Below are 117,169 nucleotides of genomic sequence, written 5' to 3' on the forward strand. Positions count from 1 at the left end.
AAAAGGCACAACCATCACAAGGGACTGGAAAGAAAAGCAGGCAGAGGTGGGGAATGTGATTTACACCATCAGATCCTGTCTCTTTAAAAGCCTTCCACAGGTTGCAGTCAAGCTACGAGGACAGGCTGAGAGAGTTTGGGCTGTGCAGCCTGGAGAAGGCTTGGAGGAGACCTTGGAGTGGCCTTCCAGGATGAGAAGGGGGCTCCAGGAGGGCTGGGGAGGGACTATTGACAGGGTCTGGGAATGTCAGGAGGAGGAGGAATGGGTTCGAAATGGCAAAGTGGAGATTGGATGTTAGGAAAGAGTTCTTTGCAGTGAGGGTGGTGAGAGACTGGCACAGGTTAAGGGTGGTGAGACACTGGCACAGGTTAAGGGTGGTGAGACACTGGCACAGGTTAAGGGTGGTGAGAGACTGGCACAGGTTTCCCAGGGAGGTTGTGGAGCACAGAAGCACCCAATGTGATCTTTGATCACATTCTGTGCTTCTGTGCTCCACAACCTCCCTGGAGGTGTTCATGACCAGGCTGGATGAGACCTTGAGTGACCTGTTCCAGTGGGAGGTGTCCCTGCCTATGGCATGGGGGGTTGGGACTGGCTGAGCTTTGAGCTCCCTTCCAACATAAACCATTCTGTGATTCTAAGCTCTGCTGAACATCCACTCACTGCAGAGGCACTGCCTAATGAGCAGCACTTAATGGGGCCCTGCAATGAGCTGCAGCAGCTTAAACCTCACAATACACGTTTGGACAGGACCTGCCAAAAGCATCTCAGCTTTCCCAGCCCTGTTTGCCCTTCACTTTTCCTTCAGCAAGAGCAAAATAAAAGGTAAAAGAAATAAAAACCAATCTTCAGATGAGTGGCTTTTAAAGAAACAATCCTCACCCACACAGAGAGGAGTGAGTTTGGGTTGGGGAATGGAGATAACAGAATGCAAAGGCTGGTTGGTGTCTTTAGGACTCATCTGCCTGTTGCACCAGGCAATAAATCTCTCCTTTCACACCACAGCACTGCTGCTGCTGCACAACACCACCACCAGAGTTAGCATTTTCACACCCTGTGCCTCTCTAACAGAATCACACAATGGTTAAGACTAAGAGACCTCAAGACATCACCTAATCTACTCCTCGGGCTCTCTTGGTCATCTTTGCCGCCAGGGCACACTGCTGTCTCACTTTCAACCTGCCAAGCAGGGCTCCTTCGTCCTTCTCTGCAATGCTGACTTCCAGCTAGCCAGTCCTCAGCACAAGGTTATTCCCTGCCAGGTGCAGGACTCTGTCTTTCCCTTTGCTGAGCTTCACAAGAGTCTCTCCAGCAATTTGGGCTCCTCTTTCCCCACCTCTCCAGCCCCTTGGGCTCCTCTTTCCCCACCTCTCCAGCCCCTTGGGCTCCTCTTTCCCCACCTCTCCAGCCCCTTGGGCTCCTCTTTCCCCACCTCTCCAGCCCCTTGGGCTCCTCTTTCCCCACCTCTCCAGCCCCTTGGGCTCCTCTTTCCCCACCTCTCCAGCCCCTTGGGCTCCTCTTTCCCCAGCCCCCTGAGCTCCTGTCTCCCCACCTCTCCAGCCCCCTCAGCTCCTGTTTTCCCACCATTCCATCCCCCTCAGCTCCTGCCTCCCCACCTCTCCAGCCTCCTGGAGTGTCTTTCAATGTCAGGACAAACATGAGGTGAGTCAACCACTCCTCTTTGTTTTTACATCATCTGCAAACCCACTGAGGATTCCCTGCCTGACCCCCCAAGTCATCAGTGCCAAAGAATATTGACCCCCACACTGCCACAGGCAAAGTGAAGGCTTTAGACTCGAGTTGTCTTTATAGAGACCTGTCAGAGGACAGAAAGCAAACCTCAACTAAAAATCCTTCCTCCACCTCCCACTGGTGGGGCTGACTTTATTGTACTGTGCCCTGCCCACATCACTTTTGCTGCCACAGGAGTTTGCAAGAGGAATGATGACACCTTCACAAAAGAGGCACAGAGATGTGGCTAAACAAATTCCTGACGTTAGAGCACCCAGACAAAAGGCACTGAACCATGAAAGGTGCAAAGCTGTTTACCACTCAGCAACGAAAAAAAGAGAGTTAAGCTAATTCAGGATAGAAAGAGGAGCATCAGGGAGGCTACAGAGATGAAAAGCAGGTTGGAAACTATGTGGGCTTTGTTTTGATGGAAACTTTGTGGCCTGCTCTGGTGTAGAAGCAGGTGTGGAAATTACTTCACTGCAATTATACAGTAATAATTAATTCATAAAGAGAAGGCTAAATGACAATCAGCAAAGAATCTGCATTCCTTGTTTGATGAGATGCCAGGAGCAAGCTGGGTATAGTCATTTAGCAGATTGGATGCAGTTTGCATTCACTGGCCAGAGTGATAAGATCAGACTGCAAATAAATAAGAGAGTGGTGAATGGAAAGAACAGGAATCACAGTTCCACCACTCAGGGGATTTCCTGTACACTCCAGTGCATGCTACAGATAGGAATTCAGAGCAAGAGGACCACCCCATTCCAGCTCTGAAAGAGAGAGACATCTCTGTAACACTGCTGCAGGAGATTGAGGCTGGAGATCAGGAAGAAATCCTTGGCAGTGAGGGTGGGGAGAGATTGGCAGAGGTTGTCCAGGGAGGTGTTCAAGGCCAGGTTGGATGAATCTTAGAATCATAGAATCAAGGAGGTTGGAAGAGAGCTCCAAGCTCATCCAGCCCAACCTAGCACTCAGCTCTGGCCAGTCATAGAATCAAGCAGGTTGGAAGAGAGCTCCAAGCTCAGCCAGCCCAACCTAGCACCCAGCCCTGCCCAACCAACCAGACCATGGCACTAAGTGCCCCAGCCAGGCTTGGCTTCAACACCTCCAGGGATGGCAACTCCACCACCTCCCTGGGCAGCCCAGAGAAACATAGACCACAGAAACTGAGTGAAAAGAGAGACAACACTGATTAAGTTTCTTGTATCAAGCTGCAATGCCTTGTTCTGCCACCCAGCTGAGCCATGCTAAAGAGGGAGGGGGACAAAGAATCACTGAAAAGACAGGAAAGGAAAGTGTGCAGCACCTCTGAGACAAGGGCAACATCAGTTAAAGCAGCACAGCTACAACTTTTGGAGCTCAGCACCTCAGAAATAGAGTCAGAAATCAGTGCATGCATGGGAGGGCCTAGTGGAAGTTAACTGATAATGGTTGAGGGCCTGGGGAAGAGGCTGGTACCAAGCAGCAGTGGAACAAACTCTTAGTGCTGATCTAGAGCCACCTGAGAGCCTCAGCACATCACAAAGCCTTCAGGAGAGCTCCTGACAGACACAGTTGGTGAGGGATCAATGAGCTGTCTGAAAGGAGCACACAGAAGGATTCCTCTCCTTCACTGCCAGGTGAGCAAGGGCTGATTACAGCTTAGATTTTCAAGGCTGCCAGTTGCAGAGCTTGATAGAAAGGGCTGCAAATCATTAATATCAGATTAATGGTTGCAGTTCAGACCAGGGAGGAACAACAGTCAGAGTGATTTGTTGTGTTTGGTTCAGGATCTCATTCACATTATTGATCTAAAGCAGCAACCAGGAGTTTTTTTTCCATCTGCATGGAAACCACAACACTCAGAACCCATATTCCAGACTTCTTTTATGGCCCAGAACCTCTGGCACCCACCCTGAGTCCACCTCAGCACCTGCTCCCCCACTCAGGTGTGTTTCTCACAGCTCATGGGATTTGGCATGAGGCTCTGGAAGCTCAGCAGTGTCACAGTTCTTAATCAGCTGGAAGAGGAACTCAACCTGCTTCTCAAAATTCTCCACTGAGATTCTCTCATTCAACCCATGGATCCTGCAAGAGAAAGAGGAAGGGTTTAGATTCCTGTTGTGTGCCTGGGACCCCTGTACTCAACACTGCTCAGGCCACACCTTGAGAACTGTGTCCAGTTCTGGGCCCCTCAACTCAAGACAGATGTTGAGGTGCTGGAAGGTGTCCAGAGAAGGGCAGCAAGGCTGGGGAGGGGCCTGGAACACAAACCCTATGTGGAGAGGCTGAGGGAGCTGGGGGGGTGCAGCCTGCAGCAGAGGAGGCTCAGGGCAGAGCTGATTGCTGCCTGCAGCTGCCTGCAGGGAGGCTGTAGCCAGGTGGGGTTGGGCTCTGCTGCCAGGCACCCAGCAACAGAACAAGGGGACACAGCCTGAAGCTGTGCCAGGGGAGGTCTAGGCTGGATGTGAGGAGGAAGTTGTTGGCAGAGAGAGTGATTGGCATTGGAATGGGCTGCCCAGGGAGGTGGTGGAGTGGCTGTGGCTGGAGGCGTTGAAGCCAAGCCTGGCTGGGGCACTTAGTGCCATGGTCTGGTTGGGTGGGCTGGGTGCTAGGTTGGGCTGGAGGAGCTTGGAGCTCTCTTCCAACCTGATTGATTGTATGACCTCACCTGCAGCTAGCCAGGAGCCTCTTTGCCTGACACCTCATAAAGCAATGCACAACATAAAAACGCCAGAATGATAGAACTGCTTTGGTTCAAGATCATGGAGCCCAACCAGCAACCCAACACCTCCATGCCCACTAAACCATGTCCCCAAGTGCCACAGCCACAGGATTCTTATGGAATCATAAAATTGTTTAGGTTGGAAAGGACCTCAGTGCTCAGCCAGTTCCAACCCCTGCCATAGGCAGGGACACCTCTCACCAGAACAGGTTGCTCAAGGCCTCATCCAGCCTGATCCTGAACACCTCCAGGGAGGTTGTGGAGCACAGAATGTGATCACTGGGATAGATCTGCTGAGAAAGGTCAAGACCCAGGCCCAGAGTGCCACCTTTGCCACTGCAGCACTGCACAAAGGATCCAGTCAGCTCAACAGCACTGCTGTGCTGTCAAACAGGGCACTGACACGAGGTGACTGGAGGAGAGAGGAGCAAGAGCCAACATTCTGCTGCTGTAATCCCCATCCCTTCTTTGTACAGCACCAAAGCTGCAGGAAATGGGTGGTCTAACAGCACCTGAGGCACCACCACCACGCCAAGGTACACAAGGTTGGGTTTCCTCCTTCTGCCTAACCAGTTTTTTTTCCCTCTCTCTCTCTCTCCAGTCCCCATCCCAAGCAGCTGCCCACAGGCAGGCAGAAGACAGTACCTGGGGAGATCATCTGGTTTCAGGAGGATGGGGTTAAAGCGGTAAATGGCAGCTGTGAGGTTGGTGAAGTGTCTGCTGTCTGTGTTTCCAATGCATGTGCCTGGAGCAAAAAACAAACCAACAACAAAACCAAACTCACATTTCTTCCAGGAGAAAGGAAAGGAATCTGACAGCAGCTCTAACCAACTCCTGGACTCCAGCAGCAGCAGCAAAATCACTGCAAAGAGTTTATTGGCTTGTGCTGGATGAACATTTTCTCCTTCCTGAGCAGGAGCACTTCATGGATTCACAGAATGGGTTGGAAGGGACCTTAAAGATCATGGGATGTGGAGATGCTGGAGAGTGTCCAGAGCAGGGCCAGGAGGATGCTCAGAGGGCTGCAGCAGCTCTGCTGTGAGCACAGCCTGAAAGAGTTGGGGCTGTGCAGGCTGGAGCAGAGGAGGCTCCCAGGGGACCTTCTTGTGGCCTCCCAGGATCTGAAGGGGGCTCCAAAAAAGCTGGGGAGGGACTTTTGAGGCTGTGAGGGAGTGGCAGGAGTGGGGGGAATGGAGCAAAGGTGGAGGTGGGGAGAGTGAGGCTGGAGGTGAGGAGGAAGTTGTTGAGCAGGAGAGTGGTGAGAGGCTGGAATGGGTTGCCCAGGGAGGGGGTTGAGGCCCCATGGCTGGAGGTGTTTGAGGCCAGGCTGGCTGAGGCTGTGTGCAGCCTGCTCTAGGGTAGGGTGTCCCTGGGCATGGCAGGGGGGTTGGGACTGGCTGCTCCTTGTGCTCCCTTCCAACCCTGACTGCTTCTATGATTCTATGATCGTCCAGTTCCAAGCCCCCTGCCATGGGCAGGGACACCTCCCAACAAGCCCAGGTTGCTCAAGGCCTCATCCAACCTTGCCCTGAACACCTCCAGGGAGGGGGCAGCCACAGCCTCCCTAATCAACCTGTGCCAGTATCTCCCCACCCTCACTGTCAAGAATTTCTTCCACACCTCCAGTCTTAATCTCCCCTTCTCAAGCTTCAATCCATTCCCCCTTGTCCTATCCCTACAAGCCCTTGTAAAAGGTCCCTCCCCAGCCTTCTTGCAGGCCTCCTTTCACTCCAAGAGCCACAAAATGCTCAACCTCCATAAAAGCTTAAACTTCAAACTGCAGTCCAACAAAGAGCACAGCACTAAGAGGAAGCTGAGAGAAAGGGAAGGGGCTGGAATCACAAGGAACAATACAGAAAAGCAGGAATGGCTCTGCCAGCTAAGGAAACAATAAAAGAAGAGCTATAAGCAAGAAGACCTCCTACTCTCCCTCAGAATTCCTTTCTTCCCTGAAGAGATCTCTTTGTATGTGCAGAGAGTCAAATTCAAGGTTCATTGTTTCTATCAGTTTCCTGTTTGCTTTTTTTTTTTCACTTCCACTGCTTTAAAACAACAAAAAAAAAAGAGCACCACAAAAACTTTTTTAACCATAAAGAGAGGATGGAATAAAAAGAGGAAAAGCCAGCTGTTTCCAGCAGTTAACAGCTGGGGTGGAGAAGCAGATAGAACATGGAAACAAATCAGTACTGGGGGATGGGGATAGGGAGAGGGAAGAGAATAAACAGGGGGGAAGCTGGAGAGGAACCACCAACCACCATATGCTTGCTGTTACCTGGGACCACACTGTCAACCTCAGGGAAAGTATCCAGAATGGTTCTCTGAATGATATGGACTGCAAAAGTCTGCTCATCCCATGGACTGATGGGGAGTGGGTCAAAAGCATCTACCACATCAATCTTCACTCTGTCATCAGCAAGAGTGTTTTTAACTACCTCTAGCACCTATGGGCAAAACAGAGAGGTTAGATCAGCAAACACAGCACTGCAGGTTGGGTTTGGTTGGAAGAGACCTTTAAGATCATCAAGTTCAACCACTAGCCCAGCACTGCCAGGACACCACCAAACCACATCTCTCAGCACCACATCTCTGAGGTCTAGGTTGATGAAAAGCTCGACAGGAGCCTGCAGTGGGAGTGCAGCCCAGAAAGCAGCCTTGTGCTGGGCTGCAGCAAGAGCAGTGTGGGCAGCAGGGCAAGGGAGGGGATTCTGCCCCTTGGCTCTGCTCTCCTCAGGCCCCATCTGCAGTCCTGGGTGCAGTTCTGGAGTCCCCAGCACAAGCAGGACATGGAAGTGTTGGAGAGAGTCTAGAGGAGGCCACCAAGATGCTGAGAGGGCTGCAGCAGCTCTGCTCTGAGGACAGGCTGAGAGAGTTGGGGCTGTGCAGCCTGGAGAAGAGAAGGCTTCCAGGAGACCTTATAGTGGCTTTCAGGACCTGAAGGGGGCTACAGGAGGGCTAGGGAGGGACTATTGACAATGTCTTGTCATGACAGGATGAGGAAAAATGTTTTAAGTGGCAGAGAGGAGACTGAAACAGGATGTTGGGAAAGGGTTCTTTGCAGTGAGGGTGGTGAGAGACTGGCACAGGTTGAGAGTGGGGAGACACTGGCACAGGTTTCCCAGGGAGGTTGTGGAGCACAGAAGCACCCAATGTGATCAAAGATCACATTGGGTGCTTCTGTGCTCCACAACCTCCCTGGAGGTGCTCAGGACCAGGTTGGATGAAGCCTTGAGCAGCCTGTTCTAGTGGGAGGTGTCCCTGCCTATGGCAGGGGGTTGAAACTGGCTGAGCTTTGAGGTGAATGCTGTAGAGTAGGGCTCTAGGTTGGACTTGGTGCTCCTGAGGGGCTTTGCCAGCCTGCTTGTGGCTGTGGTTCTGTGAAATGGCCAAGGGCCAAGCTGCTGGGAAAGGCCTGCAGGCCAGCCCCATGCCTGGGGGCCAGGACACACCTCGGCAGCTGTCTCTGCAGAGTGGATCCGGAAGTTGGCAGTGGCTTTTGCAGAAGATGGGATGACATTTACCTGGGGGAAAAAAAAAAAGGAACAGACTTAAAAAGGCAGTAAAAAAGCAAATTAAAATCCCAACTGCACACTCAGGAACTGCTCAAAGACAGAGGAGAGACTGAGGGAGTTGAGGCTGTTCAGTTTGGAGAGGAGAAGGCTCCGAGGTGACCTTCTTGTGGCCTTTCAGTATCTGAAGGGGGCTACAAAAAAAGCTGGGGAGGGACTTTTTATGATATCAGATAGGGATAGGACTGGGGGGATTGGAACAAAGCTGGAATTGGGTAGATTCAGACTGCATGTGAGGAGGAAGTTGTTCAGCGTGAGGGTGGTGAGAGGCTGGAATGGGTTGCCCAGGGAGGTGGTTGAGGCCCCATGGCTGGAGGTGTTTGAGGCCAGGCTGGCTGAGGCTGTGTGCAGCCTGCTCTAGGGTAGGGTGTCCCTGGGCATGGCAGGAGGGTTGGAACTGGCTGCTCCTTGTGGTCCCTTCCAACTCTGACTGATTCTAAGACTAACACTGCAGACTTTCCACTAGAGGAGAAATTTCTCTCTGTGCTGGGCTAAAATGTTGCAAAAGCTGATCTGTAGCTGAGGAAACTACACAAAGTCCAACAGCTCAGCACAACCAAAGTGAGATTTTGGATAATTTTCCTCTTGAGATGAGCCTTTTCCCTTCAGAAACCTGATATTGAGACTGTACTGTGTATAGGTCTGGAGCCTCCAACACAAGCAGGACAGGGAACTGTTGAAGCCAGTCCAGAAGAGGCCACCAAGATGCTCAAAGAGCTGCAGCAGCTCTGCTCTGAGGATAGGCTGAGAGAGTTGGAGCTCTACAGCCTGGAGAGGAGAAGGCTTGGAGGAGACCTTGGAGTGGCCTTCCAGGATCTGAGGGGATACAGGAGGGCTGGGGAGGGACTATTGACAAGGGCTTGTAATGATAGGAGGAGGAGGAATGGGTTTAGAGTGGCAGAGGGGAGCCTGAAAGTGGATGTTAGGAAGAAGTTCTTTTCAGTGAGGGTGGTGAGAGACTGGCACAGGTTGAGGGTGGTGAGACACTGGCACAGGTTGCCCAGGGAGGTTGTGGAGCACATTGGGTGCTTCTGTGCTCCACAACCTCCCTGGAGGTGTTCAGGACCAGGTTGGATGAGGCCTTGAGCAACCTGTTCTACTGGGAGGTGTCCCTGCCTATGGCAGGGGGTTGGAACTGGCTGGGCTTTGAGCTCCCTTCCAACCTAACCCATTCTATGATTTATGTTGGTTTTGACAAGTTCATTGAGGGGGTTTTAAGTTTCTATTTTTGAACTTGGGTTGTTTTTTTCAAGCAGCACTTTGGCCTCACTGTCACCTTGCTTTGCCCCAGGTCTGAGTCACTGAAGTCACTTAAACGAGACAAATCCCTTCTCTTTTCTCTAAAATAGGTATTTATCACTTTGTTAAGACAAAAACAAAAGGCACAACCAGAACAGAACAACTCAAGAAGCCAGGCTGTCACTTCTCTGCTGGCCACTCAGTGTCACTGTTCAGCCACTGCAGCTTCTCTGCTTTCCTACTGATGTCTTTCAGTAGCAGATTCCTTCAGGGACACACCAAGCAGGCTCTTTGTTTTCCAGGACTTGAATAGTTCTGGACAGCTACACCTCCTTATCGGGACAAGATCCAGCCAGAACTTGTTATCTCTCAGTCCAAGGTGCAGTCTAACCCTGCCTGAACGAAGATGAACCCCAGAATTGTGTTTTCACAAACACATGGCCCCCACTAAATCCTGTCAGTGATACTTTGGATGGTTGCACAGCAAGGCTCTTGTCCACCCTAAACCAGAAACCATCTGGAGTGGTTTACAGAGAGGCTGTTGTGACACAGGTGCCCTCTGCTCTGCCCTTGTGAGCCCACACCTGGAGCACTGTGTTCTGTTCTGGTGCCCCCAGCATAAGACGGACATGGAACTGCTAGAGCAGGTCCAGAGGAAGCCATGGAGATGATCAGAGGGCTGGAGAACCTTCCTTATAGGGATAGGTGAAGAGAGCTGGGGCTGTTTAGCCTGGAGAAGAGAAGGCTCCAGGGAGACCTTAAAGCAGCCTTCCAGCACCTGAAAGGCAGCCTACAATAAAGGCAGAAGGGGACTTTACAAGGGTTTGTAGTGACAGGACCAGGGACAATGCACTGAAGCTTAAGAAGGGGAGATTGAGACCAGTGATTAGGAAGAAATTCTTTGGAGTAAGGAAGGGCAAACACTGGCACAGGCTGCCCAGGGAGGCTGTGGGTGTCCCCTCCCTGGAGGTGTTCAAGGCCAGGCTGGATGATGCCTTGAGTTACCTGGGCTGGTGGGAGGTGTTCCTGCCCACGGCAGAGGGTTGGAACTGGATGAGCTTTAAGGTCCCTTCCAACACAAACCATTCTATGAATCTACAAACTTCCAACTGCAGCTAAATGCAAACCACACCTGAAGGTGACAGCACTTCACACCTGGTCTGGCCTTCCTAACTGGATGTCAGTAAGTGTGACCTCCGTGTCCTCATCTTACTGCATGGGAGAAAAAAGCCAAAATCCAAGTGAAAATACCTTGATTCCAGCATTGAACATGGTGACTGCTGTAGTGGTTCGGATCAGGGCATTGGTGGAAGGTTTCCAGGCAAGAATCCTTAGGAAAAAGGGAAAAACAAACACATTTTGCAATTGAGAGGTGATTCTGCCTTTGCTCTGCTCTGGTGAGGCCTCACCTGGGAGCTCTACATCGAGCTCTGGAGACCTGAACACAGGAAGGACATGGACCTGATGGAACAGATCCAGAAGAGGGCCATGGAAATGATCAGAGGCTGGAACAGTTCTGCTGCAAAGACAGACTGAGGGAGCTGGGGGTGTTCAGCCTGGAGAAGAGAAGACTCCAGGGAGACCTTTGAGCTGCCTTCCAGTACCTGAAGGGGGCTACCAGTAGGCTGCAGAGGGACTGTTTGGAAAGGCCTGCAGGGACAGGACCACTGCAACGGTTTGAAATGACAGCAGAGCAGATTGAGATTGGATATAACAAATTCTGTACCATGAAGGTGCTGGAACACTGCAACAGGTTGCCCAGGGAGGTGGCTGAGGCTTCATCCCTGGGGATACTCACGGTGAGGCCGGACAAGGCTGTGAGCAACCTGCTCTAGAGGAGGATGTCCCTGCTGAGTGCAGGGGGTTGGACTGGCTGAGCTTAGGAGATCCCTTCCAACCCATTCTATGACTCCATGAATCTTTGGAGGGTGAGAGGCTGGAAAAGGCCTTCAAGGAGATATTTTCTTACCTGCTGACAATAGGTGAAAAGAGCCAGAGGTTGCTCATGATGAGATTGAGAGGAAACCTGAACTGAGTGGAAGAAACAAAATCACAAATCAGAAAGCTCTCAGTTTTCAGGAGGGCAGTACAGAGACTTGGCTGTGATGAACTCATTTCAGCAGAAACAATTAGCTGGGAGAAAGGCCAGCTTAAGTCTCTCCTCCTTTCTAGGAACTATGTCACTGTGCTCTCAATTCATTTGCTGGGTTACTCTTCACTTACTAATATGAAAATCTGAGCATGAAGTCACAGCTCTTTCCTCACCTCTGATGCAAGGTGCTCCATAGTCAGGAGTTCTGGCCCTTGGCCAAAGAGATTGCGCAAGGGATTCTGCTCCAGCCTGCAGCAAAGCAAAAAGCCAACACTTGAAATCTAATAAACCAAAGAATCTCTCACTATTGGTGCTCCAGAAAGCTGGAAGGAGTTGGGTTCTGAGATGCACATCACATTTTCCTCTCCTGAGCAGCACCACAGCACATTTCTCAGCACCATGACACATTTCTAAGCATTTCAGCCACAGACTTTCTTTCTAGAACAGCTCAGAGTGGACTCCATAATCATGGAATGGTTTGGCTTGGAAAGGAGATTAAAGATCACCTAGCTCCAACCCCCTGTCATGGGCAGGGACACCTCCCACTAGATCAGTAGGAAATTTTTCTTCATATCCAACCTAAACTTCCTCTTGTGCAACTGGAGGTCATTTCCTCTCATCCTATCACCTGATACTAGGGAGAGGAGACCAACTCTCACCTCACTCCAACCTCCTTTCAGACAGCTGTAGAGAGCCAGAGGGTCTCCCCTCAGCCTCCTCTTTTCCAGGCTGAACAAGCCCAGTTCCCTCAGCTGCTCCTCACCAGCCCTGTTCTTCAGACCCATCATCAGCTTTGCTGCCCTTCTCTTGGCACGTCTGAGCACCTCAATGCCCTTCTTGGTGTGAGACTCCCAAATCTGAACCCAGATTCCAGCACAGACAACAACTTCAACCAATCCCATCCCTCATGAGCTGTGTTGGTGAGCTCTAACACTGAAGAAATGCAGAAGCCTGCCTCTTACCAACACATGGAAATGAAGAAAACCACCCCAAAGTCCATCAGATCTGTCCATGTTCAGTTTTTCTAGCATACATATTTACTTCTCAGTTTGATACCCAGACAGGCATGTTTGTGGGTGCTCCCTCCCTGGCAGTGTTCAAGGCCAGGCTGGAAGAGGCCTTGAGCAACTTGGGCTAGTGGGAGGTTGGAACTGGATGATCCTGAAGGTCCCTTCCAACCCAAACCAGTTCATGGATCTATGTAATATGATTTAGGCAGTCACATTCTGACTTGGCAGCATGTTTTTTGGCTTGGATAATTCCCAGCTGGAGGTAGCAGGGATGTGCAAAAGAATAAATCCCAGAGCAGTTCTGCAAGCCAAGCAATCAAAGCAATCTCTGTCACTTTAGAGCAAATGCTGCTAAGAAGTGTGGCCAGCAGGTTGAGAGAGGTGATGCTCCCCCTCTGCTCCACTCAGATGAGACTCCACCTGGAGTACTGCATCCAGTTCTGGAGCCTCTATTACAAGAAAATGATGGACATGATGGGAGGTGTCCAGAGAAGGGCCACGAGGATGAGCAGAGGGCTGGAGCTGCTCTGCTATGAGAAGAGACTGAGGGAGTTGGGGCTGTGCAGTCTGGAGAGGAGAAGGCTCTGAGGAGACCTTATTGTGGCCTTTCAGTATCTGAAGGGGGCTACAAGAAAGCTGGGGAGGGACTTTTTATGATGTCAGGTAGTGAAAGGACCTGGGAGAATGGAACAAAGCTGCAAATGGGCAGATTCAGATTGGATGTTAGGAAGAAATTCTTCACCATTAGAGTGCTGAGAGACTGGCACAAGCTGCCCAGGGAGGTGGTGGAAGCCTCATGCCTGGAGGTGTTTAAGGCCAGGCTGGATGGGGCTCTGCTAGTGTGAGGTGTCCCTGACCATGGCAAGGGGAATGGAGCTGGATGATCCTTGAGGTCCCTTCCAGCCATGACAATTCTGTGATTCTAAGACATCAAAGCTACAGCAATTGCTGTGGGATTAAAGAATCAAGTGACACCAGGAACAGCTGAAAAGACACTTTAGGCACTTCTGCTCCCTATGCTGGGGTTTGCATTTCTGCCCTTCAAAGTGAGATACAAATTCCCTCTGTGAATACATGAAGGGGATTTGCAAGACTGTAAATACAAATATCAAAGAAGAAAGTCACCTATCAGTGATTTAGGAGTCTGCTTGGCTGGCTTTGATGTTAGATGATGGAGAAGCTCTCACCTGGACATGGCTGCTGCAAGAATGCCAATACTTGTCTCCTTAGGAGGGACAGATGAATGTCCTGGCTCTTTGTCCACAGTGAAGTTCAGTGTTATTGAACCCTTTTCTGTGATGGCAATTCTGGGCAGTGATAAATAAAGAACTGATTAATGCAACTCCAAACACAAAGGCACAGAGTAAAAGAAATCCTCTGCCTGTTTTCAGTGTTATAAAAACCAAACAAAGCAGCAGCAACACCAACAAATTCTACACACAGCCCTTAGGTGTCTGGAGGGCTGCTGCTCCAGTGAGCAGGCTCTAAGGCAGACAATTAACACACCTCACTGGCTAAGAGGAGCATTCTGCTGTGCTCAGCAGGCTGTGCTGGACAGCAAGCAAAACCTCAAGTCCCTTTGCACCAGCAGCACTGCCACATGACTTGAAAACATCTGATTGACATTACCAAGGTCTGCTCTCCCACATTAATGAGAGAAAATGCAGAGGCAGTTGTGTTCTCTTACAGAGCTACTGGCTTCTGCACTCCTGCAACGATGCCATCCAGTACTGCACTTCCCTCATCTAGGACGAAGGAGAGTTTCACTCCTCTGGCTTCCAGCAGACTTGCAATCTTCACGGCTCCCTTCCAACCAGACACCTGTGAGAAGGTGGAGAGAGGTTCCTGCAGTCAGAGGAGCTAAGCAAAAGAAAGCACAGCAGCAGGACAGATCTTGCTGGTGACAGAGACCAGTGCTACACGAGATAAGCGCAGCTGGGGAGGAGTAATAAACCACCAGTACAGGCTGGGAGGTGATCTGCTGGAGAGCAAACCTGTGGAGAGGGACCTGGGAGTGCTGGTGGGCAACATCCATAGCACAGCAATGTGGCCTTGTGGCCAAGAGAGACAATGGGATCCTGGGGGGCATTCAGAAGAGTGTGTCCAGCAGATCCAGGGAGGTTCTCCTTCCTCTCTACTCTGCTCTAGTGAGACCTCATCTTGAGCACTGCCTTCAGGTTTGGGCTCCCCAGTTGAAGAGGGACAGGGATCTGCTGGAGAGGGTCCAGTGGAGGGCTATGAGGATGATGAAGGGACTGGAGCACTGCCTGGTGAGGAGAGGCTGAGGGCCCTGGGGCTGCTTAGTCTAGAGAAGAGAAGACTGAGAGGGGATTGAATCAATGTCTATAACTCTCTGAGGGCTGGGGGTCAGGAGTGGGGGACAGGCTCTGCTCACTGCTCCCTGGGATAGGACAAGCAGCAAGGGATGGAAGCTGCAGCACAGGAGGTTCCAGCTCAACACAAGGGGGAACTTCTTGCCTGGAAGGGTCCCAGAGCCCTGGCACAGGCTGCCCAGAGAGGTTGTGGAGTCTCCTTCTGTGGAGCCTTCCAAGGCCTGTCTGGATGTGCTCCTGTGTGCCCTGAGCTGGATTGTGTGGTCCTGCTGTGACAGGGGGCTTGGACTGGAGGATCTCTTCAGGTTCCTTCCAACCCCTGACATCCTGTGAGCCTGTGTTGCCCTGAACAGCTCTGGAGCAACCTGCCAACAGAAGATTCCTCCTGATAAAATTCATTTGAGCTCATGAAGCAGCAGAGTTTGTCTCCATGCAGAGGAATAGCTCTTGTTCACCAGTCCCTGCATGTGCCTTTGAATCCTTCTAGTTCTCAGACACAGTGACACCTCAGAGCTAGAAACCACACACACGAGTCACAATCCTTCATCTCTGCACTCTGGAACTCAATAACCAAAACTCTCTCATCTGTCTTTTTATCATTTAGTGGGCACAAGAGTGGAATATTTTTAGTAGCTCCTCCTGACCGTTTGGAACAGCCATGTAAAATCTGAATTTTTAATTACCCATGGCCATTAGGCATGTGCTGTACATCCTGCAAAATGGGCCTCCTGCTGCCCCTTTCACACAGAGAAGAACATGAACTAACACTCTGCTGTGCTTTTTGCTCTTTGCTCATCACACCAAATCCTTTGTGTCCCTTCAAGCCAAACAATCAATGTGTAACTACGACCATGTGCCTGACACAGCATCTGCCCACAGACCTAAGTGAACAGGACAGACCTCCCAGTTAAACAGTGTTAAAAATTAAGCCTTCTGGCATACATGAAGAACACAAACAACAATGGCTCAGCTTGGAAGGAACTTCTGAGATCATAGAATGAAGCAGGTTGGAAGAGAGCTCCAAGCTCAGCCAGCCCAACCTAGCACCCAGCCCTGGCCAAGCAACCAGACCATGGCACTAAGTGCCCCAGCCAGCCTTGGCTTCAGCACCTCCAGCCACAGCCACTCCACCACCTCCCTGGGCAGCCCATTCCAATGCCAATCACTCTCTCTGCCAACAACTTTCTCCTAACATCCAGCCTGAACCTCCCCCAGCACCCCCACCATGGGCAGGGACACCTCTCAATTAGACCCAGCTGCTCAAGGCTTCATCCAACCTGGCCTTGAACACCTCCAGGGAGGAGGCAGCCACAACCTCCCTGGGAAACCTGTTCTGCAGTCTCACCACCCACACACTGAAGAACTTCTTCCCAGGATCCAGCCTAACCCTGCCCTGCCTCAGATTCAAACCTTTCCCCCTTGCTTTGTCTTTAGACACCCTCAGGAAAAGTCTCTCTGAAGCCTTCCTGCAGGATGCCTTCAGGTACTGCCAGGCAGCTGCAAGGTCTCCCTGGAGCCTTCTCTTCTCCAGGCTGAACACCTCCAGCTCCCTCAGCCTGTCCTCATAGCAGAGCTTCTCCAGCCCTTGGATCATCTTTGTAGCCCCCTCTGGACTCAATCCCAGCAGCTCTGTGTCCTCCTTATGCTGGGGACACCAGAACTGGATGCAGCCTTTGAGGTGGAGTCCGAGCAGAATCCTCTCTCTTACCCTGCTGGCCACATTCCTCTGGATGCAGCCCAGCACACAGCTGGCTTCTGGGAAGCTTCCTATCAATCAAACACCCCCAAGTCTCTTTCTTCAGGGCTTCTCTCAACCCACTCTGCAGCCAGCCTGGATTTGTGCCATTTGGATGAAAGCAAATACCTCTTCATCGTGTCCAATGCCAACATAGAAAGATCTGTGGGGTCTGTAATTTCTTCTCAGCAAGAATTCTACAGCTTGCAGAATACCCTGCAGGAAAAAAAACCAAAATCACTAAGCAGCAGAAAGTATTGCACTTGGTGTCAGGAAGGAGAGAGGAAAGGATGCAATGTAAGGTAGAAGACATCTGATGCACTCACAGCCTTTAAGGGGCCTTTGTCCTGGTCACAGTGGAGCTTTTATTTCTACAGCTCCTCCTGATGACATTTCTCCTATCCCCTGCAATGTTTTGGATCAATAATGCTGTAGATTGTGTACAGACACCAAACACAGTGGAGGTTTGTTCCTGGTGCTGCTGGAGTTGGAGATAAACTGCACAGGAAGCATGAGAGAGTTCTAATTTTCCATGGAATTCCCTGTTCCATGCACACCTCAGCTCTGCCCTGAGCCACCAAGCAGTGTGTGTTACACCAAATGAGTTCAGAGGACTGAAACAGAGCAAGACAATCTGAGATCTACCACTTACTGCTATCACTTCACCTCACCTCTTGGGTTTTCTTCAATTTAAGCTTGCTCATTCTTTACAGGAGAAGAAATTCTCTCCCCTCTATCTTCTCAGCACTTGCTTTTTGCACTGTTCATTCAAACTGATGATTTTTAGTGTCCATTTGAGGAATTATTTGTGCAGTTCATAGAATCATGGAATCATCACAGATTTGTTTAGATTGGAAGAGACTTCTGAGATCATTTACTCCAAACTCTGCCATAGGCAGGGACAGCTCTCAACTAGACTCAGCTGCTCAAGGCTTCATCCACAGGCTCTGCTCAGAGACAGGACAAGGGGCAATGAGTGCAGAGGAGTCTGAGGGCTGCCCTCATTCATGCTGATAAAGATGTGCAGGGCAGGCTCTGCTCAAGGATGTCCAATGATAGGACAAGAGGCAATGGGTGCCAGCTGGAGCAGAGGGGGTGCCACAGGAACAAGTCAGTGACCCTAGGTGTGTTTAAGGGTGGTTTGGATGTGGTGCTTAGGCAGATGGTTTAAGATGAATGTTGCAGAGTAGGGTTCTAGGTTGCACTTGGTGATCCTGAGTAGCTTTCCCAACATGAAGGTTTCTGTGACAAGGAAAAACTTTCTCACTGTGAGGGTGCTGGAATCCTGCAGCAGGCTGCCCAGAGAGGCTGTGGAACCTCTTTCACTAGAGACATTCAAAATCCACCTGGATGTGTTCCTGTGTGACCTGCCTTGGGTGATCCTGCTCTGGCAAGGGGCTGGACTGGATGATCTTGTGTCACCCAGGGACAGAACAAGAGGACACAGCCTCTAACTGCTCCAGGGCAGGTTTAGGTTGGACATTAGGAAGAAATTCTTCACAGCAAGAGTGCTTGCCTTTTGGAATGAGCTGCCCTGGGAGGTGATGGAATCACCATCCCTGGAGGTGTTTAAAATGAGGCTGGGTGAGGCACTTAGTGCCAGGGTTTAATTAATTAGAAGGGTTAGGTGATAGGTTGGACTCGATGATCCTGGAGGTCTCTTCCAACCTGGTTAATTCTGTGATCTTTTGAGGTTCCTTCCAACCCCTAATACTCTGTGAAACACAACAAGAGAGACAATCTATCAAATGCCAAGAGAACAGATTCCTCCCATCTGCCTTTTCCAGGCCCTGCACCTCTCAGAAAGGACATTACCCAGTGGACGTACTATGGCAGAGTTTTTGTTATCCAGAGTTCCTCGTCCATAGATGAAACCTTCATGCTCTGCAGCTGAGAAAGGAGGGAAATCCCAGCCCTCTGGGGGAGCAGGCACAACATCCATGTGTGCAAGCAGCATATAGGGCATCAACTCAGGGTTGGAACCCTGAACAGTAAAGAGGTGGCTGTATTGGCCAACAATTTCATGCTGAATGAACTTGGAAGAGAATACAGCTGGGAAGACTGTTAAGGAAAGAATTAAAAACATGTGAAAAATCAACAGTCATGTCCAATGTCAAACAGTCCACAGAGCAGTCATCTACTCAGCCTCAAAGGGAGCACCAGAAGCTAAGAGCAAGCACAACAAATTTGCTTCAGGAAGCAGATGGGCAGCTTTGTTCTCATAACTCTACCAATCCACCTCCTTTTGTATTTCAGACTGTCCTCAGCCAGACCAGGAACTGTTGTTCAGTGCTGCAGGTAGCAGGGATGGGACTGACATAAAACAAAACTGAGTGTTCTGGCTCTTTTTCTCCCTAGTAGCAGTCATTTAACCATCTCAAAGACCAATAGCCAACACTTCAACCTCATCTGCTCTGGTTTTGGCCATTGCTACACCAAAGCATGCTGCTGCAGAGGTGATTTAGGTCAGTCCAGGCCTTGGGATAAACCAAAATGAAAGTCTGTTCTAAACCAGAAGGAGAATCTGTTCCATTCTATTCCAGAACCATAAATTGGATAAAACAAAAGGCAAATCTGTTCCATTCTATTCCAGAACCACAAATTGAGGCAAACCAAAAGGAAAATCTGTTCTGTTCCACTCCAGAACCATAAATTGGGGTAAAACAAAAGGCAATTCTGTTCCATTCTATTCCAGAACCACAAATGGAGGCAAACCAATAGGCAATTCTGTTCCATTCTATTCCAGAACCACAAATTGAGGCAAACCAAAAGGCAATTCTGTTCCATTCTACTCCAGAACCACAAATTGAGGCAAACCAAAAGACAATTCTGTTCCATTCTATTCCAGAACCACAAATAGAGGTAAATCAAAAGGAAAATCTGCTCTGTTCCACTCCAGAACCATAAATTGGGGTAAAACAAAAGGCAAATCTGTTCCATTCTATTCCAGAACCATAAATTGTGATAAATCTAAAGGAAAATAAATCCTATTCCACTCTAGAACCAAAAACTGAAGTAAAGCAAAAGGAAGATCTGTTCCATTCTATTCCAGAACCACAAATTGAGGTAAAACAAAAGGAAAACCTCTTCTATTCTATTCCAGAACCGTAAATTAAGGCAAACCAAAAGTGAAATCTCTTCTGTTCCACTCCAGAACCAGAAACTGAGGTAAAACAAAAGGCAAATCTGTTCCATTCTATTCCAGAGCCATAAATTGTGGTAAATCTAAAGGAAAATAAATTCTATTCCACTCCAGAACCACAAATTGAGGTAAAACAAAAGGAAAACCTCTTCTATTCTATTCCAGAACCAGAAATTAAGGCAAACCAAAAGGGAAATCTGTTCTGTTCCACTCCAGAACCAGAAACCGAGGTAAAACAAAAGGCAAATCTGTTCATTCTGTTCCAGAGCCATAAAGACTCTCTTTGATTGTTTGCAGAAAACCAAATGGAGCAGCAGAGATGGCAAAGAGGGAAAGTTTAGTACCTTTCTGAATGTAATTCCCAAATTCTGCCATGGCAGTTGTGTTCAAGTCCTCTGGAGATACAGACACAGTCGGGATCTTAATAGCACCTTCAATGAAATAGGAAAGAGGCACCAATTAACACTGAAATCAATCAAGCAGTGAATTGCCTCTCACCAGGAAAAGCAGGTTTTCTTGCATCCCCTGAGTGTTTCCCAGGCTTTAAAGATCAGTTCACAGCACAGGAAGAGCTACCACTGTGAAAAGAGGCCAAGGGACTTCAGCAGAGCTGCGCGCGTGCAGCGCACCACGACTGCCTTCCAGGTTCTGCCAAGGTTGTACTTCTCTGGCTACTTAAAACTCCATTTCAAGTGTTGAGTGATGGTGTTAGAAATGCTACTGCCCAGAAGCAGCTGCATTTTGTTAGGGTGACCTGATTCCTTGTAGTCACAAACTGGTTTGGCAGCTGAGCAGGCAGCTCAGAGGGATTTCTTTCTCCCCAAGTCAGGTTGTGATGGCAGGATTGTTTTAACACCTTTCACACTACTCCAACCTATTAAAATACATAAACAGACAGGGCTTTGGCTGGTCTTTCTGGTATGTTCTGTCATTCAAGCAAGGTCAGACACAGCTGCTCTCCAATACAGACTGGCTTAGGTTGGAAGGGACCTCAGAGATCATCTCCTCGAGCTTCCTGACACAGGCAGGGATACTCTCCAACCAGACTCAGCTGCTCAAGGCTTCACCCAGCCTGACCTTGAACAGCACCAAGGAGGAGGCAGCCACAACCTCCCCAGGCAGCCTAATTCAGAGTCTCCCTACTCTCATACTGAAGAACTTATTCCTAAGATCCACTCTAACTCTAGTTTCAGAATCACAGAATTAACCAGATTGGAGAAGACTTCTAAGACTGATTCCAACCTAGCACCTAACCCTTCTAGTTAACTAACCCATGGCACTCACTGCCTCATCCAGCCTCCTTCTAAACACCTCCAGGGATGGGGACTCCACTACCTCCCCGGGCAGCCTGTTCCAATGGGCAATCACTTTGTGTGAAGAACTTCTTCCTACCGTCTAGCCTCAACCTGCCCTGGCACAGCTTGAGGCTGTGTCCTCTTGTCCTGCTCTCCTTCCCCAGCTTCATATCATTCCCCCTTGTCCTGTCTCTAGACTCCTTTATTAAAAGTCCCTCTGCAGCCTTCCTGTAGCATCTCTTCAGGTAGTGGAAGGCAGCTCTAAGGTCTCCTTGGAGTCTTCTCTTCTCCAGGCTGAACAACCCCAGCTGCCTTAGCTCCAGTCACAGCTGCCTTCCCTAAGAGCAGCCATGAGGTGAGGTTACAGATCCATTTAAAGGCTGTCTCTGTTACTGAAGAAGAAACACACAAGTAAACACCTGCTGTATGCCTGCACATTCCCATTAAACCCCTATGTAAACAGAAACTGCTAAGCAATAAATCTCATCAGCCAGCAACGTGTGGGACCCCTGCCTGAACAGCCCAGGACCATTTATCACTTCATGCCAGACTGTGGTTTCCTGCAAGCTGCCAAACCTCCAAAGCCTTCTGCAGGAGCCTGTATCAGAGAGCCCAAACACACCAGCACTTGATACAGGCAGGCTGCCTGCAGTGTGCAAGCTCTCAGCCCCAGCAAGCTCGTAGCAGGGGGACAGAGACGTCTGGCAAACTGCAGCCGCGGGGTAGGACAGGGGAACTACCTGAAGGGGCATTGTAGCCAGGTGGGGGTGGCCTCTTCTCCCAGGCAACCAGCAATAGAACAAGGGGACACAGTCTCAAGTTGTGCCAGGGTAGGTATAGGCTGGATATTAGGAGGAAGTTCTTCACAGAGAGAGTGATTGGCATTGGAATGGGCTGCCCAGGGAGGTGGTGGAGGCACCGTCCCTGGGGGTCTTCAAGAAGAGACTGGATGAGGCACTTAGTGCCATGGTCTGGTTGATTGGTTAGGGCTGGGGGATAGGTTGGACTGGATGATCTTGGAGGTCTCTTCCAAACTGGTTGATTCTATGATTCTATAATTCTATGAACACTGAGAAAACCACCACGGGAAGAAAGCCAACCACAGGAAAGAGAACTTGATCCTTCCGAGGAGAAATCACCCGAGGAAGTGTCACATAAGCCCAGCACGGTGAGGGTCGGAAGGGCCCTCTGGAGATCATCCACAGCATCACAGTATCACCCAGGTTGGAAGAGACCTCACAGATCATCAAGTCCAACCCTTTACCACAGAGCTCAAGGCCAGACCATGGCACCAAGTGCCACGTCCAGTCCTGCCTTGAACAGCTCCAGGGACGGCGACTCCACCACCTCCCCGGGCAGCCCATTCCAGTGGCCAATGACTCTCTCAGGGAAGAACTTTCTCCTCACCTCCAGCCTAAATCTCCCCTGGCACAGCCTGAGGCTGTGTCCTCTCGTTCTGGTGCTGGCCACCTGAGAGAAGAGAGCAACCTCCTCCTGGCCACAACCTCCCCTCAGGTAGTTGCAGACAGCAATGAGGTCTCCCCTGAGCCTCCTCTTCTCCAGGCTAACCAATCCCAGCTCCCTCAGCCTCTCCTCGTAGGGCTGTGCTCAAGGCCTCTCCCCAGCCTCGTCACCCTTCTCTGGACACGCTCAAGCATCTCAATGTCCCTCCTAAACTGGGGGGCCCAGAACTGAACACAGTCCAGTCCAAACCCCTGCTAAAACAGGGCACCCACAGCAGCTTGCCCAAGATCACAGCGGCCAAAGGGTTTGAAGTCTCTGCAGAGGTAACTCCGCAAGCTCCCTGGGCAGCCTGCTCCGGCGCTCGGGCACCCTCAGCAGCTCTCCCGTGTGCTCGGCTGCTGACCCGCTCCCACCCGTGTCCCACGGCCGGCCTCTGACTCACTCCCCACGGAAAGGCCGCCCCAGGAAACTGGGTAGGGAAGAAGCCCCGAGCCGGGGCTGCAAGGAGCACACAGGCTGCAGACCTCTCTGGGAAGACCCAGGGGGGCCGGGAGGGTGGCTCAGCCCGGCCGGGCCCCCTCACCTCGCAGCGCCTCCTTGAGCTCCAGCCGCTCGCCAGCACTGAAAGCGGCGGTGCCGCCGCGCCGGGCCCACAGCCGCGGGATGGCCGGGGCTCGCAGGACGTAGGCGCGGAGCAGCACGGTGCCAAGCAGCACCAGCACGGCCGCGCTCAGCCCCAGCCCCGCGGCCCAGGCCGCTGCCCGGCGTCCGCTCCCGGCAGCCATCCCCAGCGGACTTCGGCCGCCGCCGCCACCGCGGCCGCGCCCAGCCTGATGGACGTGGCCTAGAGCGAATCGTCACACGGCCACCTGGGATAATGACCAATGGGATGACTGCGCCCGCCCCCGCCCCCTCCCCGCCCCCCGCGGGTGCTGCTGGGAGCTGTAGTCCCGCCCCGTGGCACAGTGGAGATGGCGGCGGCGGCCGAGGGCGGCCTGGGTGCTGTGTGCGCAGTGAAATCGCCCTCGTGTTACCTCCTGAAGGCATTTCAGAGCAGTGCGAGTGGCGTCTGGTGACCGCGGCAGCTGGCAGTAGTGGGATTGCCCCCTCAGCCTGGTCTGGGCTGTGCTTGGAGCCTCCTGAGAGGATCACAGATGTCAGGGGATGGAAGGGACCCAAAGAGCTCATCCAGTCCAACCCCCCTGCCAGAGCAGGGCCACACAATCCAGCTCAGGGCACACAGCAACACATCCAGACAGGCCTGGGAAGGCTCCACACAAGGAGACTCCACAACCTCTCTGGGCAGCCTGTGCCAGGGCTCTGGGACCCTTCCAGGCAAGAAGTTGCCTCTTGTGCTGAGCTGCAACCTCCTGTGCTGCAGCTTCCATCCACTGCTGCTTGTCCTATGCCAGGGAGCAGTGAGCAGAGCCTGTCCCCCCCTCCTGACCCCCAGCCCTCAGAGAGTTACAGACATTGATTCAATCTCCTCTCAGTCTTCTGCAGACTAAGCAGCCCCAGGGCCCTCAGCCTCTCCTCCTCAGGCACTGCTCCAGTCCCCTCATCATCCTCATAGCCCTCCCTTGGGCTCTCTCTAGCAGATCCTGTCCCTCTTCAACTGGGGAGCCCCAAACTGAAGGCAGTGCTCAAGATGAAGTCTCACTTAGGCAGAGTAGAGGCAGAGAACTTCCCCTTGATCTGCTGGACACACTCTGCTTAATGCCCCCCCCCCAGGATCCCATTGGCCCTTTTGGTCCAAGGGCACATTGCTGCCCCATGGATGCTCTCCCCCAGCCCTCCCAGGTCCCTCTCCTTGGGGCTGCTCTCCAGCAATCACTTCCCTAACCTGTACTGCTGCAGTTTATTATCCCTTCCCAGCTGCAGGGCTCTGCACTTGTCCTCGTTGAACCTCATTTGGTTCCTCTGTGCCCAGCTCTCAGCCTGTCTGGGTCTCACTGGATGGCCACCAGAACGTTGGTGCTCAGGGTGCTGCTCTGGAATTGATGAGGTTCTTGGGGAGGTAAAGGGGTACCCATGGGGACTAACCACCTCCTGGGCTCACTGGGGCCACAAGTTGGGTAGGAGGATGCTGGTTAGGCAGGACCAGGCCAAGCCAGGCATGGTGGTGCACCCTGGGGTGTGCCAGCCCAACTCTTGTTAGGGTTTAAATCCAGCTGGATTGCAAAATCCATCACTGCCTGCCTGGCTTCACCACAGAGCATGGTGAAAAATTGCTTCTCCTCTCCTTAACAGCTGTCCTTTACTGCATTTGAAGGTTTATCTCATCTTCCTATGGCATAAACACTCTGAAGATGCTTAACACCAGACTGGAGCTGCTGTGGGAAGGCTGCTTTGGAATCAGCAGAAGGAGCAGATGATTGTCCACATGTTCTTTATTATCAAAAAGGGAAAAAAAAAAAAAAGAGAGAGAACAAAACCAATATTAAATTAAATAAATTACATTTCTGAGCTGGTTATGCATCATGCACTCAGCAAGTAAGGCTTCAAAGCTGTTACACATGGATGTCACTGGGATCTTAAAAGCAATAAAGGGACACTGGAAGTAAGATTTTATTCCTACCCCAGTGTAAATTTGACCTTCTCTCACTCTCTTTCCTGGGCACTGGGAAATGAAGGCTTTGAACTGGCCACTTTGTGCCCCCCTCCCCAACCCCAGCCATGCAGTTTGCCCACAGATTGGGCTGTGATGCCAGAAATGAGGTTCTCCTCCTCCTTGGGTCAGAATTCACTGAGCTGCTCCTTTCCAACTGTCTTTGCTGCTCCTTTCCAACTGTCTTTGTTGCTCTTTTCCAGCTGTTTTTACTGCTCCTTTCCAGCTGTCTTTGCTGCTCCTTCTCAGCTATCTCTGCTGCTCCTTCTCAGCTATCTCTGCTGCTCCTTTCCAGCCACCTCTGTTGCCATCCCATCCCTTTTGCTGATAGGAACTCCAAGAAGACAAATCTGTCTTTCATCTCTGATCTGTTGCTTCTGAGCCTTCCTGCATTTGTCCTTTCAGGCCCTGAGACTGTGAAATCAGCCTCCTATGATTACCACTGAATGAAGGGCTGCCACCTCAGAGATCCACTAATATTGATCAGCTCCTGAAGGAGATTTCTCCTCCCATTGCCCCAGCTTCTTGCTTTTGGCCAACAAGCCAGTGAAAGGAGCACTCAGGCAGTAACAAAAGCCCAGGAGTCATCACCCTCAAAGGCAATTTAAGAGGATTTTAGCTCTTGACTTTAGCTTATAGATCAGGCCACACATGGCTCTGGCGGGGAGGAAAAATCACTGTTGTCTAAGATTAAAAATAACTAATAATCATTAGTAAGTGATTTGGGGTTTTTTTTCCCTTTTGGTAACTAAGCCTCTTTGGTTTTATTACTCTCTCCTGTACCACATCATCAGAAACTGAGGTAGAGAAATGGTGACTTAGTTAATGAGCTGTTCTATAAAACGAAGCTGGCAGGGCTCTGCTGTTGTTTCCTTTCAGGTTGTCTAGCTCTGGATGCTTCCTGAAGCTCTGTTTTCCTTAAAAATGGGACACCTGGGAGCTGTGGGAAAGCCTCCACTTTTTTCCTCTCCCCAGAAAACCTTCCAGCAACCTGCTTAGAGAATCAGCTCAGTTGCATCCTGTGCACTTCGAAACTCTACGCTTAAGGCTTGGCGCACTTAAGGCTTGTTAAGAGCTTTAACATCTTAGAGTATTAAACCAGAAATAACTTTAAAAGATTATATTTTACTTCCATGATTAAGGCAACTCTTTTATTTCTTGCATTCCTGGGAGAATAACAAACTTGGTTCAGTTTTGCTTCTGTTGCTGCTTTCTTTTCTGGCTCATTGAGCCTTTCGTGTTTTCAACCCCTGCTGCTGGAAATGCTTTCTAGGAAGATTTGCAGTTTCAAGCACCAGAAGATTGCTTCCATTGCAACTGAAGCCATACCAAGGTGTGCCTCTATCTGCAATTCATTTGGGTTTTTATAGTCTCCTCTTCATAAAAGCCACTTGGGAGGTTGAAATGCACCAAAGAAGGAAGGGTCCCTTTAACCCTGGGCTTACGCTTAGACCTTGCAGGCTTTATGTTGTCTGCTTGTCCTTACTGCCACAACATCAGCACTGGGTAAGAAGGGAAGGCATCAGAAAAGGAAACTTTAAACCAGCACTGAAATACAAAAGAATGTCAGGTTTGGGGAAATGATGAAGATCTCAGCTGTCTGTCTCTGGCTTAGTGAGGCAGGCTTGTTTGCCTGGGAGGTAGATGGTCTTGGTGGCATTGGTCTGTGGTGAGTTAGAGTGAACAACATCAAATATGTAGCAGAGGATTGTTATGGAAGCATCAGATGCTGGGCAGGAGCTTTTTCTTCCTGCACAAGCAGGTGTTTGAGAGCTTGTCACCAGGGTGGCACTTTGGGCTGTCCCCTTACCTGGCATAAAATACCCTCACATTTCAGTGTAGTTGCTGCTCTGACACCAGGAGAAGTGTGCAGAAAAGGCTTCCTGCCCTGACCTTGAATGTGGGATCAAAACGATTTGGGGGGAAAAAAAACCCACATCTTTCCCTATGCATGGGCTGCACCTAAAGCTCTTTGTTGCTCCAGTCCACAAGAAGATGGGAAGAGTCCAAACAGCCTTAGGATAAATGCTCTCGATACCATGCACAGTCTGAGCCTTGCCAAAGCACAGTTCACTCAGAGGAAACACTTCAGAGGGGATTTGAGCTGAGCCCTGGGTCTTCTGAGCAGATATTCAATGCATTAGAGCTGGACCCTGGGTCTTCTGAGCAGATATTCAATGCATTAGAGCTGGACCCTGGGTCTTCTGAGCACATATTTAATGCACTGGAGCTGGACCCTGGGTCTTTGAACACATATTCAATGCACTGGAGCTGGACCCTGGGTCTTTTGAACACATATTCAATGCACTGGAGCTGAGCCCTGGATCTTTTGAGCACATATTCAATGCATTAGAGTTGGACCCTGGGTCTTATGAGCACATATTCAGTGCACTGGAGCTGGCCCCTGGCTCTTGAGGACATAGTGCACTGGGCAGGCAGGGTGGTTTGTGCACATAGCACCCAGTAACAAGGAATTCCTATTGCTGATTACAAACTCATCCTATCAGTAAGAAAAGAAAGACTGGAATGCAGACACTAGCCCTGCTGAGATGAAGTACCAGGCTCTTCAAGGGATCAGAAACACAGCATTGGGGTGAGGCAGTAGATTTTGGGATGCTGGCTCGCAGAGAGAACCGTGCAGGGGGTCATGGAAGAGGAGAAAGCTGTGGGGAAAGCAGGGCTGGTGGTACACAGGGGAGTGAATTCAGGGGTTTGCACCTCCTGGGCAGACACCCCAAAGCTCAGTGCACGTTTGAAAAGGTTGCCTTGCACAGGCTGCAGCTCTGCACCTTGCAGGAGCTGCTTTTGCTCATGACTCACAGCCCTGGAAAGCCCTCAGAATTTGCTTGTGTTTCACTTCACCAGGAAAAGAGGGGAAAGAAGGAAGGGGCTGCCCGGATGAGGTGATGCCTGTGTGGGCAGAAGAGTGCAACTGTGTGAGACAAAAGAGAGCTCTTGGCGTTAATGACTAATTGCCCCCCGGCTGGAGGCACCTGCCTGCAGATGAACTTCTCTAATTAACCAGATGGCATTTCCTGAGTTCCTGCTTCCCTGGATTTCTCTTGCCTGCTCCAGAGTCCTTTGCTCTGAATACCAGAAGTAGAGCAGGAGGGAGGGAGGAATTTATCAGTTCAAGAGCTGCGATAGCCTCTTGCTTTGCAAACATTGTATCCCCAGGTGGAAGCGCAGCTCTTCACGAAGGGATGGGAGAGAGGAGCCTGTTCAGGAGGGTTTGCCCACATGCTGATGCTCCCTCTGTGCTCACAGAGCTGTCTGGGTCTCTGAGTGGAACATGCTTCCAAACATCTCCTAAAGGATACAGAAGGCAGCCTGGGTTAGGGCTGATGCTGTGGCACCAACCCAGCAACACAGCTCAGCAGTCACTCAGTCACCCAGAGAAAGGCCACCAGAAGCTCCAGCCCTCCCTAGCCCTCCTCCACGACTGGTGGTGGGAAGGTTGCTTTGCTTCCAGCTCTGCCTGGACAGCATGAGGAAGGTCAGCTTTGGAAAGTATCTTCTTGCAGGGGCCCAGTGCATGCAAATCACTTCAACACTGACAAAGTCTGTGCTGGAAGCCTGACTGCTGAGCCTTCTTTTGGCCTCGAGCTACATCTGGTTCTCCAAGTTCATCCCAGTGGGTGGAGGCTACAGAACCGAGTGTGACCCTGAGCTGTGTGGCCCAGAGTGGAGAAAGGATTCTCCCGTGGGCAAGCCCAGGAGCTCCTTCATGCAGGTGCCTACCAGAGCTCACAGCAGGGATGTGAAATGACTTTTGGAGCTCACTTTTCAAGCATTCCTATTGCACTTTGCCTGGCAGCAGTGCTGGGGACTCCCCATCTAGCCCACCCCAGCCACGACTTCTGCTTTCCACCCGATGGCCATGGCTGAAGAAGTGACCCCTGGCACTAACCTCCTCCAGGTTCTTGAAGTCTGCACTGCTTTCATCCACAGACTCGTCGTAGATGGAGAGCTCTGTCTGAGGAGGCTTCTGTGCAGGAAAGAATCAAATCCAGGAGTAAGCAGAGTGGTGCAGGATGGAAAGGATCCTGCCTTAGCAGGGGGGTTGGACTCGATGATCTCTGGAGGTCACTTCCATCCTCTCAGGTTCTGTGATTCTGTGACTGAAAGCAGCAACTGAGGCAGGCTCAGAGCATCACACACAGGCTCCAAGGGAAATGCCCAGGAGGAAGGGGCAGAGCAGGAGTCCTGTTTCAGTTGTTTTTCACCTCTGGCTGACCTGGCACTTAGCATATCTCTCAGCTGAGATAGGAGATACCTTCTGCTCCTGAGCTAGCACTGCTCTGGTTCCACCTCCTCTTATCATGCAATAAACTGACCCATATTTGAGGGAACAGCCTCGGTGACCCTGTGCCAGCAGCACGTGCCACAGCCTGCCTTGGCTTCTTCTCCTCCCACCCAAGGGAAGCGTTCAGGGATGCTGAGGCCATTGGAGGACAGGAGCTTGTGCTTTTGCTTTGCTTTGTTTTCATTTCTGAGGGCCAAATCCTGCCTTTCTGTGCAGCTGTGTGTTCCAGCCCACACCAAAGGGAGGGCAGAGCTCTTTTGGCTTCTGCAGGCTGGGACAGCATTCGTCTCCAAGTTAAGGGTGTGCAGAAGACATATCACAGGATCATAGAAACATCCAGGCTGGCAAAGCCCCTCAGGAGCACCAAATCCAACCTAGAACCCTACTTTACAAGATTCACCTTCAACCATATCATAGAATCAGCCAGGTTGGAAGAGACCTCCAAGATCATCCAGTCCAGCCTATCCCTAAGCACCACATCCAAACCACCCTTAAACACATTTAGACTCCTGAATTGCCATTGAATTGAGCTGGGGCTTGGCCCATACATGAGAATTAAGGCATGAAATATTCTGTTGGATTTAGACCTTTACCACCTGAGATAAACAGGAGCCTTTATTAGGTGCAGTATTGAGTTGTTGTTTTCCCTTTGTGCTGACACAGCCTAATGGCACAGGACTGTGAGCAGGGGAAAGGCTGGGGAGCAACTTTACCTCTTCTAGGATGGGAGGGTGGACAACTTCTTTGATGTTTGCCAGTGCAAACAAAACAGCATCGTGGATTGTCAGGAAGATGTGACTTGGGTCCAGGCCTCCTTCCTCAAAGACCCCTCCCGTGCTGATGTCGTTGTACACCTGGGCTGGGGAAAGGAGAGGTAGATGAACAGGAAAGGAACCAAAGAAGCTCTTAAAGGTGTGCATGGCTGGCAGTGGTCCTCTGAGCTAAAGCAAGGTTGGGATCACAGGCTCACAGGATGTCAGGAGTTGGAAGGGACCCAAAGAAATCATCCAGTGCAACCCCCCCTGCCACAGCAGGACCAGGCAATCCAGCTCAGGGCACACAGCAACACATCCAGACAGGCCTGGAAAGGCTCCACACAAGGAGACTCCACAACCTCTCTGGGCAGCCTGTGCCAGGGCTCTGAGACCCTTCCAGGCAAGAAGATCCCCCTTGTGTTGAGCTGCAACCTCCTGTGCTGCAGCTTCCATCCCTTGCTGCTTGTCCTATCCCAGGGAGCAGTGAGCAGAGCCTGCACCCCCCTCCTGACCCCCAGACCTCAGATAGTTATAAACCTTTATCAAATCCCCTCTAAGTCTTCTGTTCTCCAGACTGAGCATCCCCAAGTCTCTCAGCCTCTCCTCATCAGGCAGTGCTCCAGTCCCATCATCATCCTCATAGCCCTCCCTTGGACTCTTCTCAGCAGATCCCTGTCCCTCTTCAACTGGGCAGCACAAACCTGAAGGCAGTACTCAAGATGAGGTCTCAGCAGGGCAGAGTAGAGGGGCAGGAGAACCTCCCTTGGTCTGCTGGACACACTCTGCTTAATGCCCCCCAGGATCCCATTGGCCTCTTGCCCACCAGGGCACATTGCTGTGCCATGGATGTTGCCCACCAGCACTCCCAGGTCCCTCTCCACAGATTTGCTCTCCAGCAGATCACCTCCCAGCCTGTACTGGCTGCATGGTTGGGATGCATGGGCAAGAAGCAGATTTTGGGATGCATGGGCAAGAAGCAGATTTGCTACAGAAGTCACAGAATCATGGAATGGGTTGGAAGTGACCTTAAAGATCCTCTGCTCCAACCCATCAGCCCAGGCTGCTCAAGGCCTCATCCAACCTGGCCTTGAACACCTCCAGGGAGGGAGCATCCACAACCTCCCTGGGCAACCTGTTTCAGTGTCTCACCACCCTCACTGTCACAGGCTCACAGGATATTAGGGGTAGGAAGGGACCTAATGAGATCATCCAGTCCAACCCCCCCGCCACAGCAGGACCACACAATCCAGCTCAGCTAACACAGGACCACATCAAGAATTTCTTCCTGGTACCCACTCTAAATCTGACCTCTTCCAGCTTAAAGCCATTGTGAGAGTGTAGGGATCTATTTTTCTCCATGCTGCATGTGGAGGTGTTCCAGTCCTGTCACTTCCCAGAGGAAAGGACACATTTCACACACACACAGCAGTGTTTCCCCCCTCTGCCCTTTCCTTCTGTTCTCTTTTATCTGCTCTGGCTTGGTTCAATGAAAGGCTGAGAGCTTGCAGAGTTTGCAGGCAAGTTCCTGTCTGTCAGGAGCACAGAAATGGGAGGAGATCCCACGGGAATGTGTTCTTTGTGGATTCTTACCCTGCACATTTGCCAAGAACACTTTAATCCCAATCTTCTGATAACTGGAACACAGCTAGAAAGGATGAGAGGAGGAAGAGAGAGGATTAGTAACACTGCTGCTCCAGCTTTGTGTTTATACAGCAAGTCTTTCATCCAGGGCTTTACAGGTGTCTTGGGGATGCTGAAGGACAAAGCCACACAAACCTTCCATGGAGGAAGGTAAAATCTTCATCTGAGCTGCCCAAGAAAGCAGAAGCTGCCTGGGTGATAAGTTGCTGGTACAGAACTGACCTTGCCCAGTGCTTTTGTGCCCATGAGGTCAACAAAACACACTCCACTCATGTCCAGGATGATGGTGTGGAAGCTGATGTAGGGTGGTGCTGTCATCACAGGGTCAACCTCTGCTGTAGGGATGACACTGAAGGTGCTTCCTTGCAGAGCAGTGGTGCTGCCCAGCTCACTGGAGGTGTGCACTTGCCCAGCACGGCTGGGCAGTGGTTGGAATGTGACGTAGGAGATGCTGGCACCGTTGGCAGTTGTCTGGTTGTTGTTGGTGTCTGTTGGAGCACTGCCTTCAAAGTCTTTCTGGAGCTCTTGCAAAGACAAGGTCTGCAGTGAAGCAGAGGGGCACCGTCAGCTCAGGACACTGGTGAGTGGGAATGTGCTTCTAAAGGGCCCTTTGAATCATAGAGTGGTTTAGGTTGGAAGGGAGCTCAAAGCTCAGCCAGTTCCAACCCCCTGCCATAGGCAGGGACACCTCCCACTAGAACAGGTTGCTCAAGGACTCATCCAACCTGGCCCTGAACACCTCCCTGGGAAACCTGTGCCAGTCTCTCACCACCCTCACTGCAAACAACTTCTTCCTAACATCCACTTTCAATCTCCCCTCTGCCACTTCAAACCCATTCCTCCTCATCCTCTCATTACAAGACCTTGTCAATAGTCCCTCCCCAGCCCTCCTGGAGATCCCTTCAGATCCTGGAAGATCACTCCAAGGTCTCCTCCAAGCCTTCTCTTCTCCAAGCTGCAGAGCCCCAACTCTCTCAGCCTGTCCTCAGAGCAGAGCTGCTGCAGCCCTCTCAGCATCTTGGTGGCCTCTTCTGGACTGGCTTCAACGCTTCCATGTCCTGTTTGTGGTGGGGGCTCCAGAACTGCACCCAGGACTGCAAGTGGGGTCTGACAAGAGCAGGGTAAAGAGGGAACTGAAATGCTGCCACAGATGCATGCTCAGAGAGAGGGGGAGAGGGCAAGCCCAGTTTCCAGCAAATCATTCACCGTGTTGCTGCTGGAGCCATCTCTGCAGCTTTTTTGTTCCCAGCTATTTCATAGGCTCATAGAATGTCAGAGGCTGGAAAGGACCTTGAAAGATCATCTGGTCCAGCCCCCCTGCCAGAGCAGTGCTCCTGCAGCTTAAGGGTTTGGCTGTTTAGAGCAGAGGTAGGTGAGAAGGACAGAAGGCAAGAGGTGGTAAATGTGGGTAGGAAGACAGTGCAGAAAACCTTGTGTCAGGAGGAGCTGTGTGCTGGGGGCTTGGAGTCTGCCAGCACAGGAACCCAAACTGAGTTACCTTGTTCTGCCTCAGGAAGAGTTTTGGCAGCTTAGGTGGTGCTGCTGCTGCTGTCCCCTTCTCCTGCTGCTTCACATATTTCTTCCTGGCTAAGAAGACTTTGCCAGGATCCACCCCTGTCTGTGGGGAGGGAAAAAAAGGGAAAGTTCTCTTTGAGAAGAAACTTCATCAGCACCACAGGCTGGAGCTGCTTTTTCTTTCCTGCCTGTGGCATGTGGACAGCCCCAGCTGGAGCAAGATGATCTTCATGGCCCAACCAACAACATCAGCAGCAACTTGGTACTTGCAGTCACAGGATGACTCTGCATTGGCAGAGAGCTTGGAAGGGGAATAACTGCCAGGGTTAGGCATAACAGAATCACTGAATCACAGAATCAGTCAGGTTGGAAGAGACCTTTGAGGTCATTGAGTCCAACCTATCACCCAATACCTTCTAATTAACTAACCCATGGCACTCAGTGCCTCATGCAGCCTCCTCTTAAACACCTCTCAAATGAGGTTACAAACAGACCTCTGGGATCATCGAGTCCAACCTATCACCTAACCCTTCTGATTAACTAACCCATGGCATTCACTGCCTCATGCAGCCTCCTTTTAAACACCTCTCCAATGAGGTTACAAACAGACCTCTGGGATCATTGAGTCCAACCTATCACCTAACCCTTCTGATTAACTAACCCATGGCACTCAGTGCCTCATGCAGCCTCCTTTTAAACCCCTCTCAAATGAGGTTACAAACAAACCTCTGGGATCATTGAGTCCAACCTATCACCTAACCCTTCTGATTAACTAACCCATGGCACTCAGTGCCTCATGCAGCCTCCTTTTAAACCCCTCTCAAATGAGGTTACAAACAAACCTCTGGGATCATTGAGTCCAACCTATCACCTAACCCTTCTGATTAACTAACCCATGGCACTCAGTGCCTCATGCAGCCTCCTTTTAAACACCTCTCCAGTGAGGTTACAAACAGACCTCTGGGATCATTGAGTCCAACCTAGCACCTAACCCTTCTGATTAACTAACCCATGGCATTCACCACCTCATGCAGCCTCCTTTTAAACACCTCTCCAATGAGGTTACAAACAACCCTGAAGATCAGGAGGAAAGGGGTGCGAGAGCAGAGGATGGATGTGACCATCTTCTGTGGTCATCCTGGGCTTACTCATCTGCACACAGCCATGGAGGAGGGAGCAAGGGCCAGCTGGGATGGGCTGCCAGCAGCCCTTAGTCAGGGCATTGCTCACCTTGGCTATAATCTTCTCACGGAATATCTCTGAGTTGGCAAAGTAGAGCGGGGAGCAGTAGGTCACTATTTTAATCCCATTAACTTCATGTGCCTGCAACAGAGACGAGAGCTGAAACCAGGCCAGATGAGGTGTGGTGAGGTGCAGGCTGGCTGGGAGATTGGGCAGCAGCTAAGTGGGAAGGGCAAACTGAAGGGCAGCTCTGCTGCTACACCTGAACCAAGCAGCAAACGGAGTCACCGAATGTCAGGGGCTGGAAGGGACCTCCAAAGCTCAGCCAGTCCAAGCCCCCTGCCAGAGTAACATCTTGTTCTTCACTGAGAGAGTGGTTGGCATTGGAATGGGCTGCCCAGGGAGGTGGTGGAGTTGCCATCCCTGGGAGTGTTGAACCCAAGCCTGGCTGGGGCACTTAGTGCCATGGTCTGGTTGGTTGGGCAGGGCTGGGTGCTAGGTTGGGCTGGCTGAGCTTAGAGCTCTCTTCCAGCCTGCTTGATTCTATGGTTCTATGATTACCCAGAGCAGATCCACAGGAACACATCCAGGTGAGTTTTGAATATCTGCAGAGAGAGAGACTCCACAGCCTCCCTGGGCAGCCTGTGCCAGGCTCTGTCACTCTCACAGGGAAAAAAATTCCTCCTCATGTTTAAATGAAACTTCCTCTGCCTCAGCTTCCACCACTGCCCCTTGTGCTGGCACTGGCATCCCCCAGCAGAGCCTGGTTCCAGCCCCTGCCACTCACCTGCACATATTGGTAACCATTGCTGAGGTCACCTCTCAGCTCCTCTGCTCCAAGCTCCCAGCCCCAGCTCCCTCAGGCTCTCCTCCTAACAGAGCTGTTCCGTTCCCTTCAGCATCTCTGTGGCTCTGTGCTGGACTTTCTCCAGCAGTTCTCTATCCCTCTTGAACTGAGGGGCCCAGAACTGGACACAGTACTCCAGATGTGGCCTCACCAGGGCAGGGCAGAGCAGAGAGGCAGGAGAACCTCTCCTACTAACCTACTAACCACAGCCCTTCTAATCCACCCCAGAATGGCATTGTCTCTGCTGGCCACCACAGCACACTGCTGGCTCATGCTCACCCTCCCATCCACCAGGATCCCCAAATCCTTTTCCCCTTCTCTCCCTTCCAACAGCTCAGTCCCCAACTTATACTGAAACTGCCTTGCTGGAGCAGAAACTGGGACTTGAGTTTTCCTGATCATGTTGGGTACTGGTGGCAAAGAAAAGCATTTTCTCTGAGTGGGTTTTAGCTTCTGCTCACCTTGCTGTAGGCTTTTGGGTTCTTGTAGATGTCAGTGGAAGTTACCTGGCCCAGGGTAGAGCCGTTACGGCTAGGAGAAAAGAGGTGAGCAGGGTTAGAGTGAACACTGCCAGGGATGAAAACTGCTTTGCTTCACATTCCACCCCAGGAGATTTGAACATTGGCTGCATGAAACTGCTCAGTCTTCACCCCTGCAGAGCCTACAGAGTCAGCAGTTTGAGATCCCAGACTGGGAAATACTAATAAAGAGCTTTGATGGATTAAAAACTGGGATGAAAACTTCAGCCCTGCTCTCTGCTCATGGCTTTTCCCCAGCAGGATTTTCTGCTGGGAGCCTCTGCAGGGTAGCTTTTTTTTTTTGTGCTGAAGTAAATACCTTCCTCTGCCTTGGGATGTGCACATTGCTCAGCCTGCACAGGAGTGGGAATGCAGGCAGTAAATTAGCTCCTGCCATTCCTGTTTGCACATTCCAGGGGCCAGGGAGGACACCTGCACTCCCCCAGGCTCCTGCCACAGGTTCCTTCAAGACATGGGCCAGAGGTTGGGCATAAAAAATAACAATCATCTGTCATTTATCCTGCAACTGGGAGATTTTGACTCCTCTCCTGGCTTGCTTTTTTTTTTTCCCTCCCCCCTTTTTATTTTGGGAGCTACACCACTACTTACAACTGGGTATGGAAAACCACAACCAGCACGGAAAACCCCACACCCACAGCGACTCCGTAGGGAAGGCTCAGGAAGAAAGCAGACAGGAAGCTCACCAGCCAGACCAGCTGCAGGAAGAGAAGAGCAGGGCACATCATTTCCATGGAATCATAGGGTTGTTTTGGTTGGAAAAGCCTTCTGAGATCCCTGAGCCCAACCATCGACCCAACACCATCATGCTCACCAAACCTCGCCCCCAGGTGCCATGGCCACAGGTTTCTGATCAGCTCCAGGGATGGGAACTCCACCACCTCTCTGGGCAGCCTGTGCCAACCCCTGACCACTCTTGCAGCAAAGAAGATGTTGCTGATATCCAACCCTGTTATAAACCTTGAGCCAAACCATTGACCCAACACCACTGTGCCCACCAAACCTTGCCCCCAGGTGCCATGGCCACAGGTTTCTTGAACAGCTCCAGGGATGGGAACTCCACCACCTCTCTGGGCAGCCTGTGCCAATCCCTGACCACTCTTGCAGCAAAGAAGTTGCTGCTGATATCCAACCCTGTTATCAACCTTGAGCCAAACCATTGACCCAACACCACCGTGCCCACCAAACCTCACCCCCAGGTGCCATGGCCACAGGTTTCTTGAACAGCTCCAGGGATGGGAACTCCACCACCTCTCTGGGCAGCCTGTGCCAACCCCTGACCACTCTTGCAGCAAAGAAATTGTTGCTGATATCCAACCCTGCTATCAACCTTGAGCCAAACCATTGACCCAACACCACCGTGCCCACCAAACCTCACCCCCAGGTGCCATGGCTACAGGTTTCTGATCAGCTCCAGGGATGGGAGCTCCACCACCTCTCTGGGCAGCCTGTGCCAACCCCTGACCACTCTTGCAGCAAAGAAATTGTTGCTGATATCCAACCTAAAGGTGCCCTGGCACAATTTCAGGCCATCTCCTTTACAGTATCACCTGATACTAGGCAGAGGAGACCAACTCCCACCTCACTCCAACCTCCTTTCAGGGAGCTGCAGAGAGCAATGAGGTCTTCCCTAAACCTCCTCTTCTCTAGACTAAACAACCCCCAGTTCCCTCAGCTGCTTCTTCTCAGCCCTGTTTTCCAGATCCTTCCCCAGCTTTGGAGCCCTTCTCTGGACTTGCTCCAGCTCCTCAATGTCCTTCTTGGAGTGAGACTCCCAAAACTGAACCCAGTATTTTGCTGGACCATGGGCTCAAGAATGGTGATGGATGGCAAATGGCTCTGTACTGATGTTCTGGACCTCAAGAACCACACAACTGAAGGTCATAGCATCATATAATCAGGCAGGGTTGGAAGGGAGCACAAGGAGCAGCCAGTCCAAACCCCTGCCATGCCCAGGGACACCCTACCCTAGAGCAGACTGCACACAGCCTCAGCCAGCCTGGCCTCAAACACCTCCAGCCATGGGGCCTCAACCCCCTCCCTGGGCAACCCATTGCAGCCTCTCACCACTCTCCTGCTCAACAACTTCCTCCTCACCTCCAGCCTCACTCTCCCCACCTCCACCTTTGCTCCATTCCCCCCACTCCTGCCACTCCCTCACAGCCTCAAAAGTCCGTCCCCAGATTTTTTGTAGCCCCCTTCAGATCCTGGCAGGCCACAAGAAGGTCCCCTGGGAGCCTCCTCTGCTCCAGCCTGCACAGCCCCAACTCTTGCAGTCTGTGCTCACAGCAGAGCTGCTGCAGCCTCTCAGCATCCTCCTGGCCCTGCTCTGGACACTCTCCAGTATTTCCACATCCCTCTTGTCCCAGGGGCTCCAGAGCTGGAGGCAGGACTCCAGGTAGCGTCTCAGCAGAGCAGAGCAGAGGGGGAGAATCCTCTCCCTGGCCCTGCTGGCCACACTTCTGCTGCTGCAAAAGGCCAAAGTGTAGAGTTCTGCAGCTACTCTAGTGACAGTTTACTGCATGTTTCCTCTGACACATCCCTGCTGGGAAGCTTGCCAGAAGCCTCACTTTTTCAGCCAGACAAGCAAGCAGTGCATTTCTGCACAGCTGCATGAACACCCTGCACAGTCCTTCAGCCCCAAACCTATCCATCAGCCTACCTAGCCAAGGAAAGATTCCTGCACCCCAGACACCATCTGCAGCTCAGTGACTGCTCCCAGCCCCAAGGAACCTCCTGGGCTCACTCAGGACACTTCAGGAGGGATGAGCAACTATCTAGAAATGACCTGAACACAGAGCAGATTTGATGACCAAGACCTGCTCCTCCTCTCAGCTCAGTGCTCTGACCCTTGGCATTTTCATTTGTCAGCACTCAGGCATCTGTCTGCATACAGAGAGGGGGAGATTTGGACTGGAGGAGAGGAACAAATTCCTTGCAGTGAGGGTGGGAAAACACTGGAATAGGTTGCCCAAGGAGATTGGGGATGATCTCTTGCTGGAAGTGTTCAAGGCCAGGTTGGAGGAGGCCTTGAGCAACCTGGGCTGGTGGGAGGTGTCCCTGCCCATGGCAGAGGGGTTGGAACTGGATGGTTCCTTTCAACCTAAGCCATTCTGTGATCCTTAGATACCCTCTGAGGATCATGATCAGGTTATGATATTGTTATAATCCCATTCTCAAGACTGATACAACCTAACTTTGACCTTGGCTCAAAGCAGAGTAACTCTGATGACTTCAGCACCTTAATTTTGATGCCTTTTGTGTATGAATGGTTAAGTCAGAGCTTGCCCCCATGCAGGCTTCCCCTGGGCTGTGTCTGTGGTGTGATCCCTGCCACTGAAACACAGCCAGAGTTGGGATAGTGAACACCCATGGTCTGACATCACTCAGAGGCAGTGTTCCCCCATTTTGGGACAGGACACTGAATCTAGTTCAAATTCCAAGGAGATTAAGGTCAGGGGAATGCAGTTCACTCCCTTGGCATCTGCTCAGTCCCCAGTCTCTGCACCTCTGGGCTCTGCAGAGTTGCTGGCACCACAAGGTTTGTTCCAGCAGCTCCACAGAGACACAGCACAGCTGGGGCAGTGGGGCTGGCTGTGCCAGATGCTGCCCGTGGGGCAAACCAAAGGGTTTCTGACAGCTGGTCAGCACATCTGGCAGAGACAACGCTGGCAGGGTGTTCTTCACACAACACTTTGCAGCTCTGCTCTCTCTACCATCCACTCAGGGACCAGTCCAGACTATGGGCTAGGGGCTGTGCAGCCCATCAGGCTGCCCTGACATGAGCTCCCAAAGCTAACCCACAAGGCAGAGCTCCTTCAGAGAGGTGATTACATTGCCATAGATGATTCCCAACAGGGAATCCCAGCTTCCCATCAGCAGCATTCCCACCCTGCCAGCCCTTGCCTGCATGACCATCTCAGCTCAGGCCTCTCACATCTCTGGTCCTCTCAGTCTGCTGGGCTCACTCCTAAGCATGGACCACTTGTTTGTAGCAGGAATGTGCCATCATGTCATGATCACAGCCTCTGCCTGCCAACCCATCTCTTCTCCAGCACCTCTCAGAACAGACCTATAGCAGCTTTCCAGTACCTGAAAGGGGCTACAAGAAAGCTGGGGAGGGACTTTCAACAAGGACTGTAGTAATAGGACAAGAGGCAGTGAATTGAAGCTTGAGGAAGGCAAATTGAGACTGGATATTGGGAAGAAATTCTTTGCAGTGAGGGTGGGGAGACACTGGCACAGGTTGCCTGGGGAGGTTGTGGATGTCCCCTCCCTGGAGGTGTTCAAGACCAGGCTGGGTGAGTCTTTAAGCAGCCTGGGCTAGGGTGAGATGTCTCTACCCATGGCAGAAGGATGGAGTGGCTGATCTTTAAGGTCCCTCCCAACCCATTCCCTGGTTCCATTCTGGGGAAGCTCAGGATGACTGAGGCCAGCCCCTCTGCACTCCTGGTACCTCCGGCGAGGTCTCTCACCAGGACCTGAGAGGATATTGGCTGCGTGTCCACACACACAGCCCTCAGCCGTGGGAGCCCTGTTCAAACACTGTCTTTTTATGTCAGACACATCCAAATTCCGTTCCCACTCCCCCACACCCCCTGCCTGGGTTTATACATCAACCAGTGCCTGGAGTCCTTATCGCTGTGAAGGGCTCTCCTCACCCTGGAGGGCTATTGTGTGAGTTTTGAAGTCATGACTCCTAGATATTGAGCAGGGCCGGTTTGGCTAGTTCTGGGCAAACAGGCTCCCACCGTTTGATTGGCATTTAAACACAGCAGGTAATAGTTCAGACCTCTCTGATATGTGCACCGAGCAGGAGGGTGCTCAGCTGGGCAGGACGAGCTCTGCCGCCGCTGCGTGGGACCTCGTTGGGGCTGCTCAGCCTGGAGGAGAGAAGGCTGCAGGGAGACCTTAGAGCTGCGTTTTGATATCTGAAAGGGAACTTACAGGAAGGTTGGAAAGGGACTGTTTAGAAGGGGGCTGTGCTGATGGGATGAGGAGCAATGGTTTGAAACCAGAGCAGGGACATCAGGAGGGAGTTCTTGGCAAGCAGAGTGGTAAAATACTGCAGCAGGTTGGCCAGAGAGGTGGTTGAAGTCCCATCCCTGGAGACATTCAAAGTCAGACTTGGTGTGGCCTTGGGCAGCCTGCTCTATTGGATGTGTCCCTGCTGACTTGCAGGGAGGTTGGACAAGATGAGCTTTGAGGGTCTCTTCCAACCTGATGCAATCTGTGAATGTGTGAGTTGGAAGGAGAATCACACCAGGAGAGGGAAAGCTTCCTCCTGCTGGGCACTCATAGAATATCACAGAATATCATAGAATATCATAGAATGAAGCAGGTTGGAAGAGAGCTCCAAGCTCAGCCAGCCCAACCTAGCACCCAGCCCTGCCCAACCAACCACACCATGGCACTAAGTGCCCCAGCCAGGCTTGGCTGAAACACCTCCAGCCACAGCCACTCCACCACCTCCCTGGGCAACCCATTCCAATGCCAATCACTCTCTCTGCCAACAACTTCCTCCTAACATCCAGCCCAGACCTGCCCTGGCACAGCTTGAGGCTGTGTCCCCTTCTTCTGTTGCTGCTTGCTTGGCAGAAGAGCCCAACCCCACCTGGCTACAGCCTCCCTGCAGGCAGCTGCAGACAGCAAACCATTCTTCTGGCCCCAGATGCCTGCTGGGGGTCCACACAGTTCTCCCTGCCCTGCCTCACACAGCCATGGGCTGAGCTGGCAGCAGAAGGTTGGTGGATGCCTCCCACCCACTCTCAGGCACTCACACAGTCCAGCTTGCTCTTCTTCCACAGGTAGAAGGGATCAGCCAGCTGCTTGAGGGAGTTTTTCAGGTTCACTGCGATGAGGGCTCCCAGGACAGACTGTGGAGGAGAGAGGATGGGATCAGAATGTGCCACATCTTGCAGGAGATGCTGCCTGCAGCCTTTGTCTTCCTTGCTCCAGATACCACCAGGGAATGGCAAAGGATGATCAAGGGAGGTTCTTCTCCCTCTCTACTCTGCCCTGGTGAGACCTCATCTTGAGTACTGCCTTCAGGTTTGGGGTCCCCAGGTGAAGAGGGACAGGGATCTACTGGCGAGGGTCCAAGGGAGGGCTACAAGGATGATGAGGGAACTGGAGCACTGCCTGAGGAGGAGAGGCTGAGGGCCCTGGGGCTGCTTAGTCTGGAGAACAGAAGACTGAGAGGGGATTTGATAAAGGTTTATAACTCTCTGAGAGCTGGGGGTCAGGAGGGGGGACAGGCTCTGCTCACTGCTCCCTGGATAGGACAAGCAGCAATGGATGGAAGCTGCAGCACAGGAAGTTCCAGCTCCACACAAGGAGCAACTTCTTGGCTGAAAGGCTCCCAGAGCCTGGCACAGGCTGCCCAGAGAGGTTGTGGAGTCTCCTTGTGTGGAGCCTTTCCAGGCCTGTCTGGATGTGTTGCTGTGTGCCCTGAGCTGGATTGTGTGGTCCTGCTGTGACAGGGGGGTTGCACTGGATGATCTCTTTGGGTCCCTAACATCTTGTGAGCCTGTGATGATGTTCACAGAGATCTCACTTGGATCTGAGCACCATCATTTAGCCTGTCCTTGCTCCCAGAGACTGAGTGCAGACAGGACCCCAGGCCAGGAACAAGCTGTGCTGAGCAGCAGTTTGCATCAGGGCTTTTTGGATCAGGACTCTGCCTCCCCTTGGGCGTGTGGAGTGTGATGCAATGGCTGAGCTGTTTGCACAGATGTTTGTCTTACCTTTGGAAGAGGTTCGAGGTAGATCCCCAGAGCCAGCATGGTCACCATAACCACCAAGGCCACAAAGAAGCTTGCCACCTACAGCAAAAGAAAGAAGTCACCTCAGCAAACAGGCAGGGTCTTCCTGACCCCCACTCTGGGTCTTTCCTCTCCTGCTTCTTCAGCCAACAGCACAATTGGTGGCTGCAGTGTTTGATGTTGGCTGGGATTTGGACTTGATGGTCTCTGGGGGTTCCTTCCAACCTCTAAAGCTCTGTGACTCTGTGATGTTGCAGAGCTCAGAGACAACCCCAAACTCCCCTCACATGGCAGCTCTGCTCAGTTGGAGAAGCCAGACTGAGAATGCAGACTTACAGCCCTACTTCTGCAAGCAACCCAAAGAACCATCTGGGGACCAAAATGGGTTTGGGGAGGGAGGAAATTCTGCTTTACTAAGAGCTCCTCTGTGGAGCTTCTCCAGAGCTGGCAGCATGCAGCAGCTGCAGAGCTTTGTGGTCAAGGAGGGTCTGGTAGGAAAGAGGAGGAGGAGAAGGCACTGACTTGTGATTTCCCTCCTGCCCCATCGACAGCAAGAGTGACGGAGAGAGCACAGCAGATCACATGGATTTTGAAGAAGGATCCAAAGAAGTTGCTGCAGCCCAGGGCCAGCATTTCCTGTGGAGATGGAGGAATGGTCACTGCCCTGCCAACCTGGCAGCTGCCAGGCAGCAAGTCAGTGCCTGAGGCTGGGGTTTGTGTGGCCAGGGAAGGGATCTGAGTTCCCTGCAGTGTTTCCCAGACCCCTTCCTTCCAGTAAGAGCTGGGATGGGCTCTGGTACACCAGGGAAACCTGGAATCACAGTTCCACATAAACACGTTGTCATCTGTTGACACACTGAGGGCAGGGCTTCAGCTGGTATGTGTGGCTGTTGTTGAAAGCTGCCACTGTGCCAGTGATGATGAAATAGGATTATTTGATGTCCTGCCTCTCACAGTAGCTAGGTGACACCCCAGGAATCCAGGTCTTTCTCTGCTCACTGGCAAGTTCCTGTGCCTCGTTATGCTCCAACAACCTGCAGAAATGCTCCCTCTCTCAGGTCTGGAGGCAGAGCAGAGCAGAGAGCTCAGCCTAAGGCTTGCTTCCCTTTTGCAGGTCCTCTCCAGACCACAGGAGATGGAGCTACCATGTCCTTTCCAGCCCCACAGGGCAAGGTGCCACCTGAGCCTGCACGCACAGGAGCAGCAGAGCTGTTTGGAGCAGAGCATGTTTGAAAGCTCTCTTGTTTACAGTGAGGGTGCTGGAGCAGGCTGCCCAGAGAGGTTGTGGAGTCTCCTTCTCTGGAGGCTTTCAAAATACACCTGGATGTGTTCCTGAGTGGCCTGCCCTAGGTGACCTTGCTTTGGCAGGGGGCTTGGACTTGATGATCTCTGGAGGTCCCTCACAGCCGCTAACCCTGGGTCCTGCAGGGAGCTTTTCCTTTCATGCCTGGGAGCAAAGGGAACTCTCCTGGGCTGTGTCCTCCCAGTGCAAGCATTACCTGGTTGGGGTCCACGTCGTAGCCATGCTTGGCTGCCAGTGTTCTCCCCATGGCCAGGTTGATGACGTAGCTCACGATGGCGAGGGAGAAAGCTGTGCCAATCATGTCCTTCCACTTGGTCACCAGGGGCAGGGTGGGTGCTGGGAACCTGCACTCAGAGAAGAGGTGAGGAGCAGTTGTGACAGCAGTGTCTGGATGCTTGGAGAGGTGGGGGAGAAACTTGTGTGTTGAGGAGTGACATAATCCTGGGCTGCACTGCGGGCAACTTGAGTGGCTGGTGGCAGTTGCACAACAGGGTGCAGCAGCAGCAGTGCTGCATAACAGCCCTGGAAGGGGACTGTCATACAGCAGGGAAGAGTGAGGTGTTCTCCAGGGAGGAAGGAGGAAGGAAAATGATCTGGAAGTTGTGTCAGACCTGCTCATGCACTCACCCCATGCTGATCTTTCCAACAACTGGCATGCCATACTCCTCAGGCATGTTGAAGCTGCCAGAGATCGCGGTGGCGACAATGACCTGAAAGCACAGAGAATGGAAGAGCAGGGAGCAGAGGGAGCCTGAGCTCTCTCAGGAGGACTAAGCCTGATGGGTTCTGGGGCTGACACTGGAAATCAGCATCCAATTTGGGCTAGGGAAAGGAGAGAACCTTCCCACCAGGAGTTATGTTCCTCATCTTCAGCATTACCGAGATGCAGGTACAGGGCAGCAGAGGTAGCACAGAATGGTTTTGGTTGGAAAAGACCTCTGAGGTCATTGAGTCCAACCATTGTACCCTCTGTGAGGATGGCTCAATTTCTGGCCCCAAGCCCTGTGTCCTGTTCACTAGGTAGATGCTCTATGTGCTGAGCCCTCTGTGAGCAGAAGTGGGTGTCCCAGGGCTGAGAGGTGAGGCTAGAAACTGTCTCCTGGAGGGACAGCTCACGCAGCACTTACGATGATGATCTCCATGGGGATGGGCATCCGGATCTTTTTCATGTACTTTAAGTTGAGCTCCTTGACAATCACCAGGAGCACAGCACTGACCAAGGCATAGACCAAGGAGGCCACATTGGTTTGGGGCAGACCTTTACAAATATCAATGAATGTCTGAAGGGGAGAGAAAAGGAGAAGATGTCATGGGGAACCAAAGACAATCCTGTGGACAGCACAGTGGAGGTCATTTGTTACCATAGTCAGCTGCAGACACCCTGAGATGTGACAAGGGGGAGAAAAATGCTAGAATCCCACTGCTGAGAGTCCAGCCACTGGCCCTGGGTCTGTGAGCCCAGCAACTGGCCCAGGGTCTGTGAGCCCAGCCACTGGCTCTGGGTCTGTGAGCCCAGCCACTGGCTCTGGGTCTGTGAGCCCAGCCACTGGCCCTGGGTCTGTGAGCCCAGCAACTGGCCCTGGGTCTGTGAGTCCAGCAACTGGCCCTGGGTCTGTGAGCCCAGCCACTGGCCCCAGGTTTGTGCTGTCTGGTTAGATGCAGTCCTGGCTGCATCAAGGGAGGATGCACCCATGGGAGATGCAGGAAAGGCCAGGAATGGGTAGGCCTGCTCACAGCAAGAGCTTCTCTTGCTCACCATCGTGCAAGGCTCCTGCAGTAAAGCAGCACAGTTCATGCTCTGCCCAGATCCCAGCCCCATTTCACTGCCTCTGGTTAGAAACTGGCAGAGAAGGGCCCAGATGTTGCAGGGGTGTGCTGGGCTGGGGGTGGTGCAGACGGCAGCATGCCCCATCCCTCCTCCCTTCCCTTCTCTCCAAGCCCCCTTTGGCCTTGCAGGAGTGGCAGTGCTGGTGGTCACTGGGGGGAGGAGGTGCAGGGAAGGTCCCTGGCCAGAGCCCCCACTTACATAGACGATAGCTAAGGGCCCGGTGTAAGATGGGACTGTCAAGCCGAAGACGTACTTGAGCACGGAGATGAGGATCTGCAGCCCTGCTGCTGTCATGAAGCCCCTGATGAAAGACTCTGAGAGGTAGATAGCAACAAAGCCAAACTGCACGAATCCCAGGCACAGCTAGAGGAGGACAGACAAGGTGGTGTTAGAGGCATGCCAGCCTGCCAGGGCGAGGTGTGCAGCCCAAACGCGCCCGCGTTGGGCAGGCTGCTCCTCTGGGAGAAGATCCACCCCTCCCACGTAGCCATGGCATGGGCTGGGCTGAGCTGGCTGTGCCAGAGCAGGGATGGGGAGAGGAGAGCTGCAGAGCGTTTGGCTGTCATCCCTGGCTGCTGGCTTCACCCTTGGCTAGTCACAGAATCATAGAACCGGTGAGGTTGGAAGAGACCTTTGAGGTCATCGAGTCCCAGCTGCACACCTGGAGCTCACAATCCCACCAGTGTGAGTTGGGTCAGAGAGTTTCACACCCAAGCCCACCCAAAACTTCCCTGCTGAGGCACCACCCACTCAGAAGTGGGGCCTCTTCTAGCATCTCCTGCTAGAACATCTCTGCTCTGGGGAGAGAACCTGGCTGACTCCATGTGGCCAGAGCACAAAGCAGAGGTGGCATGCAAGAAGCCCTTACTTGTATGATGGCTGTCAGGCAGGCTAAGGTGGCAGAGATCTCCAGCCTGGCAGCTTCCATGGCTGTGGTGTTGATGATGGTCTCGTTGGTGGTGTGGTTGAAGTACTGGAAGTCTGACTCTGGAGCCAGCTCATTGCAGACGTTGCCAACAATAATGCTGATGACTGCAAAAGTACCTGCAGCACAAGGCAGTGATGTCAGTAGGTCTCTCTAGAGGGCATCTCGACCTGGCAGGCACCTGCAGAGGTGACCGAGTCACCCAGCCCATCACTGCAGCCAGTCCTGTGGCAAGAGGTGGCAGCAGTTCACAGGGCTGAGATCCTGCTCTGCATCTAGAAGCAAGGAGCCTGTACACCCTTGATGGGCCAGGCTTGCCCAAACATCTCTGTTTTGGGGCACACAAAGTTTTCCCAGCTGGTATTTAACTGCCTCAATGCTCTGCAGCTGCTGAAGGGGCTGAGCACTGCCCTCTGAGTAGAGGCTGAGGGACCTGGGGATGTTTGGTCTGGTGAAGAGAAGACTTAGAGGGGATATAATCAATGGTTATAAGTATCTGAGGGCTGGGAGTCAAGAGGGAAGGGACAAACTCTTCTCAGTTGTGTCCTGTGATAGGACAAGGGGATGTAAGCTGCAGCAAAGGGAATTCCACCTCAACGTGAGGAAGAGCTTCTTGACTGTAAGGGTCCCAGAGCACTGCCACAGGCTGCCCAGAGAGGTTGTGGAGTCTCCTTCTCTGGAGCCTTTCAAGGCCTGTTTGGATGCCTTCCTGTGTGACCTGAATTAGATTGCCTGGTCCTGCTGTGGCAGAGGGGTTGGACTGGATGAGCTCTTTGGGTCTCTTCCAACCCCTAACATCCTATGAGCCTGTGATCCTGTGGTCCTGTGGCTCTTACCTGGGACCATCTGATGGATCCCACCAAGGAAGAGATATGTCACCAAGGGGAAGAAGGAGGAGTAGAGCCCATTGACAGGAGGCAGATTGGCCAGCAGTGCAAAGGCCATTCCTGGAAAACACAAGGGAAATAAGCAGGTCACCCAGGTGCATGCAGCTGCTGTCAGCCCCATGCTCTCCTCACACTCACAGCAGCCCCCAGAAGGTGCTGCAGACAGCACAGGGCTGCTCCTCCTGGGTAGGAGAGCCCAAAGAGGGCAGGGAAGAGCACCACAGAGAAATACAGGAACAGCCAGGTTGGAGATAGAGACTGGGTTGAACTGGACCATCAACTGCAGACCTCTACTTGAACTGGCAAAGTCCTCTTGGTGATCCCCAAAGTCCTTGTGACTCACCTTGTGGCACTTGGATCGTCCCTGCACTGAGCCCCCCGAGGACATCAGGCAAAATGTAGTCCTTAATTTTGTACTTGGGAAGCCACACGAGGATTGGGAAGAGGCTAAAGAGGGTGAGCTTGGCTCTGGAGGCTGAACATCTGGAGGAGAAACAGAACAGAAATAAGTCAAGAGAGAAGGAAGGAAGAGGGTTGGGAAGAGAGCAGGTGAAGGATCGAGGAAGGATCCTCCTAGGAATGTCTCAGCCTTTCTCCCACACCAAATCCTCAGCCCAGCATTTGGTGCTCAGCCCTTCCCAGGGAGTGCAAGGCTCTGGTGGTTAACTCTGGGCATGCCATGGAGGAGTACTGTGAGGATCTTCCTGACTTGGTGAGAGGTGCCCAGTGGCACAGCTGGAAGGAGAACCTGCACAGAGAGTAGGACTCAGCTCCCCAGCATCCTGATACCCTTTAGAAAGGGAATAGGTCAGCTGCAAGGAGGAGACACAGCTCAGAGATCCAAAGGGCAGCAGCACAGAGCCAAAGGTGAAGCATTTCAGGTGCTTGGTCGAGGACCCCAAGTGTGTCTGAAAGAAGAAGGCTGCTTCTAGGTCGACAGACAGAGTAGCTCCCATCTCTACCTGCTAAGATCTTCTTTTTCCTGCGTGGCTGCTGCCTGTTTCCAAGGAATGAAGCTCAATTCCCAAGGCACTGATAAGCAGGGTTATTAAGAAGGTCAGTAATCATTTTAATCAGCAAGCTGATAAAAGGAAATCCCAGCTGAAAAGCTTAAAGCAGCAATCCACATCCCCACACATACATCTCCAGCTCTACTTTTCTTTCCCCCTTTCTTTCCCACTATTAATAACACCTTGGAAACCACAAAGCCTCCTCAAATCCTGGATCCCTCTGCCACTTGTTCCACTCCTTTGCCTTACAGCCTGGCAGCAGCAGCAGAAGAGCAACTTGCTTGAGTGCAGCTTGCATTCCTCCTGTGCTTTTTATCCATCAGAGCCCTGAAATGGTCTCCCAAAGTTGCCCAGAATGAACTGAGCCTCCCTGAGATAAAAAAAAGGGAGCTGGATAGAATCACAGGATTGAATCATTGAATCCTTCTGCTTTTGATCCATCAGAGCCCTGAAATCATCTCCCAAGGTTGCCCAGAATAACCTGAGCCTCACCAGGATAAAACAGTGGGAACTGGATAGAATCACAGGATTGAACCATTGAATCCTTTTGCTCTTGATCCATCAGAGCCCTGAAATGATCTCCCAAAGTTGCCCAAAATAACCTGAGCCTCCCCAAGATAAACCAATGGGAGCTGGATAGAATCACAGGATTGAATCATTGAATCCTTTTGCTTTTGATCTATCAGAGCCCTGAAATGATCTCCCAAGGTTGCCCAGAATAAACTGAGCCTCCCTGAGATAAAACAGTGGGAGCTGGATAGAATCATAGGATTGAACCATTGAATCCTTTTGCTTTTGATGCATCAGAGCCCTGAAATGATCTCCCACAGTTGCCCAGAATAAACTGAGCCTCCCTGAGATAAAACAGTGGGAGCTGGATAGAATCACAGGATTGAACCATTGAATCCTTTTGCTTTTGATCTATCAGAGCCCTGAAATGATCTCCCAAAGTTGCCCAGAATAAACTGAGCCTCCCTGAGATAAAACAGTGGGAGCTGGATAGAATCACAGGATTGAACCATTGAATCCTTTCGGTTGGAAAAGACCTTTTAAGATCATTGAATCCAACCAGGTCCAAAGTGCATCCTGATGCCAGACCAAATCTGGTTGGCCCCTGCCCTCTTTGCCTCTGCTTTTCTGCATTACCTGAGATGGTTTTTCAGCTTCTCCCCAAGGGGATAAGTTCTGCTTTTCTTCTCAAACTCCTCGTCGAAGAGGCTGACCGAGTACGCGGGACGCTCGACGGCATAGCGAGGCCTGGCTTGGCTCATCTCTGGGGCATTGAAAAGTTCTCCCAGGGAGGGAGGGGAAAAAAAATTGATGTTAAAAAAAAAAATAATTAAAAAGAAATACTTTAAAAAAAAATAAGAAATGAAAGAAAAAAAAAAAAATCCAAGCCAAGAATGTGGCTGGAGCTGGCTCCACCTGCGCTATAACAGACCGGACACCTCCAGCGTCTGGGAGCCCTCCCCGAACATCTCCACCCTAAATAGTTTCCCCGTGGCGCAGAGGCAGGTCCTGGGAGTGGCTTCTCCCAGCACCAGGGGCTGCTGCTGCTGCTGCTGCCTGGCAGAAGGAGCTTCCCCAGCTGTTTTTGGGGTGATGCTGATGAGCGATGCCATGGGAAGGGGACCAGAGTGCGTCCCGGATTGGCTGGCAGATGAGCAGGGTTGGCAATCAGAGCTCTGCCACTGACTTGCCTTTTTGCCTGGGGCAAGTCACTTGGCCTCTCTCCTGCCTCAGTTTCACCATCTGCCAGTGGGGTTGGTGAGAGTTGGCAATGCTGGGCAGCTCTGACACGTTTTGCAATGGTTGATGCTGGCACTGAGGTTGAAGGTTGTTTCCATGGTCAGCCTGGAGAGGAGAAGGCTCCAGGGAAACCTTAGAGGTACATTTCAATATCTGAAGGAGACCTGCAGGAAGGGTGGGGAGGGACTGCTTAAAAGGGCTTGGTGTGGCAGGATGAGGGGCAATGGTTTGAAACTGGAGCAGGGGAGATTTAGGTTGGGCATCAGGAGGAAGTTCTGCACAATGAGAGTGGTGAAATACTGGAACAGGTTGCCCAGGGATGTGGTTGAAGCCTCATCTGTGGAGACATTCGAGACCAGACTTGGTGTGGCCCTGGGCAGCCTGAACTAGTTGGAGGTGTCCCTGCTGCCTGCAGGGAGGTTGGACAAGATGAGCTTTGAGGGTCCCTTCCAGCCTGATGCAGTCTGTGACTCCGTGTTCCTGCTGCTCTCTGGCATTCCTCAGCTTCCCTACTCCTCACTCTCCACGAGAGGCTGGGGATGAGTTTTAGGAAGTGATGTGCAGAAAGATAACTGTTGGCAACTCATTCCAGTGATGAAGATGCTGAAACATCTGGATGGACTCGTCCTGCCTGGTGCCTGGCTCTCACCAAAGAGAGATGAACTTCAGAGAACCCTTGTTTGGCTGTGACCAGCCATGCTGGGGATGAGGGGAGCATCATTATGATCTGGAGAGGCTGGGAGTGGAGGGAGGAAGTGGTAAGATATAAACCAAGGATCTTGGTAATTAGTTGTGGCATGGCATGTATCTAAATGGGTCATTGCCCAACACTGGGCTAGAAGAGGGGGTGGGAAAAGCTGATGATTCAGGCAAGAGAATGCATCAAGACACAACATCCAGGCTGCTGAGAGCTTGGAGAGTGATTTAAACGTCTCAGATCCTCCTCTCTCCTCTTCTGAGCCTGCCTGAAGTCGGTGCACACCCTGGCACCCAGGGTCATGGAACCAGGCTGAGCAAAGTGACCAATGCCAGCCCTCGCTGATAAGCAGTTACCCTGGAGTGGGGGCTGGGGGAAGTGAGTAATCTCCAGCAGAGTGGCCCAGCAGTCCAGGGCAGGAAGGAAAGGGTGATGCAGGCAGCTGAAACTTTGGGGAGAATTTAGGTCAGCAGCTTCATTATGCAAATGGCAGCTAATGGCTTTAGATAGGGAGGTCATCAGCCTCAGCTCTGCAGCTCTCTGCTTTAGTGATGCCAGGGGCAATCGAGCTCAGCTTGCTGGAAGCCAGCCCCAGCGATGCTGTCTTTCTGGTCCCAGGCTCTGACCTGCACCCATGGTGACTCTGGGAGGGTGCCCAGGCTGTCTTTGGAGGCCAGCTGGGTGCCAGCTGCCTGTGAGAGGTGACATGTCCCTCATCCTGCATCAGCGGGAGCTTCATCCAGTGCCCTCTGCAGGCACTTGCACATGGCCATCCCTGCTGCTCCTTTTCGGCTCCAGGCACCCTGGAAGCAGCAGTTAAGAGCTTTACCTTTTAGAGGATTGATGCAGCTGAGACTAAGCAACATCCCAAGCTCTCCCCCAGTCCCTAAGCTCATGCCTGATCATTCCCTGGTTTTCCCACATCGGTTTTGTCCCTGCCTGGAGCCTGACTCCAGATCCCATTGCTGAGCAGGTTCCCAGAGTGCTCAGCCTTTCCTCCAGGTCTCATCCTGCATTCCCAATCCTCTCTCACCGATATTTTGTGGCCCAGGTACAGACTTAGCAAAGAACTTCCAGGGGCAGACCCAGCTGAGTGCCTGCTGCAAGCAGTCTCTCTCAGCTGTATTTCTGGTCTCCAACCCTTGCCCAGCCTCATGCCTGCCCTCAGACAGCCTGAACCAGTCAGTTCCATCACAGCTCCTTAATGAATTTGTCCTGCTGAGCGAAAGTGGAAAAATAATAAACAGGGCAAGTGCCGAAGGGAAAATATCCTCATGATTAAATTCCATCTTAAACAAACAGGCTCATGATGTCAGCTGCTAAGACAGAGTCAGGTTCTTGCCTTGGCTTATCTCTGGCCTTGCCCTCGATCAAACAGCAGGGTAAACCTCAGAGATTTTGGAATCAGAGGAGAAGGAGCTGTGTGACTGCTGCCCGAACAAAAGGCAAACCCAGCTGCTGCCTCTGGGCTGGGTGGCACAAGACCAGATCTAGCTGCAGAGCTGCTGGGAGTCAGAGAAATCAGAGACCTTAAGCACAGAAAGTGGTTTGGGTTGGAAGGGACCTTAAAGATCATCCAGTTCCAACCCCCCTGCCATAGGCAGGGACACCTCCTACCAGCCCAGGTTGTTCAAGGCCTCACCCAGTCTGATCTGAAACACTTTCAGGCTTGAAGCCTCCACAGCCTCCCTGGGCAACCTGTTCCAGTGTCTCAGCACCCTCACCGTGGAGATTTTCTTCCTCATCTCCAGTCTCAATCTGTCCTCTTCCATCTCAAAGCCATTGCCCTTTGTCCTGTCACTACAAGCCCTTGCAAACAGTCCCTGCTCAGCTTTCTTGTGGCTGGGGCAGGATACTGAAGCAAGGCAACGTGTGGAGAGAAAAGCAGTGACCATGAATTGCTGTGTGGAAGGGACCAGGTCTTCCAGTATGGGCACAGAAATAAAGGACAAGGTCTGAAGGGAAGAGCTCCAAGTGCAGAGTCCCTGTTAGAAGCTTCTCAGCAAGGTTTTGGCTGAGAAATGTGAAGTTTGGCCTCACTGCTAAGTCTACTGAGCTTGGAGAAGCTGTGGCACACTGAGAGATGTATCTGTGCTGTGGTACTCAGAGCAAGCAACAAAGGAAGGCAGAACTGCTTCACTCCAAGCATATGATGCAGGTGAAAGATGTTGTCCCAAAAGGTCCTCAGCTAAAAATCCCATCAGCTCCTACCTGGCTGATCCTTGCCCTGCCAATCTCAAAGCAGCCTGCACATGCCAAGCAGGGACCTTTTTCCCCAGTGTTCATCTTGCAAATGCATTTACTGAGCTCTTATCTCCTGCCCCTGTGCTGGTGATAGCTGTGTTTGGGAAGAGGAAAGTCACATTGAGGTTTCTGGCCAGTGTTGATAGAAGCCATTGGCATAAAGCCACTTTCCTGTGCTGTCCTAGGCGTAGGAAAGGGACTTCAGCCCAAGGAGTGCGAGTCAAAATGCAGTGGGAGAGCAATCTCATCACTGCCTTAGGAGTGATACATGATCCCAGAGCAAGGGCTGGATGTTCTGGGGATGCCTCCTGTATTTTGGGGATTGAAAATGAGTGCTCTGATGCTGCCTCCTTTGTCTGCCCCCTCTCCATGCCCCCTTCTCCTTGCACAAGGCAATGCACGTTCAGATCTCCTTGCTGATTGCTTCTCAGCTGATGGAGTTCAGAGGTCCAGAGCCTTCCAAGCCCTGGGTGAATCTGCATTCAAAACACCTCTCTCCCAGCTCTCTTGCTCAAGAAAGGGTTATAAAAAGCAGCCCTCCCCTGCCCCAGGAGACAAGGTCTGCCTGGAGAAGGCAAGCACAGGTGCAAGGGTTTGGTTGCAACACCGGGACAGGGTCTTGACTCCTGTTGCCCTCAGTCAGTGCCTTCAGCACCCTGACCACAACAGCCCCCAGCCTCCTGCCGGCAGCTCTGCCTTGCAGGTGCCATGGAAGCCCTGGGGGAAGACGGTGAAAGGGCTCAAGTCTCACAAGGCCAGGTGAGGAAGCTGCCACCTCCTGCCCTGAAACCTGCCTGTGCTTCCTCACCGAGCACTGGCATGGGGAAGCACTGGGCAGGTGTGTGCCAGATGCTGTGCTGCTGAATCTGCAGGGCCAGGTGGTGCAGTACCAGGCTCTACAGTCCCAAATGCTGCAGTGCTAGATGGTGTGGTGCTGGATACCACAGTGCCAGGCTCTGCAGTGCTGAACACTGCAGTGCCAGGCTCTGTGATGCTGGATACTGCAGTGTCAGATATCATGGCGCAGTGCTGGATGCCACAGTGCCAGGCTCTGCACTGCTAGATGCTGCAGTGTCACATGCTGAAGTGTCAGATTCTGCAATGCTGGGCACTGCAGTTCCAGGCTCTGCAGGGCAAGGTTCTGCAGTATCAGGTGCTGCAGTGCCTCATCCTGAAGTATCAGGATCCGCAGTGCCAGGCTCTGCAATGCTGAATGCTGCAGTGCTGGACATCGCAGTGCTGGATGCCACAGCACCAGGCTGTGCAGTGCCAGATGCTGCAGTGCTGGACATTGGAGTGCTGAATGCCACAGCACCAGGCTCTGCAGTGCTGGATGCTGCAGTGCTGGACATTGCAGTGCTGGATGCCACAGCACCAGGCTGTGCAGTGCCAGATGCTGCAGTGCTGGACATCGCAGTGCTGGATGCCACAGCACCAGGCTGTGCAGTGCCAGGTGCTCCTCTAGACTGAACTCTGCCTCACCCTCTCACCACACACCCTCTTCCCTCTCCCTTTCACGCCTCTGGTGTGTGCTGGGCTCGCAAAGCAGCCAGGCAGGAGGACAGGGAGGTTTCTGCTGTCACTCAGCTCAGGTATTTCAAAAGGATCTTGTATAATTCACCTCTGCTCTCGGGCACGAATCAGCCCAGCTGCCTTTCTGGGGTCTCCACTCTCTCCAGCCTCTTGGCATCAGGGACAGACCAGGATCAAGTCTGGCTGATGACCACAGGACCCCCCCCAGCATGTTCATTGTGGTTGGTATCTTCAGCCTGGGCTGTTCCACTGGGCACAGCTTTCAGCTCACAGTTAAAATTGCTTTGATCCGATTTACCTTTGGCTCTGAATTGCCTTGAGGCTCATCTACAAATGAAAGCAGCTTGAGGTAGTCAAGCCAGATCTATAGCCTCAAGTTCCTGGCACAAGTCTAGTAGAGAAAACTCCTGACTTGGTATTCCAGGCAGGCTGGGAAAGAGGAAGAGGCAGAAGCAGGGAGGCAGTGGTCGTGTTGTGAGCTGAATGTACACAACAGGGTTTAGCTTTTTCTTCACCTCTGCCCTTTGGAAACAGAAGAGGTTGATGCTAGGAGGGCATCTGCTGAAAAATATCTCATGCCCAAAACAGACTTAGCCTCAGAAAAGGCCAAATTCCAGACTCCATGAGATGCAGTCAAAACTGAGCTGCTTCAATCCACTCTCCGCCAGCAGCGCGTGGTGATGAGCAGTGGGATAAAAGCCAGAGAGAAAGGAGAGGGAGAGAGGTGCTGGGAGGTGCTAACTGACCCTGGTGAGGCCCAGAGAGATGTGTGTGCCATGGGGACAGTGAGGAAACATCTCTGCTGCCCTCCAGCTCCCACCTTCCCACCTCACAGAATCACAGAACTAACCAGGTTGGAAGAGACCTCAGGGATCATCGAGTCCAACCTAGCACCCAACACCTTCTGATTAACTAACCCATGGCACCCAGTGCCTCATGCAGCCTCCTCTTAAACACCTCTCCAATGAGGTTACAAACAGACCTCTGGGATCATTGAGTCCAACCTATCACCTAACCCTTCTGATTAACTAACCCATGGCACTCAGTGCCTCATGCAGCCTCCTCTTAAACACCTCTCCAATGAGGTTACAAACAGTCCTGAAGATCAGGAGGAAAGGGGTGGAAGAGCAGGGGATGGATGTGACCATCTTTTGTAGTCATCCTGGGCTTACTCATCTGCACACAGCCATGGAGGAGGGAGCAAGGACCAGCTGGGATGGCCCTTGCTAACCCATGGCACTCAGTGCCTCATGCAGCTTCCTTTTAAACACCTCCAGGGATGATGACTCCACCACCTCCCTGGGCAGCCCATTCCAATGCCAATCTCTCTTTCCATGAAGAAGAGTGATTGGCATTGGAGAGCTCTGTTCTGGAACAGCTTGAGGCTGTATCCTCTTGTTCTATCCCTGGGTGCCTGAGAGAAGAGACCAACCCCAGCCTGGCTACAACCTCCTTTCACCCTCCTCACACCCAGCCTCAGCTCGACCATCTCCCCTCGGGAGCAGCCGTCCCGTTCCTCCCCTCTTACCCTTTTTACCACAGAGCAACCAAGCATTACCTCAATGTTTTTTCCCCCCCTTTTTTTTTGGTGTTGCTTAGAGTAAATATTTGGCCTGTGCAGTAGGTGATTTCCAGAAGGCAGATGGCCCTTTTCTTGTTGGGAGCAACCCAGCCCAGCGCAGGCAGCGGGCAGGAGCCCTGCTCCCTGCTCTTGTTCCCCCCCTCCCAGCTCGCTGGGTCGGTGCCAATGTTTGATGTACCACTTCACACGAGTTTCTAACCAAACTAGCTCTGCACTTGGTAACCAGAATAATAAGATCTGCAGGCATCTGCCAGCTACTGAGAGGGAAGCCAAAATGTTTGGCTGGCAGGGTGTTTGTTAAGTAAAACGTCTACGCTCAGCAGCTCGGCTCCTGCTCTCTTTTAGTGCTGTTCTAAAGGCAGCAAAATGCCCTGGGGACAGAGGATCTTGCTCTGTATGGGCACCGAGGTAAAGGAGCCAGAGCCTGGCTCCCTCTTCCCATGATTTGTTTGATAAACTTCCTTGTTCTCAGCCCCACCCAAACTCCGTGGCTGCATCCAGGACTGTACTGGAGCTGGGCTGGGGTAAGGCAGTGGATGCATAACCTGGGATGCAGGCATGGCCCCATCATCATCATCATCATCATCACCCTCCAAAACCCACCAGCTTCCCTGCCCTGCAGACCCCAGAGGTGTCACCTTGATCCCAGTGGTGCCTGGTGGGATCCTTGGCAGGCACAGAGCAGTGCTTGAGCTTAATGTCCTCCGAGTCTGTCCTCTGTGAAGTGGGGTGTCCTTGAGCTTAATGCCCTCCGAGTCTGTCCCCTGTGAAGTGGGGTGTCCAAACCCCCCATCACTCCTTTGCTGCTCCCTCAGCACCGGGATGGAGGGGAAGGGGAGGTTGGAATGAGAAGAGAAACTTGGGCATCCCTCTCTGCCACGAGTCTCTGCTCTCCACAGGCCTCTGAAACAGCCCTTGCCCTCCTCCTGGGCAGAGCAGGTGGGCAAAGCAAAGCCCAAGGAATGAAAAGGTTTGCAGACTGCAGCATTCCTGCACTGCCTGTGAACACTTCCCCGGGGAGATGCCTGCTGAGAGCTCGCTCCTGCACATGCTCCTCACCCCTATGAATTCACTCTTAGAGAGGGAAAAACACCTCTGGGGTCATCCAGTCCATCCTCTCCCAGAGGTAGAGGACGGGACAGCATTTCCCTCCTGGAAGTCTCTGACCCGGGGCAGAAATAACTTCTGCAGCTAGCAACAAATGTCACTCCAAGGACTTATCTTCAAGGGGAGGAAGGACAGGTCCCCAGCTTAAGTTGCCAGCTTGCTTGCAAATAAGGTGTGGACAAATTTGATCAGGGCAGAGCAGAAAGCATCCCAGCTGCCTGGGCAGCAGCTTGATGCAGGGCAGCAGGCCGATGGAAAGATTTCTCTCTTCAGATGTATGAGGAGGCCCAAACTGGACCTGAGCATCCTATGAAATGGCACTGGGAGCACCTGGAGACCCTGTGCCAAATGTGACAGGTCTCAGTCTGGGGGCACTTCTCTTTCCCAGCTTTAAAATTCCCTCCTTAATGCGATTTCATGCTCCCCAGGAGCTCCTGGGGGCAAAGACCCCTTTGCCTGGGCACAACCAATGCTTCTTAACCACTGCCTGCAGGCGCTGGGCTCTGCATCCTTTCTCCCTCTGCCTCTAAGTGCAAAGCTCAGTTTGGGCTGCCACATCCTTGGGGGGCAGCTCCCATGCAGAGAAAGTTCTGACCAGAAGAAGGATCCAGAAAAGAGAGGCTCTGTCATCAGGATTGCCTCTCTTATAGCAGGCAAATCCAAATCCCACCCCCCCCCCCTACCCCTCCCCTGCCCCAGATCTCAGCAGGAGCCAGCCAGGATAAGATGGCAGGATTTATTCTAGCAAGAATTAATTCACATATTTGGCTCTTCCAGCCTCTCTTCATAAACCAAGCTCTTGGTCTTCATAAATCAAGCTCTTGGATCATTGCTGTTGCTAATTCCTGAGTAAATCTGCTGCTGTAAATCCCCCCCTTTTTTTTTTTTGGCTAAAGGAGGCAGGAGGGGGATGGTGAAAAAAAGAGTGGGGGGGGGGGGGATAAAAAAAGAAGTAGCAGTTCTCCAAAGAGTGAAACTCACACCCAGTGGCTGTGCAACCAGAGTGTAAATCCCCCACGCCCACCCAGACAAAGAGGACGATTGTTGGAGCTGGGTTACCTGCGCCTGGCCGGGTGGAGAAAGGGGCAGCTTCTGCCCAGGGGAGCAGCAGCAGAGGTGGCAGGAAAGCCCAAAGCAGAGGAGAGGTCCTGCCCGGGAGGTGCTGCCGAGGAGGTGTGCAGAGGTCTGCGCTCAAAGAAGCCTGTGAGTCATTTATAAATCACCCCAGTCAAGGGGACCGAGGGCTGTGCTCGGCGCCTGATTGGCTTGCGGAGGCTAATTGCAAGCGAAGTACACCCAGGCTATGCCCAGGAGATAGCCAGGGGAGATAAGGAGAGATCTGAAGAGGGACGAGGGCTTTTTTTGGATGTCCTCCCCCCCCCCTCCCCACCTCACCCCGCTCAGGTCTGGGCTGATCACCTCCGCGGGACCCTCCGTGCTCTCGGTGACAATAGCTCATATTCACCCTCACCCCTCCCTCGCCTCGCCTCGGACTAGGGGCAGCAGAAGATGCTTTTGTTGGCCCGGGCCAGCTTCCCGGCGCGGCTGGGTTGTGTGTCCCCCCCCCCAGCCTGTGAGCTGCGGCTGCCTCCCGGCCGCGGGCAGGGACAATGGTGAGCTTTGTGCCAGCGCCGGACCCCTCCGCTGGGGCTTTGAAGGTGGAACTGGCTGGGGAAAGAGGTCCTGTCTTGTTTCCAGTTCAAAGGGATGAGAGGAGTGGGGAAGAGGAGAAGCCCTTACTGACCGTCCAGGCTCTGTTGTCCTGGGCAGAGAGGAGGTGGAAATCCTCGGTAGTGAAAACACTCAGGGCTGGGAGCCCTCCGTGGAAGCCTCAGCAGTGGAAGCCTCAGTAGATGGGCTCAGTAGAAGTCCTGAGCAGTGGAAGCCTCAGCAGTAGAAGCCTCAGCAGTGGAAACCTCAGCAGATGCCCTCAGTAGAAGTCCTCAGCAGTGGAAGCCTCAGCAGAAGCCCTCAGAAGAAGTCCTCAGCAGTGGAAGCCTCAGCAGAAGCCCTCAGTAGAAGTCCTCAGCAGTGGAAGCCTCAGCAGAAGTCCTCAGCAATGGAAGCCTCAGCAGAAGCCCTCAGTAGAAGTCCTCAGCAGTGGAAGCCTCAGCAGAAGCCTGCAGTGGAAGCCCTCAGAAGAAGTCCTCAGCAGTGGAAGCCCTCAGCAGAAGCCTGCAGTGGAAGCCCTCAGTAGAAGCCCTGAGTGGTGAAAGCCTTCAACAATGGGAGTCCTCAGCAGAAGCTCTCAGCAGTAGATGCCCTCAGGTGTTTAAGGCCAAGCTAGACGAGGCTCTGGTCAGCCTGATCCAGGGTAGGGGGGGTTGAAACTGGCTGATCCTTGTAGTCCCTTCTAACCCTGACTGATTCTATGATTCTATAAGCCCTCAGCAGTGGAAGCCCTCAATAGAAGCCCTCAGCAGTAGAAGTCCTTAGAAGTAGAAGCTCAGCGCAGTGAAAGCTCTCAGCAGTGGAAGCCCTCAATAGAGGTCCTCAGAAGCTCTCACCAGTGGAAGTCCTCAGTTGGAATCTTTCAACAGTGGAAGCCCTCAACAGAGGTCCTCAGAAGCTCTCAGCAGTGGAAGCCCTCAGTTGGAAGCTCTCAGCAGTGGAAGCCCTCAGTTGGAAGCTCTCATCAGTGGAAGCCCTCAGCAGTGCAGGGATGTGGCAGTGTGGATCAGGCTGGACAATCTGTCATCAGCCTTGCAGGGACAGTCCTCAGGCAGCAGCCACACCTGTGCTGCATGCTCCTCTGCAGCAGAGTTTGACAAGTTCTTCAGGTGCCCCTGGCAGTGGGGAGGGATGGAGAGGGAAGGTGCTGGCATAGGCCATTCGAGCTGCAGGCTTGGGAGTCACCCTCAGAGGTAGCTCTGAACCTCCTGACCTGGGAATTTGCTGATGCCTTAGGAAATGGAGTGCCTGGGGCTGAAAAGGGCACTGATGTGGGCAGGGAGCAGCCAGCTCAGCCTGGAGAAAGGGCTTGTCTCCTCCTGCCATCGTGTCACCAACCCACACTGGCACCACTGTGCCAAGCCCTGTCTGGGATCATGGTCTACTGCTCTCTTAGAGGGATCTGAGAGTTCAGGAGCCAGGTCTCAGCCAGGATGTCAGAGCTGATGAGATGGACATCAGCAGAGGACATCCCCAAAGGAGCAGGCCACTAGGAGGAAGCTGTGGGGGCTATTTGCTGTGGAAGAAACTTATCTTCCACGGTTCCCTCTCAGCCCCAAGGACACCACAGCAGGACCTCAAGGAGGTTGTGGATGCCCTCTCCCTGGGGGGTATTCAAAGCCAGGTTGGATGAGGCCTCGAGCAACCTGGGCTAGTGGAAGGTGTCCTTGCCCATGGCAGGGAGTGTGGAACTCGATGGTCTTGAAGGTCCCTTCCAGCCCAAACCTGTGATGGCTTTGCTACTCTGCCTGCTCCAGGCTCAATCCCAAAGGGCAGACACAGGGTGGCTGGGATGTGCTGGCACCTCTGAGGGTTTGCTGGGCTCTTTGTGGGAAAAACGATGGGAAAAGGGAGAGGGGAGAGAGGAGGCAGAGCTTGGAGAGAGGGAGAGGAGAGAGAGGAGGTAGAGCTTGGAGAGAGGGAGAGGAGAGAGGGGAGGTAGAGCTTGGAGAGAGGGAGAGGAGAGAGGGGAGGTAGAGCTTGGAGAGAGGGAGAGGAGAGAGAGGAGGTAGAGCTTGGAGAGAGGGAGAGGAGAGGAGAGGAGAGGAGAGGAGAGGAGAGGAGAGGAGAGGAGAGGAGAGGAGAGGAGAGGAGAGGAGAGGAGAGGAGAGGAGAGGAGAGGAGAGGAGAGGAGAAGAGAGGGAGGAGGTAGAGCTTGGAGAGAGAGAGAGAGAGGAGAAAGAGAGGGGCATGGCTGGGGTGGGGGGAATGCAGAAAGCAAAGATGTGGCCTTTGCTTGCTCCCAGGAGCCGTCAGAATAAAGCTCTCTGGTACCTTGTGCATGCAGAAGGTATCAGCGTCTACTGCCAAGAAACTTCATCTTCTGGGAATCAATCATTGTGCCTGGAGCATGCCAGAGGAACACCCTGCCGGAGGGTGCCAGAGGAAAGGGGCCTGATTCATTGCCCTCTGACAGGCAGAGGTAATCATTGCCAAGCAGTTACCCTGTAAGTATCATTAATAACCCCTATCAAGTGTTTCTTCGAAGGACAGCCTGATCGGCAGCGAGCCCTTTGAGACAGGAACGTGTGACACGGCAGCAGGACACCCAGCCGCTGCCCGCAGCCAGCCCTGCCACCAGCTCAGCCCAGGCAGCCCCAGCACCCAGCACAGGCACCGGCACCCAGGGCTCAGCACAGCACCAGCACCCAGCACAGGCACCGGCACCCAGCCCAGGCACCGGCACCCAGGGCTCAGCACAGGCACCGGCACCCAGCCCAGGCACCGGCACCCAGGGCTCAGCACAGGCACCGGCACCCAGCCCAGGCACCGGCACCCAGGGCTCAGCACAGCACCAGCACCCAGCACAGGCACCGGCACCCAGGGCTCAGCACAGGCACCGGCACCCAGCCCAGCACCAGCACCCAGGGCTCAGCACAGCACCAGCACCCAGCACAGGCACCGGCACCCAGGGCTCAGCACAGCACCAGCACCCAGCCCAGGCACCGGCACCCAGGGCTCAGCACAGGCACCAGCACCCAGCCCAGGCACCGGCACCCAGGGCTCAGCCCAGGCAGCAGCACCCAGCCCAGGCACCGGCACCCAGGGCTCAGCACAGGCACCGGCACCCAGCACAGGCACCGGCACCCAGGGCTCAGCACAGGAATCAGCATCCAGGGCTCAGCACAGGCCCCAGCACCCAGGGCTCAGCACAGCCCCAGCACCCAGGGTTCAGCACAGGCTCCAGCACCCAGGGTTCAGCACAGGCACCAGCACCCAGGGCTCAGCACAGGCACCAGCACCCAGGGCTCAGCACAGGCACCAGCACCCAGGGCTCAGCACAGCCCCAGCACCCAGCCCAGGCACCAGCACCCAGGGCTCAGCACAGCCCCAGCACCCAGCCCAGGCACCAGCACCCAGGGTTCAGCACAGGCACCAGCACCCAGGGCTCAGCACAGGCACCAGCACCCAGGGCTCAGCACAGCACCAGCACCCAGGGCTCAGCACAGCACCAGCACCCAGGGCTCAGCACAGCCCCAGCACCCAGGGCTCAGCACAGGCACCAGCACCCAGCCCAGGCACCGGCACCCAGGGCTCATCCCGGGCAGACCCAGCACCCAGGGCTCAGCACAGCCCCAGCACCCAGGGCTCAGCACGGGCACCAGCACCCATGGCTCAGCACAGGCACCAGTCACAGAACCATAACATCACAGGACCAGAGAATCACAGCATCACAGAATCACATAACCATAAAGTCACAGGACCATAAAATCATAGAATAACAGAATCATAAAGCCATAAAATCATAGAATCACAGAAACACAGAATCAAAGAATCATAGAACCACAGAATCACAGAGTCACAGAACCACAGAATCACAGAGTCACAGGACCATAGAATCACAGGACCATAGAATCAACCAGGTTGTAAGAGACCTCCAAGATCACCCAGTCCAACCTATCCCCCAGCCCTATCCAGGCACAGAACCACAGAAGCACAGAATCACAGACCAATAGAACCATAGATTCATAGACTCACAAATTGATTTGGGCTGGAAAAGACCTCAAAGATCATCTAGTTCCAACCCAACCCCAGCCACTGCCATGGACACCTCCCACTTAGGTCAGGCTGCCCAAAGATCATCTCTGCTGTAGAGGTGCTGCTGGCATTGCTGAAGCACCTGGACAAGCAGCTAATGTCTCTATCCCTGGATTCATTCCAAACCTCCTTGCACTTCATCCTGATCAGCCTGCTTTAGGTGACCCTGCTCTGGCAGGAGGTTTGGATGGTCTCCAGAGGTCACTTCCAACCTCTGTCATTCTCTGATCTGTGTTAAAGGGACTTTAAAAAGAAAGTATTCCTTCTGCCTTTTTCCTAGTGGAGCTCCACCAGTGCAAGAGGTTTCCCCCTCCCCCCACTGACATCCCAGAGCTGTGAACCTGGAAAATTTAGTAGGGTTTGTTCTCTTCTCTCTAATATCAGGTGATAGGGTGAGAGGAAATGGCCCAAAATTGTGCCAGGGGAGGGTTAGGTTGGAGATTAGGAAGAACTTCTCTCCTGCAAGAGTGGTCAGAAGTTGGCACAGGCTGCCCAGGTTGGTGGTGGAGTCCCCATCCCTGGAGGTGTTCATGGAATGTGTGGACATGGCACCTGGGGACATGATTTAATGGCCATGGTGGTGTTGGGTTGCTGGGTGGACTTGGTGACCTTTCAGGTCTTTTCCACCCAAATTGTATGGGTGATTCTATGACTCTGAGTGGCCACAAGTACCACAGGATCACAGAACAGTAGGGGTTGGAAGGGACCTCTGGAGATCATCCAGTATGGAGGCTAAAGGACTTGTGTGAGATCAGGATCTGAGCATGGAATAGGACCACAGAGCCCTGAATTGAAGCTTCCAATGGATCACAGCCCTCTGCCTTTGCACAAAAGCAGCTGCCAAGCTGTGCACCCAAGGAAGTCCTCAGTCTGGTACCTGAAGTGATCCTACAGGAAGGCTTTCAGGAGGGTGTCTAGGGACAGGCCAAGGGGGAATGGTTTGAAGCTGAGGCAGAGCAGGGTTAGAGTGGAGCTGAGGAAGAAGCTCTTCCATAGGAGGGTGGTGAGACTCTGGAGTAGGCTGCTCAGAGAGGCTGTGGCTGCCTCCTGCCTGGGGGTGTTCAAGGCCAGGCTGGATGAAGCTTTGAGCAGCTGAGTCCACTTGAGACTTGTCCCTGCCCTTGGTGGGAAGGTTGGAGCAGATGAGCTCTGAGGTCCCTTCCAACCTGAGCCACTCCATGTACGAGGCTGTTGAGACTCTAGAAGAGGCTGCTCAGGGAGGTTTGTGGCTGCCTCCTCCCCAGAGCTATTCAAGGCCAGGTTGGCTGAGACCTTGAGCAGCTGAGTCTAGTTGAGAGGTGTCCCTGCCCACGTCAAGAGGTTGGCACAGATGATCTCTGAGGTCCCTTCCAACTTAAGCCACTCTGGTTATATAATTCCCATGCCAGGGAACATGCCCACAGTGGATGACTTAGATGAGATCTTCAGGCTTGCTGTGTCCTCTTCAAACCCTGGTGCCCCTTTTGCCCAGGTTCACCAATGGTTCCCACTGCACAGGGGCTGGTGAGCTCACAGGGAGCCTGGCACCTTTCTAGGGCAAGAGCTGCTATTCCAAAGTCCTGGTGGGTGTGATCAGGGAACAGTGAGGTCTTGCCCTCTGGTAAAAACAGCCCCATTTAGCCACTGATGGTCCTTTGGTGTTTCTTGCACTGCTGGTCAAATTCCAGCTTCAGGAACTATCAATCTGGCTTTGATTCTGCCCCTTTCTGCTTCAGCCCAACTCAGCACAGCTCACCCAAGCCACTCTGATGAGTTATGGCCCGGCCAGGATGCTGTGCAGTTTGCATTGCTCTGTCAGGGGAGCTGCCTGGAATGCCAGGAGATCAAAAGACACCCCAGGGACTCCTCTGGGTCAAACCCAGAGCCCTGGGTGCAGAGACTGCTGAGCTCTTTATCTCCAGGTCTGATAAGAGCATTCCAAGTGACGGAGTGTGTGGATTTATTTGCAGATGATTAATATTAGCAGCTCTATGGCACTTAATGAGGGTAATAATTCAGTGCTAATGTACTGATGGAAATGATGAGAAAGCTTTCTTGCAACCCTGAGGCTGGAGTCAGTGGAGAAAGGCACCACAGCCCCCAGCGTGGAGGGAGCTGGCTCCTGGGAGCTCTGCTGCGGGTAGCACCTTGGAGCAGCCTCCAGCTTTTCTTCTCTCCCTCCCTGGGACCTGCAGCTGGAGATGATGCTTCTTTTTTTGGGCAGTTTCACCAAGGAAACAGGGCTTGAGTGGCCACAGGTGCAGGCAGGAGCCAGGGTCTGGGATGGAGATGCTGCAGGTGGAGTGGGGAAGCCTTTGTGGAGAGAAATTGATGCTTCCAGGAGGAGCTGGGAGCTCCTGGAGGGCTGCTGCTGCACATGGCTCATGTGTCACTCAGGCTGTGACACTTGCTGTGACAGGGGATATCTGATGCTGGGTGGAGCTGCCTTTCTTCCCTGTTTCCCTGTCTGTCTTTTCAGGAGCTTTTGGAATCAGCATCAGCTAGATCCCAGGCTCACAGGATGTCAGAGGTTGGAAGGGACCTCCATAGATCATCCAGTCCAACCCCCCTGTCAGAGCTGGACCATACAACCTAGCTCAGGTCACACAGGAACACATCCAGATGGGTCTTGCAAGTCTCCAGAGGAGACTCCACAACCTCTCTGGGCAGCCTGCTCCAGTGATCTGTGACCCTTACAGTCAAGAAGTTCTTCCTCATGAGATGGGAGAACAGGGACTGGGCTGCCAATTCCTGCAGGAATGAGGTGGCCATGGCTGGAGCAAGGTGTTGGACATGCCAGGTGCTGTAGGATGCTCTGTCTGTGGACTTGCTCAGTGCTGTAGGACTCTCTGCTTGCAAGCAGAGGCTGAGCAGGGCTTGGTGCCTGCTGGGTACCTGCAGTGCAGTGAGCAGTGTCACCTTAATGTCACCACACAGAGCCTGGCTGGAGGTTCCCAGGGCTGGTTATCATAGTTTCCTTCTCAGCAGGAACACAGCTCCTGGGCTAGGCAGGACCTTGTGCTCTTGCTGGCAGACATGGCCAAGCCACTGGCTCCATGGTGCCAGGTGATGGAGACACCAGGCTGGCTTGAAAGGGAACCGCCGACTTATAATGCTCCCCAAACTTCCCCCTTTGCTGCAGGGACATGCAGTTGGGTCTCAGCAGCTGGCACAGGGGTCAATGGCTTTATCCAGGGAGGAATGAGGAACTCCATGTCCTAAAGGGAGACAAGGAGGTTATTTACAGCCCCAAAAGAAAGGGTGGAATGCAGGAAGGCATGGGGAGGTTCAAAGCTGCCCCTGTGGCTCAGTGGAGTTTATTTGATGGTGTGAACTTAGAGCTGTGGAGAGGCTCTGCAGCTTTCTGGTTATCTACTGGAGGGAATTGCTGTGTTCCATCTGCTCCTGGGCTTTACAACCTGCCTTAGCCCTGCAGGGACATCTCCAAAGGCAAGGGAAGGGGTAGTGTCCTCCTGAGATCTTGTCCCCTGCACGTATCTGTTGGCTAAACCCTACCACATCAGTGCTGGCCCTGGGCTTCAGGAGGCCTCCTCATGGGAGAGCCCTGGGCCAGAGCAGCAGTGCTGGCAGGAGGACACTGCAAGAGCATCCTCAGATGGAAGGCTTGGCAGTGTAAAGGCATCATGGCTTGGGAAACAGAACATCTTCTGCTGGTTAAGAGTCAACCCCACTGACTCTGCTCTCCCTTTGGAGCACAGCAAGGTCCCCAGAGCATGTTCTGTTGGCTGAGGTCAACCCCACCAGCTCTGCTCTCCCTCTGGAGCACAGCAGTGTTCTGTTGGCTGAGGTCAACCCCACCAGCTCTGCTCTCCCTCTGGAGCACAGCAGTGTTCTGTTGGCTGAGGTCAACCTCACCAGCTCTGCTCTCCCTCTGGAGCACAGCAGTGTTCTGTTAGTGAGAGTCAACCTCACCAGCTCTGCTCTCCCTCTGGAGCACAGCAGTGTTCTGTTGGCTGAGGTCAACCCCACCAGCTCTGCTCTCCCTCTGGAGCACAGCAATGTTCTGTTGGCTGAGGTCAACCCCACCAGCTCTGCTCTCCCTCTGGAGCACAGCAATGCTCTGTTAGTGAGAGTCAACCTCACCAGCTCTGCTCTCCCTCTGGAGCACAGCAGTGTTCTGTTGGTTGAGATCCACTTCACCATCTCTGCTCTCCCTCAGGAGCACACTAAGGTCCCAAAGCAAACATCATCCCCCCCAAGAAGACCCTGGCCAGCAGAGGGGCAGCCCCCAGAGAGCATGGTGGAGCAGAGGTGGGCTGTGTGTGGCAGGTGTTGGGCTGTTTGTCCTCAGCAAAGTGCTGAGGTTGGATGTTGCTCTCCTGACAGCTTCCCAGCTCTGCCTCCCATGACCTTGAGCAAGAGCTCTTATCTTATTTGTGAAATAGGTGCTAGATAGCTGCCTGCTCCAAGGGAGCACTCAAGTGCTCAGCAAGGTCTGCCCAAGGCCCAGAAACACCAACCCCCAGCAGCAGGGCAGAAAGAAGGTTGGAATGAGGTGGGGGTCAGTGTCTTCTCCCTTGTGACAAGCGATGGAATGGGAGGAGATGGCCTCAGGTTGTGCCAGGGGAGATTTAGGTTGGATACTGGGAAAAAAATTCTTGAGTGCAAGGGTGGCACTGCCCAGGGAGGTGACAGAGTCCTCATCTCTGGAGGTGTTCAAGAAACCTGTGGCCATGGCACTTGGGGGGGCATGGTTTGGTGGGCATGGTGGCGTTGGGTGGGTGCTTGGACTGGGTGATCTTGGCAGCCTTTTCCATCTGAAACAGTTCCATGACTCTGTGATAAGAAGCTCCCAGGGGCTGGGTGGGGAGCAGTTAAAAATGCATGGCCTTGCAGCAGCTCTGTGGGGAGGGGGCTGCACTGCTGCACGGATCACCCCCCCGGGGCTGCCATGCCAAGCATCCTGCACGCCTGGAATCTGGGCTTGGGGCTGGCTCCAGGCTTTGCTTCCCTCCACCCCCAACTCGTTGCTTCCTCCCCTTGAGGCTCCTCTGAATGAGGAGAGTCAACCAAATATGGAGCTATTTCTTTCTGCTGAAACAATGAAATCCCTGTCAAGGGAGGTTGGACAGGTGAAAAACAAGCAAGGAAAATGGAATCTTTCTCCCAAAGCTGTGGGGAGCTGAGTGGAGGAGCTTGGGAGAAGCTCAGCCACAGGCAGCTTCTTCCCTCTTTATGCTGATCAGACACTGGCACAGGCTGCCTGGGCAGGTGGTGGAGTCCCCATCTCTGGAGGGGTTCAAGAAACCTGTGGCCATGGCAGCTGGGGACATGGCTTAGTGGCCATGAAGGGGTTGGGGTGATGTGGGACTGCATGGTCTCAGAGGAGCTTTTCCAACCCAAGCAGTTCTCTGATTCTATGCTCCTGCAGGGCGATGCAAAGCCAGGGGAAGCTGCAGGAAGGAGCAGGGAGGAGCAGATGAAAAGTGAACGTGGTCCCAGCTCACTGCCTGCTGTGTGGCCTTGGGCAACTCATTAAGGCCAAAAGGCTCCAGCCTCAGCGATGGGAGATAAGCCCTGCAATGAACCACCTCATTGTGCAGGGCTCTGAGGTCGGCATCTTGAGTGCTGCCTTCAGGTTTGGGCTCCCCAGTTGAAGAGGGACAGGGATCTGCTGGAGAGAGTCCAGGGGAGGGCTAGGAGGATGATGAGGGGACTGGAGCACTGCCTGAGGAGGAGAGGCTGAGGGCCCTGGGGCTGCTTAGTCTGGAGAACAGAAGACTGAGAGGGGATTGAATCAATGTCTATAACTCTCTGAGGACTGGGGGTCAGGAGGGGGGGACAGGCTCTGCTCACTGCTCCCTGGGATAGGACAAGCAGCAATGGATGGAAGCTGCAGCACAGGAGGGTCCAGCTCAACACAAGGGGAAACTTCTTGTCTGGAAGGGTCCCAGAGCCCTGGCACAGGCTGCCCAGAGAGGTTGTGGCTCTCTGGAGCCTTTCCAGGCCTGTCTGGATGTGTTGCTGTGTGCCCTGAGCTAGATTGTGTGGTCCTGCTGTGGCAGGGGGGTTGCACTGGATGATCTCTTTGGGTCCCTTCCATCCCCTGACATCCTCTGAGCCTGGGATCTTCAGAAGCATTCAGGTGTTTCAGGTGGGGATGGCAGTGATGGAGGTCCTGTCCCCTCTGCTCAGAGGCATCTCCTGCATCTCCTGCAGTCTCTCTGCCTCTGGCATGAGTTTTGGCCAAGCTCTTGAGGTGCTGCATTGAAGGCCAAGTGCTGGTGGCCCCAGGCCAGGAGCCAGGTCAGGCTGCCAAGATGCCTTGCAGGAGTCAGTGGGCAGAGGGCATTTGAAGCTGAGCAAATCATTTGGGACCAGAGGGGTGCAATGTCTGGGTGAAATCTGATGGGAGCTTGGTTCCCTGATTTGAGCCTTGCCCAGGGTTTGAGGGGGAGGCTGCAGCCCTGCTCCATGCTGCCCTGGCTCCTGGCCTGGCCATCAGCCCCGGGGGTGCTGGTGACCTCATGTGGGTTGTGCTTTGCAAGCCCTGGTGGTGCCCAGCCAGGGCAGCAAGAGGAAGCAGGACTGCACCTCCCTTTGCTCAGCACGGGTGGGCTAACCCAGGAGCTTGCAGACCACCACAGTTCACACTCTGAGGAGCAGCTTCTTCATGCAGGACAGAGCCTGACCCAGCTCAAGCTAAAATCAAGGGATTTGGGGCTCTGTGAGCTCTGGATTGGGCAGCAGGCACAGGAGAGTGAAGCTGCTCCTGCTCTCTAGGTGCAGATGGCACCAAAACCTCTCAGGGGAGACAATATCCATCTCTGTGCCAAACCCAGTCTGTGGTGAGCTCCACTGCATGCTGCATCCTGCATCCTTGTGCCTGTCCCACCCCAGTGAAACCAGTCCCTATGGATTTACCTGAGCTGCTTTTGGCCTATGTGTTTGGCCCTCACCCAGGACCCTCTGCAGAGCACTCAGCAGTTCTGGAGGGCTTTGCAGAATGCATCTCTACTGCAAGCCAGGGTGGAGGACCCTGTGAGCAGGGCACTGCCCTCAGCAGCGTCCCACGGGACCCTGCTGCAGCCCCATGCCAGGCTGGCTGGAGCAATCCTGCCCATGCCAGCAGGCAGCTGGAGCAGCCTGCCCTTTGCTGCTGGTGGGAAGGACGCCTGAGGCTCAGGCTTGCTGCTGACTTCAGCGTCTACCTCAGCTGACTGGGGGACTGCCCACAGCCCCTAATCCTCTCTGCGTGCTGGCTCACAGCCCTGCTGTGTCCCCCCCAGCCCTGCCATGCCCTCCAGTCCTGCTGTGTCCTCCAGCCCTGCCACAACCTCCAGACCTGCTGTGTCCTCCAGTCCTGCCATGTCCTCCAGTCCTGCCACAACCTCCAGTCCTGCCATGTCCTCCAGTCCTGCCATGTCCTCCAGTCCTGCTGTGTCCTCCAGTCCTGCCATGTCCTCCAGTCCTGCCATGCCCTCCAGTCCTGCCATGTCCTCCAGTCCTGCCATGTCCTCCAGTCCTGCTGTGTCCTCCAGTCCTGCCATGTCCTCCAGTCCTGCCATGCCCTCCAGTCCTGCCATGTCCTCCAGTCCTGCCACAACCTCCAGTCCTGCCATGTCCTCCAGTCCTGCCATGTCCTTCAGTCCTGCCATGTCCTCCAGTCCTGCTGTGTCCTCCAGTCCTGCCATGTCCTCCAGTCCTGCCACAACCTCCAGTCCTGCCATGTCCTCCAGTCCTGCCATGTCCTCCAGTCCTGCTGTGTCCTCCAGTCCTGCCATGTCCTCCAGTCCTGCCATGCCCTCCAGTCCTGCCATGTCCTCCAGTCCTGCCACAACCTCCAGTCCTGCCATGTCCTCCAGTCCTGCCATGTCCTCCAGTCCTGCCATGTCCTCCAGTCCTGCTGTGTCCTCCAGTCCTGCCACAACCTCCAGTCCTGCCACAACCTCCAGTCCTGCCATGTCCTCCAGTCCTGCCATGTCCTCCAGTCCTGCCACAACCTCCAGTCCTGCCATGTCCTCCAGTCCTGCCATGTCCTCCAGTCCTGCCATGTCCTCCAGTCCTGCTGTGTCCTCCAGTCCTGCCATGTCCTCCAGTCCTGCCACAACCTCCAGACCTGCTGTGTCCTCCAGTCCTGCCATGTCCTCCAGTCCTGCCACAACCTCCAGTCCTGCCACAACCTCCAGCCCTGCCACAGCCTCCAGCCCTGCCGTGTCCCTCAGCCCTGTTGTGTCCCCTAGCCCTATGCATCCTCCAGCCCTGCTGCATTCCCCAGTCCTGCTGTGTCCTCCCAGTCCTATCTTGTCCCCTAGTCCTGCCATGTCCCCCAGCCCTGCCATGTCCCCTAGCCCTGCCATGAACCCCAGCCCTGCCATGACCCCCAGTCCTGCCGTGTCCACCAGCCCTGCTGTGTCTCACAGCCTTGCTCCTCACAGCCCCCAAGGCTGGACAGAGCCCCAGGCCCTCACACGACCCCAGACAGACTCCCCACAGTGACAGACAGGCTGGAGGAGAAGCATCAACATGTGCCATGGAAAGGTGGATGGTACAGCAGAGGGTGAGAAGGTGGTGAGAAGGTGGTGAGAAGGTGGTGTCTGCTCTCACCTGGCTGTGCTTCAAGCAGAGCCTAATTCCTAGACTCATAGAATGGGTTGGGTTGGAAGGGACCTTTAAAGATCATCCAGTTCCACCCCCCCTGCCATGGGCAGGGACACCTGGTTTGGCACCTCTGAGTCTGCCTAGCTGCTGGGGGGAGGTGCCAGCCTGCCTTGGGATGCTCTGGTGCTGCTCCCTGCCCAGCCACCCCAGGACACCAAACCTTTTGTGAGCACAGCCTGAAAGAGTTGGGGCTGTGCAGGCTGGAGCAGAGGAGGCTCCAAGGGGACCTTCTTGTGGCCTGCCAGGATCTGAAGGGGGCTACAGAAAACTGGGGAGGGACTTCTGAGGCTGTGAGGGAGTGGCAGGAGTGGGGGGAATGGAGCAAAGGTGGAGGTGGGGAGAGTGAGGCTGGAGGTGAGGAGGAAGTTGTTGAGCAGGAGAGTGGTGAGAGGCTGGAATGGGTTGCCCAGGGAGGTGGTTGAGGCCCCATGGCTGGAGGTGTTTGAGGCCAGGCTGGCTGAGGCTGTGTGCAGCCTGCTCTAGGGTAGGGTGTCCCTGGGCATGGCAGGGGGTTGGCACTGGCTGCTCCTTGTGGTCCCTTCCAACCCTGCCTGATTCTATGATTCCAGAAGGGTGAGCTCAGGTTGAGTTGTTTCTGGATGCTTTCAAAGCCTGCCTGCATGCATTGCTGTGCTGACCACCCTGCAGGATCCTGCTTTGGCAGGGGTGGGGGGGGAGTTGGAGTCGATGATCTCTGCAGGTCCCTTCCAACCTCTAAGGTGCTGCGATTCTGTGGTTTGCTGCCTGTGGTCAGAGGCCAGGTGAGCTGGTACCTCTGGCTGCACAGCAACTCACTGACTCACACAAGGCAAATATTTTTATCCACCCCCTCCCCCTTTTGATTTTCACCCTGAGAAAATCTTGAGCTGACCTTGCTAATCCCACACCTTCCAGACCTCCCCATGTCCTTTATCAGGTTTCGGCTGCAGGGGTAGTGTTACTACCAGCTTAGCACCTCTGGCAGCTCCTGCCAGCATCCTGCCTGGCACACAGCCACCTCCTTTCAGTCTTCCAGTCTTCCTGGAGGGAAAATTCCCCTGGGGCAATCCTGACTGTCCCAAGGCTGTTGGGCTGGCAGGACCATGCCTGTGCTCCTTGGCTAAGGATAGGATAGAGCCAGAGAGTTGTTTTATAGGATCACAGAATGGTTTTTAGGTTGGAAGGGAGCTCAAAGCTCAGCCAGTTCCAACCCCTCCTTGGGCCATAGGCAGGGACACCTCCCACTAGAACAGGTTGCTCAAGGACTCATCCAGCCTGGTCCTGAACACCTCCAGGGAGGTTGTGGAGCACAGAAGCACCCAATGTGATCTTTGATCTTTGATCACATTGGGTGCTTCTGTGCTCCACAACCTCCCTGGGCAACCTGTGGCAGGGTCTTACCATCCTCAACCTGTGCCAGTGTCTCACCATCCTCAACCTGTGCCAGTGTCTCACCACCCTCACTGCAAACAACTTCTTCCTAACATCCACTTTCAAGCTCCCCTCTGCCACTTCAAACCCATTCCTCCTCCTCCTCCTCTCATTACCTTTTGCTTAGAAGAGAGCTCTTAAGTCCAATCATCAACCCAACACCACCATGGCCTCTAAACAGTGTCCCCAAGTGCCATGTCTACACATCTTTTACCCCCTCCAGGGATGGGGACTTCACCACCTCCCTGGGCAGCCTCTTCCAATCCCTGACCACTCTTGCAGTCAAGAAATCTTTCCTAATGTCCAACCTAAACCTCTCCTGGTGCAACTTGAGGCCATTTCCTGTGGCTCTATCACTTGTTACCAGGGAGAAGAACCCAAGCCCCTCCTCACTCCTGCCTGCTTTCAGGGAGCTGTAGAGAGCAATGAGGTCTCCCCTTGGCCTCCTCCAGGCTCAACACCCTCAGGTCCCTCAGCTGCTCCTCCCCAGCTCTCTTCTCCAGATCCTTCCCCACCTTTGTTGCCCTTCTCTGGACCTATTCCAGTCCCTCAACATAGAATCAGTCAGGGCTGGAAGGGACCACAGGGATCAGACAGTGCCAACCCCCCCTGCCATGCCCAGGGACACCTTACCCTAGAGCAGGCTGCACACAGCCTCAGCCAGCCTGGCAAACACCTCCAGAGATGGAGCCTCAACCACCTCCCTGGGCAACCCATTCCAGGCTCTCACCCTTCTAGGAGTGAGGAGATGGATGGAGAGAAAAGCTGGAGATGGATGGAGAGAAAACTGGATGGGTGCTGTTGGCTTCAGCTCATCTGCAAGCTGCATTACTCAGGCTCTTGGAGGGTGCTGAAGGTCCTGGCAGCTCTCACAGTCACAGTCTCTTACACAGCCTTGATTCCTGTGTCTGGGAAGATGCTCCACATCGGGAATGATGTTCCAGGGCTGCATAAGGGCTGTGGTCCCACCATGCTCTATCCTCTTCAGTTCAAGCCCAGCCTTTCAGAATCTGGGGTGAGCTGTGCCTGCAGCTGAAGGTCTGACCTCAGCTCAGCTGGGTGCTGTGACACGCTCCTGGCCATGCCTCTCCAGAGCAACCCAGGCTGAAAGGGACCCCGAGCCAAACCTGCAGCTCCTGCCTGGCTCTGGTTCCTGCCAGAGCTTGGGCACCCACACCAGCCCTGGGCATGTGCCAGTGGCTGTCATCCCCAACTGAGGTGGCACCTACTCAGCTGAGTGTCTTTGTTTGATCTGCTCAGCCCCAGGTGTCCAAACTGCTGCTTGTTGGAATCAAAGGGATCAGGTTTGGGTCTGCCTGCAGCACTGGGAGCTGCTGAGCTTAGGGAGTCACATCACCAATGTCACTATTGGCATGGATGCTGCTTCACACTTGCTGGCCAAGCAGACCTGGCCAAGTGCCCTGGCTGATGTCCAGCCCAGACCTGTGCTGTGCTGGGGGCTGTGTGATGCTGGGCATGATGGGGAGGGGTCCAGGCAGGCTGCAGAGCCTGTCTGGGGGTGTACCAGTCAGCACTGGGAAGGTGCCCTTGCCCAGTTGCCTCAGGGATCCAGGAGGAAAGGCTGTGTGGAGCATGGGGATGAAAGGGTTAATGCCCCTCTCCTCCCAGCACGGAGGGACAAATCCTGTCCCCGGCCTGCTGCCCAGATAAACACCCTGAGTGTTGTGTAAGGAGCAGGGTGGGAACATCTCTCCCTGCCTCTCAAGACAGGCAGCCTAATTGTGGTGCTGTGGCTCCTGTGCCCCCCATGCCAAGCCCTCACTCAGGTTTCACCCTGCCTGTCAGCCCCTGCCACTGACACCATGGATGCTGTCTGCAGTTGGTGGCACAGCTCCATGGGCCCAGGTGGGGAACAGCTTCAACAGGGCTGCTGCTTCCAGAAAGATTCTGGGTGATGCCAGGGCAGAACCCCCCTGGCCCCTGGGAAGCTCCATGGGACCACTGCGGTCAGCGTGGATGGGTCTGGGGGAAGGTGGCCAAGAGGGCAGGAGGTCCCAATGAGACCCATAGGGCAGGGTGCCTGGTTGAGGGTCTCCTGAGGTCCATCCAGCCCTATGGCTCTGCAGCAAGCAGCATGCTGCAGCCTCAGGGATGAATGCCCCATGCTGGCAGGGAAGATGGCATGGGGTGGCCATGGCCACCTCTGCAGCCAGCCCCAGCCTCCGTCCCAACAGCTTCCCAAAGGTGCCAGGTGGGATGAAGGCAGGAAGGGAAGTGCTCAGCTCCCAGCAGGCTCCCTCTGCTGCCAGCCCCAACCAAGCCACCAGGGCACACCCACTTTACAGGATGCCCCAAAATGCCTTCTCTCTTCCCTGACCCAAAATTTATCCTGGGGGAGGGGAAAGGGAAATCCATCCCCAAACTGCAACCTCCCTGCCCTGAGCAGCTGGCACAGGCTCAGAGCTGCTGGCATGGCTCAGGAGAGCCCAAAGCCTCCATCCCACCCCCCCTTGCTGCTGAGCACAGGAGCAGTTGGTGTCACACACTTGGACACTGGAACTGCAACCTTTCATTTCCCTTCTTTTACCCAAAAAGGATTCATGAGAAGTGCTTCACTGAGGAGCCTCTCTGGTGAGGTGGGGGGTGGCTGGCACGGGGAAACCGAGGCATGGAAGAGTCACACCCTCAGCAGCTGACCCCAAGAGGGGTCCCAGCTGTCCCAGACATGTGCCATGGCCACCAGCCCCACTTTTCCCCCCAGCACAGCCCAGCACACACCAGCAGTCCACATGCCAGGAAGGGTCACCCATGAAGCCAAGGTTGTGGTCTCTGGGAAGGCATCAGGAGCAGTGCCCAGCTCCCTGGCACTGTCACCACGGGGTGATGGCCCACTCAGGTGCCAGGCAGCAGCAGATCAAGGGGTCGAGGCCATCATGATGCAGCAGTGACTTGGCAGGCTTGGGGGAGCAGCTCCAGAGAGGTGGGAAGCAGCAAGCCCTGGGCTGTGCAGTAAGTCCTGGGCTGTGCTGCAAGTCTTGAGCTGTGCAGCAAGTCTTGAGCTGTGCTGCAAGTCCTGGGCTGTGCTGTAAGTCCTGGGCTGTGCTGCAAGTCCTGAGCTGTGCTGCAAGTCTTGAGCTGTGCTGCAAGTCTTGAGCTGTGCAGTAAGTCCTGGGCTGTGCTGCAAGTCCTGAGCTGTGCTGCAAGTCCTGGGCTGTGCTGCAAGTCTTGAGCTGTGCTGCAAGTCTTGAGCTGTGCTGCAAGTCCTGAGCTGTGCTGCAAGTCCTGGGCTGTGCTGCAAGTCTTGAGCTGTGCAGCAAGTCCTGGGCTGTGCAGTAAGTCCTGGGCTGTGCTGCAAGTCCTGAGCTGTGCTGCAAGTCTTGAGTTGTGCAGCAAGTCCTGAGCTGTGCTGCAAGTCCTGAGCTGTGCTGCAAGTCTTGAGCTGTGCTGCAAGTCTTGAGCTGTGCAGCAAGTCCTGGGCTGTGCTGCAAGTCCTGAGCTGTGCTGCAAGTCTTGAGCTCTGCTGCAAGTCTTGAGCTGTGCTTCAAGTCTTGAGCTGTGCTGCAAGTCTTGAGCTGTGCTGCAAGTCTTGAGCTCTGCTGCAAGTCTTGAGCTGTGCAGCAAGTCCTGGGCTGTGCTGCAAGTCCTGGATTGAGCTGCAAGTCCTGAGCTGTGCTGCAAGTCTTGAGCTGTGCAGCAAGTCCTGGGCTGTGCTGCAAGTCCTGGGCTGTGCTGCAAGTCCTGAGCTGTGCTGCAAGTCCTGAGCTGTACTGCAAGTCCTGAGCTGTGCTGCAAGTCTTGAGCTGTGCTGCAAGTCCTGAGCTATGCTGCAAGTCTTGAGCTGTGCAGCAAGTCCTGAGCTGTGCTGCAAGTCCTGGGCTGTGCACATCAAGTGGTTGCCATCCTGTGGCCATCCTTTGCCCCAGCTTGGCCAGTCTCTGGGGTGAGTGGGGGGCACATAGGACCCCCCCGGGCAGGGCTCCAGACGCAGGCTGGGTCTGGCACTCCATGGGACAGCTTGGGGGGTCAGCAGCAGCGCGTCCTGGGCTTGTCGTTGGGGCTGAGCTTGATGGAGTCGGTTAAATAGCTCTCGAAAATCCCTTTGTACTGTGGAGGTGACAGCAGAGAGAAGAGAAGAGAAGAGAAGAGAAGAGAAGAGAAGAGAAGAGAAGAGAAGAGAAGAGAAGAGAAGAGAAGAGAAGAGAAGAGAAGAGAAGAGAAGAGAAGAGAAGAGAAGAGAAGAGAAGAGAAGAGAAGAGAGAAGAGAGAAGAGAGAAGAGAGAAGAGAGAAGAGAGAAGAGAGAAGAGAGAAGAGAGAAGAGAGAAGAGAGAAAAGAGAGAAGAGAGAAGAGAGAAGAGAGAAGAGAGAAGAGAGAAGAGAGAAGAGAGAAGAGAGAAGAGAGAAAAGAGAGAAGAGAGAAGAGAGAAGAGAGAAGAGAGAAGAGAGAAAAGAGAGAAGAGAGAAGAGAGAAGAGAGAAGAGAGAAGAGAGAAGAGAGAAGGGTGAGAGAGGTCAGCTCAGAGCCAGCCGGGCAGGAGAGCACAATTCCAGCCCCCGGGTTGAGGCTGAGGACAAACCCCAGACTAAAGCTACATAAGGAGCAGGCTCCCTCTGCTTGTCCGGCGTGGGGACAGGAAGGTCCCCGCGGGGCGGCCGCTAGAGGACAGTGCTGGAGCGCTGCGCGATGCTGTGCAGCCTCTTCTGGCTGTCACCAGGGGCACTCCATGGCCTCTCCTGGCAATTCGAGAGCTGCTCTAAGAAACCAGGTGCTTGTCACAAGCTCCTGTGGTGGTAGGGATGAGGGGCAAGGTTTTGAAACTGGAGCAGGGGAGAGTTAGATTGGACATTAGGTCTTGAAACTGGAGCAGGGGAGAGTCAGATTGGACATTAGGTCTTGAAACTGGAGCAGGGGAGAGTTAGATTGGACATTAGGTCTTGAAACTGGAGCAGGGGAGAGTTAGATTGGACATTAGGTCTTGAAACTGGAGCAGGGGAGAGTTAGATTGGACATTAGGTCTTGAAACTGGAGCAGGGGAGAGTTAGATTGGACATAAGGATGAAGTTCTTTGCTCTAAGGCTGGTGGAACCCTAGAAGGGCTTGCCTAGGGAGGTCATGGATGTCTCCTCCTTGGAGGTGTTCAAGCAGGCTGGATGAGGCTTTGAGCAACCTGGGCTAGTTGGGAGGTGGCCATGGCAGGGAGGGTTGGAACTGGATGAGCTCTGAGGTCCCTTCCAACCCAAACCCATTCTGCAGTTCTGTTTCCTGGGACTCTCCTACTCACTACAGACAGAAGCTGTTCTGCACCACAGGCTCTGTCAGCTCAGCTCTGGAGGTTGCTGAGTCTGCATTCCCACATCAAATCCCTGCTGCCTGCCCAGGTGGGTGCCAGGGAGCTGCTTACTGTTGTTAGTGCCTGCTTTGCCAGGGTCTCGAAAGCTTCAGCAACGTTGATGTTGTTCTTGGCACTGACTTCAAAATAAGGGATGTCTTTCTCCTTGCACCAGGCTGAGGCCATCTCCTTGGGTACCTGTGGGGAAGGAGGATGGAGCAAAGGCACACAGCTGAGGTGCCTCACTCCTGCCAATGGCAGCAATCTCTGCCGTGAAGGGCAGCAGGGCAGAATGATGCCCTTTGAGAGGCATGGGGAGGTGGCAGCCCTGGGTGCTCAGCACCTTCTCACACAGGAGCTCTGGTGTTCAGGAAAGCACTGGAAGGAGGCTGATTCTGCAGAAGGATCAGCACTTGTAAGCCATTAGGGCACTAAGGTGTCCCCATCCATGCTCCCCATTCTCCTGCCCCCTCACCTGCCGATCGCAGATGTCTATTTTGTTCCCCAGCACGACCATGGGGAAATCTTGCTCCCTTGGAATGACCTTCTCCAGAAAGTCATCTCTCCAGTTGTCCAGGGCTTCAAAGGACTCCCTGTCTGTCACGTCAAAGGCCAGCATGCAGCCATCTGAGCCTTTGTAAAAGGTCGACACCATGGACCGGAACCGCTCCTGTCCCCCTGTGTCCCAGATCTAGGGCAGAGAAGATCATGGCTACAGACACAGGACATCATCACAGAATCACCACAGAATGTCAGGGGCTGGGAGGGACCTTGAAAGATCAGCTGGTCCCACCCCCCTGCCAGGGCAGGAGTACCCAGAGCAGATCACACAGGAATGCACCCGGGTGGTTCTTGACTGTCTCCAGAGAGGGAGACTCTACAACCCCCCTGGGCAGCCTGTGCCAGGGCTATGTCACCCTCACAGGGAAAAAAATCTTCCTCAGGGTCACATGGAACCTCCTGTGCCTCAACTTCCACCCATTGCCCCTTGGCCTGTCCCTGGGCATCACTGAGAATCATAGAATTGAGCAGAGTGGAAGAGAGCTCCGAGCTCATCCAGTCCAACCTAGCACCCAGCCCTGCCCAACCAACCAGACCATGGCACTAAGTGCCCCAGCCAGGCTTTGCTTGACCACCTCCAGGGATGGTGACTCTACCACCTGGCACTCACCCTGCACATATTTATAACCATTAATGAAGACATGAGCATCCCTCTGCTCTGTGAAGCCCTGGGGGCCAGCTTCAGCCAGTGCAGACACCCCACAACTCAAGTGGGAATTCAGTGTGGCTTGTGGGTGCTGAATCATAGAATCATCAAATCAACCAGGTTGGAAGAGACCTCCAAGATCATCCAGTCCAACCTATCACCCACACCAGGCTCTGCATATTCACACCCCCACACACACACAACGTTATGACACCAGGAGGCATTTAGGCACAGCAGGACATGGAGGTTGGACTAGATGGGGGTTGGACCAGCTGACTTTTAAAGGTCCCTCCCAACATAAAGCATGCTGTGATTCTATGAGCTCTTTTGAAGGAGTTGTCAAGCATTGGCTCAGGGAGATTCATAGAATTAAGGTTTCATAGAATCAAGCAGGTTGGAAGAGAGCTCCAAACTCATCCAGCCCAACCTAGCACCCAGCCCTATCCACTCAACCAGACCATGGCACTAAATGCCTCATCCAGTCTTTTCTTGAACACCTCCAGGGACAGTGACTCCACCACCTCCCTGGGCAGCCCATGCCAGTGCCAATCACTCTCTCTGTGAAGATGGTGGAGTCCCCCATCCCTGGAGGTGTTCAAGAAAGGTGTGCCCATGGCATACCTGGGCACATGGTTTAGTGGCCATGCTGGTGTTGGGTTGATGTTGGAATGGATGATTTTAGAGGTCTTTTCCAACCCAAACAATTCCCTGAGTCTTGAGTGGCTGGGCTCAGACCTATGCTGAAGGGTCAGTAGGTGAGCTGGCAGGTGGAAGGGCAGTTTAGATACACCCACGACAGATGGACTAAGCCACAGCAGAGTGAAAAGAGTCAGAATCTGGACCAAAGTGTCAGAATCTGGACCAAAGCATCAGAATCTGGACCAAAGTGTCAGAATCTGGACCAAAGTGTCAGAATCTGGACCAAAGAGTCAGAATCTGGACCAAAGTGTCAGAATCTGGACCAAAGCATCAGAATCTGGACCAAAGAGTCAGAATCTGGACCAAAGCATCAGAATCTGGACCAAAGTGTCAGAATCTGGACCAAAGCATTCAGAGTTTCTCCAATGGAAATTAGAAGGTGCATGCCAAGCCCCCTGGGCTACCATAGGGACCTGCATGCTGCTTCTCATACCCCCCTGCCCACTGCAGCAGTCTGGGGACACAGTGCAGTGGCTGCAGTGCTCTTAGGTCAGTGGTTGGCCTCAGTGTTCTTAGAGGTCTTTTCCAACTGAAATGATTCCATGATTCTGTGACATGGTAGGGACACAGGTGCCCATGGGATCAGGGTGGGCAGCCCCAACCCTGCTTACCTGCAGCTTCAGGGGGGTGTTGTCCACCACGAGGACCTTGGTGAGGATGCTGGCGCCCAGCGTGGTGCGGTAATCCTCATAGAAGGTCTTGTGCACGTACTGGTGCAGGAGGGAGGTCTTGCCCACGCTGGTGGGAGGGAAGGGACAAGGGCTGAGGATTTGCACTGGTGGGGTTTGGAAGCAGAAATACTTTTGCAGTCATCTAACTTTACCTATCTGTGTATCTAAGACTAACAAAGGACAAGCTGTGAAATGTCTGCCCGGCCGAAGGCACTGAGATAAGGGGACAACCACTCTCACAGAGAGCCTGGGAGCTGGAGGCACCAGGACAAGGGAGCAAAGATGCCTGCAGAGACCCTGGAACTGGCCAGAACCGACCTAGTGCTGTCTGCAGCTACCTGAAGGGAGGCTGTAGCCAGGCAGGGTTGGGCTCCTCTGCCAGGCAGCCAGGGACAGAAGAAGGGGACACAGCCTCAAGCTGTGCCAGGGCAGGTTGAGGCTGGATGTTAGGAGGAAGTTGTTGTCAGAGAGAGTGATTGGCATTGGAATGGGCTGCCCAGGGAGGTGGTGGAGTGGCTGTGGCTGGAGGTGTTGAAGCCAAGCCTGGCTGGGGCACTTAGTGCCATGGTGTGGTTGGTTGGGCAGGGCTGGGTGCTAGGTTGTGCTGGCTGAGCTTGGAGCTCTTTGCCAACCTGCCTGGTTCTCTGACTGTATGATCCTAGTGGTTCAGGGTCAGTGATAAGCTATACAGCTCAGCACACTTGGCAGCCAAGAGGGCAGCGTGGGGGAGGCATCCCCTAGGACCCCAGAGAACACCACCTGGGTTAAAGACAAGCACCGTGGGCAGGCAGACATAAAACACCTCTCAGAAGCGCTTTGTACATGCAAAAACTTTCCCTGGGGCTCTCAGGAGTGAGTAACCAGTAACAATATCTAAGCTGCAAGGTTGGGCCCCAGGGTGTGCAGGTTCTTTGGTGCAGAGATCCCCCCTGCACCAGCACACTTCATCAACATAGCTGCTTCAGAACCTGCTGGGTTATCAGGTTCTTGCCTCCGTGTGTCAGCAGCGAGCTGGGATCAGGGACTGGTGGGCAGCAAGGATGGGGGCTGAGCAGCCACAGAGCCCCAGGCCAGCACACGCGTGGGGTTTCCCCTCTCCTCCCCCCCTATCACCAGCGCAGCTCTTACCCTAGAGCTCCTATGATGATGATCTTCAGATCCACCTTCTTGCTGGCATCCATGGATGGACCCTGCGGGGCAAGAGAAGGTCACTCAGCTGCAGGGATGGGATCAGCTCCTGGCAAGCCCAGAGGTGCTACTGGAGGTGTGGGAGCAGCTGCTGCTCCCCACAGCTTGTCGCTGCTGCCACCCCGACCAGTCCAGGGACCTGGATCCTGTCGTGTCCTCACCACGACGGTGCCATCCAGCACCTTGCTGCTCACTCGTCCCGGGGCGGGGAAGGAGGGGGGGGGTGGAGGGGCAGAATCCCCCGTGCTGAGCCCAGCCCACGGAGCAGCTCCTGCGGTGCTGGTGCAGGTCCCGACAGGCCGCCCTGCTGCACCAGCTCATCACCATTAAAAACTGCTGTGAGCAACTTCTCTGCCTCTCCCTCTCCTTATACAGCTCAGCCCCTCCCCCCCAGACCTGGCACACGCTTTGGCGGGGGGGGGGGAGGGGGGCTGGAAGTGACATTTATCCGGGAAGACCACAGCCCGCTGGACTTGCCGGGATGCTCCAAGCACACAGCTCAGGGATGTCGCCCAGCCTGGGAACGCTCCCGAGCATCCCTCGCAGGCTGCGTTCCCGACGTGTCCCCACTTGCCCTGTGCCCCGAGCACCTCCGGCAAAGCCCCTCCGGAGGTCTCCGCAGCCCTGGGGTGGTCTCAGCAGCCCCGGCCAGGGGCAGGGCACCGCCCAAGGCAGGGATGGAAGCCCTCAGCGAGAGGCCCAGCTCCGCATTTTTCCAGGCTGACTCGGCCGTTTCCCTTGGCACATCGCCCCTGCCAGAGTGGCTCTCAGCGGTGGGCTCCAGGCTCTCCTGCGCCCCTCTCCCACCCCACCCGTGGGCAGCATCCTCGGCACGGGCGGCGCCTCGCCCCTCGGCGGGCACAAGCTTTGCTGTCCTCTTTATCTGCCGGTTCCAGAGAGATTTCTCGGAGACCTGAAGGTTCTCAGCTCCAAATGAAGCTGCCAACCTCTTTGCTGCTCTTGGGGTCCCGGGGGGCAGGAGGGGCTGGGGGGCAGCGCACTCACCTGCCAGGGCATCCTTCTGCCGGGCGGCCAAAGCTGCGGGCTCCGTTCCAGCCGGCGGCCCGGGGAGGGAAGGGAGGAGAGAGGAGGCTGCAGGGCAGGGCGCCCGGGCTCGGCGGAGCGCTGCGGGGCCCTGGGCTGTGACATCAGCAGAAAGGGGGCAGAGATCCTGCCCGGGCTGGCGGAGGAGCTGCGGGCGGCGGCTGCGATGGCTCCGCACCTCCCAGCGCTCTCTCAGCCGCTCTCTGGCTTGGGGTCCGACGGAGGAAGGAGAGCAAAGTTCCCTTCGTGTCCTGGGGCTTGGGACTGACTTTTGGCCTCTGCTCCTGCACAAGACCTCTCCGGCAGCTGTTAACCACCTCCCCGAGACCCCTGATCTGGGGTGCTGCTGGGGGATTATTTAGGGCTGAGAACAAAAGCCCGGGGTGGGGGGGGGGGGGGGGGGGGGGGAGATTATCAGCAGCATTCCTGCGGGAACCACCCTGGACTTTGGTCAGACAGCTCCGATGGTGTGGGATAGGATAAGTGGCTCTGGGGGCTGGGGACAGTGAAGGGACAGTGGCAGATGTGGGATAGGATAAGTGGCTCTGGGGGCTGGGGACAGTGAAGGGACAGTGGCAGATGTGGGATAGGATAAGTGGCTCTGGGGGCTGGGGACGGTGAAGGGACAGTGGCAGATGTGGGATAGGATAAGTGGCTCTGGGGGCTGGGGACGGTGAAGGGACAGTGGCAGATGTGGGATAGGATAAGTGGCTCTGGGGGCTGGGGATGGTGAAGGGACAGTGGCAGATGTGGGATAGGATAAGTGGCTCTGGGGGCTGGGGACAGTGAAGGGACAGTGGCAGATGTGGGATAGGATAAGTGGCTCTGGGGGCTGGGGACAGTGAAGGGACAGTGGCAGATGTGGGATAGGATAAGTGGCTCTGGGGGCTGGGGACGGTGAAGGGACAGTGGCAGATGAGGTGAGGCTGGGGGCTCAGTCCAGCAGAGCTGAGGGAGCGGAGGGGCAGGGATGCCTTTGAGGGGACTTTGTGCAGCTTCTTCTTCTGCAGGCAGGAGAGGGGCAGGGTGGGGAGCAGGAGTGTTTACAGCCCCTTCTGCTGCATCCCTACCTCCCTGCCGCCTCCAGTCCTTAGAGACTCCCACCCAGCCCCTCTGAGGCCCCCAGCTTTTGCTTCTCCACAGCTTGCCCTCAGTTTTATAGACATCTCTGATGGGATCTCAGGGAAGATCACAGCACTCAGCAGGACAAACCCTCCTCCTCCTTCTCCTTCCCAGGTGCAATTTTGGGACCTGTCTGGCCAGAAAATTCTGTTTCCCCCCACCCCAAGGCAAGTGTGAGGAGGAGCTGGGACGAGATGAGAGAAGCACCCAAGCCAGTTCTCACTGGTGGTGGGTAGAAGGCTGATGTTTCCCTGGAGCAGGTCTCTCTTAATCCCTGTTTTGAGCTGGTTTCATCCTGCTGCTTCACCTTTGCCCTTGAAGCAAGACTCTCCCATCCAACCTTCCCCCACTGATTACTTCTGCCCTCATTCCTCTCTGCGTGGCCCTCCAAGCCCAGTGGGATGGAGGTTGCTCACCCAGATAGATGATTGATGCCTCTCCATGCTGGTGGGGATGGGGTTTGTGGTCGTGTTGCTACAGCTGATGCCTGGAGCCACTTCTCCTTTTGGGCTGTACTCATCAGGGCAGCCAGCCCAGGCTCGGTGCTGGCTCCAGCTTTTGTTTGATTTCACAGGGAAAGGGATTTTCCCAAAGCTTCTGCTCTCCTTTACTGTTCCTGCTGTGAGCTTTGCCCTGGATGAGGGCAGTGGGAGCGGCGGTGTAGAGGAAGGAGGCGATGGCCAGGGCATTGCTCAGCAGCTCCTGGTAACCACAGCTACAATCCTGCCCTGGCTGCTTCACCAAGTCAGCAGTTCTGAGGAAAAAAAAGTGTGGGTTTTGTTCCCTGTGACTGTGAGGAAGATCTTGCAGCTAGGAAATGACAAAACACAGGACTGGGGACTGCCACGTCCAGAGGAAAGGCTGATGTGGGCAAGGAGAGGGCAGGCTGTTCCCTGGGGCAAGGCTGGCAGGGCAGTGAGAGTGAGGGAAGGAAACAAAAGGCATCCAAGTGTCCTGTGGCTCCTTGGCCACTTCTGTTCCCTGATCATCTGCTGTGTGCAGGGAGAAGGGCTGGAGAGGACCACCCTAAACCTGCCAAGATGATATGGGATGCTTTGGGTTCTCAAGAGCACCCAAGACCTGCCAAGAAGATGAAGGAGCTGTGAGGTGCTCTGGGTTCTCAAGAGCACCCAAAACCTGCCAAGAAGATGAAGGAGCTGTGAGGTGCTCTGGGTTCTCAAGAGCACCCAAAACCTGCCAAGAGGATGAAGGAGCTGTGAGGTGCTCTGGGTTCTCAAGAGCACCCAAAACCTGCCAAGAAGATGAAGGAGCTGTGAGGTGCTCTGGGTTCTCAAGAGCACCCAAAACCTGCCAAGAAGATGAAGGAGCTGTGAGGTGCTCTGGGTTCTCAAGAGCACCCAAAACCTGCCAAGAGGATGAAGGAGCTGTGAGGTGCTCTGGGTTCTCAAGAGCACCCAAAACCTGCCAAGAGGATGAAGGAGCTGTGGGGTGCTCTGGATTCTCAAGAGCATCTGGCACCAGAGCAGTCATGGTTAAAGTCCAGGCTGGACCACCTCTTGCTGCTGGGCAGTGTGTGGGGACACTGAGTGGTCCCTGGTGCTAGGGAAGCTGGATGCTCCCCTGCTGCCTACAGCTGTGGTGATGGGCTGGGGCCCAGCAGCACCTTGGTGTGCTAAGAGTTAAGCTGGAAGAGGGAGAGGAGACCTTTGTCCAGCTGCCCAGCAGCTTATCTGCCGCTGAGGTGAAGTCAGTAGAGGAACTGGGCACAGAAAGCATGTGCTGGTCAGGGGCACAACCAAAGCCTCTGAGTGAGGTGGATGTTTTCTTTCACTGCAAGCACCAAGGCAGAGCCTCAAGGCTCACAACCAAATCCTTCAGCGCTCTCAGATCCAGCCCTGAGGTCTGCTCAGCTCTGGGAAGCGTGCAACAGGCACAAAGCCTGGCCACGAGGACCCTGGCACTTCATCCTTGGCACCAGCCCTCTGCAGGGCTTTGCTTTGGTGTCACTCAGGAAAGCTGAGCATGGGCAGGGATAAAAATAACCTTTCTCTGTGCTTCCCTTTCTGCTGCCTTCCGTGCGTGCCTCGGGGTGCGTCATGCGTGAGCCACGGTGGCTCATCACTGCCACCAAGTCACATGCAGTGACTCCTGGGGACCCCTGGTAGCCTCCCACCCCCCCGAGCCAGCCACTGGCTGCAGAGCTGGGCAGCTGCTTTGCCATCTCCTGCTTCGTGCACCCACCAGTTGTGTTGCCTTTGCAAAAGCCTGGGGGTCAAAGCACAATTCCCTGGAACTCGGTGGCTGTGCTGGGAGTTGTGTGGCACAGAAAGAGCCCCTGGGTCTCTCCAGCCTCCTTGGCACCTTCCTGTGTGCCAGCACCAGCTCAGCCTGCTCAGGTCACACATTTCCTCCTTGAACTTACTGCTCCCCAAGTCCCAGCCCTGTCCCTACCCACAGCAATCGCTTTGGGCTTGGCAAGGAGCTGGGGGATTCCCACAGCCACCTCAGGGGACTTTCTGCTGTACCTGGGCCAAATGTCCTCTTCTGCCCATGGTTACATCCCAGCTAAGGACCTCAGAGGCTGACCTTTCAGATCCAGCATCTCCTGCACCACCAAGGTTTCCTCCAGGGTGGGGGAATTCTGAGTAACCCCAAGCATGCAACCCCTCAAGGAAGGATCCAAAGAAAGGCAACAAAGCTGGGGGAGGATCTGGAAAGCAGGGCTGGTGAGGAGCAGCTGAGGGTGTTTAGTCTGGAGGAAAGGAGGCTGAAGGGAGACCTTCTGGTTCTCTACAACTCCCTGAAAGGAGGTTGCAGCCAGCTGAGGATTGCTCTCTTCTCCCAGGTAACAAAAAATGGCCTCAAGCTGTGACAGGGGAGGTTTAGTTTGGACATGAGGAAGAATTTTGTCAAGCCTTGGAACAAGCTGCCCAGGGCAGTGGTGGAGTCATCACCCCTGGTGGGTTTTGAAAGCCATGTAGATGTGGTGCTGAGAGCCATGCCTTAATGGTGACCTGGCAGTGCTGGGTTAAAGGTGGAACTTGATGATCTTAAAGGTGGAACTTGATGATCTTAAAGTGGAACTTGATGATCTTAAAGGTCTCTTCCAACCAAAATGATTCTGTGACTCTACCTAATGCTCCACTACAGCCCAGGCTTGGGCTGCAGGGCTGCTGCTGTGCTCATCCACATGCTCATGGTGGACTTTGTTTCTTCAATCATCAAAGCTTTTATTGACTCAGGTTTACCAAGAGAGAATCTGTGAAGAAGATCACAGAGCTGCCCAAGGCACTTTGATGCTCATCACAAAACAGCTTCCTGGCGTGGACTGAACTTCTGCTGGGCTCTTTGGCCGTGGTCCTGGGGTGGCCTCATGGTCCTGGGGTGTCTTCATGGCCTCCAGGGACACTGATGCAGTGGTGAAATCCCCTGCCCTGCCCAAGGCAGCAGCCTGGTGGCTCCATTCCCCTCCCATCCCATGGGATGCCACAGCCCTAAGGGACAGCGGGGGCCAAGCCCACCCTGTTATTGCCACGGTCAAAGACAGTATAAAACTGACGGATGAAGACATCCCCCAGGATCCAGAGGGGCCCAGCAGGAGGGGAGATGTCCTGCCCCTGGAAGCCACTGGTGCAGAAGACCACATCCTCACCAGACTCCTGGGGAAGAAAAAGGGCAAAGCAAAGGGTGAACCTGAGAGCTTCAGGAGTGGCAACTCTGGGTCGCATGTGCTTGGCACCTGCTGGGACTCATGGATCAGCTCCATGGGTGGCTCTGGGCCACCTTTGTCTCCAGAGCCTTTGGGAAGTGGGGATGGTGGCACTGCTGGAGCTGCAGTCATACCATGAGGGTGTAGGCCTGGGCACTGAGCGTGTAGGGGAGCCCTTTGATGGTGAAGGTCACATCAGGCATGGCATTGAGGTTGCTGCACTCCACAGTGTACTGTGAAACACGAGGCTGGCTCAGCAGGGACAGGTGGGAGCCCCAGGGCTTTGCCCCTGTCCTCTCCCCACCCTTGCTCTCACCTCTCCCTCCACAGCTGTGGCACCAATATAGCTTTGCAGCAGTTTGATATCCTCGGTGGGTCCTGTGAGGAGTGATGTCCCAGTGTCCACGATGGCCTGGCAGCCGCTGGCACAGAATGCCACTGTCCCACCTACCTGGATGCTGCAGAGGGAGGGAAGAGAAAAGGACCAGGAGGGAAGCCCATCCTACTCCCCTGCCCCAGCCCAACCCTGCCCTCCCTGCCCAGCACCACTCACTTGTCCAGCTGGATCTGCCAGTACCCTTGCTGGGTGACTGGCACCCAGTTCAGGGTCCCTGTGAAGCGAGAAGTGTCAAAGCCACCGAAGAGCAGCTCTCCTCCCACGGGGGACTGGGGGTTCCTGGAGGGAGCAGGAGAGGTGAGAAGTTTCCTCTCTTTTGCTTTGCACATCACCAATGTGGCTGGGGCACTTAGTGCCATGGCCTGGTTGATTGACTAGGGCTAGGCTGGGCTGGATGAGCTTGGAGGTCTCTTCCAAGCTGCTTGGTTCTATGATTCTCTGATTTTAAAGGAGTGGATTTACACCCAGCTGCTTCCCACCAGTGCTTAGGGAGGGACATCTGCTTCATTGCTGTGACACTCAGCCTGCTCCCAACAAAGCCCTTCACTATCTCAGTAAAACTCCCTGATTTTAGCAATCCCTCCTCCCAAAAAGCAGTGCCTGAATCTAAGCAAAAGCCTTGCCCATACCTGCTCATGTAGACAGAGAACATGGGCAGCTCCACCAGGTTCTGTGCCATCATGTTGTCAAAGACAGGGGTGACCCCATCCACAGCCAGCGAGGGGTAAGCCAGCCCCAGGATCCCATCAAACTCAGCATCCAGGAAGGCTGTGCCTGGCTCTGTGACACTCTCTGCAAACTGCTGGCTGCTGACAGCAAGACCCTCAACCTGCAGGGAGGAGGAGGCTCGGTGGTGGTCCTGAGCCTGTAGGCAAGTCCCAGGTGTGTTGTGCAGAGCAGGAGAAGCCAAAGGTGACTCACGACTACTTGGTCAGATCCAATGACTCCTGTCAGGCTGCCGGTCCCGTACTGGATGGAGAAAGGTGTCCCTATGGCCTGGTATGTGCTGGACTTTGATGGCTGAAACCTGGGGTGCTGAGCTGCAGAAGCAGGCAGAAGCTTTCAGCAGGACACACTTCTTAGCTACGCGACCATGAATGCCAGGAGCCCACGGCAGTCACCCGCCTCAGAGTACATTGGACCATACAATGCCTGTGCTGTGGGCATGGTGCCAAGGGAAAGGGTTTCTGGGCACCACAGCATATGTTGAGGAGGGATAAATCCTGCCCTGGTTCAAGCTGGCTGAAAGGTGAGAGGTTTGCTAGGGGCAGTGGGATTAGCTGCTGCAATATTGCCCTGGCACTCGCTTCTCCTCCAGACAGCAGCAGCCCCCTGGGCACTGCTGTGCCCAGGCATTTCCCTCATGGAATCACAGCCTGGCTTGGCTCGGGAAGGACCTTTCCAGGCCAGGTTGGAAGGGACCTTTCAAGGTCATCTAGTCCAACCCTCGCCAAGTGAGTAGGAACATCCCCCAGCCCACCTCAGCTCTGGTGGAAGCACATGAGGAGCCCTGGGGCTGCGTGGAGGTGCTCCACGTCCGGGGTCAGGGCTGGGCTTGCTGTGGCTGGCTCATTGCTGACAGCCCCGACAAGCCCAGTGCTTGTCCCTTGCCAAGGCTGTGGGCAGCCAGCCCGGAGCTGTGCCATGCTCTGTGCCCGCCTTGTCCTGCCACCCAACCCAGTGCTGACAAGCTGCATTATCTGCTATCTTCTTTGCTTGTTTGTTTAAAGGCTCTCCCAAAAGAATAGCCTAAAGAGCACACATCCCACAGCTCCAGGGGCTCCATGGTGCTGGGTGCCAGTGGTGTGATCACTGCCTGTGCCCCAGTAAACAAACCCACACGGGCACACCCCACACTCCCCCCAAGATTTCTCTTATCTTGGGTGGGGAAGATCACCCCAAGGACCCTGGGCTGTGTTGTGCTGTTGACCCCATGGCATTGCTGGGGCCACCTCGAGGGTGCCACCACTGCTGTCTGGCTGGGGAGCCTTTTACTCACCACAGGCTTTGCTGGCACAGTAGATGGATGGCACCCAGAGGTTGGAGGAGCCTGTGTCAAATATCACAGTGAAGTTCTGAGGAGGGGTCCCGATGGAGATCTGGCCAAAATATTGCAGCTAGGAGAGAGCAGAGCCAGAGCTGTTCACCATCAGCACAGCCAGGAGCACCTGGTGGGGTTTGGTGCAGGGGATAGCTGGCACAAGGGCAGTGTTTGAGCTGCCATGGCCACTTGGTGCTAGGTGAAGCTAAGGAGCCAAACGTTTAGGGAACAGGGAGGCAAGCCCAGGAGAGAGGGCAGGATGGTGGTGTTGGGGGGTGGGTGCCAGCCCCTTCTGCTGGCTTCAGGCCTCGAGGGCACCCTCCTCACCAGGATGCAGACAGTGGCAGAGGGTTTGGGGACAGGACTGGGAAGAGCTTGGGGAATACAGAATCATAGGATGGCCTGGGTGGGAAAGACCTTCAGATCATGAGCCCAACCATAACCTAACCTCTCCCTGCACACACCTGCCAGGCCACGTCCCTCAGCTCCTCGTGCAAACAGCTTTTGAACACCTCCAGGGATGGAGATTCCACCACCCCCCTGACCAGCCTGTGCCAGTGCCCAGGGACCCTTTCAGTGAAGAAATTCCCCCTCCATCTCTGGCTGTGGAGCCTCTGTGGTGTGAGACATGTTGGCTTTGGAGGAAATCTGTCTCCCTGCCATGGACCCAAGCAGCCCAGCAGGCAGGGAAAGGGTTGGCAGTGCCCTGCCATGAATGTGTTCCTTGTCTCTTTCTCCTCCTCACGTTCCTGGGAACAAAGGAGCAGGCAAGAGCAGGCAGGCAGCGAGCCCTGGCACTGGCTGCTGGTGTGCCCAGTTAGCAGGCATGGTCTTTATGGGAAAGCACTGGGGGGGCACAAATTAGTGTTCTTTTGGGGTGTCTGCAGGCTGCTGCTGAGACTCTGAACCCCCTCCCCAGCCTTGGTGCCACCACATTTACATCCAGGTAGCTGATGAGGGGCTGGCTTTATGGGAAGCAGTGGGGCACTGGGGACCACAGTTAATGTGCTTTTGGGGTGGCTGTGGCACACTGCTGGGACTCAGAACCCCCTTCCCCGAGCCTTGAGGCCATCACACTTCCATCCAGGTAGCTGATGAGGGGCTGGCTTTATGGGAAGCAGTGGGGCATGGATGGGAAGCAGTGGGGCACGGATGGGAAGCAGTGGGGCACTGGGGGCCACAGTTAGTGTGCTTTTGGGGATGCTGTGGCACACTGCTGGGACTCAGAACCCCCTTCCCCGAGCCTTGAGGCCATCACACTTCCATCCAGGTAGCTGATGAGGGGCTGGCTTTATGGGAAGCAGTGGGACATGGATGGGAAGCAGTGGAGCATGGATGGGAAGCAGTGGGGCACGGATGGGAAGCAGTGGGGCATGGATGGGAAGCAGTGGGGCATGGATGGGAAGCAGTGGAGCATGGATGGGAAGCAGTGGGGCACGGATGGGAAGCAGTGGGGCATGGATGGGAAGCAGTGGGGCATGGATGGGAAGCAGTGGGGCATGGATGGGAAGCAGTGGGGCACTGGGGGACCACAGTTAATGTGCTTTTGGGGATGCTGTGGCACACTGCTGGGACTCAGAACCCCCTCCCCCGGGCCTTGAGGCCACCACACTTACATCCAGGTAGTTGATGAGGGGCTCGTTGGCATCCTTGAAGGCAGAGCAGTCCTCAGTGTACTGCACCATGTCGATCCCGTGGGCTTTCCAGAAGTGGGAGAGCTGCCCACGGTCCCGCAGCAGCTTCCGCAGGGAGCGGCGCCGAGTCAGGGGCACCCTTGGGGCAGCAAGAGTCCTGGTCACTGCTCTGGGGCATGGATGCCATCCACACCCTGCAGTCCCCATGCCCTCCTGGAGGGTGCCAGCACCACCAGAAGGTACAGCCCACACCGCAAAGCCTTCTAGAGGAGGAACAGCCAAATGGGTGGGCAGGGGAGGGTCGATCTGCTTTAAGAAGCAGCAAACCAAGGACCAAGCTGGCAGAGGAGCAGGCATAGCCCAGCACAGGCCTGCCTGCAGCTGTGGCCCGGGCAGCAGCTCCACGTGACTGATGGAGAAGGACAGGAACCGGTGCCAAGGTGAATTCATGCCCACGGTTCGTGCCCTGTTTGCTCACACACACCTTGGCTGCGCTCACCCTTCAGACCACGCCACAGCCCCCCGCTGCTGGCAGGGTTCTGCCCAGAGGGATGCAGGCAGTCGAGGAGCTGATGGAGCAAAGCAGCGAAGTGGCTCCTGGTGCAGCAGCAGAGTGCCCATGCTGGAGGAGCTCAGCTCTGCCCCTTCATCATCCTCGCTCCGCTCAGCAGTGCCCTGTAAGAGCTGGGAGGGAGGGGGGCACCCTGGGGGACCCCTTTACCTTATCGAGCTGCTGGTCAGGGCAAAAAGCATGGTGAGGAGGAGGAGGAGGAAGAAGAGGAGGGCCTTCATGTCGGCGGTGGCAGCGCTGTCCCGAGCTGGGCTCTGCGGCGCTGCTCTTATAGCAGCAGGAACAGGCTGCGGCAGCGCCCGCGATAACGCCCAGCTCAGAGTCAACACTGCGCTCTGGCACTGCCAATGAATCACTGTCCCCGGCCCAGGTGAGGCACGTTTGGTTTGGTGGGCGAGGGGCTGCTGTGCCACACACCCCACTGGTGCCCGGGCACCTGCTGGCTGCTGGGCAGGGAGATGCTGGTTGGGTTTTTTGGGAGGGGGCAGTCAGGGTTGCACAGAGTGAGGTCTCCATCTCACTGCCTCCATCCCAGTGCCAGCCTCTTATCTACTGGAAGCTGCACAGCCTGGCTGGTGGAACCCCCCCTCAAGATGCTCCCCGGGGAACATTTCACCTTCCCTCTGGCTCCACAGCCACCCGCAGGGATCTGGCCGTGGCCGTGGGGTGCTCCACACCTTGATAGCTGCAGAGGGGGTGCAGGAGGGGGCTGTGCTCCTAGCACAGGGCAAAACATCAAAGGCAAAGACTAATTAGCAGCGATGAACTGCTCAGGAGCCTGTAACTGGCCCCCAGTGAGGGCCATCGAAGCAGTGTCTTTGAGCTTGGGACAGTTGGATGCACGTTCCCAGTGGCTGGCGTTTGTTTGCCACAGGCTGGGCGACTCATTAAGCCTCTGTGAAGGCAAATAAAAGTTGCTAATGAACAGATAAAGAGTGCAGATAGGGAGGGGAGGGAAGTGAGGAGGGGTTTGTACCTGTCGCCATCCTGCAGACACCCGGCTGAAGGGTTCTGCTGATGCTGTGCTGTCCCTGTGCTTGTTTCCCGTGGCCCTCTGCTGCCATGAAGGGAGATATTTTACTCAGGGGTCTCTACCTGTAGCAGGAGGCCAAGCAAGTGGCCATTTATCCCAGGTAGTCTATTTTATCTAATTAAAATCCATGTTGGTCCTCCTCTGGACCTGCTCCATAAGGTCCATATCCCTGTAACAAACACAAGAAGGATTTGGAATTGATGGAGAAGGTCAGAGGAGGTCCACAAGGATGATCAGAGGGTTGAGGCACCTCTGCCATGAAGACAGGCTGAGAGAGTTGTAGTTGTTCAGGCTGAGGGACTTGGGATTGTTCAGCCTGGAGAAGAGAATCATAGATTCAAGCAGGTTGGAAGAGACTTGCAGCCCAGAAAGCCAAGCAGAGCCTGGGCTGCAGCAGCAGCAGTGTGGCCAGCAGGGCCAGGGAGGGGATTCTGCCCCTCTGCTGAGACCCCACCTGGAGTCCTGCATCCAGCTCTGGAGTCCCCATTCCAAGAGGGCTGTGGAGATGCTGGAGAGTGTCCAGAGCAGGGCCAGGAGGATGCTCAGAGGCTGCAGCAGCTCTGCTGTGAGCACAGCCTGAAAGAGTTGGGGCTGTGCAGGCTGGAGCAGAGCAGGCTCCCAGATGACCTTCTTGTGGCCTGCCAGGATCTGAAGGGGGCTCCAAAAAAGCTGGGGAGGGACTTTTGAGGCTGTGAGGGAGTGGCAGGAGTGGGGGGAATGGAGCAAAGGTGGAGGTGGGGAGAGTGAGGCTGGAGGTGAGGAGGAAGTTGTTGAGCAGGAGAGTGGTGAGAGGCTGGAATGGGTTGCCCAGGGAGGTGGTTGTGGCCCCATGGCTGGAGGTGCTTGAGGCCAGGCTGGCTGAGGCTGTGTGCAGCCTGCTCTAGGGTAGGGTGTCCCTGGGCATGGCAGGGGGGTTGGAACTGGCTGCTCCTTGTGCTCCCTCCCAACCCTGACTGATTCTATCAATCTATGAATGCTTTCAACCCCAAACCTTCCTAAAACAAAAAGCAGTTGCAGCAACCCAGCACCAAATCAGCTGACAGCAGCAAGTTGATTGTTCCAGTCATGGCTTATAACCCAAAAAGAAAATCCCATCAGGAAATCCCAGCCTGAAGGGCCTTTGGGCTTCTGAGATAAGCCCAAGGGTGAGCTGCAGCACAGGCACAGCAAAGCACTGGCAGCAAAAGAGTTTGTTTAGTGGAAAGGATTCCCCAAATTGGATCATCCTAATCTGCAAGCTTTAAGGGCTGAGGGAATCAGCCTCAAAAATGGGAAGCTGAAAAGAAGGGAAGAGGCCAAAGCTTCCAGTTAGAAATGGATTAGTTTCTTTTCTTTCTGGAGTGTGGGGGTGGGTTTTTTGTTGCTTTTCTTTAGTTAAATATGTTTCAAACTTGGACTCTTCAAAGGAAATCAATCAAAAGCTTGAGTTCAGGTTGAAGAAAATGGGAGATTTTTGCTCTTTGCCCAGAAAAATGAGAGGAGGAGGGAGGAAAAAAAAATCTTTGCTTCAATTACAGCTCAATATTTCATAGAGGCAGAGAATTGTTATGGTAGGGACAGCAAAGATCATTGAGTCCTGCCATGGGCACTTATTGCCATAGTGTAGTTGATTGCATAGGGCTGGACTGGATGATCTTGGATGGATAGGTTGAACTGGATGGATAGGTTGGATTGGATGATCTTGATTGGATAGGTTGCACTGGATGGATAGGTTGGACTGGATGATCTTGGTTGGATAGGTTGCACTGGATGGATAGGTTGGATAGGTTGGACTGGATGATCCTGGAGGTCTCTTCCAACCTGGTTGATTATATGATTCTATGCCCACTAAACCATGTCCCCAAGTGCCATGGCCACAGGTTTCTTGAACACCTCCACCATGCTCAGAGGGCTGCAGTAGCTCTGCTGTGAGCACAGACTGAAAGAGTTGGGGCTGTGCAGGCTGCAGCAGAGGAGGCTCCCAGGGGACCTTCTTGTGGCCTGCCAGGATCTGAAGGGGGCTCCAAAAAAGCTAGGGAGGGACTTTTGAGGCTGTGAGGGAGTGGCAGGAGTGGGGGGAATGGAGCAAAGGTGGAGGTGGGGAGAGTGAGGCTGGAGGGGAGGAGGAAGTTGTTGATCAGGAGAGTGGTGAGAGGCTGGAATGGGTTGCCCAGGGAGGTGGTTGAGGCCCCATGGTTGGAGGTGGCTGAGGCTGTGTGCAGCCTGCTCTAGGGTAGGGTGTCCCTGGGCATGTCAGGGAGGTTGGCATTGGCTGCTCCTTGTGGTCCTTTCCAATCCTGACTGATTCTATGATTCTGTGATTCCCAGCCTGGGGCATTTGCATCACAACAGAGAGGTTTAAGGAATTAGATAAGAGCTATCTGACTGCTTCTCTTTTTCACACTTTCAAGTTACTGATTCTATTCTTTCAAGTTACAAGATTCTAATTCTATGAAATGAAATGAAATGAAATGAAATGAAATGAAATGAAATGAAATGAAATGAAATGAAACCTGACTGCCAGCCACTGGAGCATCCCAGCTCCTGGAGGTAATGGATGCCCCATGGCTAATCCTATACTGTTGCCAGGCAGGAGCTGTCAGAAAGTGTCTCTAACCCCATCCAGCTTCACACACTTGCCCTCAGATACATCAGAAATGGGTTCTGCACCATGTGTGGAAAACATGCACAAGGGCACAGCCCTTTGCTCATCTGTCAACTTCAGACATCTACTTTCAGGCTAAAAATAGATTATCTGTGGCCTTTTCTTTCTTTTTTTTTTCTAATGTATTTCCTTTAGACCCTTCCACCACCACCTCTGCCTGATTCAAATCACCCCCAGGTGGTGTCTGCTGCTCACCCCTTTTTTTTCCCCCCTTTCCTCTTTATCAAATGCTTCTTCCACCTGTTAATCAGGGTGGAGATCACTGAGGGCCCTGCAACTGCTGCAAACCAACAAACCCCAAGCAAGTTCAGTTAAATGTTTGCTGGTGGCACAGAAGCTGTGAGTAAATCCTGCTGTGATGGAGCTGATGGTCCCAGGAGATGGAGGGGAAAGTGGATGGGGACCTGGCAGAGGACTCCAACTTGTGATGCAGCTCCTGGGGGCAAAGCCCAGCAGCTCCTGGCACCAGGGAGGTAGGTAGAGATTCTCAAGATCAGTTTCTCTTTGTTTTATAAAGATCAGAAGGATTCAGCTATGCCCTTGGATGCATCTCCCCAGGAGAGGATTGCTAAGGAAGCCTGAGAGTGATGGAGGTGTTTAATGGTCAACAGGCACCATCCCCATGAGTCAGGGACCCCACAAGAAGTTGGGGGGGGGGGTCACAGAGTTATGGAATGCATTAGGTTGGAAAGGGCCCTCAAAAGTCATCTTGTCCAACCTGCCTGCAGTCAGCAGGGACATCTTTAACTGGAGCAGGTTGCCCAGGGCCTTACCAAGCTTGACCTTGAATGTCTGTCTCCAGGGTTGGGGATCCCTTGCTCCCTGCCTGTCTCCTGCCAGGAAAGAGGTACAAGAGAGGTCAGATGACTGCAGGGCATCTCCAGCACCAAACCACTGGTCCAGTGTGAGGGCTGCCAGATCAGTTGCCCATGGAGCAGTGCCCCAGAGCTCCCCAAATCTGCTGTGAACTAACAGGAGCAGAGCTGCCAGGCTGCTGCTTGCACCTCAGTGTTATCAAATGAGCAAGTAACTATGGACCAGAAAGTGCCAGGAGGAAGCCCACTCAATCCCAATGGACACCAAGCCAGGCTCTGTGGCCACAGAATCCTAGCACCATGGAATCATTTAGGTTGGAAAAGACCTTTAAGATTGGAAAAGACCTTCAGGATTAGAAAGGACCTTCAAGATTGGAAAGGACCTTCAGGATCATCAAGCCCAACTATTAAACCTACTCTACCAAGTCCACCACTAAGCCATATCCCCAAGCAATGTCCTTTAGGATTTAAATTGATTTACTCCTTGGAAGCACCCAGAGCACTTTTTTTGGCTGGCAGCTGAATTGCTGAAGGCTGAACCATGTCCACTGCTGCTGTGCAGTGCTCACTGCCCTTGGGGACCACTTTGCTCCAGACAAGCTCTGTGTTTTAGCACCGAACTGCTGGAAGCTGGAGCAAGAGGAGGGATCTCTCCAAGGAGAACTGCTCAAGGGATAGAGCATCCCCATCCCTGTTTTGGAAATGGCCACAGAAAGGCAGAGGAACACCCAAATATATTTAAATGAGCCAACTGATGCAGCGGAAGCAGCACAGAACCTTGTGTGGCCTCGTTCCTGCCAGCACCATTGAGGCAGAGCAAAACCGCATCCGGCACTGAGCCCTGAAGACCTCAGCACTGCTGGACCCCAAGGCCACCAAAAACACTGCTGAAAAACTCCTTAGCTCCAGCAACCTGGTCCTGCAGGAAAGGGAAAGTGTGGGAAGCTTCTGGTCCTCCAGGTAAACCCCCTCCCTGGGTATGGCACTCCCCTGGCCATTGCGGGTGATGCGCTGGGAAGCAGAGGAGACCTTCGTCTCCATCAGGAGGAGAGGTTCATCTCCATCAGGAGAGCTGGGCTTGGTGTCTACACCTGAAGGGTGTCTGCAGGCATGTGTTGCTGCCAGCATTTAATCTAGGGGGCAGCAAGGCCTGGCTCAAAGTGGGGTTGAAATAATTCAAGGCGTTGCCATGATTTTGCTTACCTGAACGTAGACATCTTGGGTCTGCCACTGGGTACCGGTCGAGTAGGAGCTCTTTGCAAGCCTTGACTTCAATAGAGCACCTTGAGGAGGGGTTAATGACCTGGGGGCTGGGGGGAGGAAGGCTCACAACAATTTTTCTCCCCACCCTCCATACCAAGAAAGCAGATGTGCTGCTTGTTATCTCCAAAAGAGCTACTTCAATGCTCTGGAACCTATCGCCACTGCAATCTGGCCAGGCCCCGTGCAAAGAAGCTGCCTCCTCCTCCTGCTGCTGCTGCTGTTGCTGCTTGGATTTGGGCTTCATTTTGCAATTTCCTTTTGAAGAGCTTCAGATTATTATCTGCTTCAGCAGCATCTCCTGCCCCTAGAATAGGAAATGAGCCACTTGTGAGTGGTAGACTTGAATAGATCCGGTTGGAGGTGACCTCTAAGGTCATTTAGCCTCCATAGTGGATATCTCCAGAGGTCCCTTCTAATCCCAACTGCTCTGCCCTGTGGGACTCGTAGCCCCTGTGGAGTCATAGAATCACTGAAACATTTTGGTTGGAAAAGACCTCAAACATCACCAAGTCCAACCAGCAACCCAGCCCCTTCATAGCCACCAAACCCTGTCCCCAGGTGCCATGGCCACAGGTTTCTTGAACCCCTCCAGGGATGGGGACTCCACCACCTCCCTGGGCTGCCTGTGCCAGTCCCTGACCTGCTCTTGCAGCAAAGAAATTTTTCCTCATGTCCAACCTAAACCTCTCCTGGCACAGCTTGAGGCCATTTCCTGTTCTATCACATCTTACTGGGAGGAAGAGACCAACCCATACCTCCTCACTCCAACCTCCTCTTCTCCAGACTCCACACCCCCAGTTCCCTCAGCTGCTCCTCCCCAGCCCTGTTCTCCAGACCCTTCCTCAGCTTTTTTGCTCTTCCTTTGGTTGCTTTCTGCCATGAGTTGTTGGTTCCCCCTGCCCTGATGAATGCACAGCTTCTGTGCATCAAAACAAATGCAGGACTAAAACAAGTGAGAGAGGATTAGAGCAGGAAGAAGAAATCCCAGTTCCTGGAAGTATCAGTTCTGCAGCAAAGCCCAGGAGCTCCACTCAGATCTGACCACACAGCAGCTTACCAAGCCCTCAAGCTCAGTGATAACAGCAGGGAGAGTCTGGCTGTGCTCAGGGTGGTACAGGGAGGACTCACAGAGGGGTGGTTGCCTCTGCTCTACATCTGCAGTGCCAGATCACTGCTTCCAAGTGGTGAGCCTGGTCTGCAGCTGATGCTGAGCAGTGTGAAGCTCAATGGGATCGTTTTGGTTGGTTGCTAGCAGGGCTGGCTGTGTTGCTCTGTTCTCCTGGAGACCTCCAGCCCTTAGGTGGGCATCCTGCCAGGCACCGAGAGCCTTCGTGGGAAGGATGATCACTTGTGAGTGGTGAGTACAGCACCAGGCTTGGAACCTTGGCTGGTTCTTCCTGCTTGGCTTCTCAGCTCTCTCTTGGCCAGGCTCTGACTGTGGGGATGCTCTGCCATGTGCCTGGGAGCAGTGATGGAATGTGGGGATGCTGAAGGCCTCATTACTGCTTGCCCAGGATCACAATGGCCAGGGGGGTTGGAAGCTCTGCAGAAAAGGAGACCCCAGAACCTCTCTGGGCAGCCTGCTCCAGAGCTCCAGCACCTTCACAGCTAAGAAGTTTCCCCTCCTGGTCAGATGGCACCTCCTGGGTACTGCTTTGTGCCCATTGCCCCTTGTCCTGTCACTGGATGCCACCAAGAAGAGTCTTGCCCCATCCTCTTGCCCCTCAGCCTTTAGGTCTGAGCATCAATGTATGCTGAGCATTGATCAGAACCGTGTCCAGTTCTGGGGCCCTCAAGTAAAGAGAGGTGTTGAGGTGCTGGCAGGTGCCCAGAGCAGGGCAGCAAGGCTGGGGAGGGGCCTGGAGCACAGCCCTGTGAGGAGAGGCTGAGGGAGCTGGGGGGGTGCAGCCTGCAGCAGAGGAGGCTCAGGGCAGAGCTCATTGCTGCCTGCAGCTGCCTGCAGGGAGGCTGTAGCCAGGTGGGGTTGGGCTCTGCTGCCAGGCAGCCAGCAACAGAAGAAGGGGACACAGCCTCAAGCTGTGCCAGGGCAGGTCTAGGCTGGATGTTGTTAGGAAGTTCCTGGCAGAGAGAGTGATTGGCACTGGAATGGGCTGCCCAGGGAGGTGGTGGACTCCTCATCCCTGGAGATGCTTAAGAGGAGGCTGCAGGAGGCACTCAGTGCCAGGGGTTAGTGAATTAGAAGGTGTTAGGTGCTAGGTTGGACTCAATGATCTCTGAGGTCTTTTCCAGCCTGGCTCATTCTGTGATCAGCTCCCCTTTGGGGCTGCTCTTCTCCAGGCTCAGCAGCCCTCAGAGCTCTCAGCCTTTGCTCCTAAAGAGAAAACCCTGCTAAAGGTGGGAACCCCAAACTGAAGTGCAAGGAGCCTGGCACATGTCTGAAAACAAAGCAGATTTTGGGGCACATTGCCTTAAAGACAAGAAGTGAACCCAAAATCTGCTTAGAGCAGCAAACCTTGGTCCAGGGCAGGCTTTGGTGGCCAAGCAGCTCCTGAAAGAGCTGAAGTAATTTGGTTCTTTCTTTCACTTAGACAAAACCTTTTGTTCTTGTTCAGGTGGATCCTTGTTGCCACCTCAGCTGCCTCCTTGGTCCTTCATGCCTTCCTCTTGCTGACTCTTTACATCATGCTCAGCAGGAAAATAGGTAATTTAGTGTCTTGTTGGCTTGGCCTCTTGGGTTCTTCATCCAGAGAGTGAAAGTTGTTTGGCCAAAACTTCAACATCCCCCAGTTGGTAAAGCAGAGTCAAGTCAGGAGCCACTGTGGAGCCCATGTGGGGTGGGTTTGGGACCTGCTGGGCCCTTCCAGGAGCACACTAGACCCCACCTAGGACCTGCGGAACCCCTCAGGGATACTCTAGACCTCTTCAGGTATCCTCTGGACCTCCTCAGGGACTCACCAGACCCTCCCCATGACCTGCTGGTTCTCCCAGTGATGCTCCAGATGCCCTCATAAACCTACCAGACCTCTCTTTGACCTGCTGCATCTCCCCAGAGATGCTCTGGACACCCTCAGGGACCCCCCAGATTGCCTCAGGGACCTGCCAGGTTCCCCACATGAACTGGGCACTGAGATGGGAATGAATGCAAGCAGAGATTATCCACCAGCATCACTGCCCCTGTGTGAGCAGCTGCAGGAGGTGCTTGGGCTCTTGAGTCAGATTCATTTTGGACTTGACAGAGGAAGAACCACACTGCTGGAGTCTGCAGTGGGGTCTGAGGAAGAGCACAATCTTCATCATCTCAGTAACTGAGCTGGTAGACATTTGCCTGCTCTAACACTTGGTGATAGTTATTGCAGTGCTGGTGGCTTGTGGTGGAACTCAGGGCTCAGGAGTGGGTGGAGGTCTGGGTGGCATCAGGGAGAGTTTTGTGCTGGACATGACACTGGGGACAGTTTGTGGTGGGAACAAGGTCCTAACCTGCCTCTTGGTCACAGCCAACCATTCCAGTGGGAAGCAGAAGGGCAGCAGCCCTCAGGCACAGCCCCAGCAGCCTCCTACCCCCTCAGCAGCAGGGAAGGGGGTGCAAGGAGCAAGCTATGCAGGTAAGGACATGCTGCAGCAGGGGGGGCTTGGCCTGGCACACAGACAGAAATCCATGGCACTGCCTTTGTGCAAGGCTCTTAGCCAGACCCTCATCTGCCAGCCTTGGGGGTGGAAGAGAGGGCAGCAGCTGGGTGAAGGGTGAGCACACAGCAGCCAGCCCCAGCTACAGAGGGGCTGTCCTTGCCTGGGTCCCTTTGGGCAGGTGGTGGAGAGGGGGGGAAGCACCCTGAAGCTTTGGGGAATCTCCAGGGTCACTCTCCAGTGCCTTTGCCTTGCTCCCCATGGTGACTTTGTCCCTCCCCCCCCCCCCGGGCAGCAGCAGGGATGTTAATGTGTCCTGTTTTTAAGGGAGCAGTGAAACATCTTCAGAGACCTCGGAGGACTCCAGGAGCAGCCCAACATGCCCACAGGTATGGGCATGGGCACAGAGCCTTTGCCAGACCCAGACAGCAGCAACAGGGTGGGGGCAAACACTCTCAACCACAGTGAAAGATCAGCTGGGGTGGTTGGAAAAGCTCTCTGAGATCACTGAGCCCAACCAGCATCCCAACCCCACTGTGGCCACTAAACCATGGCCCCAGGTGCCATGGCCACAGGTTTCTTGAGCCCCTCCAGGGATGGGGACTCCACCACCTCCCTCCCTGGGCAGCCTGTGCCAATCCCTGACCACTCTTGCAGCAAAGAAATTCTTCCTGATGTCCAACCTAAACCTCCCCTGGTGCCATTTCTGAGGCCAATTTCTCATCTGTACTAGGGTGAAGAGCCCAACCCCCACCTCCCTCCAGCCTCCTCTCAGGGAGCTGTAGACAGCAATGAGGTCTCCTCTCAGACTCTTTTCCTCCAGGCTCCACACCCCCAACTCCCTCAGCTGCTTCACCCCAGCCCTGTTCTCCAGACCCTTCCCCAACTTTGCTGCCCCTCTCTGTATCCTCTCCAGCCCCTCAATGTCCTCCTTAGAATGAGGCCCCCAAAACTGCCCCCAGTGATGATGGTCTCTTGCCACACACAATGTTCCTTATTCAGAGGGAAGCATCCCTAGGGGCCAGAGAGATCCCTGGGCACAGCTGGATGGCTGCACACCTTTGTGTGGGTCCAAGGACCAGGCCACTCCCGGGGGGTGCTGGAGTCTCATTTGGGGTTTATGCTTGGGGTTTACACCTGGGATTTATGCCTGAAGTTTCTGTCTCCTCTACAGGGCTCCTGCTCAGGAGAGAACCTCAATTACACGTCCCTGATCTTCTCAGATGGAGGCTGTGGGCCAAGCTCCACCAAGGACTACAAGAAAATGAAGGCTGGGCAGGACTACATCAACGTGGACCCCCAAAACAGTGAAGTGAATTTCTGGTCCTGCTCCAGCAATGTGGTGTCTCAGTCTGTGGAGTACACCCAGGTGAAGCTGTGACTGCCAGGGTGCTGCTGGTGAGGGTTTCATGGTCAGACCACCACCACCAGGATGGGGAGAGAGCCTGAGCCCCCAGCAGCTGGGTGAGCAGAGCTTCCCCTTCCCCTCTCCTCGCCTCGCTCAGCGCCTGGCACAGGCTGACTGCTGCCAGCTTCTCTGCCTTGTCACCCTCTGACCTCCCTCACAACTTGCTTGGTGCTTGGCTGAAATGCAGCACTGTTCCCAACAGCTGCTGGGCCTGGGCTGGCAAGAGTTCCTCCCCCCCCCCGGGCTGGAACGTGCTCTCCAGCACTGCCTGGTGACCCTTTCTCTCCTTTCAGGAATGCAAATGAAATGCCTCCCTCCCCCCACCCCTGCCCCCCACTTTGCCCCTCCAAGTGGGATGGCCTTCATGGAAGGGAATCATAGAATCAGTCAGGGTTGGAAGGGACCACAAGGAGCAGCCAGTTCCAAACCTCCTGCCATGCCCAGGGATGCCTCACACTAGATCAGGCTGTGCAGAGCCTCATCCAGCCTGGCCTTAAACACCTCCAAGGATGAGGCTTCCACCCCCCCCCCGGGGAACCCATTCCAGAGTCTCAGCAGCCTGATGCTGAAGAACTTCTCCCTCACATCCACTCTGAATCTCCCCCTTTCCAGCTTTGCTCCATTCCCCCCAGTCCTATCACTCCCTGACAGCCTAAATAGTCCCTCCCCAGCTTTCTTTTAGCCCCCTTAAGACACTGAAAGGCCACAAGAAGGTCACTTTGGAGCCTTCTCCTCTCCAAACTGCACAGCCCCAACTCCCTCAGTCTCTCCTCATAGGAGAACAGAATCAGAGGGAGCAGAATCACAGGGAACAGAATCACAAAGTGTTGAGACAGACCCTGGGGATCAATTCCATCACCCAGAGCTCACAATCCCACCACTGCTGCCAAGCCACCACCACTAAACCCCAGCACCACAGCCACACAGCTGCTAAACACCTCCAGGGATGGTGACTCTCCCCCCCCATGATCTGCCACCACCTGATTGAATTCCCAGGGGACTCGGAGCTGCAGCACTGCAATGTCCTGCAGCAAAGCTGAGCTGGGAGCAATCTCAGCTTGCAAAGACAAGCCTGGAATTGTGAGCTGCTCATGCCTGGGAAGGCTGTTAGCAGAAGTGCTGCTTCCCCTTCTTGTCAGTGATTGCATTTGCCAGGTCACCTTCATGGAGCAGGAGTCTGCAACCCTGGTGCCTGGGGCTTGCTGCCCTCCAAACCACTGCTGCAGGTGGAGCTGGCAGCTGGCTCCTTCCCACCGCTCTGTGCTTTATCTCTGCTGCTGTTTCCAGCTATAAACTGTCCAAAGGACTGGGGAAAGGGAACTGGGCCACACTGGGGCCTCTGTTAAAGGGCTGGAGCTGCTGCCTCCCTGCACAGCTCCCTGCTCCATCAAGGCTGGAGCTGCTGCCTCCCAGCACAGCTCTCCCTCCATCAGGGCTGGAGCTGCTGCCTCCCTGCACAGCTCTCCCTCCATCAGGGCTGGAGCTGCTGCCTCCCAGCACAGCTCCCTGCTCCATCATGGCTGGAGCTGCTGCCTCCCAGCACAGCTCCCTCCTCCATCAGGGCTGGAGCTGCTGCCTCCCTGCACAGCTCTCCCTCCATCAGGGCTGGAGCTGCTGCCTCCCTGCACAGCTTCCTCCTCCATCAGGGCTGGAGCTGCTGCCTCCCAGCACAGCTCCCTGCTCCATCAGGGCTGGAGCTGCTGCCTCCCAGCACAGCTCTCCCTCCATCAGGGCTGGAGCTGCTGCCTCCCAGCACAGCTCCCCTTCCATCAGGGCTGGAGCTGCTGCCTCCCAGCACAGCTCCCTGCTCCATCAGGGCTGGAGCTGCTGCCTCCCTGCACAGCTCCCTGCTCCATCAGGGCTGGAGCTGCTGCCTCCCAGCACAGCTCTCCCTCCATCAGGGCTGGAGCTGCTGCCTCCCAGCACAGCTCCCTCCTCCATCACGGCTGGAGCTGCTGCCTCCCAGCACAGCTCCCTCTTCCATCACGGCTGGAGCTGCTGCCTCCCAGCACAGCTCCCTCCTCCATCAGGGCTGGAGCTGCTGCCTCCCAGCACAGCTCCCCTTCCATCAGGGCTGGAGCTGCTGCCTCCCAGCTGTTTGGGCAGCCGTGGGCTTAATGGAGGGCTGGGAGATGATCAATTTGGGATCGATCTGGGGAGGGGTCACCCCCTCCTGAGTTTCTGACCTTGCTGTCTGGCCCAACTTGAAGGGCACAGGAAGGAAAAAGGTTCAGAAACCAAACCAACCTCTAGGAAACCACTGATGAAGGCCAGGAGAGGTGGGGATCAAAACCCAACTTGTGGGAGCTTCTGGGGGGGTAAAAAACCAAAACAAACCCAAAGTCACAATGATTCAAGTGCTTGTGATTAAAAACAGAGAAGTGAAGCTAATTCCAGAGTTCCAAGCTCATTCCTTTTGCTGTCTTCTTGTCCTGGCTTTAGGCTGTGAGATCAGAAGGACCAATGCACCCTGCAGGGAGTTTGGTGCCTTGGGTGCTCCCTGGGGCACTTGTAACATGGAGTCAGTGAATGGTTTGGGTTAGGGATCAGCCAGTTCTGCTGGGTGATGCCCACTGGCAGGACAAGTGGCAATGAGTGGAAGTTGAGGCACAGAAAGTTTGATGTAAACACGAGGAGGAAGTTTTTGTTCACTGTGAGGATGACAGAACCCTGGGACAGGCTGCCCAGGGTGGGCTTGTGGAGTCCTTCTCTCTCTGGAGCTATTCAAAACCCACCTGGATGAATTCCTGTGTGATCTGGTCTAGGTGGATCCTGCTCTGGCAGGGAGGGGTTGGACTGGATGAGCTTTCAAGGTCCCTTCCAGCCTCTGACATTGATTCTGTGATTCAGTTCCAACTCCCTGCTGTGGGCAGGGACACTTCCCACTAGAACAGGTTGCTCAAAAGCTTCATCCAGCCTGGCCTTGAACACCTCCAGGGAGGTTGTGGAGCACAGAAGCAGCCAATGTGATCTTTGATCACATTGGCTGCTTCTGTGCTCCACAACCTCCCTGGGCAACCTGTGCCAGTGTCTCACCACCCTCAAACCTGTGCCAGTGTCTCACCACCCTCAAACCTGTGCCAGTGTCTCACCACCCTCATAATAAAGAAACTCTTCCTGATGTCCAGTCTGAACCTTGATCCCTTGCAGGTGGCTTTTGAGCTCAGTTCCCAGCACAAAGGGATGCTCTCTCTGCTCCTCTTGTGCTTCCTCAAACCAAACAGCTCCTGGGAGAGCCACAACAGGCAAGCAGGACAAGAACCAGGCTTGGGATTGCAGAGCCATGGCTCATTCCCTGCTTCTGCCTCCCTCCCTCCTCTGTGTTCCCAAGTTCCAACACTTTGATTGCTCCTAAGCAAGGCAAAAAGCAGCAGCAATTTGAGAGCAGCTCTTTATTGGGATGCAGCAGCTGGAGAACATGAATAAACCTGATGGAAAGTGTCCAGGGCACAGAGAAACAGCAGGATCTGTCTGAGCAAGCTGGAGCTGGGCCAAGGCTGCTCTGAGCAGCTCCTCGGTAGCTGCTCAGAGCTGCATTTGGGATGCTTGCAGCAGCACAGTTGGTACCACACAGCAGCACCACAGGAAGGGACACTTCTGCCCTGTGGCTTTTACTCCATCCCTGTCCCTGGGGAGGTGGGCAGGGGGGTCCAGCTCCAGAGCTGGCTGTCAGCAGAGGGAAAAGCTTTGCAGTATTGAGGGGACTCTGTGGTGGGCACAAGGATGCTGAATCTGCTCTGCCAGCCCTGCTCTGGGAATGGGAGAGGAGGAACTGGCGTGCAGGGAGCTCCCTGCAGATGCAGCCAGGTTGCCTCCTGCTGTGCTGAGGCTGCTTTGCCGGTGTCTGCTGAGCACCCAGAGCTGCAGTTCCTCCAGAAAGCCTTGCTGGGCCAGACCTCCTGGGCTTTGGGGTTGTGGGGGGACCCCCTGCAGCAGAAAGAGAGCTTCCTAAGGTGAAAGGAGGTGGATGCTGTGGTGGGGCTGATGTGGCTTTGCACAGGAGGTTGCAGCTAAACACAAGGGCAACTTCTTGCCTGGAAGGGTCCCAGAGCCCTGGCACAGGCTGCCCAGAGAGGTTGTGGAGTCTCCTTGTGTGGAGCCTTTCCAGGCCTGTCTGGATGTGTTGCTGTGTGCCCTGAGCTGGATTGTGTGGTCCTGCTGTGGCAGGGGGCTTGGACTGGATGATCTCTTTAGCTCCCTTCCAGCCCCTGACATCCTGTGAGCCTGGCATCCCCCCCGATGCCCACTGCAGATGCAGCATGCACAGCAGCAATGCCTCCTGGGCGAGGCACCCTGCTGCAGGAGGTGCTGCCAGGTGGCCTCTCTGCAGAGGCAATGTTCATGATACCACACCTGGTGGCAGCTGTTAGCAGCGGAGGGCTCTGCCTGGGCACAGCCTAGAGCGTGCCCAACTCGGTCACTACCTCCTCGCAGGGTGGGTAGAAGTCCTTAGTGCTGGCCCCGTGCAGGGGCAGGCTGGGGGGGCTGGTGTGGTGGCTGTTGCTCAGGATGGTGGTCTTCCTGCTGCAGAGGCTGCCCGTGGAGCCCTGTCTCCTCAGCCCGGGCCGAGGGCTGCCCCAGCAGGACAGGCACCGTGCCACATCCTGCAGCAGGTGCCCGCTGAAGAACATGTAGATCCAGGGGTTGCAGCAGCTGCTGAGGCTGGCCAGCAGCATGGTGATGGTGAAAGCCACGTTGGAGGACTCTGGGAAGGCAAAGGAGGGAGCTGAAGTGTGCAGCAGGTTGAGCAGGGTCCCAGTGTGGGGTGAGCAGGACTGTGTGGGGCTCTTTTTGGCTTGGCCACAAGTCCTTTGTCCCATGCCTGGAACACAAACCCTATGAGGAGAGGCTGAGGGAGCTGGGGGGGTGCAGCCTGCAGCAGAGGAGGCTCAGGGCAGAGCTCATTGCTGCCTGCAGCTGCCTGCAGGGAGGCTGTAGCCAGGTGGGGTTGGGCTCTGCTGCCAGGCAGCCAGGGCCAGAAGAAGGGGACACAGCCTGAAGCTGTGCCAGGGCAGGTCTAGGCTGGATGTGAGGAGGAAGTTGTTGTCAGAGAGAGTGATTGGCACTGGAATGGGCTGCCCAGGGAGGTGGTGGAGTGGCTGTGGCTGGAGGTGTTGAAGCCAAGCCTGGCTGGGGCACTTAGTGCCATGGTCTGGTTGGTTGGGCAGGGCTGGGTGCTAGGTTGGGCTGGCTGAGCTTGGAGCTCTCTTCCAGCCTGCTTGAGTCTATGATTCTTTAATTCTCTGCCCATCCCATCTGGAAGGCATTGCTTTGGGTCAGAGTGTGCAGCATGCTAGAGCTGGGCTCTACCCTTGGCTGAGGGTGACAGGTGGGTGATGCACTGGGACACAGTGAGCACCCAGCACATACCCACACACCCACCCTGCCTTCTCACAGAACACCAGAGGTTGGTGTTCAAGGCCAGGTTGGATCCAAGATCTCTACAAACAACCCCTGGGGACCCAACCTGTGGCTTCACCCACGCCTTCTACAGCATCCAGCTAAGACAGCCATGGCCATGCTGTGTGTGCCCAGGGCTCTGCCCCCAGCATCCCCACCGCTACTCACCATCATCAGGAGCATCCTCATCCCACACTGACCACATCTGCATGCTGAAGAAGGGGGCCCAGCAGGCCACGTAGGCCACCACGATGACGAAGGTCATCTTGACGGTGCGGATCTTGGCGCGGGAGATGGTCCTGACGCTGCTCACCCGCGAGGGCTGCCCGCCTGGGCACTGCCCGCAGGAGCTGGGGGCAGGAGGGGCAGCCACCATGGACCCTCCCGTGCTGGAGGCGCCGCTTTGGGTCTTGCCTTTGAGGTTCTTGCAGATCTCGTAGCAGATGAGGCTGTAGCAGACGGTGAGGATGGCGACGGGCAGGATGAAGATGCACAGCGTGGTCCAGGTGACGTAGGCTCGGGCTCCCCACGGGTACCTGAAGTCTGCCCAGCAGTCCAGCACCCCTGAGCCCTGGCGCACCTCCCGCAAGGAGAAGATGAAGACCTGGGGCAGGCTGAGGAGGCAGCTGAGCAGCCAGGTGGCCCCGATCATGCCGTAGGCTTGGCGGCTGGGCTGCTGCAGCGAGTGCAGCGGGTGGCACACGGCCAGGTAGCGGTCCAGGGTCATCACGATCAGCATGTAGGTGGAGGCGAACATGCTCAGCACCTGCAGGTACTTGACTGCCCTGCAGAGAGGGTCTGGCCCCAGGAAGCGAAAGGTCACCTCCCAGATCAGCTGTGGCAGCACCTGGAAGAGCGCCACGCCCAGGTCGGACAGCCCCAGGTGCAGGATGAAGAGATGCATCCTGCTCATCTTCCTCCTCAGGCGGTACATGGCCAGCAGCACCCCCACGTTGCCTGTGGTAGCCACGGCCAGGATGGTGGCCAGCACCCCGATCTCTGCCTTGGCCAGCTCTTCGTCCCTGCTGTGCAAGAGGGTGAGGTTGGGGTCACCTGCCAGGGTCTGGGGGCTCAGCAGCCCCTGGCCGTGCCCAGGCTGGCTGTGGTGAGTGTTGTTCCAGCCCCAGCCTGGCTCCATCCCCTTGGGAAGCTCTGCTGGAGCTCAGGCAGCTCTAATCTTGACTCCAGTGGCCTCTTTCTTGCCTCTCCAGGGCAGAGCTGTTGGGGTTGTTGCTACCCCCAAGCACCACTGCAGGAGCTCCTCTGCCCCTCCAATGTCCCCAATGCCTCCTCCAATGGTCCCCAAGACAAGTGCAGGTTGTCACCTTGTGCAGCTCCACATCGTGCTAACCCTTTGCTGCATGCCTGGGCTCCTGCATGCAAAGAGGAGCAAGAGCTCCGGGCTCAGTCCTTGCTTCTTCTCTTGTCTACACTCAGCACTCCCAGATTCCTGCTTCTCCCTGGACTGCTCATCTCCTGCAGCCTTTCTCCTCACTCTGAGCTGGAGAATCGAGGGGGAAAAGTCCTCTTTGCTGCTTCCCAGTGTGGTAAAAGCATCAGAAGGAGCTACAGAAGCTGCACCTCTTTGGCCTTTTCACTCCAAGGACAGCAAAAGGCAAATGAGTGGTGTGGGAGCAGCCATGTCCCAGGGGCAAGCAGGGTAGCTGTCTGCTGGTGGTGGCTCTTGGTTGCTCTGTGCAAACACCATCTGCCTGCTCTGGCTTTTATAGCCTGGCAGCTCCCCTCCAACTGGCCCCAGCTTCCTAGCTCTGTCCCTGGCTGTGCTGAGCGCTGCCCTGTGCTGTGTCAGGCAGGTGACAACAGGGTCCCCTCCTGCTGCTCTCTCAGGAGGTGCCATCCATGGGCTTTATCAGCAGATTTGGCCCAGTGTGGTTCCTGGGTGAGAGCTGGAGGCTGAGGATGCTCTTGTGCCTCCACTCCTGTCCCCTGCATCTTTTCCACCCCAGTGTGTCAGGGCTGGCGATGCTCTGCCTCAGGTTTGCACTGTTCCTGCTACTCAAACCTTTCCAAATCCTCACCCTTGGCTTCTCCCGGCCCAGCATAAGCCTCTGTCCCAAGAGCTGGGAGGTGAGGGGGTGCAGGGCTCCCCAGCAGCTGAGAACCTTGGGGCTGTTTAGCCTGGAGAAGACCAGCCCCAGACTGGATCTGATCAGTGCTCAGCAAGAGATAAAGTCTTGGGGGGCAAGAAGCTGGGGCTGGGCTCTTGTCAGTGTGCCCAGAGACAGGACAAGGAGAAATGGGCACAAACTGGAACCCAGGAGGTTCCATTTGAGCAGGAGGAGAAACTTCTTTGTTCTGAGGGTGCTGGAGGCCTGGAACTGACTGCCCAGAGAGGTTGTGGAGTCTCCTTCCCTGCAGAGCTTCCAACCCTGCCCTGGCCATTGTGCTCCTGGGCAAGCTGCTGTGGGTGCCCTGCTCTTGGGGACATGGTTTAGTGGGCATGGTGGGGTTGGGTTGATGGTTGGGCTGGATGACCTCAGAGGGCTTTTCCAACCAAAACAGCTCTCTGATTCTCTAACAGCCCTCAGTGACCTGCCAGTTTATCCAGAGACTGAAGCAGGAATCATCCATCTCCCTCAGGCTCATTAAAGCATCGAAGATCTGCAGTGAGAGTGGTGAGAAGGCTCCAGGGAGACTTAGAGCAACCTTCCAGGACCTGAAGGGACTTTTGATGGGGGCTCGTAGTGACAGGACATGGATTTGAGCTGGAAGAGAGAGGATTTAGACTGGAGATGAGGAAGAAATCCTTTCCAGTGAGGGTAGTGAGACACTGGCACAGCTTGCCCGGGGAGATTGTGGATGCTCCCTGCCTGGAGGTGCTCAAGTCCAGGCTGGATGAGGCTTTGAGCAACCTGGGCTGGTGAGAGGTGTCCCTGCCCACAGCAGAGGTTTGGAACTGGCTGACCTTTAAGCTCCCATCCAACTCAAGCCATTTGATGATTCATTTCTGAGCTCCTTCGTGGCTCTCTGCTTGTGAGGGGCTTTGCTGCTGGCAGAGCTGGCTCTGGCTGTGCTGCTGCAATTAAACTGCCTGCAAGAAGGTTGCTATTTGCAGAAACGAGAGCAATTGGCAGCTAATTAAACTGCATTCATCCCTAGAAGAGATCTGATGGATTAGAAAGCAGCCAGCAGAGGGAAGTGGCTGGCTGAGGTGCTGGAGGTAGAGATGGGAAGATATTTTGGGTGGCTAATGGGATTTTTCTGGGCTCCTGAGCAGAGAGCTGATTTTCTAGATTAATAGAGGGCAATGCTGGAGGGGGGGAATACATCACAAAGCTGTGAGCAGCCAAGATGAAGGCAGAGATGGAAGGGGCAGATTCTGCAGAGAGAAAAGAATATTTAAAGGGTTTTGAGGCCAGCCTCAGCTCTCCCTGGCAGCACTTTGGATTTGGGAGCAATTCCTTTGGTGTTAGAGCTTTTAACTCCACCTTTGCCTAACTTTGGCTGTGGGGAGAATACCTCTGCAGAGCTGCTTAGAGGGAAGAGAAGCTAATTCACCAAAGAGAAATGGTCCTTAGCAAACAGCAATGCATTTTCTTCAGGGAGGGAGATTATCACAGCAAGGGAAATTTCCAAGCAGGTGGATTAAAATAAAACACAGCAAAAAAAACCCCTCATTTTCTTCCCTTGCTTTCCTGCAGGTTTTGACACAGCATCAGTGCTGGCAGGCTCTGCCAGCCTCAGCTAAGCCAGAGCTGGGCTCTGCACCTCTGAAGCTCAGCAATCTTCTTAGTCAGTGCTCTGGTTACCCTTGGGAGGCCGTGGAACAGCTGTGCCCAGCTGTGCCCAGTCCAGTCCATGCCAATCCAGCCTAGTGCAGCTCAATTCAGTCCAACCCAATCCAGCCAGACCATTTTGATCCAGTCCAGCTCAGTCCAACCCAATCCAGCCCTGCCCCTTTCAGTCCAGTCCAACCCAGTCCAGCTTACCTCAGTTCAGCCCAGCCAAACTCAACCTAACCTAACCCAATCCAACCTAACCTAACCCAGTGAAACCCAGCCTGGCCCAGTCCATCTCAACCCAGTCCAGCCCAGCCTAGCCCATCCCAACCTAACCTAACTCAATCCAACCCAGCCTAGCCCAGTCCATCTCAATTCAGTTCAGTCCAGTCCAGTCCAGCCCAACCCAACCCAACCCAACCCAATCCAACCCAACCTAACCCAACCCAATCCAACCCAACCTAGCCCAACCCAGCCCAATCCATCTCAATCCAATTCTTCTCAGTCCAGTTCATCTCAATCTAGCCCAGCTCAGCTCAGATCAACTAACCTCAACTCAACCCAGCCCAGCCCAGCTCAGCTCAGCTCAACTCAACTCAGCACAGTGCAGCCCAATCCAACCCAGCTCAGCTCAGCCCAACTCAACTCAACTAATCTCAACTCAGCCCAGTCCATCTCAGCCCAGCTCAATTCAACTCAGCCCAGCTCAACTCAGCACAGCACAACCCAATCCAACCCAGCCCCTCTCAGCCCAGCCCAATCTAATCCAATCCAACCCAGCCCAGCCCAATCCAACCCAACTCAGCTCAGCCCAATCCAACCCAGCCCAGCCCAATCCAACCCAACTCAGCTCAGCCCAATCCAACCCAGCCCCACTCAGCCCAGCCCAATCTAATCCAATCCAACCCAGCCCAGCCCAATCCAACCCAACTCAGCTCAGCCCAATCCAACCCAGCCCCACTCAGCCCAGCCCAATCTAATCCAACCCAACCCAGCCCAGCCCAATCCAACCCAGCCCCACTCAGCCCAGCCCAATCTAATCCAATCCAACCCAGCCCAGCCCAATCCAACCCAACTCAGCCCAGCCCAATCCAACCCAGCCCAGCCCAGCCCAGCCCAATCCAATCCCAGCTGCAGCTATTTAGGCTGTTTCCCATAAGCTAGGTCCTGGGCAGAGCCTGGAGGATAATGTCACTGGCTCCTGGTAATGCATCTTGTTGTGACATGCTGGTTTGTGCCTGGGGGAGGAAGCAGGATGCTGGAGGTAACTCCTGGGGCTCTGTGCTGCTGCTTACTGCTGCCACAGGGCGAGCTGAGCCCTGAAACAGTTATCCCAAGGTCTGTGTTTCCTCCTGTCCCCTTGGGTGTGATGCTGAGGCATGGGACCATGTAATTTCTGAGCTCTTCTCATCTGGTTTGTTGAGGTAATGCTGTATTAAGCTAATTTTTGGCAGCTGGTAGAATCAATGCACCATGAAGCATAGCAAATAAAATGCTGATTTTATTACCAGCTACATCCTCTCTGCATCCCTCACTGCAGAGCACAGAGGCAGAGGAGTTCTGGCTGCTGCTTCTTCCTCCTGGTTAAAGAAATAGAAGCATGAAGGTAGGAAAAGACCTCTAAGGTCATCCAGTCCAACCACCATGGCCACTAAACCATGTCCCCAGGTGCCATGGCCATGTGGTTTTTTGAACCCCTCTAGGGATGGGGACTCCACCACCTCCTTGAGCAGCCTGTTCCAACCCCTGACCACTCCTACAGGGAAGAGATTGCTCCTAATATCCCAACAGAATGTGTTGGCTTGGATTTTCCTGCTGGTTTGGCTCCATTTCCAAGACAAATGTCTCATTTGTGGGGCACAGTGGTGTGCAGCTTCTCTCACTGCCAGCACAGAGCATGCTTGGGCTGCCTGCAGCATTTAATCACTGAAATGCCTCCTGTGGTTTGGATCAGGAGAAAAAAAGTGGGGGGGGGGGGAGGCAAAATTGGGTCATTTTGTGCTGGTTCAGCTGCTGTGGAGCTGTTCAGGTTGCAAGTGCTTTGTGACAGCTTGGGCTGATCTCCTTGGGAAGGCTGAGGGCAGGAGCAAGGGCTGGGAGCTTGCTGGGATCTGATGCTGTTCTTAATAGCAACTCTGTCAAAATGAGAGCATCAAAGACTTCCCCTCCTGCTCCTTCTCCTGGCAACTGAAATTGCTGAGACTTTGCAGCTCTTAACAACTTTTGGGTCCTGGCCCCTGTGCAGGGATTTGGGTCTCCAGTCCCATACAAAGGTTTTGGGTCCTGACCCCTTTGCAGGGGTTTGGGTCCCCAGCCCCACTCAGGGGTTTGGGTCCTGGTCCCCTGTGCAGGGATTTGAGTCTCCAGCCCCACTCTGGGGTTTGGGTCCTGGCCCCTGTGCAGGGATTTGAGTCTCCAGCCCCACTCTGGGGTTTGGGTCCTGGCCCCTGTGCAGGGATTTGAGTCTCCAGCCCCACTCAGGGGTTTGGGTCCTGGCCCCTGTGCAGGGATTTGAGTCTCCAGCCCCACTCAGGGGTTTGGGTCCTGGCCCCTGTGCAGGGATTTGAGTCTCCAGCCCCGCTCAGGGGTTTGGGTCCTGGTCCCCGTGCAGGAGGTTTGGGTCCCCAGCGCAGGGGTTCGGGTCCCAGCTCCATGTGCTGCATCCAGGAGCCTCTTGACTCGGCAGGTCCCTGCGAGCCAGGTGCCAGGCAGCCTCCCCTTTCCCTGCTCCCTTCATTCCCGTTTCATTTCTGTTTTTAATGATTATTTTCCATCTCATTAACACTTCTGCTGCTGCTGCTGCTGAAGGTTAGAGCGTGGCTGGGAGCATGAATAAACAGGCTGAGCACACGGTGGGTGCCCAGAGCAGCTCCTGCTGGGGGCAAGGCAGAACCAGAGGGTTTGATTTCTCCTGGGAAATCCAAATGAAGCTGTTAAGAGTGGCAAGCAGGGGAACAAAAGCTGACAGCGCTGCGCTGAGGAGCTAAACTTCAAAGGAGCAGTGCTTAAAATGATTGCCTTGAATGGAAACTTAAGGGCCTGAGCTGCTGTCCCTGGGGGTGTCCAAGGTGGGAGTTTGGCTTGCTTCAGAGCATCCTTCCTCCTGCACGCTGCTCCTGGGGTCTCTGCTTTGCGGGGGGCAGCCCTGTCCACCCAAACCCCTTGGGACTGCCACAGCCGCGGGCAGAGCTGTGTGCAGCAGACAAGAGCGGGGCGGGGGCTTGGGATGCGCCAAACATCAGCACCTGCCGCAGCTTCAGCCCACAGCCCTCTCTCGTCTGCAGCTGGAACTGGGCTTCCCTCCTCTCCCCTCCTTCCTTCCTTCCTTCCTTCCTTCCTTCCTTCCTTCCTTCCTTCCTTCCTTCCTTCCTTCCTTCCTTCCTTCCTTCCTTCCTTCCTTCCCTCCTTCCTTCCCTCCTTCCTTCCCTCCTTCCCTCCTTCCTTCCCTCCTTCCTTCCCTCCTTCCTTCCCTCCTTCCTTCCCTCCTTCCTTCCTTCCTTCCTTCCTTCCTTCCTTCCTTCCTTCCTTCCTTCCTTCCTTCCTTCCTTCCTTCCTTCCTTCCTTCCTTCCTTCCTTCCTTCCTTCCTTCCTTCCTTCCTTCCTTCCTTCCTTCCTTCCTTCCTTCCTTCCTTCCTTCCTCTCCTTTCCCCTCCCTCCTTCCTCCCTTCTTCCCTTCCTCCTTCTCTTCCTCTCCCCTCCCTTCTTCCTCTCTCCCCTCCTTCCTCCCTCCTTCTCTCCCTCCTTCCTCCCTTCTTCCCTCCCTACTTCTCTCCCCTCCCTCCTCTCCCTTCCCTCCTTCCCCCTCTCCCTCTCCCCTCCCTCTCTCTCCTTCTCCCCTCCCTCTCTCTCCTTCTCCCCTCCCTCTCTCTCCCTCTCCCCTCCCTCCCTCCGTCCCTCTCTCCCTCCCTCCTCCTCTCCCCTCCCTCCCTCCTCCTCTCCCCTCCCTCCCTCCTCCTCTCCCCTCCCTCCCTCCCTCCTCCTCTCCCCTTCTTCCTTTCCTCTCTCTCCCCTCCCTCCTCTCCCCTCCCTCCTCTCCCCTCCCTCCTCTCCCCTCCCTCCTCTCTCCTTCCTCCTCTCTCCTTCCTCCTCTCCCCTCCCTCCTCTCCCCTCCCTCCTCTCCCCTCCCTCCTTTCCCCTCTCTCCCCTCCCTCCCTCCATTTCAGACCAAAGAGCCCAGGATTTCAGATCCATGAATTGAAGCTCTCATTACAAGGGGTGAGTCGACAAGAACCTTTCCATGACCTCAGCTCTGCTTTATCCACTGCTTGCTTGCTGGAAAAGCTGCAGGTGCCCAGAACCTGTTGCCTTCCAGGCAGGAGAAGCATCAATCAGGATTAGGAAAGGAGAGGAGCAGCTGTTCCAGGACAAGATATTAGCAAATGATGCATCACAGGGAAAAGGTCAGCTGGGATCCATGCACTCCCTGCTACAGCAAAGTTCAGGGCTCCATGATTAAAGGTGGCTCTTGCCTGGCTGATGGCCAGCCCCAGGTGATGTCCAAATAGCAGGGAATTTGGGGTTGAGCAGCTCCCTCCCCCTGAGTGGCCAGCACTGAGGTCACCTTCTGCTGTGACATTAAAGCACTGAGGAGTTCTCACCTGCCCTGACATCCTTACCCTGGAAGCTCTTGGATTGTCCAGCTAAGGGGATTTAAGATGCTCTTAGGCACTGCAGGTGCTGCTGCCAGACCTGCTGC

At 54.4% G+C, this 117,169-nt stretch overlaps 5 protein-coding genes across 5 annotated transcripts; all 5 read right to left on the reverse strand.

The window, feature by feature from the left end:
- Positions 1-3,484: 3,484 nt before the first annotated feature.
- Positions 3,485-23,133, reverse strand: PM20D1 (peptidase M20 domain containing 1). The gene is made up of 13 exons (XM_064173752.1): positions 22,898-23,133; positions 19,900-19,986; positions 18,242-18,474; positions 16,543-16,629; positions 14,033-14,166; positions 13,533-13,652; positions 11,509-11,584; positions 11,213-11,274; positions 10,495-10,573; positions 7,885-7,956; positions 6,711-6,879; positions 5,084-5,183; positions 3,485-3,801 (listed from the first exon to the last, which is right to left on the reverse strand). The coding sequence occupies exons 1-13, from the start codon at positions 23,097-23,099 to the stop codon at positions 3,672-3,674; spliced, it is 1,551 nt and encodes a 516-aa protein (XP_064029822.1). The 5' UTR covers positions 23,100-23,133; the 3' UTR covers positions 3,485-3,671.
- A 4,898-nt stretch (positions 23,134-28,031) lies between these two features.
- SLC26A9 (solute carrier family 26 member 9) lies at positions 28,032-58,669 on the reverse strand. The gene is made up of 21 exons (XM_064173552.1): positions 58,393-58,669; positions 49,568-49,712; positions 47,755-47,894; positions 47,361-47,471; positions 46,468-46,643; positions 45,798-45,962; positions 44,899-45,051; positions 44,399-44,481; positions 43,968-44,115; positions 42,991-43,104; positions 42,451-42,528; positions 41,485-41,580; positions 36,296-36,402; positions 35,630-35,699; positions 34,370-34,462; positions 33,123-33,242; positions 31,847-32,164; positions 31,574-31,628; positions 29,942-30,087; positions 28,833-28,910; positions 28,032-28,231 (listed from the first exon to the last, which is right to left on the reverse strand). Exons 2-21 carry the CDS (start codon positions 49,690-49,692, stop codon positions 28,184-28,186), a joined length of 2,424 nt encoding a protein of 807 aa, XP_064029622.1. The 5' UTR covers positions 49,693-49,712; positions 58,393-58,669; the 3' UTR covers positions 28,032-28,183.
- An 18,358-nt stretch (positions 58,670-77,027) lies between these two features.
- Positions 77,028-83,132, reverse strand: RAB7B (RAB7B, member RAS oncogene family). Its single transcript, XM_064173541.1, has 6 exons — positions 83,112-83,132; positions 82,047-82,108; positions 80,859-80,985; positions 78,817-79,032; positions 78,414-78,539; positions 77,028-77,118 (listed from the first exon to the last, which is right to left on the reverse strand). Exons 1-6 carry the CDS (start codon positions 83,121-83,123, stop codon positions 77,038-77,040), a joined length of 624 nt encoding a protein of 207 aa, XP_064029611.1. The 5' UTR covers positions 83,124-83,132; the 3' UTR covers positions 77,028-77,037.
- A 4,526-nt stretch (positions 83,133-87,658) lies between these two features.
- Positions 87,659-92,233, reverse strand: CTSE (cathepsin E). Its single transcript, XM_064173520.1, has 8 exons — positions 91,997-92,233; positions 90,339-90,456; positions 89,261-89,379; positions 88,969-89,168; positions 88,496-88,618; positions 88,259-88,400; positions 88,077-88,175; positions 87,659-87,892 (listed from the first exon to the last, which is right to left on the reverse strand). Exons 1-8 carry the CDS (start codon positions 92,219-92,221, stop codon positions 87,728-87,730), a joined length of 1,191 nt encoding a protein of 396 aa, XP_064029590.1. The 5' UTR covers positions 92,222-92,233; the 3' UTR covers positions 87,659-87,727.
- A 15,497-nt stretch (positions 92,234-107,730) lies between these two features.
- Positions 107,731-109,871, reverse strand: AVPR1B (arginine vasopressin receptor 1B). The gene is made up of 2 exons (XM_064173735.1): positions 108,902-109,871; positions 107,731-108,038 (listed from the first exon to the last, which is right to left on the reverse strand). Exons 1-2 carry the CDS (start codon positions 109,869-109,871, stop codon positions 107,731-107,733), a joined length of 1,278 nt encoding a protein of 425 aa, XP_064029805.1.
- Positions 109,872-117,169: the final 7,298 nt, after the last annotated feature.

This window comes from Pogoniulus pusillus, chromosome 39 (assembly GCF_015220805.1).
Source record: "Pogoniulus pusillus isolate bPogPus1 chromosome 39, bPogPus1.pri, whole genome shotgun sequence".
Taxonomy (NCBI): domain Eukaryota; kingdom Metazoa; phylum Chordata; class Aves; order Piciformes; family Lybiidae; genus Pogoniulus; species Pogoniulus pusillus.

What these genes read in the sequence shown, in the direction of transcription:
- PM20D1 (XM_064173752.1), bottom strand. Translation starts at nt 23,099, where the DNA reads ATGGCTGCCGGGAGCGGACGCCGGGCAGCGGCCTGGGCCGCGGGGCTG. An exon ending in CTTGCAGCAGCCATGTCCAG is followed by an intron (nt 11,585 to 13,532) that starts GTGAGAGCTTCT and finishes GCTTTGCTGCAG; the next exon opens with GCTGGAGCAGAATCCCTTGC. An exon ending in CTGCAGAGACAGCTGCCGAG is followed by an intron (nt 6,880 to 7,884) that starts GTGTGTCCTGGC and finishes TTTTGCCCATAG; the next exon opens with GTGCTAGAGGTAGTTAAAAA.
- SLC26A9 (XM_064173552.1), bottom strand. Translation starts at nt 49,692, where the DNA reads ATGAGCCAAGCCAGGCCTCGCTATGCCGTCGAGCGTCCCGCGTACTCG. An exon ending in TCCCCATGGAGATCATCATC is followed by an intron (nt 44,482 to 44,898) that starts GTAAGTGCTGCG and finishes CTGTGCTTTCAG; the next exon opens with GTCATTGTCGCCACCGCGAT. An exon ending in ACCTCGAACCTCTTCCAAAG is followed by an intron (nt 41,581 to 42,450) that starts GTAAGACAAACA and finishes TCTCCTCCACAG; the next exon opens with TCTGTCCTGGGAGCCCTCAT.
- RAB7B (XM_064173541.1), bottom strand. An exon ending in ATCATCATAGGAGCTCTAGG is followed by an intron (nt 80,986 to 82,046) that starts GTAAGAGCTGCG and finishes CCCTCCCACCAG; the next exon opens with CGTGGGCAAGACCTCCCTCC. An exon ending in TAGACATCTGCGATCGGCAG is followed by an intron (nt 78,540 to 78,816) that starts GTGAGGGGGCAG and finishes CCTTCCCCACAG; the next exon opens with GTACCCAAGGAGATGGCCTC.
- CTSE (XM_064173520.1), bottom strand. Translation starts at nt 92,221, where the DNA reads ATGGGGACTGCAGGGTGTGGATGGCATCCATGCCCCAGAGCAGTGACC. An exon ending in TTCTCTGTCTACATGAGCAG is followed by an intron (nt 88,619 to 88,968) that starts GTATGGGCAAGG and finishes TGCTCCCTCCAG; the next exon opens with GAACCCCCAGTCCCCCGTGG. An exon ending in CCCAGGCCTACACCCTCATG is followed by an intron (nt 87,893 to 88,076) that starts GTATGACTGCAG and finishes TTTCTTCCCCAG; the next exon opens with GAGTCTGGTGAGGATGTGGT.
- AVPR1B (XM_064173735.1), bottom strand. Translation starts at nt 109,871, where the DNA reads ATGGAGCCAGGCTGGGGCTGGAACAACACTCACCACAGCCAGCCTGGG. An exon ending in TGAGGATGCTCCTGATGATG is followed by an intron (nt 108,039 to 108,901) that starts GTGAGTAGCGGT and finishes TTGCCTTCCCAG; the next exon opens with AGTCCTCCAACGTGGCTTTC.